The 144,179-nt window shown below is 39.6% G+C and overlaps 6 protein-coding genes across 8 annotated transcripts in view; 3 read left to right on the top strand and 3 right to left on the bottom strand.

Annotated features, from left to right (window-relative positions):
• Window positions 1-2,063: 2,063 nt before the first annotated feature.
• LOC137261125 (tRNA (guanine(37)-N1)-methyltransferase-like) lies at window positions 2,064-14,466 on the bottom strand. The gene is made up of 5 exons (XM_067798819.1): window positions 13,908-14,466; window positions 5,330-5,552; window positions 4,233-4,421; window positions 3,187-3,804; window positions 2,064-2,490 (listed from the first exon to the last, which is right to left on the bottom strand). Exons 1-5 carry the CDS (start codon window positions 14,400-14,402, stop codon window positions 2,456-2,458), a joined length of 1,560 nt encoding a protein of 519 aa, XP_067654920.1. The 5' UTR covers window positions 14,403-14,466; the 3' UTR covers window positions 2,064-2,455.
• Window positions 14,467-19,810: 5,344 nt separating this feature from the next.
• Window positions 19,811-78,813, top strand: LOC137261211 (prolyl 3-hydroxylase 2-like). Its single transcript, XM_067798920.1, has 18 exons — window positions 19,811-20,342; window positions 32,504-32,656; window positions 46,251-46,422; window positions 48,047-48,172; window positions 48,607-48,740; window positions 49,318-49,410; window positions 50,508-50,702; window positions 51,477-51,533; window positions 51,889-52,048; window positions 53,509-53,593; window positions 54,160-54,238; window positions 56,159-56,396; window positions 59,785-59,891; window positions 64,193-64,306; window positions 65,762-65,912; window positions 66,618-66,732; window positions 67,874-67,946; window positions 74,512-78,813. The coding sequence occupies exons 1-18, from the start codon at window positions 19,857-19,859 to the stop codon at window positions 74,734-74,736; spliced, it is 2,763 nt and encodes a 920-aa protein (XP_067655021.1). The 5' UTR covers window positions 19,811-19,856; the 3' UTR covers window positions 74,737-78,813.
• A 10,695-nt stretch (window positions 78,814-89,508) lies between these two features.
• LOC137262149 (uncharacterized) lies at window positions 89,509-91,648 on the top strand. Its single transcript, XM_067799931.1, has 2 exons — window positions 89,509-89,847; window positions 90,282-91,648. Exon 2 carries the CDS (start codon window positions 90,314-90,316, stop codon window positions 91,253-91,255), a length of 942 nt encoding a protein of 313 aa, XP_067656032.1. The 5' UTR covers window positions 89,509-89,847; window positions 90,282-90,313; the 3' UTR covers window positions 91,256-91,648.
• A 6,882-nt stretch (window positions 91,649-98,530) lies between these two features.
• Window positions 98,531-119,820, bottom strand: LOC137261432 (uncharacterized). 3 transcript variants are annotated; one of them, XM_067799181.1, is made up of 3 exons: window positions 119,761-119,820; window positions 101,823-102,099; window positions 98,531-101,618 (listed from the first exon to the last, which is right to left on the bottom strand). In XM_067799181.1, the coding sequence occupies exons 2-3, from the start codon at window positions 102,084-102,086 to the stop codon at window positions 101,016-101,018; spliced, it is 867 nt and encodes a 288-aa protein (XP_067655282.1). In that variant the 5' UTR covers window positions 102,087-102,099; window positions 119,761-119,820; the 3' UTR covers window positions 98,531-101,015. The 3 variants fall into 3 exon arrangements, with proteins under 3 accessions (XP_067655282.1, XP_067655281.1, XP_067655280.1); XM_067799180.1 differs by lacking the exon at window positions 119,761-119,820 and adding an exon at window positions 119,092-119,200; XM_067799179.1 differs by lacking the exon at window positions 119,761-119,820 and adding an exon at window positions 105,150-105,214.
• LOC137260781 (uncharacterized) lies at window positions 109,332-110,279 on the top strand. The gene is made up of 3 exons (XM_067798351.1): window positions 109,332-109,730; window positions 109,949-110,059; window positions 110,211-110,279. Exons 1-3 carry the CDS (start codon window positions 109,332-109,334, stop codon window positions 110,277-110,279), a joined length of 579 nt encoding a protein of 192 aa, XP_067654452.1.
• A 12,088-nt stretch (window positions 119,821-131,908) lies between the features above and the next one.
• Window positions 131,909-144,179, bottom strand: part of LOC137261746 (muscle LIM protein Mlp84B-like) — a 13,093-nt gene continuing 822 nt past the window's right edge. The window contains exons 2-6 of the mRNA XM_067799532.1: window positions 138,947-139,076; window positions 138,399-138,573; window positions 138,071-138,176; window positions 134,187-134,280; window positions 131,909-132,528 (exon numbers count right to left, since the gene is read on the bottom strand). Coding sequence (XP_067655633.1) covers window positions 132,452-132,528; window positions 134,187-134,280; window positions 138,071-138,176; window positions 138,399-138,573; window positions 138,947-139,061 — 567 coding nt within the window. The 5' untranslated portion in view covers window positions 139,062-139,076 and the 3' untranslated portion in view covers window positions 131,909-132,451. The remainder of the gene's footprint in view (window positions 132,529-134,186; window positions 134,281-138,070; window positions 138,177-138,398; window positions 138,574-138,946; window positions 139,077-144,179) is intronic.

Below are 144,179 nucleotides of genomic sequence, written 5' to 3' on the forward strand. Positions count from 1 at the left end.
GCTCAATACTGGGAAATGAGTACAAAATGAAGGCGGAACATGGGGCCGCTCAATACTGGGAAATGAGTACAAAATGAAGGCGGAACATGGGGCCGCTCAATACTGGGAAATGAGTACAAAATGAAGGCGGAACATGGGGCCGCTCAATACTGGGAAATGAGTACAAAATGAAGGCGGAACATGGGGCCGCTCAATACTGGGAAATGAGTACAAAATGAAGGCGGAACATGGGGCCGCTCAATACTGGGAAATAAGTACAAAATGAAGGCGGAACATGGGGCCGCTCAATACTGGGAAATGAGTAAAAAATCAAGGAAGCAGCTGAAGTACCATCTGGAACAATAACAAAATACATTCTTCAAGATGTTCTGATCAAAGTGGCAGTGTTAATACATCATGACAATGGCCAGATTACGGTCTAATTAAATATATACGAGTATTTACAAGTTACCTTATTAGCGTAGACACGTCTTTGGTAAGTAACCCCCAAACTCAAGTAAAGACACTACTCTCTAAAAACAAATCATGAATTTGGGGTTCAGGTGATAACGAATAATGAACTGAATACACGAAAATTCTGGGTAAGCTTCATTAAATACGACATTTACGTTTAACAGCCCCAACTCAGACCACGTTTGAACATCACACTGATATTATTATGACTGGCTTTGAGTTTGTAAAGTTCTGACAACAGGAAAATAGGTAGCATCAACTTACCATACGGGCGTTAATTGTCATCAAACAGCGAAGAATTTAATTTGGTAGTGGGGGTGTCGTATGCAGGTATGGGTGTGATTGTATTTTCTACAAAACATCTTCTTATTTATTTATCACTTAGAAGATCTCTGTCATCTCCGGGTGGCGTATTTTTTAATGTTAATGTGCACTGGATAGAACGATGTTAATGAGCATAGCTGACTGACAATGCTACCCAGAAGCGTACATAAAATACACATAGCTAGATGGAAGAAGGGAATCGCGAAATGCAAAAGAGTTGTGTTTGAATTAATTTTAAACGCATGTTGATATTTTCTTGCACCATGTATTAACAAATATTCGCCGGTGAGATGTGTCTTTTTCCATTTAAGTTCTGGTAAAGTCTGTGAGGCTTACTGGCAACTGGAAAGGCATGTGCAATTGGTCTTCTTTAAACATGCATATAACATACAGACATTGGTCTATAAACTTGACGTAAGTTAGAGGTTTTAGTGCAATTAGGCGAGATCGCATGGTAAGCCGGGTTTTATTTCACATATATTAAGAAATGAAAGGTATCTTCAATTGTTTGGAAGATTTATGCATTGTATCTGAAGATATCAGTTTTGACACATGTACATGTATTCATATTTTCCTGTTTTGGGACAGGTGCTTCAAAAATGCAACTTTCTCTTAATGTTCAAGATAACGACCTTTCAGAATAGAAGTAAATAAAGCTGGGTAAATCGTTTAGTGGCAGAACTATTCACGTTACTGCAACGTCCGTTTAAGCATGGCAACCTTCAGTGGCAAGACAGCTTATTTGCCAATTCATCAAGTTTCAAGTCAGATGACATATTTTTGGTTCCAATTTAACTTTTTAAGTTCACCATGTGTTTGAATATTTTTGTTATTTAAACAGGAAAATACAATGAAATTTATTTTCCATATTCTATATTCCGCCAAAATATCGTCCTAAGAATGGGACAACATGCAGGTTAGTATACTAGTACTTATTTGGGGTAATTGGTTAGGCTCTGCGTGATCAACATCCCAAACCATGTATTGTCATGGGCGATTTGAACGAAAAATGACTATGTCATCAAGCAAACTAAATCAGTGGCCATAAAATACTTACAATGACATGCCAAAAACTACTTCGTCAAGGCGCTTAACTTTCTCCCCGATAGATGCATACACTAGTGCTGCCATTTTGTAGCGTATGTGAATGCAGCTACCCAACAATAGAACATAATCCTGCACCCATCTGTGCCTATCATCACATATTTAGAACGCACCTTGGAGTGTAAAGAAATTTCAAATAAGTGAACATTTTGATCACACAATGGACACCACAACTCATTGAACTGGTGTGATAGATTTATCAGAATCAAAGCCATTATAATTATGATTATATCACAGACCTCTAGATCAAGTGCATGGGATGGTGTATGGTTTGTCTTGCTACCTTATCTCACCAACATTATCACTAATACTGAGTACACTAAAACACATGGGTAACAAGCTACAGTCAATCAATCAATGATCATCAGACTCGATGAACATAACTTCCGAACACATGGCATGCTCTTTAGTACTGAAACTAAACCTAGGATACCTTGACAGATTTTGCATGTCTATCACTCAGTTCTCATTGTCTAAGTCACTCTCTTCTTGTATTCTCATTCAAATTCTCATGCATTCTCTAATCCTGGTATCTTAAACTTTTGTATTTTGATAAAAGATTTTGCTGCATCCATCACACAGCCTTTACTCTCTTTGCCTCTGGTTCACCTGAAAATCAAGCATAAAATCATAAGAAAACTAAAATGCATTGCCTATCAGTGTATCTTCAGCACAGAACATGGGTGAAGCTATAAAAAATCTCTTCATTGTTTTTTATTCACAATGAAATATATTTAGGAGATTTATCGAAGTCAATCAATGTTGATATGATAATACTGAATGTTTTGAGAGTGCATCACCATTTGCACTTCCTTACAACCATAGGTATTTGGAATGTAGTCGCTTTTGAAGGATGACTGGTGTATGCCATGTAATCTGCATGCATACACAATTTTCATTTTAAAACAAACAACTAGAAACAGACGCAAACAAATGTGTGATGCAAGATGAGTGTCAAAATTAATGTCCTAAGTGATTTGTCGACCTTCTTGAAAAAACGTCAAAATCAAGAATGGGACCCCATGTACGTGTATGAGGCTACTGCGTATGCACATGCATATCATGTGTTGTGTTTAGGGGTGGTAATAGAGTGAAATGGTGGTGCGTTCATACGATGTCTGTCCTTGAAACGTTTGTTAACGCTGACACTTGCTATCCAAACTGAAAGTTCATTACACCCTACTTTTTTTGAGAGCATATTACTTCATAACCAACTGATCATATATTGAAAGTATATAAATACTACAAAATTAAACACAAACATTTTATGCAATCTAAAAGCAACAATAACAGCACTAAACTTACCACATTCATTTAGATTTATCTCAGCTTTCTGTAACTCTTGAAATAAGATGTCTTTTGTCAGGCGAAATGTTAAGCACATCATATCTTTGTTGGGGGCAACATTTCGAACAAACCTGACACTGACATCAGTTAAAGATTTGCCAATAATTCGCTCCCCTTGTTCAATGACATCTTTCTTTGGATCGTCACTTTTGCTGAAACAGTAACAGTGAACCACAGGTAGACTTGTGTTATCAATATCCTCTATTACTAAATCACAATCCACTAAAAGAGACACAAAGCAGTCAAGGAACTCTATGGCTGATGCTGGCAGATTCATCAATATATGCATTGTGCTGCTTTGTGAATCAGACTTTATCCTCTTCATCAAATCTGATTTCACAACTGTACGGATGAATGTCCGTCCATCAAGATTATAAGCTGTCAACACATCTGGTCTAATTTTATTTAGAGAAATGTTTCCCTGTAAAGAACTGTAGGAGTCTGGGTTAAGGTCATTGGCCTTGACAACGATGCCTCGCCTTGCAGCTGGGATGGCAAAGGGCCCAACACCTGCAAACATGTCATACACAATGTCACCTTGCTGGAGCTGCTTGATCATTGTTCCATGTTCCGTAGCTGAAACAAGTACAACAGGTATGAGTCACCTCTGGCTGTGAAACGATACGGTGAATGCAGCATTAAGCAGACAAATCAGAAATCCTTAGTGTGAACAGTCAGCCATAAGGGCACATACTAGCTCTACTCTTGCATATTTATTTCAGCTTCTGCTCACAAACAGCATGAGGTAATGGGAAATCTTACAATAACTCCACAAGTCATACTGAAGAGCAATGTCTTCTGACATATCATAGCTTAATTCCTTAGCTTGGAGTCACATGGCCTCTAGTTAATGATCCATGCACCTAAGAAGTGATCCACACACTGGGTTGTAAATGTATTATGTAGACATTGAACTACTCCTGATATGAGTTTGTTACAGTCAGCTTTTTCAGTCCATGTCTCTATTCAAACAATCTGTCTTGTGTTGATTGATGACAACTTACAGAGTCTTGGGTTCCAATAAACCTTAGAGAAGTCAAACTCGTATATACAGCCATTTTCTCGAACTTGTGTGACATAGTTGTCTTCTCCTGCCAGAAGTTCCATATTGAAGTTGCGGAAGGTGTTGTCAATCACATCAAGCTTGTTAACCACAGTACTGATATTAGGGAGCTTGTCACAGATTACCTGCCCTGGACACAAATAACTAATATCATGAGTGATGTGTTATATATAACAAATATATAAGTAAACATATCAGTATGAATTGTCAGTGGTAGCAAATGATTGAAATACTAAAACATGCAGCAGCAAACGCACCTTTCCATTTTGAATTTGTAACCCCAATTAGAGTTATCTGCCCTTGTATACATGACCATGTCAGTTTTGGAGTGAATTTCGAGTTAGTTTGCTGCAATCAGCAATATTCCAGCTGTATGGTGGTGTCAGCCAAGGCCAGCAAAGAAATATGAATAACGACAGATAAGGGCTCTCTACATATAACCTATCTTACACGCTAGTGGAAGCACATCACAAGCATCAGAAGTTGAGCTATATTGGCCTACAGGTAAGTTGTATTGCCACAAGTCGAGAACAGTTTCATATGGAAGTTGGTCGCCCAATGACTGATTCTTGTAACTAATACCTTCTAAAAGGCAGTGATCATATGACTGTCATCATAACATATGGCTGTCTGGTGTAAACGTTACACTGACAAAGATGCCATGATCACTAAGTAATCACTAACTTGAATAAAGTCAATTTGAAAGCTCCTCAAGCCATATGTTAATTAACTGGTCCGGGTTAGAATACTGGCATTCAGTAACCTATGCTTGTCTTTAGAGGCGATTAATGTGATTGTGTGGTCAGGCTCACTGACTTGGTTGATACACGTCAACTGTTCCCAATGCACAGATCGATGTCCATGCTGATCACTGGATTACCTGGTCCAAACTTGTTTCTTTACGAACTGTAGCCATATAGCTGGAATATAGTATGGTATACTCACTCATGCTCTCATACAGTAATTGACTAAGAGCCATGATCATGATGACTGTCCTCTTTATAACAGGTTTTCAACAAACTGTTAGTTTGGTCTCACCAATAAGTTTCTTGTAGGGGTGGACTTCAGGTTTCAGGTTGAGGTGAGCGATGTGGCCAATGACGCTGAAGCTGGTGACACTGTCAGTACTGGCTGGGATGACAGCTCTGAGGATGTCCTGCACATTCCAGTTCTCATACGTCATCTCAACATCATACATATCAAAGTCATTACTTTGGATGTCATTTTCTTGCAGTATCTGTTGGTCAGACTGATCAAGATCCTACAACAAAGATTTGTCAATATTGCTAAAACCCAAGTAATGCTGAATCTGCACCGAAGAAAATATTCCTACCTGTATTAAAATATAAAGCACCACAGCAAATTCTTTTTTATCGTAAACATTATTGATCAGTCATAAACTATGGTAACACACCATTTATGGTTAAACGTTGATGTGAGTGAGGCTGTACAAGTCTATTGACTTTTTAAATCCTAATCCACTGTAAGTCAACATGAGAAAGTTGAATAGTAATGTTTGTTTCCAAAGTTTGTTGATGAGAATTACTATTGTGTTTTATAAAAGATGTCTTCTATAATTGTCTTCTATAAAAGATGTGTGAAAATTATGGCAGCTGAGATTCACTCATGTATTAGATAAATTAAATCATATCCCTCTAATATTTCATTTGTGATTACTAAAATATATAACTCATGAATGTCTTCAAAAAGGAATGTGTTATGATACTTGAATTTGAGTGATATTTATCAAAACAATATTTGTCAATCATAATAATAGTTGACACATTCTTATTTGATGGTAATATGGACAGTTGTCAATGTCATGATAAACAAACATGGTCACCATGAAAAATACGTTAAACAATGGGTTTTGTTGTTTCACAGAATTTCCCGACGTAGAATAGGCCTTCAACAACCAATGATTGCCATAAAAGGCGACTATGCTTGTCATAAGAGGCGACTAACGGGATTAGGTGGTCAAGTTCGCTGACTTGGTAGACACGTCATCGGTTCCCAGTTATGCAGATGGATGCTCATGCTGTTGGTCACTGGATTGTCTGGTGCAAACTTGATGATTTACAGACCGCCGCCATATGGCTGGAATATTGCGGAGTGCAGTGTAAAACTTAACTCGCTCACTCACTAAACAATACATTAACTGCAGAGTTATTCTATTCATCAGTCAACATAGGTATCCATTACTTGGTATTGCTGATATGCTATGTAATTGCTGCATAGAAGACCTTGTGAAAATGCATCTTCAATAGTTTATTGTAGAATAAATCAGCAACTCCACCAAACTTAATGACTGAAGTAAGGGTAAGATTTCACCCGTAAAATACATCACCAACAATCTAGCCCCCCAAAACACATGCATTGTAATTTAAGCACATGCATCAGAAATACATAGGGTTTTAGACAAAGAATAATTACACATCCAATAAGAACAAATACAGAGAATGGACACAGAAAAACAAAAATATCCTATACCGAGGGAAACACAATAATATTCACTGTACCATGAATGTTATCAAGTTATGGGCGTTTGTTAATTCACCTTTCAATTCTGTCTCCTAGCATGGCTACTACATGATCACTGACTCGGACCACTCTCATCTTAACAAGGGAGAATAGAAGACAGAGAGTATTCTCTCCACAAAAAGCCTTTTAGGGTATGCCTTGGCTCATCACATGACCAGTTCAGCCAATATGGCAGAAGCTATATCTTTACATTTGAGTCTGATTTATTTTCAATAGCTTGGAGCATGACAAGGCACAAACTGTTTAGTACAAATGTTAGAGAAAGCAAGCAAGTGACCTATCCCTGCTGTAGCTTAGCCCTGTCTTAGAGGTCACATGTGACCAAAAAAACCAAACATGATTAAAACACAATTATCACTTATTCATGACATATAATATACATTCTGGTTGTGAAAAACAAATGAACAAAATTATAAGGGTACAATTGTGAATCAAAAGTGCAATATTTTGTACTGCGCTTTACTTCCCCCAAAATGAAGTACCTGGGAGACCAAACCCGGTCAAAGCAGGTGGGTGTTCATTTAAGTGTAACAAAGAATTTTCATTGGTTGGTTCGTTTGCTCATTGTGTTTATACAGAGATGATCTGTGACATTTGATTGGCATTTCAGAAGTATGGTGAGTAACAAGAAAATAAGCTTTTTTTATTGCATATGATGCGACATTTCAGTATAGATTCATATACTGTTGTCAAGCAAAAGTGATAACGGGGATGGCCTAAAAGTCGGGCCAAGAGAAGTCGGGCCAGGTCAGGCTGGGCTGGGCCACCGGGTACCACTAAAAATGGATTGGAGAATATTAAAACAAAATAAGCGCATTTGGGTAGATAAAATTCAAGGCATGGTTTGGTTGAAAATGTACAGTAAACGATGAAAACTACTGACAACATACCGTGAGTCCCAGAGAAAAGACATTGTTTTGTTATAACATGTTGTCCTTACTTCCCTTCGAGTGTGAGGTGTGATACCCTGGGGACCAGGGCAGGACGTGACAGTGTTTGTAATTTGTAATATGTCATAAAGGATCAAACCAAATATGCATTTGCATGCACAAAAATTTGTATGTGTTTCCACTGTATTCTAAAAACCCCAGCTAAAATCTGATAGCCCAATAGCCCGTGCGTATGCAAATGTTTAAATTTACTAGTACACATGACAGACAAAATGCATGTATACCTACCTGAATAACACTTAGTTGAGTACTGTAAACTGTCTTATTTCCGCGCCTTTAAATTTTTCGCGAGTGGTGGTCACTAAACCTTTTCATGCCTTATTTTCGAGAGGTGCTGGTTGACAAATGTATTGACAAATGCAATACAGTATAAATACCTGAGATGTAGTCCTAATGGGTATTTTACATGACTACGGTTTTCAAGCAGAATATTGATCAATAAATCTTTCATTCAGCCATGAAAAAGACCCATCACGTGACAAGCATGTGATCTTGTTACAGAGGGCGTCTCTGAATGTTTTAACACAACACCCAGGTGCGTGATCATTGAGTTGTTATAAAATAAACAGATTTGCGTAGTGATCTAAAAACAAATGTAATTGATTTCAGACCTAATTCTTCCAGACCGGGTGTTAGAGCAATGAAAATAAAATTACCTCCTCTCACATGTTGTGATTGCTGACGTAAATGGTGAAAACATGAATCTCCGAAAACAGTAAATCTTGTTTGTCTTTTTCAAACATCAAAGGGTTTAGAAGCTACAGAAACCAGTTACTTATTAAATGTTAAAAAAACAAGTGAAATGTTAAACTGTATATAAGGGGTTGGCTAAAGACTAATCTCTTGTGAAAACTGTTAGTAAGAGGATCAGTAAGTGACACGTGTTAATCCAGATTAGTCCAGCGGTGACACGTGAATGAGCAGTTAACACTTGTATTGTTTTTATGCTGTTGACGTATCTGAATAAAGTGAATGATATATCTACATTATCTCGTGTTTTTATTCTCGCGTCATGAAGTCTGACACGAAAAACGCGAAAATTAAATGGTTGCATAAAAATTTGGCTGTTTACAGTATATATACAAACATGTTTGCTCACGGTGCAGCAGTGATTTCTATATATTCACAAAAGAGACTATATCACTTGACGTTGGCGCTGACTTGGCAAGATCCATCAGAAGCACCTTACACCTCTCAGATGTATCTTGAACTGTATTTAAATCCATAGATTGGTATCATATCTACCCTAACATCACTTTGTAGTGTTACAAAATGACACATGTAAAGATAACTGGTCTGTTCAAGTGAAGTACTTGTGTTTCACAATTTCCAACATAGCCTCCAGTGTTATGTCTCTGTTCTGACTGGCTTGGCCCAAGCTCTCAAAACCACCTAGCAGATGTGTCCTGAATTCTGTTTAAATCCATAGATTAGTATCATATCTACCTAAATATGACTTTATAGAGTTTCAAAGCATGGTATTTGAAACAAACATGTTGCTTTAAGTGAACACTATTTTCTATACATTCTCAATAAAGACACAGTATCACAAGCTAAGTCTCTGTTCAGCCTGACTGGGCCAGAGCTCTCAAAACCACCTTACACCTCACAGATGTATCCTAAATTTTACTATATCCATAGATTAGTATCATATCTACCTAAATATGGCTTTATATAGTTTCAAAGCATTGTATTTGAAACAAATTAAACACATCGCTTAAAGTGAACCCTATTTTCTATACGTTCTCAACAAGGACAGAGTAACACAAGCTTTCAGTCTGGCTCAGCCCGAGCTCTCAAAAACAGCTTAAACTTAACCCATGTATCTTGAATTGTAATTAAATCCATAGATTATAATTATATGCACCTAACTATCACCTTTTAATGTTACAAAATGCAACATGTAAAGATAACTGGTCCCTCAAAGTGAAGCCCTTTTCGCTCTACATTTTCAACATAGCCTCGACCAAAAGTGTTAAGTCTCTGTTCAGCTGGACTTTGCCTGAGCTCTAAAATAGAGCTTAAACCCCACACATGTATACTGATTAGTGTTTATATCCATAGAATAGTATTATATCTACCTAACTAGTTCTTTATAGAGTTGAAAAACGTAGTATTAGAAGCAAGTTGCTTTATGTGAAGCCCAGTGTTTGGTCTGGCACTGCGATCGAAGGCTAATGAAATTGATACACCTGTTAATTACCCCTGTATCCAGCTTGCCTAATTGCTCCTTGTCTGATTGCAATCAGCTAGGTGTTGTGATTCAATCAACATACTGTTGCCCTTAATTACCTGTCAGGGGCCTTCAGTGTTATTGATTACTCCACCGTTTATAACGTTTTTCACAGATGGAACTGCCATGAAATGCTGAAATGAAACATATACACATATAAAGAACTTAATAAATATCAAGAGATTATACCTAATTATATCACAAGAAATGCTTGAAAGAGATGTTTTGTGTTTTCCAAGTGGTTCAGAATATAGGATGTTGTCTGTACATTTCCCAAAGCATAGACATCAGTGATTACTAGTCCAGTTATAGATAGCTGACTAAAGCTATTCAAACGTATCAGTAACTTAATAATTAGAAGATGTCAGCAAATACGAGACATCTTACGGAATTGGCATATGTTGTGTAATGGTTACATAACTTGAACACACAAATGTATGAAAACACGTCCATGGCAATGTCACTAGGTTGTCCGGCTAAGGATCAGGAGAAATTTGTTTTCACTGTATGAGCTTTGCCATGCAAAGGCCACTTGGAGATGGAGATGTTTCTGAATGTTGAAAACTTCAAGCCTTTCAGATAATCCTGTTTTCCTGAACACACATACAGACAATAGAAGTATTAAAGAGAGCAGTGGGAGAAGTATGTTTCTATTAAACCCTCAGTGTCGCGCCCAACTTTCTCTAAATGCATCCCTATAAAGAACTGGTTTAATGGGCAATTTAGAAGTTGGTGAGTCAAAAATGAAACATACCACTTTATGGATCACAACTTCTTGTTTATTACATTGAGCGACGTTTCAATTACGATCCTTACATTGTTATCAAGATAAATGTGAATACAATCAAGTAGTGAGAAGCCTTATTATATATGGTATATGTTGTGACAAACAGCGGACTAACATTGACAACAGCAAGTAATAGAATAAACAAGCGGTACATGATTGGAAGAGGCCAGTAGGGTAGTATAAAAACAAATAGAATTAGTGATGAAGCCAATGACAAAGGGGATTAAGTAGTAACAACAAATAGACACAATGCTTAGACAGTGTATAGTTAGATTAGTTCTTCATCGGCCGATGGTATGCAGTATCCTTGGTCTCCATTGATCAAAGGTTTGTGGTGGTGGATTTCGATGGCTTCCAACAGTCTACAGGAAACCCATCCACTCAGACCAGTACACAATCATTTCAACTCCAACCACCCCACTATAAGTAAATCTGGTGTCATCTCAACCCTGACAAGACCAACCAAGTCAAGAATATTTGCTCCAGCAGCAATGACCTTGAACAGGAACTCTGCCACCTACAACACGTCTTCACCAACTTCAACCATTATCCATTTAACCCTGTCAAGGGGACCATCTCCACCACACTCCAGGACAAACCCAAACTGACTAAGAAAGAAACCGCCCCTTTTGAATCACCCTTCCTTGTATCGGCAAGACTTCCCATCAAATCAGACCCAATTTGAGACCCAATAAAGAGATGTAAACGCAAATCAGTATACATGTTTCAGGTTTAAGTTGTTTCTGAGTGGCTGAGCTAAGTCGTGCCTCCGAGGGAGCCTTGTTCAAATCCCGGATGGGACTCAACCAAAAAAAGTACTAGAATTTGTACTTTACTAAGAAAGTGAAATCCCAAATATGACAAATGTTTCTGGATACAGTTTAAGTTGCTTTAGAGAGCCCAGGCCAAGCCGTACTGTACGCTTTGGTTACAGCAACTATGTTGGGAATATAAAAGGGCGCCTTCAGTTTCAGCTTCTAATACTATGTTTTGAGGCTCAGTAAAGAGGTATTTAGGTAGACAGAATAGTAATCTGTGGGTGTAAAGGTGTGTCGGGCTGAACAGTGACTTGACACTTTTGATTGAGGCTATGTTGAGAATGGAGTGAGAAAATAGCTTTACTTTGAGGGGCCAGTTTTCTTTACATGTTGCACTTGATAACATTATAAAGTAGTATTAACGTAGATATAATACCAATCTAAGGGTTTACACACATTCTACATACATGAGTTACCAATGTATGGATTTAATTACAAATCAAAATACATGTTCTAGGTTTTAGCTGCTTTTGATGGCTCAAGCCAAGTCGGACCAAACAATTGTGGCCGAGATGTTGAGAGTGAATTTATGGGGTGATACACGATTGGATACAGACGTAGTATCCGAATTAACTGAAATATTTATATATGTTTTAAATTATGTTTCGTTTAACGATTCCACTTTCAGACCTAACTTCGATGAGTCAGTTCTTAGGAAACTCGTCTTCACAAGTTTTAAACGATTTACTCATAATAAACTATATATGGTATGCGTTTGTGGCTTCAAATTGATTATCATTATCAAGAGTGTATGTTACATTTATCATTTGTACTGTAGGCATGGTGTTCATTAACGGGTTTATTAGCCAATAATATTTGACCTGCCATGGCATGCCCTGAGCCTGAATTTTAGGCCATCCTATGATAACGGTATAAGAATCCATACCTAAACATTGCATCATATACAATAGGAAGAGTTGCTATCCATAAATAATGTATATAGAGATCTTGGGTTTTGTAAATACATGCTCTCTGCATTTCCATTCAATCCAATCAACAAATATTGAGATGGGGAACTGTCGTTCATCCAAGTACAAAACAGAACTTTAAACTTACTGCCTGAGTTTGCACCAGTTTACGTCTGATCCAGACATCTGGGAAAAAAATGGATGCGTCACCATACCAAAAACAGTACTCAGGTGCACAAACCATAATTCAATGTATTCTGTTTTAATGTAACGAGTACATTATTTATTTGTTTGTATACACAATATGCAATACACAGCTTCAATCACTGACCACATGCAATTTGAACTAAAAATAAATTGATTTATGACTTGTGCACTCAAGTCCTGTTTCTGCCACATTATGTAATTAAGCAGGTGTGATACTTGTACACATGACACGTTTTTATGTCTGTGGGTTGCAAACAAGCTACATCCATTTTTCTCGAATGACTGGATCTGATGGAAACTGGTGCAAACTCTTGTCAGTTTCAAGTCCTGCTTTGTACTTGGACGAATGACAGTTTCCAGCCATTCTGTAGTTCACCATCTCTACTGAGATGATTTTTGATTGGATCAAATGCAAATTCAGTGAATATGTATTTACAAAACCCAACATCTCTGTATACATTCTTTATGGATAACAACTTCTAGTTTATATGATTTTGTTTGACAACGGTATATGAATCCATACTGAAATGAATATGTCAGAGTGGGTCCCTGTTGTCTCCCTACAGTACAGTACCCTGCAGCACATCGTTTCATTGTTTGCAGAACTTTGCTTCATTCTCAGTCACTGTATCATGTCCATCAGTCAATGCTTAATGTGCACGGGTCACTGTATGATGTCAGTTACCCTATATATGTGTCACTGCATGATTCTATCTGTGACAAAACATGCATCAGGTGCAATAGAGTGAGTGAGTGAGTGAGTGAGTGAGTGAGTGAGTGAGTGAGTGAGTGAGTGAGTGAGTGAGTGAGTGAGTGAGTGAGTGAGTGAGTGAGTGAGTGAGTGAGTGAGTGAGTAGTTTTACGCCGCACTCAGCAATATTCCAGCGATAGGGCGGCAGTCTGTAAATAATCAAGTCTGGACCAGACAATCCAGTTATCAACACCATGAGCATCGATCTGCGCAGTTGGGAAACGATGACATGTGTCAACCAAGTCAGCAAGCCTGACCACATGATCCCGTTAGTTGCCTCTTACAACAAGCATACTTGCCTGTTATGGCAAGCATGGGTTGCTGCAGGCCTGATCCACCCGGGGACCTTATAGTAAGAGCCGATACCTACAGTCATGCCATACGCCACCGCGGCTTCTGACTAAACAAAACTTGGTCATACCTGATAAGATGTATATTTCTCTGGATCAAGTAAAATCAGTTTGTGAGTGTTCCTGTCAGGATCACCATCCGACAATTCCGCTATTGGCTTCATCAACCGCACCTTCAACATCGACATCTTCGTCGTCTTTTTCAGAATGCCAACTTTACGCGCTGGAATCTTTAAACTTGGAACTTTAATTCTTTTTTTGAAAATGTGCCTATCCAGTTCAGTCATTCCCCGCACAGATTCCGGCGGATCCATGGCAGCTTCTGCTTGACTCATAGTTTCAGAATCGCTGAAAGACTTGCTCCACAGCCTGACAGGCCACAGGTGACGACTATATTTGACCAAACTTGTGAAATGTGAAGACGTATTACTGATCTGTTGTTTATATCTCACGGCTCTGTTTTTATTTGTGGCAGTAGGTACTTTCTGAACATGCTGGAAACTACGAAATACGTTGCCACTTATTAGATAGAATAATGATCTCAATCCGTTCGTTCGTTTGGCCATGTGTTTACCAACGCGGAAATAACTGCACTTCCGTTGGAGTGTGTTCCGTTTGGCAACTAAAATCCGAACCCGCGGTGTAAACCGGACGGTGTTTTAAAAAATCAAAAAACAAAACAAAAAAATCGCAGTATCCGCATTTGTGGAAAAGCAACTTAATTTCTTGGAAGTAGAAGGCCGTGAGAAGTATCCACCATATGGCATTTTTTTCACTGAGCTCCTGAAGCAAAAACTCGCACTGTACCGGGTGCAGGCTAAAACGTCACCACAGCAAAACGGCACCTGGCGAAAACGTCACCGTTTGGAACCTTCCCTTATCGAAAACGGCTACAAATGTTATGGCGAAAACGTCACCATATACAATTTTAAAAAGGATGAACATTGATATGATGACTTTATTGTAGTGTGAACTTTGGATAAACATTTAGTGTTTCGTAAATAGACTTTGTGAAATAAAAACATATATATTAGGTAAGTAGACGTTATTTGATTGTGAACTTTGGATGAACATTGATATGATCACTTTAGTGTTTCGTAAATAGACCTTGTGAAAACATATATATTACCTAAATATAAATAAATAATATATCATGAATATATCAGGTAAGTATGCCCATCAATATATAACACTAACACTCACCAAGCTGCTTGTATCATGTTTAGATAATAAATGCGTCTACTCTGCCGACAATGATTGGAAATAAAAACATCGCACCCTTCAAACTGTATTTAAAGCACAGACATGTACCCGATACACATCATTCATCACAATGTCTCACCACTGTGTTGTATGCGATAAGACTGTCCGAAGAAATCAACATGCTGTGTCTTGCGACCAGTGTGAGTTATGGACTCACAGAGTTTGTGGCACCGGTATATCTGTATCACGCTACCGTGAGATATGCGCAAATGAAAAAGATTTCCCCTTTGTATGTGTTCGGTGTGAAGGGAATTCCTTTGACCACAAGCTGGACACCGTCAACTTCCATCTACGTCTGGAATCAACTGCCGAGTCAAATCCCCCAGAAGAAGAAGCTATGGATCTGGATGTGTACGTTCAGACAAATTAAAATCTGCACTTTTTATTGACTGAGTTGTAAAATCATATATTCACAGCACAGCCTGGATTATTTTCATTCAATTCTCATCGTTTATGAAATTTCATGTCAACACACTAATGACATCCCCCTGACGTGTTTGGGTATCGCCCTCCGAGGGATTCATATTATTAACGTGTACAACGTAAAATATTCATAGTAATTTTAACTCTTGTAACCGTTGTTTGGATGTTCCACTGTGTGAAATACTGCGGAAGTACAAGTAAAGCTGTCTGCACAAGCGCTACAGCCAGGTGTTGGCGATAACTGGTACGCGGCAATAACTGGTCGCTATCCAGTACATGTTGAAATGACTGAAATCAATCTTCCCATTGACGAAAGTCTTAAGATTTCATTGTTCTTAGAAACTGTTCCAGCTGAAGACTTGTGATAACAATTTGGAAGTTTACCTAAGACATTATACTGAAGACCATCTATACGTCTGTTTCGCTTCTACCCTCAAGCTCAATTTGTATACATGTACTTTGAAGTAATTAAAGCACTTTAGAACTTAACCCATTTGGAACAATAAGCTTCGTGTTGTCATTTCCAGTGCGTGTCTCGCGCCTTTTTTCTTACAAATGTAAATTTTGTACCCTTAGGAATACACATTCTCTCTGCCGATGTAGCGGTGGTGCACAGGAACCCACTATCACGGCGAGGTGTTTGGTATTCCTTATGACAAGGGAAACAACTCTAGCGTCTTTGTTTCAAGCTTTTAAACATAAAATGGACGCACCTCAACGGTGAAACACTACATGTATGACAAATGTGTGATCATAAATGGCAAAAGTACATTCATTCGGTAGTGCTCACTATTTCAATATATAGAAATGGTTACAGTTGGTACCGGTGTACAAAGCTACTGTCCAATTTTGAGCTATATCAATGTAACACAATTTTATTCTTTTATGTAATTGTTTTATGTAATCTCGCAATGTTGACACTCCACCATAACAACAATCTCGCTATGTTGACACTCCGCCATAACAACAATCTTGCAATGTTGATACTCCACCATAACAACAATCTTGCAATGTTGATACTCCACCATAACAATAATCTCGCTATGTTGACACTCCACCATAACAAAAATCTCGCCATGCTGACACTCCGCCATAACAACAATCTCGCAATGTTGATACTCCACGATAACAACAATTTCGCAACGTTGATACTCCACCGTAACAATAATCTCGCTATGGTGATACTTCACCGTAACGACAATCTCGCAATGTCAATACACCACCGTAACAATCTTGCCATGTTGACACTCCACCGTAGCAACAATCTCCCTAGGGTGGTCCTCCACCGTAACGACAGTCTTGCAATGTCAATACACCACCGTAACAATCTTGCCATGCTGATACTCCACCATAACAGTAATCTCCCTAGGGTGATACTCCACCATAACGACAATCTCGCAATGTCAATACACCACCGTAACAATCTGGGCTTATTGTGATGCTCATCAGATGCAGATCTGTTTTAGAACTTCGGTGGAACTTCAAGATATCTGACTACTGTACAGATAATTTAGACATTGTAAACTGTGGGAGGATTTAACGAATTTTCTTTGTTCTGTACTTGTGTTCCTTGGAATGCGGGTCGGGTGGGGTAGCCCAGTGGTCACGCCAAAGACTCGGGTCGGATTCCCCACATGGCTACAATCTGTAAAGCCCATTGCTGGTGTCCCTTGCCTTGGTCCTGAGTTTCGGGGGTATTTCTATGGCATATTTTCCAGCATTACACCAGTTGTGGGTAACACGTACATTTACACACACGTGCGCGCGCACGCACAAAATAAAAGTTTTATTTCGCCTCCGGTTTATTATTCAGTGATATAAAATAATTTCAGTGATTTCAATTCATATTCCCCAAAGGTTCACCCCAAAATCAGAATAGTGATGATGTGGGACGCTACTATATCAGTATTATATAACAGTTACAACAACGTGGACCTTGGTTTTCCCATAACGCTGTATGAGATAGTCGCAAGTTAACTTACGATTGTCTTTGGGCAAAGAGAGCTTCTATGTTTTAGGCAAACGTTTGTGGATAGGAGCTGGCAAGTAGGAAAGGCTGGATGTTGAGGATCATTATGGAGACACCTGTACAATGTGAATGACTATGTCAGTATTATATAACAGTTACAACAACGTGGACCTTGGTCTTCGAAGGTCCCATAACGCTGTTAGATAGTCGCAAGTGCCATACATTGCCCTTCCTCCACCCTGTCCCCCACCCCCACCAATGAATATATTTAATACATGTATTCATATCTACGAAACTGCTGCCCCACTCCACCCCCAAACACGCACGCACGCAATTCTTTTTAAAAAATCATCATCACCCCTCAGCCACAACTTAAAGGATGGCCCCTTACTAAACGGTAGTAGTTCACAGAGTATATCCTGTAGAGGTGTGGAATATTAGCCATATGACCGGGGTCTGTTTTTATCCACAACGCTAAAAATAAAACCTGCCGTCAAGTTATATACTGTCAATGGCGAGATCTCTGTACTATACTCTGACAGTATGTAACTTCGAGGCAGTTTGTAGCATAACAGGCCTCTAAGTTTTTATCTACGTATTCAGGACTATGCCACGTTGACAAAGATACCAACATCGCGTCATCACCGTTCCTGTTTCACATCGTTCGATGTTAATAACAGTAATGCCCCTACTCTTTTTTTAGCAGAGTCCGAGTTTAATCATTTCGGAATTGCTTACTACACAATGAACGGTTTGATTGTTTGACTCGCGGTATTCTTTCGGAAACAGCAGCTGGTACAAATTCTAGAATTAGTAACATAAAAAACTGGAGATCCCTGGTGCCGGTGTTGTAGCAGTTAATTCCTTCTGTTATTTAATATCCTTATATGCACTCCTGATATTCCCGACCGAGAACATTGCATGTTTATATGGATCATGTATGGATCAGTGTAAAATTCAGTAAATATTAGCATAAGAACCGACACTAAATAGTGTTCTTGAAGGAGAAGAAACGCAACGCCCAGCCAGCGAAATCACTTGTGAGTCATGCGTAATTCTTACCCTCGGATTTGGAAATTAAGGCAGATGCATCATTGCAGGAACAACGACAGCTATTGTGCAATGCATTCCGAAACTTCTCACCCCACCTACCCACCCCTTTCAGTGAATATTCCTGAAGACTTATCGGATGGTCATGCTCGCTGACTTGCAATTGGTTGACACTTGGCATCGTGTCCTAATTGTGCAGGGTAGGTCGATCCTCATGATGTCAGTCACTGAATTTTCTGGTCTAGACTCGATTGTCTACAGACCGCCGCCATATAGCTGGAATACTGCTGAGTATGGCATAAAACAAGCAAGCAAGCGAAGACTGAGCAGTAGCTTTCTTTCTTTCTTTTATGTTAAGCGTTATGGGCACTTTAAAATACATTATTGTACAACGATATCGTTCCTTCACAGCTTGATAGATACCGATTAATGTTAACGCTGGTGATATTTTTCTTTCTGCATCACTTTCCTCCACACTGCACCACTGTGGTCTACACTACACTACTGTGCTCCGCACTACATCACTGCTCCACACTACACCACTGTGCTCAACACTGCACCACTGTGCTCCACACTACGCCACTGTGCTCCACACTACGCCATTGTGTTCCACTCTATACCACTGTGCTCCACACTATACCACTGTGATCCACACTACACCACTGTGCTCCACACTATACCACTGCTCCATGCACACTACACTACTGTACTCCACACTACAAGACTGTGCTCCACACTACACCACTGTGCTCCACACTACACTACTGCTCCACACTACACCACTGTGCTCCACACTACACTACTGCTCCACACTACACCACTGTGCTCCACACTACACCACTGTGTTCCACACTACACCACTGTGCTCTACACTACACTACTGTGCTCAGCACTACACCGCTGTGCTCAGCACTACACCACTGTACTCCACACTACACCACTGTGCTCCACACGTTCTAATACATCCGATGACACCGAGATGCCAAACGTTATGAATGATAACAGCAAATACCGTCTTTTAACGTCTCTTAGTTTGAGGCGGCTGGGCACACTGGTCAGAACATGATGATTATATGTTTTCTCGGTTTACGGCCCATGGCAATGTAAAAATAACTTCTTAGCACATTAGTATGCACTTGACTCAGAAGCATTTTCAATTTACTCATGCGTTACCGTGGCTAGCTGGGGTGTTCTTCTGAGGCAAGAAGTGATACAGATTACAAGCTCACAACACACACAGGGAGGATCCTTTATTCGTTGGAAACCTTTGTAACTGTTCACCGGTTTGACGGGGAAGTTGCGGGAAGTTTCCAAAATGGCATCCCCTCGTGTCACGTACGCAGCAGGGAAGGAGCGTCATTCAAGCTCCAGCTCAAGAATGGCAAGGAACATCATATTGATGGCATTTGTCCCTTTCATCCTAGCAACAGAGACGACAATGAATAACAGACCAAAGGAAACCTTCGCTACTCTGTACGCAACGGGTGTTGAAGCTTACAATGATCAGACCTGGTTCTTATGTGCGAGTTCCTTGGAGAACGCAATTAGAGATTATAGATTTTATAAAGATGCTGTGATTGACTGTCGGATTCAGTGCAAAAAGAGCACAACAATTCGAGAAGTCACACCAGAAATGGTGGAGTTTTCTGTTTTTGAGAGAATGATAGAAAATTCTGATTGTATAAGAAGATGTAAAAGGGATCGGTTCGGCGAAAAAGTCTACCCAGACCCACGGGATAGGATATTTACAACATTCCAGCGAAGAAAACCATACGAATACTTGCAGTTTTGTTGGTTTCAGGTAATTATGCATTCCTAATGTTGTTTGGATATCTACATAGAACCTTTGACGAAACTGACTGGAATCACGAGTACAAGGGTAAAATGTTACAGCTTTCCAATTTTGTTACAAAACTAGGATATACTGGTACAGCTGTGATATTAAGAATAAGGTGATGGTATACACTGCTTGTTGAATAAGAGATTGTTGACTTCAAAACTGTTTTTTTATGTGTATAGTTGCAGAAGATAATATCTGTAACTACTTACCAATATGATGAACACTAGTGGGACACACTGTTTCATTAGAGCGCTATAAAGTGGAAGTCTCAAGGAGAGACTAAGATTAGTCACGAAAATATCTAATTTTGAGAAAAGGAATCACTCCAGTTTCATTTGAAAAAGAACCCAGAGTGAATGTTACGTGCATACCATAGCATGGCCACTATATGCCATGTTTGTTTTTATGTGATTGTAGGTAAGCAGTAACAAGAACTGATGTTAACATTTGAGAAAGTTGGCAAACAAAACTAACATGTCTGTCTTGGAATTTGTAATGGAGTCAAGGCTTCTCATAGGTGATGTTAACAAAAGTTTTCAATATTTTGACTTATAACATGGCACATGGCGTTGCTTGTCATATTGTGTGTTCACACATCTTTACTCCAAAACTTAAAAGCATGCCATAACAATATCTTGATTGCCTAACAGATGGAATGAACAAGATCATGTCACACTAAATGTTCAGTTCAATTCTCAAACCAATACAATTAGTGCTGAGCAAAACAGACAATGCAAGTTTTGTACAGAGTGAACTTTCTTCATTCAAGCCCAGTCAGAAAAAGCTCTTGTGTTTTTCTTGCAGATAAGTGATAAATACTTATTTCCAGCTTGATTAGATAACTGTAGAAGGCAGTGCCTCTCACAGTTAAAGCCCAGACTGATGGTAAAGATGCCTTCGACATAAGGATCCAGCCATTCCCGTAGCCAGTGTTCTTGTGGTCATCCAAAAGCTCATTCACAATGTCATTAATTATATCCATTATGTTCCATGAAGTGTTGACTTTTTTATGACAAAACAAGCTAAAATAATTTCCATGTGAGTATTTATCCTTATGGTGCTGTAGCCCTGATGTGGAGCAAGAGATGTGGTCATTTTGATGTGTAAGGCCATATTATCATCACTGTTGATACACCTCACTGTTGTAGTAGCATGGGCGCTGAAACACTCACACTGGGCTTGTCTGTCCTATTACTAGTGTATGTTTGTGAGTTATGGACTAGCCAAGTGCAGCCACATGACACTCTATCAATTTCAGTTAGAGCTGTGACGATATATTGTAGTATTGATAATCGTGATACTTTATTGGATGATTAATATATCGATATGTCTTTTTGTATCGTGATACGTATAGTTGACCTTAAAATTGTTAATTTTCACTAGAAATCGACTGTTACGTCAAAATTTACACTGTTGCCTCATATCAAAATATACGTTTTTAAAGGAAATAACTAAGGATAGTATACTGTGATGTGAATCGAATCGTATCATATCATTCCAAGATATCGCGATATGTATCGTATCATGAGTTTTCTGTATCGTCACACCTCTACTTTCAGTGTGTGTTACAGACTAACAAAGTCCTACATCATCAAATGATAGTAACAAATGATAACACTGTTTTGGTAATAAATAATCAGGTATGTTTAAGAGTCTACACCAATATTTTTCTGTATTATAGTAGACTGTAAAGGTATTCCTCCACATTCCCCTAAGGCTATAATGTTTCTTGTGAACTTTCCAACTTTTAACACATATTTACAAAACTTGATATGAACAGCTTAAACTGTACTACAATCAGATGTGGCCCAAATTTCAGAACCATAACAAAGTGCCTTGGGTGCTATCATGCTGTAAAATATCTTAAAAAGATCTGTACAATTAATATTACCAAGTTTCCTTTCAAAGTTTTTGATAGAGAACAAAGCCTTATTTGCTAGTGACACCAGACAAGATTTGGCTTTAATCCTGTTTTTTGACTGTTACTCTATATCCCTCAAATGTGCACAACTGCCAATAGGATATATTGAAATACATGAAACTCACTTCGGCCTAACTGGGCATTCACTGGGATGCATAAGAGGATGTCCAGAAAAACATGTTTACTCGTAAAATCGAGCAAAACTTGGGAAAAATACAAATAGCTGCTGAAAACAGTATACCAGACTATAGACGTCAGTTAGGTCGCTCAGCCAGGTGTGACAACGAAAAGTCAACTCGCCTGGCTTGAAATGCATGTGCTGCTGACAGGCACAACGTCTCATCTCTAAGATATTTTGTGCTGTTTCATGTGTGTTGAAGATGTCTTATCTATTGATTACCATCTTGCGTGTCTTTCATGCATGAAGTTTATGTTAAGATGTGTTAAAGAGTATGATACCTGATACTCACAGAAAAGCATTGTATTAAATGTCTCAAAATATACATGTAGCATGACCCCCCCAGATATGGACAGAACTGAATGTTTTTTGTAAATAGCTTTGATGTGCCAGTTTAATTCACCTGAAAGATGATCGTATCTTAGCTGATATCTTTATCTTTGTCCTGTTTTGCTTTGGACAAGACCCCTCCAACCTGTTTTTTCATAGTGATAGTGAGATTCCATGGCAGGTACATCCTTCATAGTTTCAGCATGAAAATTTTTTTTTTTTTTTACTTCTGATATTGATTTTAATGGAGCTAAGTCTAATTCAAAAGTGGGTATATAAAAAGTGCAATATATAAGTTATAATGCAATATGATCGCACACTAATTTGCATAAAGCCATGGTCTGTTCCAAATAAGTCACTTTGGACTTAAGAAAAATTCCGCATTGCTCATTTCTGCACTAATCTCTCCTCAGTAAAGTTTTTTTTTCATGTTTCCTATCTCCCTACCACTGAAACTGTAGTTAAGCCAAACTTTTTTTAACAGACAATTCACATTTTCCTATATCAACCACATAAATTGTAGAGATAAACACATTTTTTTTTTCTATTTCCAACAGTACTTTAGCAAAGTGCAGCGACATGACAGCCTTACACCTTGAGCAAAGTCAATCAGGCAGCAGCAGGAGTAGAACAGAACCAAACATTAGCTTTGCTGGTTATCAGTTATAGGTCACAAATGATACTCCAGGACAATCAACATACTGTCCCTTTATCATGTCTACAGGAACCTGAAAGACTCCGTTAAATGACAAAACATGTAAATGTAAACAAAATGAAAGTCTCATAATCATGATAATTACAATCTCAGAAACCTGTAATTATGGTTTGATTGTTTTCATTTGCAACATTCTGTTACAAAAATATTGATATTACGGTTACATAAATTAAAATGGGTAGGATAAAAGAAATGCAACACTATAACTTATCATTTCTCAGATTATCTCTCATGTTCTTTGTCTTTAACATGTTGATGTGTCTGTCTTGTTCAACAAATCTGTTGATTCAGGTAACAGAGTCATACAGTCAGTGTATTTTGGTCATGAAGCATATTGGTTAAGCCTTTCATCATTATTTTTTGGCTACAGAACTGATTATGATCATGACCTACATGAGACCTGGATTTATACCTTGATCTTAGACTGAAGAATAATACCAATTTGGAATCCACTTGAGCTCTCTGCCTTAAACTCCTACAGCCCACAGAGTTTTATATGACATACAAATGTTCCTCCAGTATACATGGGTACACATGAATGCAGAAAAAGGACACTAATAAAATTATTCACTGACATCCAGAGGGATGCACAGTAGTATTTATCATAACCACAGCACATCTATGCTACATGTTTTGTTCCTTTCACAGCAGTTACATACATCATTTCATCCATTGGTCCACATGATCAATGAGGAAATCCAGTTCTCTGCTCAGTTAATTCACAGGACCCTTAAAACTAATAACAGGGGCTTCTGGTAGTCTCAACTAGTCTCTGATATGATTGTGTTTTGCAGAAAAAAAATTGTAGTGGAAAAGGAGCAATAGACGAACTTCATTTTCCTGAGGCTGTGGAAATCTTAGACATGTCACATTTTCCAGACTTGCATGGGCTTTCTTGGATAAATTTGCTTTAGGGTTCTTGGGACATCCAGGTTTGTGAACTGATCTATAACATTGAGTTCACAGTGCACAGATAATCTTTTGCTACTTATTTACGTAATCACATGGATTAGCCCAAACAAAGAACCAAGCAATATATAGATGACAATTTATGGTGCTACTTACTTTACCATGCTTGCTTATTGGTTATTGTCAAACATTTTCTGATAACTGTCTTTAATCAACAGCTTCTTCCTTCTCAGCCTATCCTTACTTTAATGGTTGAAACAGTTTTGAACTTTTTAAAACTTCATATGAAGTTTCATCAGAAGATGACTTTAATTAAAAGACATCTACATATTGAAATATTGAAGAAAGTGAGATACACAGAGCATCTATGATAAGAAGGTTAAATCTTAAACTTGGTTCTTAAAAAAAGTAGCTGGTTTTGATTATATGTTTAATGAATATATTTCAAACACCATTCATTAGTTGATGTCTTTGCAGACTTTATCAGTAAAGTGGTGCTTTCAGACAAAATTTTGAAGGAAAATACGTTTATTTAAAGCTAAGGGGTAATTGAGGGTGGGTGGGTGTGTTTCTTTGTTGTGTGTTTTGTTTTTCAGTTTAAGATTTTGATACTTCGGAGACAGGACCTCCTTTCATGAAGCAACCTTTACTAAGGTTAACCTTACCCCCATTCTGTAACATTGCACTAAGGTTACATTAGTGACTTGCAGTCTCCATGGTGCTTTGTGAAAGGGGGCACTGGATATTAAAAAATACTGTTACAAAATAACGTGTTTGTTTAATAACACAATAATATTGATTATGTACAAAATTTGTAATTGAGAAAAAGATGACTCCTATGAATACTTTGGTGTAACTTTGCAAAAATTCAAACAGTTGGTCTCTTCCAACACCACAAGACCTATATGATGGTGGAACCTGGATGACCCCCATCATCAGTTTATGTTTGTTCTCATTTACCCTTCATAACCTTTCTGTTCCACTATTGTAATACTCCAGAATTATGTGTGCCACAGGTCATGTGTTATTACTTTGCTCAGTCTACAGATAAGAATGGGAAAGTAACTGATCTGGTTGGTTATTTACTGTGTCAAATCTGTGTGTCTAGAAGTGCTACATATTGTTATGCTGTTAACATATGATCAATATGATTATAAAAATGACTTAACTTGTACTGCCAGTTGGAGAAAACTGTCTTTTGAAGAACAAAATTAGAACTTCCACTGAAGATACTAAAAGGCATTTTCCTACAATCTTACCAAATACATTGTTCCCAAGACATCCAACCTGCGATCAGTACCAGATGCCCTGGTGTATAAGTGAGTGAGTGAGTTTGGTATGTTGCCACTTCTTGCAATATTACAGCAATATCATGTCCAGGGACACCAGAAATAGGCTTTACATGTTACACATGCATGTTAAATTAAATCTGGATGAATGTTTTAACCATTAGGCTAACTTACCCCGCTGCATCTTGTGTTTCTTCCAGACCACAAAAAGGGCAGGGTGAAGTTTCTATAGAAAAGGGCACAAACCACAATAAAAATCAAAACAAAATGATCAGACTGAACCTCATGTATTACTAACCTACAGTCTCCTTTGCTTTTTTCTCATGAAGCTTTTCACAACAGCTTCCAAGTCGGTATCATTGTGGCTGTCAGTGTTTAGGCTGATCATAAGATGCTTGTTACAGTTGCTGACTTTCAGTCTGTTCTTGTGCTCCGTCACAACTAGCAAGTCACAACTAGCAAGTACCGGGCAGGGCGCAGTGAAAAGGGGCAGGGCGCCAGAAAAAAGGGCAGGGTGCCAGAAGAGAAGGGCAGGGCACAGCGCCCTTCTAAAACGCTCTGGAGGAAACATTAGCATCAGTAAGATTTGACAGTTCGATCATTATCAGTCTTGGTCAGAGGATGACCCCCGGTGTGGTGGTGTGCTGGGTGCTGTCCAGAGGGAAGAACAAAACTAGGTCTTTGTTGACGCATTTCCAGCTTGTACATTTTGTTAATCAGCCTTAATCCAACACGTGCATAAGAGCTTACAATTTTGTATAAGCAGAACCATTATAAAGAGTGCCATTTTGCCTCCAGTTGAACAGTCTGATACTCAGATATTCTGGATTACAAGTCGATTTGATTCTTGTAATCCGACATTGTATTTTTTTATGTGCAGCCATGTATTCACTCATGTCCACTCACACTTGTTTATGTGTTTATATACACAACATTACAGATGGATTTAAGGATAGATACATAAATAGCTGAGCAGTTGTTTCAAATTGCACTGTACAGGAGTGTTAAAGGTCACACGCAGCCAAAAATCAAACAATATTAAAACACAATTATCACTTATTCATGCCATATAATATACGTTGCTGCTTGTAAAAAGACAAATGAACAAAATTATAAGCGTACAATCACGATTCAAAAGTGCAAAATTTTGTACTTGGGTAACTTGCCTCGAAACGAAGCCCTCGGGAAACCGAACCCAGTCATAGCGGGTGGGTGTGCACTCAAGTGTAACGACGGCTTCCGATTGGCTGGTCCATTTGCTGATACGATATTGTGTGTACAGAAAGATGATCTGTTTGATGGGCATTTTAGAAGTGTAGCGAGTTGCAAGAAAGTAAGATTCTTTATGTATAGAACGTCTTTTATTGTACTTGATGTGTTGTTTCAGTATGGATTTATAGACCGTTGTCAAACAAAATGATATACTCTAGAAGAAGTTGTTATCCATAAAGAATGTATATAGAGATGTTGGGTTTTGTAAATACATATTCTCTGAATTTGATTTGTGCCAATAAAAAATCATCTGATCAGTAGAGATGGTGAACTACTGCATGGCTGGAAACTATCATTCATCCAAGTACAAGGCAGGACTTGAAACTGGCACCAGTTTCCGTGACATCCTGTCATCTGAGAAAAATGGATGTAGTTTCTTTGCAACCCACAGACATGAAAACGTGTCATGTGTACAAGTATCACACCTGCCTAATTACATAATGTGGCAGAGACAGGACTCGGGTGCACGAGTCATAAATCAATTTATTTTGTTTATGGCATATAGTCTGATAGGTGTTAAGTTCAAATTGCATGTGGTCAGTGATTGAATCTGTGTATTGCATATTGTCATTGGCAGACAGGCAGGCAAACATATAGGTGTCAGTAAACCAGATTTTGAGCTTTCTTTGTGACAGAGGCTGCTTACCACAATCAACAAGTTTTTTATGTAATGCGTAGATTATTTACTTGTTTGTGTACACAACCAAGATTAGACTACTGCTCATGACCTCATACTCTGGTCATGCATACTGTTTCAAGCTCCACGAACCATTCACTGCGCATGCGTTACAGACGCAGCGCAGCTGTTGAGACACTTTTTCCCCCAGTGCTGGGGGAAATTTAGTGAATCGTTTGAACTCTGATTTCGCTGGGGTTTTTTTTCATCGCATTCTTTTTTTTTCAATGTTTTAGGTTGAATTGGCATTTTTGATGATTTGATGCAAACCGAAAGGTATCAGAAGTTGTATTTTACAATGCATGTGACCTTTAAAGGTGTGAGCAAAGATGTCATATTGGCCCTCAATTAGAACACAGGAAAACTGTAGCATATATGGGGTTGCACAGCAGAAAGAAACTGACCAGTCTTGATGGATGAGAGCGAAGCGAGGAAAGGTTGGCAATGTACTTCCCTCACAAGTACATTATTTTTCATGTCAAAATAAAATATTGCCATCATCAAGGGTATACACCCATTTCTTCCTTAGTTGTGTTTTCAGATTTCCAACCCCATGATTAATAATTACTCATGTGACATATATATTATTCAACATTTTAAGCGCTGCTCGTGGTATATGAGATTGTTCTTCGCCTCCATTCCCCCAGCCAGCTTCTGGTTCAATGGAGTGAAGGAGCAGGAAGGTATTATACTTGTTGAATTATGTGTCCGCCATAAGGAGTACTTCTGGAGTTGCCTCCCTGCTTCATTTGCTACTGCACTAGAATTTTTTGTATGTAGAATAAATGTTAAGAAAACACTAACAATAACTATGATAGATAAGAAAAATATACTCCCAACAGGTTCACGATAAAATTAGGCAATATGATATTTCTTTTTAATTTCTACTTATTCTTGGTCCTTCACTCCATTGAACCGGAATCTGGTAGGGGGGAATGGAGGCGAAGAACGATCTGAACACCAGGAGCGGCGCTTGAAATGTTGAATAAAATATATTACATGTGCAAAATTATCAAATATGGGGCCATAAATATGAGAGCACAACCAGGTGAGGAAACGGGAGTGTACCTTTGATGGTGGTGATACGTTAATTTGACATGAAAAATATTTTTCGAACCAAAGGGAGGGATATAGGAAGACTCGTCGTATTCTCTGTTCTTCGATTTGAGGTAACAGGTTCAAAATATGGGGTTTGATTCCCTACACAAATGTTATGTGAGAAGGAAAGCTTTCCGTCTCGAGCATACTATTGGATGTAGAGTACCACTGACCAGCATACACTGGATAAGGCTTCCTTCATGGATAACCTCGCTCCCTTGATTCATGTACAGATAATAGTTCTCTGCTGCATATTTATTACTAGCAAATAGCGGTGTGGCACAATTTGCATTAGACGATTTCTTATACTTTATTAAGTTACACAACAAACAGTCAGACAGACTATTGATCATGTGTATCAGGGAAAGTCTGGCAGACAAGTCGTTACTGATCCATATAGCTTTTGCAATGCTACGATGTCATAACTCCATTTTTTACCATATTCTTACAAATGTCATAGCGCAACAAACACTTTTTCATCAGAACCCTGTATTCATTATTTATAGCAGGGCCTCCATGGAAGGGACTTCATTTGTTATTTCTGTTTGACCTCATTTGTAAGTACAGTTGGCAATCAACATCAACATACCAGACCTCCTTATAATTGCACTATTTGTTGACATCTTCAAACAAGATACAGGTGTTGTTTGACCTCCTATAAACCATGGTGCAAAAATAGCAAAATACTTGCAGTTGGACAACCGATACAAATTTTTCACATTTTGAGAACTGCTCATTGTATTTACCATGAGCAGCATGTTTCACTTGTCAGCACGAAGTGTGTGGAGCATGTGCAAAATGGTAAAGAACTACTGCTACTTTCTCTGTGTTGACAAAGCCAAGGTTCACAAGGTGCTATAAATGTATGGAAGTGAATTCTTTCTGCTGATTTCTAATTATTAACAGATGGTTGGAAAAATTGGTCATATTTTGTTTGTTATTATGAAATCATTGTGTACTGAAAGTGTTTGATACAACAGAGTGATTCCATATTGTTCTAATTCCTGATCTGATCGAAATGAAATACTTGAACTAAACATATGTACGTACATATGATTTTTAGAGGGATTGTTTTATGTCACTGTGACAGCTAACACAAGCTTGTTAGTTTAGATTTCTTCAGCATAATGGACTTAACATCATTGGGATAGTCAGGAAACGTAAGTTTATTTCATTGGTTGTGAAAATGTCAGAGGGAAATATCTTAGATGTAACAGAAAATTTAATAATGCCTGTGGTGCTATTGTGGAAAATAAGAAATGTGAAAAGCTGTATTTATTCATCATGTTTAATGTACTAACACTTCAGACTATTGTATTTACGGTCTTGTTTTTTTTTTTGGTATTCAGATTATAGTCAAACTGCCTTGATTTGATAATGATATGTGCAGTTATGGCTCAAAAGGTACTGGTACTCTGGGTTCAAAATGAGTGAAACCATGTGCAGGTCCTCCTGGTCCAGCATGTGCTAAATCATTTCTATATCTATCTGTCTGTCATATCTATATCTATTAATATCTATTTACTGGGCCCCCTCGTCCAGTGTGTGCTAGATCATTTACTGGGCCCCCTCGTCCAGTGTGTGCTAGATCATTTACTGGGCCCCCTCTTCCAGTGTGTGCTAGATCATTTACTGGGCCCCCTCGTCCAGTGTGTGCTAGATCATTTACTGGGCCCCCTCGTCCAGTGTGTGCTAGATCATTTACTGGGCCCCCTCGTCCAGTGTGTGCTAGATCATTTACTGGGCCCCCTCTTCCAGTGTGTGCTAGATCATTTACTGGACCCCCTAGTCCAGGATGTGCTAGATCAATTACTGGGCCCCCTCGCCCAGTGTGTGCTAGATCATTTACTGGGCCCCCTCGTCCAGTGTGTGCTAGATCATTTACTGGGCCCCCTCGTCCAGTGTGTGCTAGATCATTTACTGGGCCCCCTCGTCCAGGATGTGCTAGATCAATTACTGGGCCCCCTCGTCCAGTGTGTGCTAGATCATTTACTGGGCCCCCTCGTCCAGTGTGTGCTAGATCATTTACTGGGCCCCCTCGTCCAGTGTGTGCTAGATCATTTACTGGGCCCCCTCGTCCAGGATGTGCTAGATCAATTACTGGGCCCCCTCGTCCAGTGTGTGCTAGATCATTTACTGGGCCCCCTCGTCCAGGATGTGCTAGATCAATTACTGGGCCCCCTCGCCCAGTGTGTGCTAGATCATTTACTGGGCCCCCTCGTCCAGTGTGTGCTAGATCATTTACTGGGCCCCCTCGTCCAGTGTGTGCTAGATCATTTACTGGGCCCCCTCGTCCAGGATGTGCTAGATCAATTACTGGGCCCCCTCGTCCAGTGTGTGCTAGATCAATTACTGGGCCCCCTCGTCCAGTGTGTGCTAGATCAATTACTGGGCCCCCTCGTCCAGTGTGTGCTAGATCATTTACTGGGCCCCCTCGTCCAGGATGTGCTAGATCAATTACTGGGCCCCCTCGTCCAGTGTGTGCTAGATCATTTACTGGGCCCCCTCGTCCAGTGTGTGCTAGATCATTTACTGGACCCCCTAGTCCAGGATGTGCTAGATCAATTACTGGGCCCCCTCGTCCAGTGTGTGCTAGATCATTTACTGGGCCCCCTCTTCCAGTGTGTGCTAGATCATTTACTGGGCCCCCTCGTCCAGTGTGTGCTAGAATCAATTACTGGGCCCCCTCGCCCAGTGTGTGCTAGGTCATTTACTGGGCCCCCTCGTCCAGTGTGTGCTAGATCATTTACTGGGCCCCCTCTTCCAGTGTGTGCTAGATCATTTACTGGGCCCCCTCGTCCAGTGTGTGCTAGAATCAATTACTGGGCCCCCTCGCCCAGTGTGTGCTAGATCATTTACTGGGCCCCCTCGTCCAGTGTGTGCTAGATCATTTACTGGGCCCCCTCGCCCAGTGTGTGCTAGATCATTTACTGGGCCCCCTCTTCCAGTGTGTGCTAGATCATTTACTGGACCCCCTAGTCCAGGATGTGCTAGATCATTTACTGGACCCCCTAGTCCAGGATGTGCTAGATCAATTACTGGGCCCCCTCGTCCAGTGTGTGCTAGATCATTTACTGGGCCCCCTCTTCCAGTGTGTGCTAGATCATTTACTGGGCCCCCTCGTCCAGTGTGTGCTAGAATCAATTACTGGGCCCCCTCGCCCAGTGTGTGCTAGATCATTTACTGGGCCCCCTCGTCCAGTGTGTGCTAGATCATTTACTGGGCCCCCTCTTCCAGTGTGTGCTAGATCATTTACTGGGCCCCCTCGTCCAGTGTGTGCTAGAATCAATTACTGGGCCCCCTCGCCCAGTGTGTGCTAGATCATTTACTGGGCCCCCTCGTCCAGTGTGTGCTAGATCATTTACTGGGCCCCCTCTTCCAGTGTGTGCTAGATCATTTACTGGGCCCCCTCTTCCAGTGTGTGCTAGATCATTTACTGGACCCCTAGTCCAGGATGTGCTAAACCATGTACTGGGCCTTGTGGTCCAAGGTGTACTAAACCATGCACTGGGCCCCCCTGGTCCAGGGTGTGCTAAACCATGTTCTGGGCCCCCCTGGTCCAGAGAGTGCTAAACCTTGTACTGGTCCTTGTGGTTAAGGGTGTGCTAAACCATGTAGTATGTACTGGGCCTTCTGGCCCAGAGTGTGCTAAACCATGTACTGGACCTCATGGTCCAATATGTGCTAGACCATGTACTGGGCCTTCTGTCTAAACTGACTGGGTTTTGTTTCAGCTTGACCGCCTCCAGGATGCTGCATCTGCTGCCTACACATTCTACCTGACCAACCCAGACCATGAGGACATGATCAGTAACATTCGCTATTATAAGGATAAGGCTGGCATCCATGAGAATGACTTCATTGATCTTGAACTCAAGCCATATAAGGTAGGAATACAGACAATAACAGAGAGCACCCTGACATGTGTTGCTCCTTTATCAGACATGCACTGTGACATCCAGTTCAACCCATCATTATGCTGCTATTCCCAGTCTGCAGATTAACATATGCAGGATAAACCATGACTCACAGGTTATGCTTGGCATTGTAAAACTAGAGAAAAGAAAGGGAAGTTCTTATCCCAAGACTCTCTTCTCAAAGGTTTACGATCTCAAGCATTTCCCAAGCTATATTTTATAAACTCACAGCCTCAGTGGCGGAAAGCTTGTCATGTGGTAAACAGTGAATGTGTGTGAAGGACATGTATTTAGAAACGTGAATGCAGAGTTGACAGATTACTGTGAAAGAGATACAAGTTTAGATGACTTTCATGAGAGGAAGCAGGTTACTGAAGGGCACAAATGGCAAGAACTTAGAGGGTTGAGAAAGGGGCCCAACTTCTAGCCAGACCCGACTTCTAGTCTGTCGTGTATGGCAGCTGTAAAGTGTATTCCATGTGAGGTACAGGTTATTAAAAGACAAGGATGCTGAAAGGTCTTGGTGTTTCTAACTCTTGCATGAAATCATTTCAGTGGGTAACTTCAATTCCATTCTCAACCTCAAGCTATAACTCAGCCAACAGTCCAGCACATGATTGTGAACTGTTTGTTTCTGAATCTTGATGCTTTATACCTGCAGCTGAAATATGAGATATCTATTATGCTCGTATTTAGTTTATGATTTAACAAGTGAACATTTCTAACATCTACGTAAGCATTTACCTGACAAATTAAATGAGGTAGTAAGATTTTAAGAATTGTTAAAAGTATTAGCACTACACTTTCTAAGAACTGTTTCTCTTTCCACTTTGTACTACACTCTAAGATTTGTTTACAATTGCATCTCGACACTTCTGTACACACTTCTTGTGTAGTATACACAAGCTGTGAATCACACAATGAGCAGAGGTTGCTGAAAAGCCTGTTCTATTGCATTCAGGTTTCTTGTTGATTCACGGGAATAGTGGCCTCTGTTAAGACTTTTTTGCTCACACAATGCTTTCAAGCTGCATCAGTTTTATTGGAGGTGGCAGTTTTTGCCGGAGTGTGTGTTTTTCTAACCTTTATAATTTTTAGCAGAATTTCCTGGTTACTGGGGAGGTTTTCCAAACTATGTAATTTCTCTTTGAGGTTATTTGTCAATTGCTTGTTATGTAAGGTGTGGCATGTGATCGATGCAGAATGTATAGTTAAGTGTGGTTTGTTGGACAAGTAACAATGAGTTAGAATTTCACACAATCTGGCAATGAACTACTTTGTATGCTTTCGTTTATTGTATTTCTGAGGGACATGAATTTTTAGGATTTCATCTGAGACTGATCAAGTCAATCCATTCAGTGCCCCTTAAGTATAACACTATTTCATGGCATATTACAGATTCATTATTTGATTTTTAGATTGTTTCAGTAATGTACCATTTATAATGTACCATGAAACTGAGAAACAACCAACTTTTCCATTGTCACATTTGATTGGGATGCACTAATTTAAACAGTCATAAATTTGATAGATTTATTGTCAATGACTGACAATGTTCCTGTCGTCATGCATTTGAAAATGCACATCAATACCTACTTATATACCCAAATTATGCAGATATTCATCATGTAAACTACTTTCATTAACCAAACATTTCACCTGAAAATTCAGTATGTCACAATGTTTTTGTAACGTGAATGTTTAATGATGTAGATATCCTGTTGCAATATATATTCGTTTGTGAGGACAGACATTAACATGATATGTAAACCCTGTTTGTCAATCCCACTGTATATGAATTAAGTACAAGAATAAATATTTTAATGGGAAAATGAAACTAATCTGATGATATTTAGATTTTTCGCTGCTGTAGAATGGTTGTTTGGGTGGCTTCAGAATTTCCTGTCAGCTGAACATCAGAAAAGTGCTCTCTCAAGAACTGTGTATTTCATTTATGTTAATAACAAAAACAAAGTCCTTTAATCTGACTTTTGTTTGGAAACTAAGATGTTTCAGATATGAACATGATACTGATGATGGGCAAGGCAGAACATTCACACTTTTGACATGGACCTATTGCTTTTGATCCATGTGAGGGACACAACTCATACAAGTGTTCTGTACTTGCTGTAGCTCACTGTCTACATGGAATATCTGAAGACTTTGAACAAATAAATACTTTTATTTATATGTTTGATGTCAACATGTTCAATGTTATTGTTCAACATTGTCCAAAGTGATAATGAGCCTTAACAAGGAGAGGCAGGGAGTTCCTAACAGCAGTGTACTAGAGACTGGTATGTATGATTTCCGGCTGGAAGTACACATAATTGACATTCTTATGTGAATATGTGTGACAGTTTACTCAGTGTCCTCTGCCCAGACAGGAAGCTATCTGACATGCAAACTCCCCTAATATCCTGTGTCTCCACCCCCACCAGTCACAGCACAACCCACACCAACATGGAGCTGATAACAGACCTTCTGCTTATTTTGTGTATGTCAGATCCAGATAAGCTGATTGAAAACACACACTTATTTGTGTTCATAAGGCAACATGTGGTTCTGATGAAAAAGTATAGCTGGATGAAATAGAACAAAGGTAACAACTCTCTTACCATATAGATATGCACTCCTTATCTTGTAGGGGGTGGGGTAGCCATGTGGTTATGTATTTGCTTGTAATGCCAAGAACCTGAGTTTGATTCCACACATAGGTACAATGTGTAACGCCTATCTGGTGTCCCATTGCAGTGTTTTGCTGGAATACTGCCAAAGGTAGCATAAAACTAAATTTAATCACTCATTCACTCTATGTTGTTTACACATGCATGTGCAGCACCCCTCCCCTCCACAACTCACACACATACTAGAACACTCATGAAAATATAGAACATTCCCATAGGTATGCCTTGCCTGTGTTACACAGTAGTTACTAGACAGGTAATCCATTAGATACACAGTTATGATTCGTGTTGGTATGGTACAGAGAGATCATCTGTTTAGAACTTGGAAGATACCCTGAGTGTTACAAAATGCCACACACAAGTTCAGCAATAGTATCACCCAGATGTTGCCAATACAGTCAGTGCATGTCTAGAATATGTAAAAATTAAAACATCACTGGGTTCCTTTTCATTAAGCATTTTGTAAGATAATCTAAGTATGTTTTATCAGAAACATATGGGTTTTTTTTTCAGAGACTAGGTGTTAGTCTTCTGATTTATGGACAAGTTCATATATTCTTTATTTGACAAAGCCTGATGATGCTTTGTCCAAGAGGAGTCTCCAAGAAATCATCCAAAGTATAAATAGAATATTTGTGTAGAGTTTCATTGTTCAAGTCTTGATAGTCATGAAGATATCAGTGTTAGTATATCTGTGATTTTGAAATATCATGGTGAGATGGCATGCTGATGTAAAGTAATGGAAAACATGGGCATGAAGCAGTTGATGGTTTGGAAGGAGTCTAAGTGGTGGTGGTGGAGATATCTGGTGGTAGCACTACCAGCATTGCAGGTGCTGTGGCTGGGAACAACACTGTTACATCACCAGCACAAGGGGTGGGGAAGCAGCTAGCTGGGGATAACAAAGGTTGATGGGTGGTGGCTCCTGCATCTGCAGGAGTAGGATATGAAGCTGAAGAACTTCCATATGGGTTTGCTGCAGGTGTGTGCTATTGTGTACAATGTGCGAGGAGAAACTGTGGAGCCAGGCAGATGATACATAAAACGTGTTGATTCCATCTCAGTGGAAATGGTCAGATGAAGAAGTGAAATAATGATTGGCGCCGCACCAGACATCTTCGTGTGACAATTTGATTGAGAGAAATTAATTGTTTCGTGAGATTCCTGAAGACAGGAAATAGGCCTTTGATGAGTAGACAAAAATGGACTTTACCATGTATTGTTAAATTTTATTACGATGTTATGCAAATGGCAAACATGGTGTGCAGATGTTTCTAGATATGTTAGAACTGCTTATGCTTCTATTTGCAGACCATGTCATCTTGATATCTGAAACTATTACTGGTTTGCAAAATCAGCTAAAAATTCTTGAAAGTTATTATGAAAACTGGAATTGTTAATTTAGACAAAACTACCATAGTCATATTTAGAAGGGATGGTGCTGTAGCATCCAAGGAGAATATTTTTTTCAGGGAAAACCTGTTGCTGTTGTTAATATAAATATCTTGGAATAATCTTCTCAAATATGATGAATTTAAAATGTTGTTTCTGTGACTTGTTCCCATGTAAAAAGAAAGCTATGATTTCAATTTTATCTATCTCCCAGGAATGTGGAATTTTTACTCCAAATATATTTTTCTGTTCAATGCCCATTGTATATACCTACAACATGTATCACATTGTTTTAATTAGTATGTATCCATACATGCTCTTCAGTTCATGCATCACTCCTGCTTGACAACGGTACAAGAATCTTTATCGAAACGTCATGCAGTAAAGAAGTTGTTATCCATAAGAATTTGTCCTATTTGTACATCTCAACTTCAAGAATGCCACTCAAACAAGTTTTTTGATGCCCAGGTTCAACCCATTTTATTACATTCTATGGATTGGAAGTGTGGGGATTTCAACGCTACGGTTACTTGGAGAGATTACATCGTATGGCTTGCAAGAAGTTTTATGTGTCAGACTCACTACTCCAAATTGTATGGTTTACGATGAATGTGGGAGATGCTGCATGTATACTAATTCACAAATACGATGCCTTAAATACTGTTTTAAGATTCTAATAATGTCTGAAAGTCATCCACCAAAAATATTGTATAGTTTGATGGTTCATCTTGATAATATGGGTAAAATATCTTAGGCATCACAAATTAGAAATCTTGTGTTTTCTCATTGGTATAGATTGGTATGGATAAGCCTGGATGTTGGCGATGTCTTTAAGTTTTTATAAGAATTTTGTGATCGAGCCGTAAATATGTTTTGTCAGGAATGGCATTTCACTCTAGAAAGTAGTTCTCGTGATGAATTATAGAGAACTTTTAAAACTCAAATACAACTTGAATTGTATTTATCTAAACTAACTTTTAATTATAATAGAAACATATTTGCCAAATACAAGATAGGTTTGTTGGACTTAATATGCTAAATAGAGGCAGAAGACTGTCCATCCAAAAATCTGAAAGATCTTGTCCTTTGTGATTCTTCAGTTGAAGATGTGAAGTGACTTTCCATTTTTTGAAGATTTATGTTACAAGTTTATCCCAGAATATTATCTATTGAAACCATCATTGATAGCTTTTACTAGTATATTTACAACTTATAATGAATTCACCCTTCAAAACCTTGCTCTCTATTTTAAGGATGCACTTATTCTTCATAACAGGCACTTCCAATTGATCATGTCTTGATGTATGTCCCTTCAGCATGTATCACAATGCTGTATGTATCTCTGTTGTATCAGGGCTGGTGGCCAAAAATACAGTAAACGATTGTCTTGTCTTGTCTTGTATAGAAGATAAATATCAACTAAGTTCGTCTTGTTAACACCTGTGAGAACTGTACAACCAAATGTATTTTGCCATTCCCCTAGTATTGGAGAATGTGATAAATTGATGGCTGAGAAGTAAGAATATGTTTCCCAAACAGGCTTGTTTCTCATGATAGGTGTGAAGATTCAGACAAACTGCATTAATGGTATACTTGCCTGTAGTAGGAATCTAGCATACTGAACAGCTTACTACAAGGGATCCCAGAATTCTGTACAAAATATCCATTACATCTTTTATAGAAGGTTTTTGTGTTCCCTTGCTCTGCTTGCATTAGCCCAGCTACCACAAAATGCTTCTAAAACATTTTCTAGTGTTTTCTCAGGGAAATGTTTCATACAAACATTTTGATAATGTGTTTAGAACATTTTTTAAGATATTTTATGAAACGTTATTAAAGCAGTATGGGTTGCATTGACGCAGGTCTCATCCAGATATATAGGTTCGAACCCACCCTCTGTTGTCTGCTTAATTTCTTTCAGATAGTTACACCTTATTTTCACAATATCAGATTTGTCACGCTTTGCAGGTTTCTGGTTTGCTACCTTCTTGTACTTGTATTCAAGTTTGAGCTGTAATTTGCTTAGCATAAACCTAGAAAAAATGTCGTGATCCTTTGCAAGGATGTGTTTTAAGTTTCTTGTGGACAGGTGTTCATTTCTAGCAAATAGCCAGCAAATGACATCTCTGATGACCCTGATGTAAAAAGAATCTAACTTTGGATGCCTATCTTTTTGTACAAGAATTTGTTTATTGGGTGTTGGTTTATTTCTCAAAATTTTTGGCATGATGTTCTTTTTCATGCCAAGAGGAAAAGTTGTATGTTTCATGTAATCCGACACCTTATAAATCGGTTTGCTGCGTTTGCTCTCTTTTTTAAAAAATTTTTTTCTAATTAAACACCTGTCTAATTAAATGTTTGGCATCATCTGAATAAGCTTTCATGATGACAGCTAGAAGTAGTCAATGTGAATGATCCAACTGGTCTATCACTGTGCAGTGGACAGGTAACTATCATGAACCGCACATGCATTTACCTTTCTGACCAAACACTGCCACTGTTACAGGTCATTGGCACCCTCCCTCTGCAAGCAGTCTGCATTCTTCTGTTTATTTTGTTGACAGTTACATAGACAGATTCTTTCATACAAATGCATAAAATCGGTGATTTAAAATGTGATAAAGTTATCTGACAAAACATCCACTTGCAAAGTTTGAGATCAATTGGATCATTGGATGATGCGTTATTTATAAAAAAAATGGGTCCACGTGCATTTCATGCCAAACTATAAGTGAGATGATCAGATGATTCTGGAATAATGGACTAATCTCCTTTGAGCACTTTTAGTACATGTCTAAATGTAGTGTACGTATGCAAGTACACACCATTCATCCTACAGAATTGAATTTTCTTACAGTCTTCTAGGTATAGAGCTAGTCGACAAAGGAGTATAGCTAGCTTGTTTTTCAAGTGCTGCACCTCTGGAACTGCATGGTCGAAGAGGAAGGGTCTACTGGGTAGATGAAAGTTGTGATGACTGAGGTTGGGTTTGGCTGCTGACAAACACTGCACATGCACAACAAAATATCTTTGTGAAATTACTGTTCAAAAGTGGTTCAGTGTTGCTGTGGGAGGCCTCTCTCATGATTCACTTTGACCCAAGTGATGATTAGACAAAATCTGGATGGACAACAGTACATCACTGACATCTTAGCTTAGACCGGGTTGTTGTACCACGTATTTTAGATGACCATCCTCTGAACACAAGGCCAGTCTTCATCGAGGACAATGCTAGGTCACAACATCAACTGTTGGTGATTTCTTACATCAAGAGGCAGTAGCAGATTAACCTTTTGCCACTAGTGTGGAGTCCTCAATCCCATAGAACTTGTTTGGGATATTATGAATATAAAATGTATTGTATTAGTGTATGGGCCTGAAGATCATTGTGAAATTTTGTACATAATGGTGGACTTGTAAAACTTGATTCAGTTATTTCTTGGTTGTACCTGAAATATTGTGCAGACTATTTTCACTACTAGTGACTGTGATGAAAGTTTACTGTGAGCTGATATTTTATACTTAGCCCAGACCTAATTATTTATTTTGCTTGCATGCTAAAACAACTGGTTAAACTATTCATTTTAAGAATAGTCAGAGAGCCTTTATTTTGGGGCCTGTGTTTTGAGTTCTCTTACAGTCATGGTTTTGTTGTAGTCCAGAGAAAAAACGATGAATAACTCAGTCCACAACTGTGCTTTCAGTTCTTGAACAGTTGTCATTGCTTAGAGGTAGTATTAATATGTGGACTCGTCTCTAAAACTTGCCTTTTTTTAAATGTATATTTTTTGTATAATAACTCTGCATAATCTATTTTTCTTATCTTGGTACTCCCTTTTCCTAACATTGATAATCTGGAATAGATTTTTGTCAGTTCCATGAACTCTGCGTAAACAAGAGTGACCTTTGATTGCAATTCCACATAAACACAGCATGCATTGTTAACAGTAGTTTTATCGTTGTCAGGGCACAGATACAGCCATATTCACCTGTACAACTCTGTCACATGCCACAGGTGTTTCCATCAGCACATGTTCTCACCTTTTTTATCCCAGCTTCCATTGTTATACACTTGTATGATTTTTGCTTATGAAGTTCTTTGTTTACATATCAGACCTTCATAATGTACTGGAAGTCCATTCAACATGTTCAGTGTGAGTTTTTGTCAAGCCGCACACTTTTGTTCTGCTTTTATTTCTTTGGTAATTGACAATAGGGAACAGATAATTACTCCTATAAAAGGCATTAGCGATAGCTCCACTGAACGTCATTGCAGTGATAGCATTCTGTTTAGTCCGTTAGATGTGCTCTACATTATCATAGCCCAGATCATCCTGAATGTCTCTGAATTCTGACCTGGGCAAATACAGGCAGAGATGAGTGTGCCCTGTGTCCCTCCAATAGTGCTGCAACTCACCATTATTTACAGCAACCAGCAGATTGGCACTGAACATAATGGGGGTCCAATGTAAAGTCACACATTCAATAATGTGTATATCCAACATCTGCATCTACAGATGCCTGACACCTGCATCTCAAGGACCAAACAAATGTCTGAGAACTTCCTGGAGGGTTTGACTGCGTATCCTTGGAAACGCTTGACAGAGTTCCTGTAACACTCTGTGGATTGACCGTAATGGTGTCCACAATTCTTTTGAAAAAAGGTAATTTAATTACCCAATCAATGTATTGGCAGTTATCCCTTTGAAGGATGGATGTTGTTTTTACACAGACACTTTGTTACAGGGTGTGTTCAGAAAACATAGTAACTCTACACACATAAACACTACCTGTTGGCAAATCGGCTGTGGAAGATAAGAGTAATTAATCAATCTTGGGGTTACTGGTTAATCCTTTGAACGATGTTTGTTTTTGTAACTCAGCTGATATAAATTATTATACCATGTTGAGGGAAATACAGGGTTATCAGTCCCAAGTACGGTTGTATTCCCTGAACTGGAGATGAGGGGAATACAACATTACAGTTCTTTCTCACGTGGTCACCGAGGCGTAGCAGGATAATATGACTTTTTTGCTCGTGGATATACAGGGTATCTTATCAGTGTTACATGAACCAATCAAAACTTGACATGCTTACATGAGGCTGGATAAATTCCTCTTACTGCACTTCCGTGTACATATGGCAGAGCAAGTAATTATGCATTTGCCACATCTCACCTTAATTCATAATGTTGAATATTTACTCCAGACAGGAGAAATGCCAAATGAGAACTTTTGTTGGACAATCTTACTGGTATTACCACTAATTATCCCCCGCAACACTGAAATTTCAGAGACATAGAAATGTCCAGTTCCGTCCCTCTGCAACATGTTGTCCAAAGCATATCCTCTAAACTATTCGTGATAACTTAACCAAATTTACTTAACCGAACTTGGTATATATGTCAGGCATGATCCGTATATGTGCCTTGTGGGGGTTAGACCCAGATATTAATTTTATTTTTACTGGTTTCCATGGAAACATGACTTAGCCTTTGGCTTTGAAGATATCATCTTCTTCAGAGCAGATCTCCCAAACTTATAGCTTCAAACTTGGTACACATGTTCTCCATGGTCACCATGATCCCTAGATGCCTTTTTTGTGTGAATTTTATGTTTTATGGCTTCCATAACTATAAGTTTGACTTTGACTGAAATTGGTGGTTGTGCTCTTTTCCAGAGCTGAACTTTAAAACTGTTCACTATTTCTTCACCAATCTTGGCATATAGATAGGTAAGGTGGTATACTGGTGCCTTTTTCTTAGTTAAGATATCTGAATGAAACATTGTTTGTGTGTCCATGTGTGTCCAAGTTTGACCTCAATTGAATTTGGTCGTAGTGTTCTTCTCCAACACTTTACAGCACTGTACTTACAAGACTGTACAACACTGTAATAATCTTAATAAGTAAAGATATTCATGAAAAGGAGGAAATCTAAACGTGCTTCATTTGAAGGTCACATGCAACCAAAAAATCAAACATAATTAGAACACAGTTATCACTTGTTCATGATATATAAAATGCATTGTTGAGTGTGAAAAAAAACCAAATCAACAAAATTATGAGCGTATAATCGCAAATCAAAAGTGTAATATTTTGTACTTGGGTTTACTTGCCTTGAAACGCAACTAGGATACAGGACCCAGTTAGAGAGAGTTGGCATGCACTCAAGTGTAACACAGCTTTTTCATTGGCCACTGGTTCATTTGCCGATACACTTAGCTGACTGTTTGTTTATGGCGTATAAGCCTGATAGGTGTTAATTGCATATGGTCAGCATATTGTCATCTGACAGACAGACAGGCAGGCAAAAATAAAGGTGTCAATAAACCAGACATTTAGTTTTCTCTGTGACAGAGTCTGCTTATCACAATCAACATGGTTTGTTTTTTTTATGTAACGAGTAGACTATTTACTTGTTTATGTACATTACTGCTCTCGACCTCATACTGCAGGTAGGCAAACTGTTTCAATATCCGCAAACCTACTCACTGTGTATGCTTTATGAGCAGGGATTATTTTACTTTATTACAATCAGACAAAAGTACTGGGAACATTTTCAATAACGGCATGCGATGTGTGTCCACCCTTCTTTATGTTCCACTATTGTGGTTGACATTCTGTCAAGGACAGTAGCCAACTCCCTGTGTCTGACAGGTCGAGGGAGCAGGTGCTTGTTAGTGGTCCTTCGAAATTTGAAATTCATTTATTTCAGTAATAAGGTCTCAGGCCCACGTACATATTACATGCAAATATTTACAATCAATGCTGCATTTCATAAATTTTAAAGGTATAACGATCGTAGGCCGACAGCGTCTTTGACAAAATTTGCCACATTTTTTAACAGTGACATTAACATTCTTACAAGAGTCTCTCTGTGATTAATAGTACTCACTTGTAAATAAGGAAAATATCTAAGATGTATATCATGGTAGACAGGACAAACAAAAATAAAATGAATTTCATTTTCAATAGCAAGTAACCTACCCTGCCTTCTGCCTGTATTTTGCATTATATCGAGTTCTCCAATTCTAAACAAGGTAAGCATGCTTGAGTATTTTTTACGTAAACTGCTTAGGTATATCTCAAGAAAGAGTGACACTTTGAACTCTGCATAAAAATTTAGTTTGAACAGTTTGACACCTCTGAATACCATGTTTGTGTATAAACCCTGTGCGTAAGTTCAAACATAAAGCAATCCACATCACCAACACCTAGGCATTGCCACACTATTCCAAAACCTAGGGAATACAATAAATGCTTAATATGAGTAACCCAAATTTTCCAACCAGCTGCATCTCAACCTACTATCATCTTGTAACACTGTTGGGGGTACCTGTTTAGAGACTTATTTAGAAGTTTGAGCCAGTATCTTATACATCTGACATATGTATCTACATAAATACCATAACAGCCACATTCGCCCAATACAGCAACATTGGTAGATTTGGAGCCAACACCCAAAACAAATTTCCAAAATTTAGCTTGAAAGCATTCAAGAAACAACCACTGGTGGACACACCAAATCTCTGAACCATACAGAATTATTGGTTTGATTTGTAAATCAAACATATTAAACAAAACCTTAGGAGAAATGTTACGAAATTTATAACTTAGTTGACAAATGGAAGCAACAGCTTTGGTAGCTTTCTGGACTAATGTTTGTACTGCTTTGGACCAACACAACCTATTTGAAAAAATGATACCAGGATGACAGTAGTAGGTTGATATTTTGATGGGAAGATCGCCCAGTTTCCATTTTTCATATTTACTAAAAGTATAAATTTACTGCCATTTCGAAAAACCAGTATTTCAGTCTTATCTAAATTCACTCTTAAGCACCATTTGTTACAAAACGTATGTTAAACGTCTATGTTTTTTTCTTGTAGCTCGAAAACAGAATCTGAAAAAATGCACAAATCATCAGCATAGAAAAGTACAAAGAACTCTAACACATCTTCACGAACAAAGATCCCCCTACCACCAAAGTGCTGTATATCATTTTCCACGAGCAATGAAAATAAGACAGGACTTAAATGCATCCCTGTCAAACACCACTGAAACAATTGAAATAATCCGTGACATTGCTCCTTGATATTTTAACAGAGTCCAAAGTTTTTTAATACATATCCTTAATGATGGTGAAAATTTTACCATGAACATCATGTGAATACAGGACATGCCACAACAGATCCCTGTTGACTTAATCAAAAGCCTTTTGAAAATCGACAAATAGACAATAAAACATTCCTTTTAATTTAGATAAGTACTTCTGTACTAGAGACTGGAGAATAAACATGTTCTCAACCGTGGAATATCCCTTCTGAAAGCAAGCTTCACACTCTGGGTATTTATCATACAGTTCTACAAAGGTTTTAATCTGTTATTCAGAATTTGTGTAAAAACTTTGCCACAAATGTCCATAAGTGAATTACCTCGATAGTTGTTGACATTATGAATGCTTCCTTTCGTGTGGAGTGGGAAAATAATACTTCTGGACCACTGACCTGGACAGTTACCTCTTCTAAATATGTTATTGAAAACAGTAAGGAGATAAGGAAGTAAGACATTTTTACCACACTTTAACATTTCGGGCAAGATACCATCTGGAGCAGCTGTTTTGCCACATTTCAAGGAATCAGTTGCTGTTAGGACCTCATCTGCCATAAAATCACTGTTCAACAAACTGTTGATATCAACATTACACACCTTACAATTCATGGTTTCATGTTCTGTGATGACAACACAGTCCTCATCTATTACATTTTCAGTAATATTCAGCACAAGCTTAAAATATTCAATCCATTGTGCAACACCAATAGTTGAAAATGTTACTGGTGGCTTTCTTATATGAGATTTAGTGGTCCTTGAAATATCTTTCAACAGAACTTGGCAGATTTATGAGGCAGATTTTGAAGTGGTGCCTTTTGCTATTTCCAGGTTTTGGGCATTTAAATTCTTCATGGTTTCCATGGAAACAGTGCAGACTTAGTCTAAAAATCAATAAGCTCAACTTTAAGGAACTATCAGATGATTTGTTCTTTCAGATATGATGTGGGGACAGGGGATATGTCATCTTTTGATGACACTTGTTTCTATATTGCTCTCACATTTAATTTCTTTGGATATCTTCATATACAAGGACACAAGACAATTGTTGGATCCACAATTTCCACTTTTTTTTCTCATATTTTAAGTTTTTCAAGAATTTCAGCAAAGTCACAGTATGGGGATTTAGGAGCTTTACGATTTTTAGGGTATTAATTCTAAAATAACATATTCAATAGCCATTGCAAACTGATTGCAAAGGAATGTTATTTTAAAACATGTTGCTGCAAATGTTCAGTTCACTACATTTTTCCTACATTTGGCTGATCAGATGTTGTGACACTGGTCTCAGCTCAAACTTACAGATTCTGCTCTACTCTGAGGGTTGATGTCTAGAACTTTGGCAGTGTTTAACTTAGATGTCCGTCTGTTTCAGGAAGCTTATGTCCGTGGGTTGATGGCCTACAACAACGATGACTGGGAAGGGGTTAGAACCAACATGGAGCTGGCCATCACTGAGTTTTACCTTGAGGAGGAAAGGTGTCGTGCAGAGTGTGAGGACATCTATGAGTCTGCTCGACCCCAGGAGTTTGTCAATGCTGTGGCAGGTATGTATGCATGAATAAGTCAAAGATATTGGTGTTTATCAATTCTGAAACTACATGACCTTTCAATGAAGTTGAAGCTTTACTTGCATAATCCAAGATATGGAGTCACATAAGTTGGATCACTGAAATCTGATCTATTCTAAAACTTGCAGGCCACAAAACAATAGTGCTTGTTTTTGATAAAATGAACTAAAAGTTTAGAGAAAAATGCTCTTTAATGGCCATTAATTGTACATTGTTTATAGGAAAGAATGCACACACGTCTCATCTGTTGCATTGCAGTATTACTCTATTTGACATGCCTTCAACTTTATAGCATACAATGTTTTGTCACTAACACGGTATGCTGTCAATTAGTGTCATGGGCTAGGAGCAAAAGTAGAAAAATGTATCTTGGAAACATTCCACACCATCCTATGCCTGATTCTTTGTCATCTGATAATCTAGCGCTGGCTTATCTAGTCAATTTAGTGTTTCAGCCACAATGTTTCTGTGCTGCGAGGGAGACTGTATAATGTATGTGAGCTGTTTTTCAGACCACTATCTGTCTGTGCTGTGAGGGAGACTGTATAATGTATGTGAGCTGTTTTTCAGACCACTATCTATCTGTGCTGTGAGGGAGACTGTATAGTGTATGTGAGCTGTGTTTCAGAACAATATCTGTCTGAGCTGGAATGTCAACTGAGCTGTGAGAGGAGACTGTATAATGTATGTGAGCTGTGTTTCAGACCACTATCTATCTGTGCTGGAATGTCAACTGAGCTGTGAGAGGAGGCTGTATAATGTATGTGTGCTGTGTTTCAGACCACTATCTATCTGTGCTGTGAGGGAGACTGTATAGTGTATGTGAGCTGTGTTTCAGACCACTATCTATCTGTGCTGGAATGTCAACTGAGCTGTGAGAGGAGACTGTATAATGTATGTGTGCTGTGTTTCAGACCACTATCTATCTGTGCTGTGAGGGAGACTGTATAGTGTATGTGAGCTGTGTTTCAGAACACTATCTGTCTATAATGGAATGCCAACAGAGCTGTGAGAGGAGACTGTATAATGTATGTGAGCTGTGTTTGAGACCAGTATCTGTCTGTGCTGTGAGGGAGACTGTATAATGTATGTGAGCTGTGTTTCAGACCACTATCTGTCTGTGCTGGAATGTCAACTGAGCTGTGAGAGGACTGTATAATGTATGTGAGCTGTGTTTCAGACCACCATCTGTCTGTGCTGTGAGGGAGACTGTATAGTGTATGTGAGCTGTGTTTCAGAACAATATCTGTCTTTGCTGGAATGCCAACAGAGCTGTGAGAGGAGACTGTATAATATATGTGAGCTGTGTTTGAGACCACTATCTGTCTGTGCTGTGAGGGAGACTGTATAATGTATGTGAGCTGTGTTTCAGAACAATATCTGTCTTTGCTGGAATGTCAACTGAGCTGTGAGAAGAGACTGTATAATGTATGTGAGCTGTGTTTCAGACCACTATCTATCTGTGCTGGAATGTCAACTGAGCTGTGAGAGGAGACTGTATAATGTATGTGAGCTGTGTTTCAGAACAATATCTATCTGTGCTGGAATGTCAACTCAGCTGTGAGAGGAGACTGTATAATGTATGTGAGCTGTGTTTCAGACCACTATCTATCTGTGCTGGAATGTCAACAGAGCTGTGAGAGGAGACTAAGCAGGATATTCACTGAGGAAATTGAAGACTATGTGGCTGACCACTTTCATTACTTACAGTTTGCCTACTACAAGTGTAAGTGTCATGATTAATTCAACATGTAATGTATCCTGTGATTGTGACTGTAAAGTCAGTTTGAAGGTAAATTCCTCTTGAAGTGACATTTTGATTATTTTTTATTATCACAAAAGCCTTGTGTATGCAAGAACTTGAACTTGTATAACTGATATTTGAGACTTTTTTGTCGTTGTTTCTGCGCATACAGTGAAGCAAGCTGTGTCACTCTGTGACAATATGTTATTCCACTGTTTGAATGTATTTTTGTGAATTTGTTACTGTAGTTCACTTTATGGCATTGTGGAGACACTTTAGTGTCCTCCAGTGCTATACGGGTGTTCATGAATCTTACTAAGGTACAAATAGTAGATATATGTTGATGGAATCTAAATACAGTTTAATTCAGATTAAACCAAACACTGTTTGTATACACATCCACAAAACTCTTCCAGTGAAGAATGATGATAAATCCATGGAGGCTACAGCAACTTTCCTCCTGTTCCAACCTGGTGATGAGACAATGCAGAGGAACAAAGGCTTCTACCTACAAAAAGGATATTCAGAGAAGGACTTCAAGCTGAGAGAAGTGAGTTGTTTGTGCCCTAAGTTGTCTGGCAAGTCACGTTGTCACAAACATGCTGCTGTGCCACAAGAAGATCTGTAATGTGGTGGTGAATTATTTATATTGCAAGTAGAAACCTACCACCACCAAGAACAATCAACCCAAGCAATGCAGCAAATGACATCGGAGCCTATTTGTGCTAACTATTCTGCACATTGCAGTATGGTTTCAAAAGAGCAAGTATTTTGTGGCAGACTTAGCTTTGGAACATGTCATAACCTTTTGCTCATTATTATCTGTTGTCTGTCTACTGTGATTGGGTAGATGGTGGCTTGATGTCCCGAGTAGTATCAAGCCGATCTGTCCTGACTTATCTGTAGACTTTGTGTTAGGCCCAGACTCCATGTCACAGTTTACATGCTCCATATTTGTCACAATATTTTGAATGTTGATCTTGTTTCACCATGCTTTCAAATTCCCTCAGTATGTACATTTGACATATCCAAGTCAGCTATAGTGCCATGACACCATGTTATGCTCAGTGTCACTTTGGTGTACTTGTGTCTGACAATCCTCCATGTTTGAATATGCATTGTTTCAGGAAGCAGTTATTTATCTGGACAGGAAACATCAAATGGAGAGGTTACTTGACTTTTCACAAACAAATTATTTGAAAGATACAAGTGATTTGGTGGTAAGTCTAAATATGCTGCACATTCTCCATGCTTTACTTAACACATTCATTGGTCTGATACACATGGAAACGGAGATGGACAAAAGATTTACTCAACAAGTCAAGTTTAAGTTTGTTTGACCAAACTGGACATGTACATATCAGGCTATCATGTCATGCTTATCTCTCTTATTATCCCTGGATTAGTTTTTTCATTTACACTTAAACAAGTCATGATAAAGGGTCAAGTTCATCATCAGGGTCATAGCTTAAAGCAAAATGAATACTGTTTAAGCTTTTACTGAAGATAAGTGTTCCTTGGTTCCTGCAATCTTCAGATGATGAGTAAGCACAGTATATAACTGTTGTTAGAGTGAAGGCTGTTCTTAAGTATTGCCATTTTGACCTATATGATTTGAATGACATTTATGAATTACATGAAACATATGCCACATGATGACAGTGGTATGATGTCAGCAGTAGATGACTGACTTCTGAGTTACAATAGATAGTAAAGCTATTTGATTGTTACCTTGAATTCCACCCTGGGGCACCATCTCTTATTAGTTTGCTGGTTATCTTTAAAAAATATTTTTGTCAGTAATGCCTAAACAAGTTTTCACAAGAGAACATGGCATTGTGTGGTTTATACATTTGCTGGTCTCATGAGATTAGGTAGACATGTTTCTAAACATGCAGCAATAGCCATGATCAATTTCAGGTTGTTTTTAACAAAGCATGGTGAGCGGATATTATGTGTTCTTCTATTATGGCCCTGAATTAGTGATTGTTCAGTTTTCTCCACAACAGAAATGATACAATAAGCACTTTATTCTGTGGTTGCTGTGACTGTTTGATGTCAAATGTCAAAGAGGTTCCAAAAATGAAACACTTGCAAGCTTTCCACTGTAACATATAATGTGTAGCATTCACCAGATGTGCATTCATTTCAGGAGTTTCATGCTTGTGGCTTACAGAGGTCAAAATGATTAAACTGAAGAGTTCTTTTGTTTTACTTTTTATATTAGGAGTTCCAGCCATTTTGTTTAACTCATCTGACTGCTAGAACTTCTGCATGTTTCTACTGCAGCATGTTTCTTCTGTTTTGTACATCATAGAAGCCACTGGAGGAGGAAAATAGTAAAGTAAAGGCAGCATATGAGGAGAACCAAAGTGGCTACTGGATGAAACAGTATGAGAGAATTGGGCTAAAGCTTGTTTCCCATGGAGACCAACTGAAAGGGGAAAGGCGGTTTGCTGCTGATGGCTTCTTGAGGAAAGAGCAATGCTTTGAAATTATCAGTCTAGTTCAAGTGAGTACTGTATTGTATATTTCTTTGTCTGGTTCATGCAAGTAGTCTGTTTTTGTCCTAGTCAAAGGCTGTTGTTGCATTGTGATGTTTTCAAATCAAAAACGAGGTAATTTGGAGAAGTACAAATGGGTGAAATTTTGATTCCTTAGTCCCTTGTGGAACAAAAATGTTGGGAATCACCACCTTATCTACAGCTCCTTAAGTGGAAACAGTGTTTATGCTGCCAGAGGCAAAGCAGTGATTTCAAATGGACACTTTCGTGGTTGTATTAATTTCTGACAGGCCATCCTTCTACATGACTGCAAGTTAAACTCCTTCTGAATATTTTGGACTACAATCTGCCAGTGTCCTAGAAATTGGTACAATCCATAACCAAATCATGCTGCATTATGTTTTCCCATAGGGAATGTTATGTTATTTACCTGAAAGAACTAAATGTTATATTTCGTGTTGTAATTCACATATTCCACAATCTTGCTTTGATGCTCAGGTGAGTTGCCTCACTGAACACGAAAATGCAATAAATATAGAGGGTGTCAGCTGTTACAAAATAGATCTTTAAACTAAGACCCATCAGCCAAATTGCAAAACCTCATAAATTTGCAAAGTAATGAAAATGTGAGGAAAATATGCCTCAAATCTTGAGCTATGTGTTCTTCCTCTGTCCAGCGAGGAAATGGAGTGTGCCTTCGGGGAAACTCCACATTTCATGTGGATAGTACTTCCTGCAGACACACCACTAAATACTGTTCACAGTCCATTACTTGTTTTCAGGATAAAAAGGCAAATCAGTATGGAGCCAAAGTTGTGACAATGACAGATGCTGTAACGGTAAGCATGGGAGATAGTATACTGTCAAACATCATGTGCATGTGTGTCTCCTGTCAAACTTCATGTCCATGCGTGCCTTATATGTGCCTCTGATCCTTATGTTTGAAGATACTTTACCCTGTCCGAGACACCTCCAGATTCTTGTCCCTGGGTGTTGGCATCTCAAAATTCTCTTTACTCTGTGCTTTATATAAAAAAATTCTCTTTCTGTGTGACATTATCTCATGATTCTTGACCTGTTTTATATGCAGTCATTTCCAGATTCCTGCATTTTTGTAACTTCTTCGTGAAAATTTATGTCCTTAGTTTTCCTGATTCTGTACTCCATTTTTACCTGAGATTATACTTTCTGTAGATGCTGGAAAAAGAGGATTTGAATAGTGAGGTCTCATTACGGCTCCTGCTTCGTATTGCTGAGACAACTCGCCACTATTTAATGAAGTACTACAGTTTGACAAGGCTGTTCTTCAAACATACATCTGTAGTGTGTTGGGGTCCTGAGATAGGACTTGATGGTAGGTATTATCGTAAGTAGACAGGACTGATTCCAGAACTCAATCATTGTTAATACAAGTGCGTTGACTCAGCAGAGGAAATGTTCAAAATACAATCAGAAAGCAGCTTCATTCCTATAGTTCATCATAGTATTGCTCAGAACTTTGAAAGCCTTGTTTTCTTGGTTTTAGGACATCAAATATTTTGGGTGTTTTGGCAGTGTTGATTCATGCTATAATGAGGCATGCTGCATCACACAGATATCGGTACTTGGATGATGGATTCTGTTTAACATACCGTATATTACTGTGTATAAGCTGACCCCATAGGCAAGTAAAGCCCGTAACTTGTCAAAATAGTTTCTTTTGTACATAAGCCTGGTTCGTGGCCAACTCACATCACAACACATCTGGGAGTTACACTCTTGAATGTAAGATGCAAGTATGTTTGGTGAGAATAGCATCTAATAAAGATTATGTTGGCCATTATTCTAGAAACCCATGTTTATTTTCCTTCTTATCTCCGCAGTAAAATTGTTCACTTATTCAACACCATGAAGCGGAAAACCAAATGAGCATATTATATCAACAACCAAAGAATAAAATCAACAACAGTTCTCATAAAAGTTGTCAGATGTACATTATAACATACTATTTCCATCTTTTTTGAGCAATCGTATAATGTAGCTGAAGTGACATCTCACCTTTCTTTGCCTTGATATTAATGCAAAACTACATGCATGAGAGCATTTTTGTCATGGGTCATAACCTAGCAGGATATATGCACTAAATTCCCTAAGTATAGGTGGTGACTTTTTGCGTAACATGTTCAGAAAGGCATGAATTAACCCCACCTTTCATTTGAATCTATAAATTTTCATTTGATTGACTGCCTTACCTGTAAGATCAACCTGACAGGGCACTGACGACCTGAAAAATACTTTTGTGAAATTGTTTCTCATAGATAAGTAGGCCCTCTCCTACAGAGTGTGTTCTTTTCTTTTTCTCAAAATTCAGCTTATACATGGTAATATGCAGTAAGTTGTGTTTAATAAGTTAATGACGTGTTTTACATTTGTTTGTGTGATTACTGAGTGCATCCGAAAAGCCATAACATGATGATAATTGTGCCATCAAGTGTGAAGAAAATGTGATTTCAATAGGACAGTTGTTTAGCTGATTTTCAGTCTTCTTTGTTTACACCACTCATTCATATAACACGGTATGGATTTCATAATTCCCCCTGAAGTTTTCCAGTTACCAGTTGTTTGAATTGGTAGCATCATGATTTGGTCAGGCCAAATTACAAATGTCTGGTTTCACCATACCAAGTTCGAACCAGCTACAGGGACAGCACTTGTTGTGTGCAAGTGACTGTTCCTGCTGGTGTGTGTCAGTGACTGTTCCTGCTGATGTGTTTCATTGACTGTTTCTGTTGATCTGTTCCTGCTGATGTGTGTCAGTGACTGTTCCTGTTGCAGCATCTTCCTTTGATGACTGTATACCCCAGGAGGATGGATCCTGTATAGATGAACTGCCATCCAACATCGGTGATGAGGAATACATGTCAGTAGCATTCTCTTATCAACATTCTACTCAGTGTATCTTTCTACATCTGATGTTGCTTCTATATTTTACCATGTCTTTCTTGAATATGGCCCATTTTTCCTGTTAGAGGATGTCATACACTTTGACATTTATGTGACAAAATCATTTTTGTTGAATGTCAAATTAATCATATAGGGGTACATCCTCTACAGTATGGGATCTTGCTTTAAATGTGTTATGTAGTTTCTGGAACCCAGAAAACCAAAGGCTCTTAATTTCTGTGCAAAAGCAAAGTGTTCACGGTGATGAGCAAAAACAGTTCATTATTAGTTTCTGTGACAGTTTCACCAATTACTATTCACATAAAAGCAAATCTCATTTGTTCATTCACAAATTTCTGGCTGTGTGGAGATGTTTTGATCATGTGTCATCATATATCGTTTCTGTTGATCAATGTGCAGGATATCTCATGTTGTTCAAGGTAATATGTTATCATTTTCCTTGTGATTGATGAATTGTGTGACACTTTTCTGATACCCATGGACTTGAAAGCATTGCTATTAAGAGACGTTTTTTCTCTGCAGTGGAGTGACCTACCTCTCTGATATTCCTGCTGATGAAGGATCAAATATATACTTCATGTCATCTGACAAGAAAACCGAGGTGGGTAACATAGCTCCACCTAGTCCATCAGCCTCCACCACTCTACATCTACACAAAGGTTTGCTATGCCCCACCCAGACCACTCTACATCTACACAAAAGTGAGCTACCATGCCCCACCCAGACCACTCTACATCTACACAAAGGTGGGCTACCATGCCCCACCCAGACCACTTTACATCTACACAAAGGTGGGCTACCATGCCCCACCCAGACCACTCTACATCTACACAAAGGTGGGCTACCATGCCCCACTCAGACCTGCCTACCTGGCATAATTTGGCCTATTTTATATTATTGTTATTATTAAACACAATTATATGCCCACATAGCAGGTTGTATGCCAGTCGAGCAATTTTCATAAAAAATAGTCTCATTTCACACGGCAGTTCAACTTAACCACCATTGAGAACATCCTTTGTTCTTCCAGTATTGTTTATCAGTGCCATCAACACACATACCCAAGTACTGATATATTCCAGTTGCTTTCGAATGGCAACAGCAATGCTGACCAAGCCATGGACAATCCCTCCCCTTCCAAAAATTATCCTTCATTCAAAAGTTTACTGAGAAATACACTTCCATCCCTGGAATAAGCAGGTCAACTAAAGGAGTCAGGTATGAGTATTGTACATATTCTCGAGCAGACATTAATATTACACATTCGGGAGGCATGCTGTGAGGAGCCAGATTATGTTCCTTATGAAATTGTACACTTTCACACCTCAAGATACCCTTTTTAGCCACCATGAATACACTTTGAAGGCAAGTGAGGTAGGCAGGTCATTAGCCTGCACCACTCTAAATCCACACAGAGGTCGGCTGCCCTGCTCAACCTTGTCCATGAACCTGCACCACTCAACATCTACACAGAGGTCGGCTACCATGCTCAACCTTGTCCATGAACCTGCACCACTCAACATCTACACAGAGGTCGGCTACCCTGCTCACCCTGCTCAACCTTGTCCATGAACCTGCACCACTCAACATCTACACAGAGGTCGGCTGCCCTGCTCAACCTTGTCCATGAACCTGCACCACTCAACATCTACACAGAGGTCGGCTACCCTGCTCAACCTTGTCCATGAACCTGCACCACTCAACATCTACACAGAGGTCGGCTGCCCTGCTCAACCTTGTCCATGAACCTGCACCACTCAACATCTACACAGAGGTCGGCTACCCTGCTCAACCTTGTCCATGAACCTGCACCACTCAACATCTACACAGAGGTCGGCTGCCCTGCTCAACCTTGTCCATGAACCTGCACCACTCAACATCTACACAGAGGTCGGCTGCCCTGCTCAACCTTTTCCATGAACCTGCACCACTCAACATCTACACAGAGGTCGGCTGCCCTGCTCAACCTTGTCCATGAACCTGCACCACTCAACATCTACACAGAGGTCGGCTACCCTGCTCAACCTTGTCCATGAACCTGCACCACTCAACATCTACACCGAGGTCGGCTGCCCTGCTCAACCTTGTCCATGAACCTGCACCACTCAACATCTACACAGAGGTCGGCTACCATGCTCCACCTTGTCCATAACCCAACAAACTTTTGGGAATTCTGACATACCATGTACCACCTATTTTCTCTACCCCCCTCCCCCCACCCCCCCAAAAAAAAACCGCACATGAGGGGAAGGCTGTTTGTCTGTCTCTCTTTCTGTAGAATAATTTGTATAACGCTATATCCAGAATACACTGCTATTCAGCGTTTGAGACTCTTAAAGAACATTACTTGTTGTATTACAATACACACTAGTGGGAAAGGCTGGGTTACCATGATCCACCTAGACTGTTACCTGTGCACACAAGTGTAAGATTTGTAGACATGCATTTCCAAACACCCAGAACTACTAACTGTAAAGTGAATGTTTAACAAAACCTAATACGTATGTCCCTTCATATTCAGAGCAAAGTTGGTATAAAGTGTGGGAGGCTGGTTGCATTTGAGAGCAGCGACCAGCATGGTGTCAGCATTCCGTACAGTGAGCAGCGATGTGCATTGGTCATCCGGTACACCACAGACCCCACCAAGGATGACCAAGCCTATATTGAGACCATCAAGACGCTGCATGAGTTGGATATTAAATACCTGACGAGTGACAGCAACACTCAACAGCACACCTTAGAAGATTTGAAAAAAAGTGGTAGGTTGAAGCAAATAGATTAATTTTCCTTTGGAATATAACTCTATTTTACCTCACCTGACTGAAATAAAGTAAACAATCTATGAAACGAATTTGCACTCAGTGAAAATGTAAGGACAGAATTCTGATCCTGAATTCTGGCTGCCATTATAGCTTCTTTTGATGATAGCATCGTTCCCATTGTTCAGACATAGAAAACATGCATTGATTCAAACTTTTATTTACAGCAAGTATGAAGTATTCAGAATGACCTGGTTACATCTTTTTCCTTTTACATTCTCCCTGCTTTTCTAGTGCTCTTACAAAATATCTTGGAACAATGCAGCACACAACACTAAAAGTGTGTCTTGAATTTACTCACAGTATCTTGACCTGCACAGTATTCTCATTAAGGAAAAACCATTTGTGTTTTACGCAAATAAATTTGATATTTTATGCCTGCGTCTTTTCATGATGCTGAACTGCAATGTCGTCTATTCTGACATGATGATGTTTCCGAAAATTGGGATTCCCCAGGTCAGTAAACATGGACGTCGCCAGATACACTGGCAGATAGCATGCAAAACTCTTACCATGTATGATGAAGTATATCATGAATTCATACCTCACGTACTTACTTGTGTTTTGGAGATGTTTTGTGTGCCACATCACTGCAGATTCTTTATGAAATTTTAGAACTCCTTGAATAGGTGAAAGTGAAGTTGATACCTCAAAGTAATGATGCTGACTTATGGGCATGTGAACTGATGATTCATGAAACACAACAGGCAATTGAAAACTGATTTTTCCTAAGGAATCCATGAAGTAAAATGAAGTTTCTCTCAGCTAATTTTACTTGCTAGTTCTTTAAAATGCCCTGAAATGCAACGAAATTTCGACATTTTAGAGGGGTGCATGCAGCAGGTACCTCTTAGAGACCTGTGATGTATGCACATGCAAGATTCTAAGGTACATGTGTTTTAGGATTGGAAAGATGTTTTCCTACCATGAAGGAAAAAGTAATACAAGTTAAGTTTGATGCTAAGGCTATTAGAGTGCAGCTCACATGATAGCACCTGAACTAAAATACAAACACAAAAGATGGGCTTAGATACTGATTGGCTTTGACTGGACAGAGTGGACTAGACTTATTGAAGGGGACAAGCAGTTGAATACAGGCAGTGGTCATGAGAGGATGTGTCATGGGAGTGAGTAAATATATAGCTGAATGTACATGAAGCTTGTTTTGGCATGTTGGTAGACACATGGTAGAGGGGCCTTGCAGATATGTTTTGTCTTTGCTTTTAAAGCAGAGACCACTAATACATGGACCACATAGGATCAACCTATGATAGGCAATCTCTATATTGATCCCTATATGATCTCCAGAGACCTGCAGGATGCATGTTAATATGTTCTTGTTCAGACTGTCAGAGATACCCACGCCTTGTTTATCAGCAGACCATAACTATTCATGGTTCTACCATTTGGACTATCAGTAACTCCAGGGATATTCAAGGTCATGACAGCTCTAGTTCTAGCATATTTACATCTATGATGTTTCAGCATGTTAACCTGTACGCAAAGATTGTCAGGGATGAAATAACGTTAACATAGACAAGTTTCTCAAATAGTGTGATACAAAACGGAAAACTCAAATACTTTGACAGATCTGAACTTTTGGTGTATTCTGAAATCAACAAAGTTAAGGAAATTCCCATGTTAGTGTCTCAAATACTCACGTACATTTAAAGGAAGCCCTTCTTTAATTGTATTGGTGGTACATTTGCTGGACACAGCACTAATTTTTATCCCCCCACCCCACCCCCGGCAGGTAATGTGGGGGGATATAGTCAACTCCTCGTCTGTCCGTAATCATTTTGTTTCCGGAGCATAACTCAGAAACCGTTCAATAGTTTTAGACCAAACTTGATAGATAAAACAATCACAACCTATTGTTGTGCCTTTTGCTATTTACAGAGTTTTGGCATTTTGGTGTTAGTCTGATGGTCGGGCGGGCTACGTTTCCAAAGCAGAACTCAAAAACCGTTCAATATTTTTCTGCAAAACTTGGTAGAATTGTGTGGCAGGCCCCAAAGTGGTGCCTTTTGGTATTAACAGGTTTTTGTGATTTATTATTTTCTGGGTTTTCTGGAAATGTTTCGGACTTAGTCTCGAAATGAAGGGATGTGCTTTGTTTCCGGAGCGTAACTCAAAAACCGTTCAATATTTTTCTGTAAAACTTGCTAGATATACCAATCAGAAGCTACAATGGTGCCTTTTGCTAGTTACAGGTTTTTGTGATTTCTTAGTTTCTCAGTTTCCATGGAAACGATTCAAACTTTATCTCAAAAGTGAGAGGTGTGTTTCGTTTCCAGAGCAGAACTCAAAAACTTCTTAATATCTGTCAGCAAAACTTTTGCTATTTACAGGTTTTTACGATGTGTTATTTTCTCGGTTTCATGAACACGTTGCTGACTTTGTTTCCGGAGCACAACTTGAAAACCATTTCATATCTTTCAAAAGATCTTGGCAGATATACAAGACAGATCTTGAAATGGTGACTTTTTCTGATTACAGATATATGGCGTTTATATTTTTCATGAATTCCATGGAAACAATTCAGACTTGGTCTAAAAACACAATAAGTAACTGTCGGAGGATTTGTCCTTTCAAATATGTGATGACACATTGTCCTTTCTGATGACTCTTGTCTTGGAACAGATTTTATGGAGTCTGTTGCAGAAGAGGCATGGAAATGTGTTTAGGTGTTAGGTTAGGAGTCACATGAAATGTTCACAGTACTTTTGTTTGGCTTTGCCACATTTTTCTCTGAGTTGACATCCCAGCATTGTATATGGCATCACTTGATGTTTTACAAATGCTGTGCATATGTTATTTGATGCCTTGTCAGTCAGAGGACAAACTTTCCACGCAGTGCAGTCAAATGGTTGCTGGATTCAGAACAGGCTACCCACTCCAAAAAAGAGACACTTAAAAAAGTTTTTTTTTGGTTTCTGTGTAGTGAATTCAGATTTGTTTGGGTAATATTTTGCACAACTGACAACAGTATGATGTTGGACGCTGTAGCAGATGATTACCTAGTTGCAGATTTTGTTTAAAAATTTAATGTGAATTATCAACTTCTTGCTTTATATGAAGCAGGGTGCAAATCAGTTCAGAAGTTATGGAAAATATTGGGGTTTCCTTCTAGCACCATTTACCGACTTATTACCAGATTTTAAGCTGCTGACATTTTTCAGCACAAGCCAGGATTGGGACATCCTCTTCATCTTGTTGGAAGTGACAGAAGACGACTCACAAAACGCAACGGTGTATCCATTCATTCCGTCACTTGAAGTCTGACCAATTTGTTGATTTGATTTGAACAAAGCTGTCACACTTGCAGGGATCACTATAACCAAGGACGGTGCTGACATGAAGGGAGGGGAACGAGTGATGGCAGACGGGCTAGCCAAGGAAGAAGAGTGTCAGACCTTGACCAACCTTGTCCTGGTAAGACAAAGACCAGACTGTCAGGAACATTGATGGGGGGAAGTGGTTAGACCATGCCACACAGACCATGCCATTCACAGTAACCTTTTATTGGGAGACAATGAAATGATTATCTGGTTTAAAGAGAACTGCTCATTTACGATTTGATATTTCTGTGTATTTTGAATGAATTTATGTAATTATGTTACTTCCGTTATCTTTTAAAAGATTCAATTCTGTGAATGGCCCACAAAGTCTTTGTAATAACATGGTACCTTTGCTGGTATGGAAAATGATGTAATGATATTCATTGTCGAAACTTCTATGATCAGTCATCGAAACTGTTAATGTCATCACATGTTTCTGCCACTGTAGTCATGTCTGTCCTTTTATATTTCTTATCTCTTACTTGAAATGGATGAATGGATTCAGCTGAAATTTTGTGTGAGTGTTTAGGACATGCCACCATGTATACATCTTTGAATAATGAAAGTTTCAAAAATTAAATATATACCGAGGAGCAAGGGTTTTAAAACTTCAGATGGTCACCACATGTAGTTCTATGTTTATTTGATGGAAAATCACATATAGCTCCACAGAACAGACAGTGATATGAATTTCTTAGTTTGACGTTGATTTGATGTAACTTAGCACATCAACCATACTCAATGCTGCCTCTTCGTATGGTGATTAGTAAGCCATGTCAGTACACATTGTAATGGAATCGGTATGTCATTCAAAACACATGTTCCACCTTTATCAGAGTAGCATGTTTTTGGAGTTTGCATCTAAATTCTCTCGAAGTGTACACTTGACTCAGTAAATCAGGACCAAACTTTTTTGGTCGAGGGCATTTGACTTTGGAATGTTTTTCTCCTTCGCATACAGAAATATTATTTTGTTCATGGCATGTTAGTATTTTAGTAATATGACAGGTGACGTGTGGTAATATTTCCATATCATCTACAGAGGGTCGGGCTATTGTGTCACGTATAGACAGTGAGTAACTTTGAGGATGGAAGTGGTGTAATGTGTGATGATGTTAAGGGCTGTTGTATTTCAGACCCACGGTACAGAGGGGAGTGGCTATGAAGGAAATTCTTTCCCTCACACACTCCAGGAGAATTTTAAGGGCTTTACAATGATTGATGCGTGGGAGGTACACATATATATTTATATATATCTATATGTTGGCTTTGTAACTATATCATTTGCCATCAGCACATAGTAACGCTTTGAAGGTGGTGCAGGTTTCAGCTTAGAAGTGTCATTTAGATGAAGGCTAAATGTATACTTAGTAACTAGTGTATATTTCTGTGGTTTACGTAGTATCTTTAGATAGATTCTTAACATTTATTTTTCATCAAATTTTGAAAACATCAAAGGTTAATGAATAATGCTTAGTTTAGAAGTAAATCAAAAGACATTTTGTAAGTATATATTAAGTATGATATATTTTTAAACTTAGGCCCTCTCACGTTTCGTTTGGCTCCACCTCTTCTACTTTCAACAATAGATGGGAAACACCCTGGAACAAAGTTTTCAGCCTCTGAGAACAGCTCGCTTGAACACCCCCTGCTCCAGGTGCTGATATAACTGGAGTTCTTGCATGCTCCCTTCTAGTGAGACCCTTAACCATCTCTTCTGACCATCTCTTCAGTGGCAAACACTCCGTGGGTTCAGAGAGCCCAAAAGAATCGACAGTCAATTTACATTCAACAGTCCTTCTAGTTGTTCTTTCAAACTGGTACTTGTGAGAAGACAGGTGTTCCCCACAGGGTCGTTCGATTTCTCGTCACGTTTCAGACGTCTGAAGGATTCTTACAAGATAACTCTTCATTTATTGATCCATACAGTTGTTACAATGTGCCGTTTGTTCTTAGATCACTACAATCAGCTGACCATGCCAATCTTTTGGGATCCCCATACCCATACCCAGGAGTGTCTTTTGTCATTTTTTATATTTGAAGCCTTAGTGTGGGCTATGTCAACTACTTCAATCTAAACCTTCGGCAGTCCCACTGATACCTCTTCATGTTCTCACATCAACCATCATCGTCCCAACATGTGTTGAACTTCCCCCAGCATTTCCTAGGCAGGACCCTATTCCTTTTGACCATTAATCTAATCAAGATATAACTCTACCTTTGTCTTGTGCTGGAGATGATTAGACATTTTACAATGCTTCCCAAGATTTCCTTTTTCCTGTGCGATTGCCTGTGACAGGACCGATTGAGATCACCAGTCCTGATTCCATCAGTGAATTATGGATCACTGTACATTAAATTTTAAATTTTTGGATGTGGTGGAACTTTGTTGGCTGATCTGTTTGCTCATACAGATTTGAAGTTGGATGAGAAGTTGTGTTTGCTCTGACATAGAGTTACAGACTGACAGTATTGGGATGGGATGTTTGGTTCTCCTCATTGATCATAATCATGTTGCTGCTTCTCTGTACGATCATCAGACCAGGAGACAATAAGTTCTCATTAATGTCCAAGAAACATTGCTCGTGCTGTGTGTACCAATCTACAAGGTTTCTCAGAAGGTTATTTGGTGTGTCTTCCTAGGAATCCACTGATTGCAGAATGTTCCTGTATGGTATTTCCATGATCAAATCACAAATGTATTTGGCAGTGGTCTTAATTGGGAAGATGGTTTTCCTTCTTGACAGATGCTTGAATGTCTTGTACTGTTGGCACTGTCTCAGGTGAGAACTCGTCATCAAAGGTAGAAGTTTCTAGACCTCTTTTCACTTTTTTTTCTGCATCCATTCCTGCAGATTGTTGATTCCCACTCACCAATATTTTTACCTTTGTTCTTTCATCGGTACCTTCACCTCGCCTCATCACACTTAAACTAAAAGTGCTTTATGGTTCAACTTCTTTATTATACAAGGCCACAACGATTCGAGACAGATTCTAGTCTCTTCTTCACCTCACCTGAAGAAGAGACTAGAATCTGTCTCGAATCGTTGTGACCTTGTATAATAAAGAAGTTGAACCATAAAGCACTTTTAGTTTGATTCCTCCAACTTCTAAATGCCTTTGAAACAACTCATCACACTTCACCTCAGATAACTCTGAAAATCCTTTTTGATCAAAAACTTAAGTGCATCACCCTTAAGACCATATTCTTTGTTGCTCTTGCTGTTGTTGGCAGTATATCAGAATTCCAGCCACAATATGTGAACTAAGAACAGTTTGATAGGAAAAGGTATGGTAGGGGTTTCCTTGGTCTACAATGGTTATTTATAGCAAAGAATGAATTGCCAGGACAACTGTATAGACTTTTCACTCTTCCACCACTGTCCACCATTCTCAGGTCTGATGATAGATAACTCTTCCCAGTTAGAGCTTTGAAGATCTGCATTAAGATCTACACTGCACTTTCCCAGACATGAGAATGACTACAACTGACAGTCACGGAATCAGCCTGGCCAGACTAGACCTTCTCTTAATGATCTGTCTCTGCAACTAGAGAAGGGATGTGTTCTGGAGAGTTTGAAAACTTTGCCTCAGCTCATTTCCACTCTACGAAAGTAGAAGAGAAAGTGCATAATATAGATGGTAAAGGTATTTTATATATATAATTTATAAGTATAAGTTATGAGTACTCAACATGTTGTCCATTTGTTTCAGTGAAAGGTACCAGTACTTTCATTTTGAGTATTTAGACAGGATTTATATGTGCATCATATTTGTGTTCTAACACTGTCATGATCACGATGTCATCTCACAACTAACTACCACATCTGTCAGTCTCAAACAATACAGGCAACCTCATAATTTACCGTTAGTGGTTTTGTTCATTCAAAGATTTTTTTACTACTGGACAAGTTTATTGCTTTTGAAAATTGATTTGTACTAGCTGTGTATATCAGGGTGTATATTTAATAATGGTATCAATATATGCTGGAAGAGTGTTTTGGATTTGGATCATTTCAGTGTTGTTCGGAGTAATGTAGTTCCAATAATGCTTATTGTTATATGAAAAATATATATGAAAAAGTTTTTCTACAGCAGAATCTTCAAAGCATGGTCAGCTAAGCTGAAATTTGTGTGGTTTTAGGCTACACCACGTTTTGTTCAGAGAGCCATGTCTATTTTGCTGCAACCCAGAATTTTCCCTTTTTTTGTTCCATGCACCTGGTAGGCTGGCCATACAGCTATAGTCTTGAATGATATGTATCTGTATCAATGTACGCACAAGTATTGGCACTGTATTGGAGTACACCCTGATATGTGGTCTCAGCACACTGTCAGCTTTCCTTCACATCCTGTCTATATTGTCCTCTGCTTATCATCTCTGCTGGCTTCTAGACGGGTGCTTTAGTCGGTGATGGGTACGAACATCTTCCCACTAAGCCATCAGTTATCTCCCCTCACACAGAGCATGAGATGTTCCAGGGCCTCACAGTTTACCGTGCAGCAAAGGTTTGTATGTTGTCATGCATGATTTGTGGAGATACAGTATCTAAGGTAAAATGATTTGACATGAAGAAAAACTTTGAAACAAACGAAACATGTCCTAGATCTTGGATGCAGTGAAAATAGTCTTAGCATTAGGTGAACCATGTTTCAGAAGGCCTTGTGCCTTAAAATAGGGGGAGGATGGACAGTGGGCTCAGATAAACAAGTAATTGTTCAAGCCAGGTACCTGTGTTCAGGTTCCTCAGCAATCAAAGAATGCATGTTTTTTTGTAAATATTTGGAGTGAGTATATTCATAGAGAGTTAGTATAGTCCAATGAGGCACTGAAATCCTTTTGTATTGACTCTGTTCTCGAAGGCATTCAGGTAGATAATCTCACATTTATTATCACATTTACATGCTCATCGCTGTCATTAGATTGGGTTCGGTGAAATGTTTAAAAAGAATTTGATCACAAAGATGTTGGCAACATTTGTTATGTTCCAGTACGTATGTCTGTTGTCTCATGTGAAGGATGTACACAGATAGACAAGTGTGTTTGGTGTCCCGTAGGACAGTCCTTTTGTGTTCTGGAATGTAGACGAGACAGTTCTTGAGGGTATTTCATTCCATTGAGGGGTTCATTTACTCTCAAGAGTAGCAGTATGTAGGTCTTACATCTATTGTATATAGGGCCTACCTTTCGTGTAGACTTGGTATATAGGGCATATCTTCAATATAGATCCATAGTATGATGCCATCTGTAGTGTGTTAGCATCATGCCATTTTGACACTGACTAAAGGGTCAAGTTAGAAGGTCAGCTTATCTACAGGGCGGGTTTTGCATGGTAATATATAGTATACAGGTCCTCTCTGTAGTGTGTGGGCCTCAGGTAGTATACAGATCCCCTCTGTAGTGTGTTGGCCTCAGGTAGTATACAGATCCTCTGTGTAGTGTGTTGGCCTCAGGTAGTATACAGATCCTCTGTGTAGTGTGTTGGCCTCAGGTAGTATACAGATCCTCTGTGTAGTGTGTTGGCCTCAGGTAGTATACAGATCCTCTCTGTAGTGTGTTGGCCTCAGGTAGTATACAGGTCCTCTCTGTAGTGTGCTGGTTGAACATAAATACTCGTAGACTAGTAATGACATAGTTGTTGAAGTATTTGCACAGTAATGTTCATCCTACTGCTGTTGCTGGTTATGAGATGTCTGATGTGTATTACATCTAAATGTACAATAAATACAATATTAACTTTTATAGCAGTAATGTATTCATATTGTTTCCATCAATAGGTAGTTGTCTTCTGTAAGTTGTCTTAAAGATTTAACAATGTCCTTCATTGATTTTGATCTCGAAATGTTTTTAAACAGGGATCTGTTTTAACCATTGTGTGACATCTTCCTCTTACACCACAATTACAAGAAACCTTTAGTAGAAACATGCTGTGTGTTGTCATGTGATGTTACTCCCTTCGTCAGTTAGCCAACTCAGAGAAGGTGAGCTATGCTGCCGTGGAGCTGTTTGTGGACCTGAGTGAGCGCAGTCGTCTGTTCACAGAGAAATACTTCAATGTGACAACGCCTCTGTACTTTGACTTCACACACCTTGTTTGTCGGTCAGCCATTGATGGTAAGTAGTACATCACAATATTCACATCCAGACAGAGATTCCTTTACAGATCATGCAACATACATACCCATGAATTAAAGTTTGATGATGTAAAAGGTGTGGGAAGGGTACCTGTCTCACATGTTTGTTTGTGTATGTAAGAAAAGCACCCACAAAGATAATCACAAGTTCTCCTCCATGTTTCATAAGTATCATAATGTTTCCCTGATGTCGCACTTTATAGAATCATCTGCTCTGTACAGTTAATGGTTACTTGATTTGGACAAGCATGTTTGAGTACTGATGCCCATTGCTAATCACCAAACAGTATTAATGAATAGTTGGTGCACCTCTGCTGTTCTCTGATGGTCATGTAGATGCTAACACTCGTCCACCTGATGACCCTCAAACTGCTGTATTCTTCATATAGGTTCACACCCATAAATTCCCTTCCTTGTATCTATTACTTCAAAGTATCATTTAATGATTTATGAGACTTACTGCAATGCAATATCAGAAGACAATGTCCATAATTTCTGGTCTAATCTTCAAGAATCACTCGAAACAGTGTATGACCCTGTTCATACGCAAGTCCCCAAAAGAACTGACCATGCAACAGATATTTTGGTCTTGTTGACATGGCCTTTTCATGAAAGTTGTGACAATCTGGTATCAGCCCTGAACTGCGGCTCTGTGTTCATGTATGATGACCTCTACTTGTTCCAGACAGCAACCTTGACCGTTCGGACTTGAGCCACCCTGTCCATGCAGACAACTGTATGCTAAAGCCTGATGGTTCCTGTCCTAAGGAGTTTCCCGCCTATATACAGAGGGATTACAGGTAGCCCACTGTCCTCAAATTTACATTGACAGATTACAGGTAGCCCATTGACCTCCAGTTTATATTGACAGATTACAGATCGCCCATTGACCTCCATGTTATATTGACAGATTACAGGTAGCCCACTGTCCTCGAATTTACAATGACAGATTACAGGTAATTCATTGACTTCCAGTTTATATTGACAGATTACAGGTAGCCCATTGACCTCCAGTTTATATTGACAGACTACAGGTAGACCATTGACCTCCAGTTTATATTGACAGCTAGCAGGTAGTCCATTGACCTCCAATATATATTGACAGATTGCAGGCAGCCATTTACCTCCAATTTATATTAACAGATTACAAATAGGTCATTTACAGATTACAAATAGGTCATTGATTTATATTGACAGGCTATAGGTAGGCCGTCCAGTTTATACTGACAGATTACAAGTATTTTATTGACTTCCAGTTATATGAACAGATTACAAGTAGACCATTGGCTTCCTTAAACAGAGGCAGATTACAGACAGATCGTTCACCTCGAATAAATATTATAGGGGGATTACAATAGATTATAGGGGACCATTGACCTCCAATAGATATATAGAGTGAGTGAGTTAGTTTAGTTTTATGCTGCACTCAGCAATATTCCAGCTATATGCCTGCAGTCTGTAAATAATCAAATCTGATACAGACAATCCAGTTATCAACAGTATGAGCATTGATCTGCACAATGGGGCACTGACGACATGTATCAACCAAGTCAGCAAACCTGACCACATAGTCCCTTTAGTCGCCTCTTATGACAAGCATAGTCATCTTTTGTGACAAGCATGGATAGCTGAAGACCTATTGTACCATGGATCGTCAAGGGTCTCCAATAGATATAGACAGGTAACAGGTGGACTATTGACCATTCAAAAAAATATAGACAGATATAGGTTGTTCATTCACATTTCTATTTATGAATGTTGGAAGGCAATTGAATGAGAGTTCTCCATAGACATTAAAACACACAAACAAAATGTCATTGATGGGTCATGTATTAACAGTATGTCCTGTTGGTTTTAGTATGATTTCAATACCAGTATCAGTGGGAGCTGTTAACACCATGATTGCTGCTTACTTTAATGTGTGTGCTGTCTCCTTTGCAGTGCAATACTTTACTTAAACCATGACTTTGAGGGTGGTGAATTTTTCTTTGCTCACAAGAATAAATCTGCACAGGTATGTATTGACTACAGGTATTGTATGATTATTTAAATGTCTTTATGAGATGTCTCTTTATGTCTCTAATGAGAATTGTTTTTGTGTCACAGGCACAACATGTTTAGTTTGAAATTGTACTAAAGTCCTTCCAGCAGTTACTCTAATACATGTGTGAGACAATATGGACTAGCATACAGTTGACTGACTGGATGTTATTCTTATACATTTATAAGCTGAAAGGAAGGCATGTAAACGGTCCTGGTCTTGACAAACTACTCGTGCAGGCAATAATGGCTACCTTTACTTACTTTTATATTTGTTTTATACACAAAATAACTAATCAGTGGATCTTTAAAGTAGTCAAGGAAGTATACTGCCTGCATGCTGCAAGGAGACCCCTCTTGAGAACACACCTAGTATCATCTAGCCATTTTTCAGTGACAAAGACAGCAATTGAGCCTGGACCAGGGTTCTCTCTGGTATTCATGATTTCAAAGAAGGATTCATCAGAGCTCCAGATGATTATCATTGTGAAGATCCTCAACTGGGAATACCTCTGACAACCTCCCAAGTTTAGGATGGAGTCCATATGAAACCTCACACGGATGATCTCTTTTGGGAACTGTATCAGTGTTCAGATCTCCATAGACCTGACGGATGTGTATCTAAGTGTTCTGATTTGTCTAGACTCTCACAGAGACCTATGCCTTACTGAGAATCAAAGATTCGTCTATTGTCGGTCATCTGCAAAATCCTACTAGTGAAATGAAAACTAGATGTACATTCAAAAACAACAAATCACCAGAAAGGGCATGAATGTTAGTAATTTGTACCAAACTTCCAGACATTTTAGAATATCCAAAATCAAAGCTTTGTATTGGGGAACAGGATCATTTTCAAGAGGTCAGATCCAAGATTTCCTCACAATCTATGTCAATAGATGTCCTTTCTGAGAGATCTCACTTCTATGCAGGCTCTTACATCCTGAGGCCATATGATGCAGATAAATCAAAATTAAATCAATCAGAGTCATAAAAAGGACTCCAATCAGCATGGCGCTGCCAGATCACATCTCTTTACAGAGTGATTGCATCACTCAGGAGACTAAGCAACTCCTACATACTTGTCACCACAGACAGTTCAGTGGTAGTAGCTTACAAGGTTTACTGTACAGTTTGGCCAGACACATCTATGGGAAATTTATCAACCATGCAGATATTCCATCTTGTCTGAAGGAGAACCTATCTATGGAACTTATGCTTCATGCAAACGCCTTCTGACAGACATACCATCAAAGATATGACAAGACAGTGTGTCTGTGTTTGAGAGTAGCCAGTGATACCTAACAGACAGAAGGAGAAAGCTACACAGGTCATACTTCTGCCACATGGTAGTCAACTATTTTTCAGTGTGCGACAGTCACCTTTCACTTCAGAGTGTGAGAGAAATTACTTTCAGAGGTTTCCCAGTGTGTATTTGTTTTCATGTTTTTTGTATGTACAGCAACTTATCTACACTTACTCAAAGTAAGATACCTTGCCAGAAGTGAGCAACAATTGTCAATGACAAATCTCCTCAAGAAATTACAGATGTCCTTTTTCATGTTGCACAGCACTATCTGATGTTATAACTTAGAAGATACAAAGTAATAACATTTGGACCCTGTTTACCTACCAAGAGCAAGTAGTTTGGAATCCTGACTATATGCCTGATACATGTTGTTTGAGAGCACGAATGAGAAATGATAACTTGTATTAACTCATTAAGGCCGAGAGCCGCATATATGCGGCAAATTAATTAGCTTCTCACAGCGAGAGCCGCATATTGGGGGTAATCAAAAGCACCTCTCATTCAGCGAGAGTCGCTTATTGGGGTTTTTACATTTTAAATTCGTACATTACCTATAATTTCAATCAATTTAGCAGTAATGATCAAAGATTAGCCTTTCTTACGAGAGAGATTACTTTCTGTGTTAATCAGAAGAACTATTAATGTGTTTTGATAACAATTGCTTGCAATGTCGGGGGCTTATACAGGCAAATGAACACATGTCTGCGAGAAAAGGGATTATGAAATGTTGTTACAGGAGGTACGTGTTTGTTACTCGTCATTGGGAATGAATACTAAGATACTATGTTTGCACATTGATCGAATTAACGGTGACAAGGTTACGAAACCTTCTTCTAAATTAAATCATTCATTCATTGTAATAGTTCATATAATGAATCGTAGAAATACATAGCACTACTGTATTACACTCATGTTCGTGTAGATTTGAAATAAACCAAGTTACTAATTTAGACCTAATTCATTTGCGACTATTGATTTTTAAAGTTGACAATAATACATAATCGAATATGAAGTGACACCTCTTTCATCTACTCATAATATACATATATAGTACACATAAACCATACAAAGGTAACTGGGGTCTTTTGTTCAAGCTGTATCATGCTTATTTGAAATGTGATTTTTCAATGCAATTTACATAAGCATTGTGTAAGAAACGTTTGTACTTGATCTCTGTATTATCTTATCCTGTGTAATGATCACGTGTATCAGATCCATCGTCAATAAAAGGAGGAGAATATATCAGTTACGGAATTGATGCGTATAATCATTCAATCAGACAACACTAAATATATGAACACCTCTTTCAACCTCAAAATAACAGCCTCTGGTCGAATGCATGTCCAGGTAAACTTTTGTCCCGTGACAAGTGTAAAACAAACTAATGCGCTGTTGCATCATTGGACAACCTGTTTTGTGGAGTCACGCCCATTGCCAATCTTCTGAACCTCGTTTGCTTTCAAAACAAATATAAGTATGCCCATCTTCATAAATATTTTGGGAGATTCAACTTCAAGTGTATGCATCACAATAAATCAGTATCGTGTTACTTTTTTGAATTCTATAATACATGTACTTGAATTATGATATTTATTCATAACAATGTACAGATTATATTGAAATGTTCAGCAAGCCATTATGTTTGATGTACAAGTAGTGTGCGCAAAAAGTATACGCAAATAAATACTATCTCTACTCAATGATTGGATTGGGTTATCCGGGGTAAAAATAATCGGATTGTAGCGCTTTGAGCGCTTAGAAAAAAAATAAACTCGTCAAAGTGCTTGTTAGTCCTACGTGTACATTTGCAGGTATCCATACGATTATGTATGTTCACGATACACAAAGTTTTTCATGATAGCTAGAGTTGATAAAGCCGAAATCTAGCATATCGATTGGTCAACGATCTAACCAATAGTCCATCTGTATCCAAGCTGTCTAGTGACCAAACGTACTCTTCAGAAATTTAGCCCATGCCCCATCACCTGCCATTTCCAATGTGACAGGTACCTCATGATACGATTGGTCATAGATAATAAATCAGGGACTATATTGAACAGTTAAGATACAAAACGTCCTATTCGGGAAATTTGATGACGCCCATCCCATGACCCTTTGTCTTATGTATGTGCAAAGAATAGCATTATACAATATGTATGCATGTATGTTCGTATATTTTCTGCGTTAAATCTAGATGAACCAAAGCGACAAACTGAATCTGTTATATGTTATGTAAGTCACAGACTAGCTTATTAGTACTTACCTTAAAATATTCAGTATACACTAGCAACGTATCAGCGAAAACGCTACTTTCATAGATTATTATGCATGTGTGTAAATTCGTCTTTACTGCCATTGACATAGATGTTTTGAACAATTTAATCTCTCACAATGATATGAGAGGGACATCATTTGGTTTAAGTATGTCTTACATACAATGAAACGGACTGGCAAACGTCGAGACATCAAATGCAGATGTTGAAGCTGTGATGTGTTTTTGTGCGTTGACTGTTTTGAGGCCTACCATAAAGACTTGTTCCAAGGACAATAACGCTTTATGCACTAGTTGTGTTGTACAAATGGTACGGTATGCCATTCTTGTCAGTTGTTGGGCACAATGTGTGAAGCCCGCGCGATACTGCTGGAATATAGTTTAAATCGCTGTAAAACTAAATTCACTCATTCTCTTCAATTGTTGCATTTCAGTCGTTATTCGTTTACATGTCCAAAATACTAAGACATGTGTGTTCACCATCTGAGAACGAATACACTCATCGTAGTGTCAGTCTACTCCCATATGTCTTATGTGTTTCTTTCATACATCATTACAGTAACTGATGTTATGTTTACAATACACAAATTGTTAGTTGATACAGCCGTAACACAACATAACCATTGGTCAACGATAAAACCAATAATCAATCTCTACCCTATCACTTTGAGTGTCCCAACGTGCTCTTCAGAAATTTAGGCCACGCCCCATCACCTTGCCCTTCCTATGTGACAGGTTCTCATGATACGATTGGTCAAAGTATCAGCCAATATAATGAGTAACTGAGATATAATGCGTTACATTCGGGATATTTTATCCCTTCACATGACGGGGAGCTTTGTTTAGCATCGAGTAATGATAAATGTATCATGCACTATGTATGTGTATGAATAGTGATGTATGTTTGCAGCGTTAAGTTAAGATGAACAAAGTGACAAACTGTAAATCTCTATATGTTCCATGTTACTTAAACACCCATTGATACTTTCCTTGAAATAGTCAGTAAGCACGAGCAATGTATTGGCAAAAAATCTAGAAGATTATAATGCAAGCCCCCCCCCCCCCCCCCCTCTCTTTTTAAACTCTATTATAAATAATATATTATAATTCAGTCCTTGCGATGAGAGAGACAGGAGGAGTTTGTATATTTGCTCATCTCGTACATACAAAGACTGCGTAGGTGTTGATAAAAATACAGCACACACTGGCAAAGGGGTATGAGAGACATGTAATAAATTACATCAAATGCTGTAATATATGTAGTCACATCGGCCTCTTTCCCATTTACATCTTTCCGACACAATTAAATAATCAGTACTTGTTTGTGAGACTAGACAGTTTCCTGTCATATCCAAGACCTGCCAGGGAAATCAGGCATGATTAGCACTAATTAGCCTCGTCGCAGCAATCAGGCAGTCAGCGAGGGGTGCCAGGTGTTTGGCAGTGGAGCGGCTCCAGGGCTTAATGAGTTAAGGAATAAAAGTCATCAGAAAATAACAAATTCACTGCCAACTACCAATCAAAAGAGCAAATGATCAGAATGTTAGAGCAGTTCCTTCTTGAGTGATCTGTAAATTTGGTAATGTTTATCTAATATATATATGTCCATACACAAGAGTAGATTTTTACTCTCCCATACATATTTACAAAGTTCATAGGCAGTTTTATTTCTGACTAAATAGTATGTAATGGTAAAACCTCAAATAAATGTGGACTGTTTCTCTGACTTATTTTTCAATATTCAGAATAATAGTTTCACTTAATTAGATAAGTAGTCCATTTGTTTGTCTTTTGCAGTGTCTATTCTATTGCGTGATTCACTCAAATAATGATCAAATCGCCCCTCATAAAAACAACAGAGCGCAAACTGTCACGCATAATAATTTGTTCCATACCTAACTTTCAAAAACATATGAAGAAAGCTTTACATTGACAAGGAATGACTTTCTAAATCGGAGTCGGCCACAGAGTCAAGTTCAAGTGACAACATGTAAACACAACAGAATAACCTACCATTGTTAAAACCACTATCGGCCCTGGGGAAATGAAATTCCCTTCGTATCAGTATGAAATAGATCACATTTTTCGATAAAGTTGTGATTTTATTAATTAACTGATTGACAGCATTATACTATGAACAGTAAACATGGTGCATGTATACAGTGCTTGCAAAACACAGTTTAGTCGATCTTTCTTAGAACATCAGTTCATTTCGTTTTCGAAATCAGACAATATTATCTTAAGCTACAAACGACAAATGAATACAAAATTCTTATTTCAACGGTTTGTGGTAATTTGGCATGAATAATGTCATGCAAAATAATGAAAATAACTGACTTTTTTTGCACAAAATACCACTGAGAAAGCAACAGTGTCAGCCGCGTCTCCCCAGACCAATACATCTGTTAAGGAGACGTGTGAATCAAAAGGCGAGCAAAACCCTGAGACTGACCCCGGTCCCTCGGACTCTTAAAAAAACAAAACCAGGTGTTTTTCAGAAAAAAATGGTTGAAGGAATGGCCATGGCTTTCTCAAAATAAGCTTGGTGCTATGATATGTGACTATTGTAGCCAAAATAGAATGAGCAATAGTTTCACAGGTGATGGTTGCAATAACTTTCGTACATCCACACTATTTTGAAAGCCGATAATACAGGTATTACCCCACTACATTTTCCAAATCCCCCCTCCTTTGCGAGGGGGCAACAAATCCCCCCAAGATTTTCATTTCTTGAATAGATACTGCTTTTGAGTGACATTCTTCTTTTACCGTTAGATTCCTTTACCGTCCTTATGTGCTTGAAAATGATATAAGAATCTGTACCAAAACGTAACCATTGTAAAATACAGAAGTGGATATTCCATAAAGTTTTGTCATCTCCATTTGTTTGTCTGTTTATATATTTAATCTCGTGATAAATGGAAGAGACACTGAAACAATACTATGTTATTTTGTTTCCAGGTGAATGTCAGTCCCAAGTGTGGGCGGCTTGTCAGCTTCAATGCTGGTGAGTTTCATGGGGTCAAGGCTGTTCTCAAGGGCACCAGATGTGCCTTAGCTTTGTGGTTCACAACCAACCCACAGTTTAAGGAACTAGCACATCTACAAGCTCGCAAGATTTTGGCCACAAAGCGGAAGGAGAGAGAACTAAAGAACAAGAAAGAATCCTCCAAGACTGAATTATAGCCAATAATTATTTCTTGTTATTTAAAATGATGATGATTGTTCAAATGTTCACAGATTATTATTTATGGAAGTCATTCATCTGAAGGCTCATATAATACTGAACATGTTTGAAACACACTGACATTATGTTTCTTCATTCAGCTGTACAAACCATCATGTTTCAGTGTCTGAAGTTTGTACTATATATCAGGCAGTGAATTTCATTCACCATTCAACTACACATGTACATAGATTCTTACACTGTCAGGTGATGATGTATTTAGCCAGTTGTCTAAGATTTTAAGATCTGAGAGGTTTGGTTTTTACCACAAACATTGATGAAAAGATGACTCATCCAGTATCTCCACATAAGACTGACTAGCAGGCCAGCTTTGGGTCAGTACTGACGTGCGTTTTACATGAACATTTTATTACCCAACCCAGATATATTTGTATCAGGAAGTCATGATCTGTTTTAGGTGTTCTTTCAAGGTATTTTACTCAAAGGATATATACTAACAGATGTTTCGTATTCATGGGTGTGATGTTATCTTAAGAAAATTTTGTCTGTATTTTTCAAATTGTTTTGTATGCTGTTCTGGTTTCCTGCTAATTCACACATTAACTTAACTGTTTGATGTAAAAGACGGGATCTATTAGGTGGGACGGTATCAAGATGTGGTATCAATAGGTGACTCATGCAGATATTGTTTGTGTTTACCCACAGTGTATGTGAATGTAGGTTCACAGTTCAGTTAATAATATATTACATATCCATTTATTTTGTGATTGAATTTTTTCTTCCTCTTTCCATCATAATATTAAATAAACCCCTTAAAAACATAACACATAAGGAAATTGCAAACCATGTCAATAAAGAGAGAGATCAACAGATACAGTATCCATACAGAATAGTCAACAGATACAATATGCATACAGAGATAGTTAACAGATACAATATGCATACAGAGATAGTTAACAGATACAATATGCATACATAGATGGTTAACAGATACAATATGCATACAGAGATGGTTATCAGATACAATATGCATACAGAGATGGTTAACAGATACAATATGCATAGAGATGGTTAACAGATACAATATGCATACAGAGATGGTTAACAGATACAATATGCATACAGAGATGGTTAACAGATATGATATGCATAGCATATGCATTTATAACCAATAATCTGAAAACATCCAAGTTCATTGGTTTTTGTAATAAAGAAATGTGAAATAATTTTAAACACAAGGCAGTAAATTACACTTGCTCTTTGTTTGTTATTGTCAGGTTTTATTGAGGGTATCATTACAATTTTACATATCTACCTTTAGTTCTGGTTGTCTGGAACGTATCACATTAATCAGAGATTGATATTGCATACATCAGTTCATAATGAGTATTAATCACTTTATTAGATGATAATTTTTATCATTAGTTTACCATCTTTACCTATTTATGCTACATTTATAAGAATGTCTTGACAACATTTTTTAATGTTATTTTATATACCAGTAAAAGGATGTCAGTGAGTGTCCACTACCAGTAAGTAATGTTGGTTTCAAACATTTCGAAACCAGTAATTTTCAGGTGATAAATATATATTTCAGTCTGTCAAACTTTTCACTATTCAAATCTGGTCTTTTTTTCCAGCCTTTAAGAGGAGGTAAGCAGGGAGGTTGGTAATGGGTCTTGTCTCATGATAAGAATGTGCAAATACTTAAAACATGGTGAAAACCTGATAATGAGAACTTATTAAAATTAAATAGAAATATTTTGTACAAAAGGAAAGCATTGACAATTAGTATTTGTATGTTTTTGGAATTATTACAATATCATTTTGATCCTTTGGCACAATTTTTCCCTTTTTGAAATGAAAACACTTAAAAGTTTGTTGCAAAATGAGAGACCAGATACACTGTACAAAGTGGTGAGCAGGTTAGTCTGTCCTCTTAGATGTTAATTTTGTCACATACTTTATTGGTTTCTGTAATGATTGATTATTGATATGTATGTAATGATATAATTTTGAAGTCCACAATTGAAATGTGATTATATGAATATTTTTTAATATGCTTAAGTCTTTACTGCCCAAATTCACTAATGGGAATCTGAAATATGATTGGGTTATTTTGTTGTTACAACTGACAGGTGGGATCAGTATTTTAACTTGATACCTTTCATAAAAGTGAAGGTTGCCCAGATCAGAGCCATGAAATGACGTGGCTAGTCGTATAGTCCAGGTGCTGAGGGCATGGTAAGGGAGGTTTTATACTGTACCAGTCTATAGCAAGTAATGTTCTCACTGTTGGAGGTGATGTTAAGTTCACAGTAACTGTGAATCAGACATAGTGTATGGCTTAAACAGTATGTGGATATATATAGAGAGAAGTGTAGTTTGTTTTGTGTGTTTTGATGCAATGTGATACATTTGTATGGAAACAGAGGCAAGTCATGTCAGTTCTGAAATAACTGTGATAAGTGTGCCAAAGATATTTGTGACCGATGTTGTATATGTTGACTGATTGTGAAGGTGCTACATACTTGTGTGTATCTGTAGTTAGTTTTACACTGAAGTCATCTGAACAAACTGATAGGCCTGGTATGATGATGTTGAAGTGAGCTTGAAGCAAGTTAGAAATACCAAGTACAGGCCCATACTGATTATTTTTACTTTCATCTGAAGCTGTCTTGTGCCCGAAGTTAGTTACAGCAAAATGTTTCAGTAAGATTAGTGGGAGATTATTTAGTCTGGATAGAAATTCCAGATACCAAACTGTACATCAGATTCCATTACCAATCAATCTACCAAAGAGATTTGTGGCAGGATATATATCTTGTGTGTTTATTGTGTTGTATGAGAGCTGTGTAAAGGGTCCTATGTGCTTCCCGTAGTTAGTCCTACTTGTGCCAAATGTCCACAGTTTACATCTATTGTACTTTTTCTTTCAAATAGTTTATGTCATAGCCAGAATGTTGTCACACATAATCTTCCCAAACTCAACCATCTCCTGACATACAGTGGAAGCTGTAAAACCCAGTATCTGTCTAATCCAGCAAGTTGATACACCGGCATAAAATCCAAGTCCCTTCTGTGGCTTGTATGTTTATCATCAGTTCTGCAATCCAGCACATTGTGTAAAGCGGATTATTTCCTCAGTCCCAGTGAGTGCTGGATTAGACAGCTTCTTCTGTACTTGTGTCCTGTGGAACTGTTAGCAGCATATGAAGTCAGTAGGCTGTCCTATTCTTCCTGTGTCTCCTTTCTCCCACCTGCCAAGACTTTTCATTCCATCATGTGATGTGGAAACATCTTAATTTCAACTCTTCAGGCCCCTAGAGAAATGTACACCTTAAAACAACGAAGAAAACGCTATAGTGTTTCCATGGCAACTTGACTCAAAATACAACCCAGTACCATTTTGAAGTCGGTTACCAAGTGACCTCAATTTTGAGTCACATTGTTATTTTATTTTTGATTTATTTTGTTTCCACCACTCGCGTTGGTGGATGGGTTTTGGGAGGAGATGCATCGAGATACAGGCTTACAGCTGTGGTTTGGGTGGGGGGGTTGCCTGTACTTACTACAAATTCACAAAACCTTGACTGTCCATCTAATTGTAGAAATACCTGTTATGTCAGTGTGTTAAGACAGGCAGCACAACGCAAGTGCGGATTCATATATGGGTGATTGCTTTGGCTCATCTTCCCAATCTAGCCATGTCGTTTCGCCTGTGTGGTTGTGTGGTAGACTGAACGTATGGTTTATGTCAACTGAATGCTATACAGCTTTATATAATTCTTTCATTCTGCAAAACGGAAACATTTTTTCTCTGAAATCTTCATTTAAACTGTGCTCTCGCAAATGTGACTGCATTTCCATGAAACATTGATGGAACCCTGTCATCCGATAGTATCGCGTAGATACACGTCTAAGTATGTTTCCCTGAAACCGTTCCAATCAGTATGTATGTGTTATCTGTTGTGTTTCATTTGCGTGAGTGTAAGTACAGTGGGACCTTTATTCGCTGCAATGGACGTTTTGTTGCCAAACCTCATTTGTAGAAAGTTCATAAATCAATTCCGTCATGTCTGTGTTATGTCATTTATCTTGTGGATTAGTATTGTCATTTCTTAGGGATTTCCCCAAATCCTGCAGATTTTGTATTCACTTAAAAGGGCATATGATACATCTTGGCTTGTATATCCGAATTTTAGGAACCATTACGAACAACTAGTCCGTGGGACGCTTGAGAAAGCATGTGATCATGCAGTGTTACTGGCAGTGAGAGGGGTTCGTTTTGAAGGACACCCTAGAAAGTGGCCACAGCTATTCCTCAGCGTGATGTTATAAAAGAAATGAGCACCCTAAACAACAAGCCAAACCAACAGACACCCTCATGGCCAATCTATAGTACCAGACTCACTTAAAGCACTCACTATGTATACTGAGAATGAAAAGTTCAACGCCACCCAGCACAGCAGATTTTGCGGAATATGTTGTCTCATGGGAACTAACTACAGTCGGGCACTGTTGTCTTGGTATTCGTGAGACCGAGAAAAATTATGAAGTAATCCAGACTTTTGAGACCTCTGACCAGGCCACATCATATACCACATATTGACTGGAAACTATAACCCGTTATCAGTAGTAGTGTTTCGTCCTATTTAATTCCTTCTTAATTAATCCTAATTTAATAGCAAGTGACACTGTCTACTGGATTGGCCCCAATTAGTTTACAATAGCGCATCCCTCTGAATCATGCTGCACCGTGTGCAAACTCGTGGAAACAACCTCAGTTAAGAGGGATACTTGACCACACAAGGTAGGCGAGTATCGAAGTTCTTTGCAAATATTGAGCTAAAAGAATAATTTTGTTTGTTGGGACCATGAAATTATTTTGATATATCTGAAATATCAGGACATCCGCATCGGTTAAAAGAGGTTGAATAATGCTACATTATGAATGATTTTACAGAAAAGAGTTTTTTATGGGTGACTTCTTTATTGTGAAGAGGCACGACGTTTTGAAGTATGTTCTTACTTCTTCATCGGGTGTGGCTATCCGGTGTGACTATCCACCAGATGAGGAAGTAAGAACATACTTCGAAACGTCGTGATTCTAAATAAATAAGTTGTCATCCATAAAAACTTTTGTATCACTTCTAAATGCCCCTCAAAGACTCTGTGAGTAAGTAAGAATTTCTGACAGTCTTACGCCCGGGTATGGGTTCCGTGGCACCTTCTGGAGGCTGTTGTTTTCCAACTTGTAGCAGCGACTACTTCTGCTACGCATACTGATAACCCAACATTTCTTGGTCAGCCCTTGAAGATAAATTTTCAAGGGGTTGTTGAAGAATGGCACGGTCTTGCTGGATGTTGGTGATTGAGAAAACTTGTTTTCAAAGATGCAGCTGTGAGTAAGAAAAGGAAGTTTGTCTTGAACTCTGCTTGATAAACTGAATCATTAAATTGTTTGGGGTGTATAATTACATCCCTAGGACCGTGGGTAACCCAGGGGGTCGGGACAACTGTCCCCTAGCATTTTTTAAGAATTTACTTTTTTTCTGCTTCAAAGTATTGACATAACACTCTTTTATCGTTGATAGTGTCCCCCTTCTTTAGAAAAGTTATCTACGGCCCTTAAAAATAGATTTCCTGCTCATTTGCTCGCAGGGGTGTTCCCTGGTTTGAACCGCCTGCAAGACTGGAATTTCTAGAAGCGCTCGTAAATATACAACAACAAAATCCATGACATGACAGCGTGAGATTAATTCCCAATTTGTGTGTGCAACCAAGTCATTTATAACAGTAAGGAAAATCAGAGCGCGAGGTGTCAGCAAAAACCGAAGACAGTCTTGACTTGGATGGTCTTACAGGCTATTCCCTACGTTTTCACCGCATATGCCAGAAACAAATATTAGAAATTCAAGTAATATAGTATGATATTTTTTTATAATGGAGTTTTACCAACCCATTTTCGACTTCACACAGGAAACACAATGTGATGACAGCTGAACACTACACTGACGCGGCCCACCTGTCATTACAATGACAATAGTTGTGGATGACACAAAATACGTATATTTTGTGAAACACTTCACAGGGCTTTCTTATCTGGTTGTCTGAGCGAAATCTATATGAAAAAAAACCTTTTTCATTACATAAATGCTTAAATCTTAATGCAAGCTGGAAACAAATACAACAGACGTATTTTTGTAAATGTCAATGAACAACGAAAACGCCTACTGATCTTAGTCACAACATTATTCCCAGGCGATCTGGTCAGTCTCAGTACTTGTAAACAACTTGCCGCTAAATTCATGAAAGTCAAAAAGATTCCAGTATCCTAACATGGATAATCATTTCTGACCGTGCATGACTTAAATTAGTAATTTATTGAAATTTGTTCCTTTTTAAAAATAACTTTTTTTCAGGTGTGATTTTTGTTATTTTTAGATGTAAGAACCTGTTTTGTTTTTCATTATGGTAGTTTCCCATCTGGTTGTTGCACAAAGCGTACAAAATGACTGAAAATGAAGGATATAGAGTATGACATTCCATTTCGCAGAATACAGCTGACAGTTCCATGCATAATGATACTGGACACAGCTGCAAGCTGGCATAAGTACATAACATCCGTCAGGCCACGTCAGCAAGCGTGTCTTACAAGATACAGTCTGCGACAATCAGCTATAACCAAACCCATATTGACACATTACATCTCTTAGTAAAGTAACCCATGTTTTACAGTCTGGATTCAATTTGTGTATAGGCATTTCTATAACAATAGCGGGTCCCCCCATAAAACCCCAGACTTCTCGCCCACAATTCAAAATAGGTATAACAAGTGATTTAAACAGTTCATATTGTTTGCTAACATGGATATAGGGTTTATTACCAATTATCCTGTACAGTGTAAATAATGCTTTGCCCGCTTGTTCAGGTCTCATTTTCGCGCCTCCGAAAAACTACCCGAGGGAGTAAAAAATATTCCCAAATATTTAAAGCATTTTAACAATTTCCATTTGACTACCAGCGTAGTTCCAAACCTCGGTCTTGGCCAATTTGCCGCCCTTTCGAAAAACCACAATCTTGCATTTATCTACATTGACTTCTAAGCCCCATCGTTCACAATATTCATACTGTAGATCTAAACCTTGTTGAAGATCATGAACAGTTTCATTCACTGTATAGTACCATGTCGTCGGCAAACAACAGTAACATCACCCTGAGAACATACATAGCGAGATCCTGAGAGGTTGACATATTCATAAACTATATCATTAATGAATAGAGAAAATAATATTGGTATTAGGCTTTCGGCTTTCACCCCGTCTTGGGCCTAAACGTGAGCTAAACAATTTTTAGTAGGTGTTATTAACCAGTCACACACAGGACTTGACGACCTGATACATGTTGAGGATAAGATAAAGATCCAAGAAACAGACCTTAAAACCACACACGCACGCACACACACACACACACACACACACACACACACACACACACACACACACATATATATATATATATGTATGTAGTGCCTATTTATATAGTCGAAGGCCATTCGATGAAACTAGCATATAACTTCATTCCCTTTCTCAAAGAAAGATTAATCAAACCACGTAAAACAAATATACAATATACAGTACTGCATTTTCCTTTAAGACCGTTCTGCTTCTCAACAAAATAAATAATTAGAACACCACTCAGCAACCCGTGTCTGAGTTAAGAACACTTGTAAACAATTTACCAATTACTGGTAGTAAAGTAGTAACTCGATAGTTATCGGGCAAGTACTACATTTCGTGCGTATCGGTACGATTATACCTTCCGTCCAATCTGTCGGAAACAATCCTGTATGTAAAATGACATTAAATAATTTCTTAATAACTGGAACTAAAACCCCTTCACCTTCTATCAAAAACTCCATGTTCAGTTTTACTCAGCATAACTGAGCCATTAGCTTCCTGTTGCTCGTGATTTCTACACTTTAGGCGTGTAGAAATTCTTCTTTCGGTAATTACTCCGGCATACATCGTCTAATTTATAGGCTCTGGCTATACCTGGATTGTCTAACCAGTCCTCATTATCAAAGCCTGTATTACGTATGAAGGCCACAGACCCATATACATAGTAATATACATCTTCGAAACAGGCATAAAAACATGAAACAGTTCTTAAAGGATTTAGCATTTACCTGTCTGTCTGAGTTAATTTTTCCTTTAGTTACATCCCCAATGGGAAATATCAGAGCACATATATGTACACGTGTGTCGGTACTGTATTTTGTATAAATATAATTCTATTATTAATTTCTATTATTCTAACCTTTCTCTTATTATGTATGCATAATAGTTAAACGAGATAGATTATTATTATGTCTTCAGTTTTGTTATTTTAAGGATATATTAAACGATATATTTACTTGCAAGCTGTCAGGCAAGAATCTTTCCCGAAGATCTTTATAAACTGGACATTTCAACAAAAAAGGATATTCATCTTCCAAGTCTACTTTACACGCGAGACAATTTCTTTGAGATACATTAATATTTTGACACCTACCTATGTTATTCTGTAAACGTAATACACCAGCTCTGAATTTGACCAATACTTTACGGAATTTATATTCCTTTTAGGATAGATATCCCATAGGCTCAAGAAGGCACTTATATTGTGCATATAACCTGTAACGTGAGCCTTTTGCAAGTGTAGATGTCCAATTTTGATAACATATTGATCAAGCCTTCTCTAAAAATGTGACTGAAAGCACACGGATCACCGACTGTTTGTGAATACCAGACAAATCCAAAGCCGTGCCAGCAAAGTATATGGCGTATCTCAGACGCCTACGTGAGGTACCCAGTTGTGTCTAGGTAGTATAACATATTATATGCCTTTTTCGGGATACGTCCGTCATGTATTGTCAGTAACTTAAGCCAGTATTTCATCGTTCGAACGTAGGAATTGATATTAACTGGAAAACGCCCACATTCTCCATATACTACAACATGCTTGTAAGTGAACTTTTTTCAGCAGAGTCTTTGAAGAGCACTTAAAAGTGATATACATAAAGTCAAGAGTTTTCTATGGATGGCAACTTCTTTATTGTGAATTTACCTGATGAAGAAGTAAGAATATACTTCGAAACGTGACTCATCACAATAAAGAGGTTGTCATCCATAAAAACTCTTGGCCTTAACTTTTTCAGTGCTGACGTATCTTTTAAATCCCCATACCTCTGACCCAGACAGCTATTTTGGCTGAATTTGGCTGTCAAATATTTTAAGATATGCTTCCAAAGGTATTGTTCCTAATTTCCTTACGTTTATACTTAATTCCATTAAGTATTTTTAATACGGGATGCTAGTTCTGAGACCGCTTGCCTGAGACTTCACTTACATGTGAACACAAAACCTAGATATTTGTAGCTGTTTACCGTTTCAATATTTCTCCCATTTTAAAGCCAATTTTCCTTAATCGGTAATTTCACACATCTAAAAACAAGGACTTAGATTTATCCAAATTTACAGTTAATCCCCACTTATCTGCGTACAATTTTAAAGTGTCTAGCTGACACTGAAGACAACTAATGGTATCTGGCACATGAATTACATCGTCTGCCAACAACAACATTAGAATTCCTAGTACATCAGGAAACAGTTGGACCCCATGCTTGCCGTATTTTGTGATTTCTGCGGAAAGTTCGTTTATAAATAATGAGAATAGCATTGGACTCAACATACAGTCCTGTCGTAAACCAAATGGACAGTTAAAATGTTCCGTTAGCTCGGATTGTACCTTGACACCCGATTTTACTGTTTTATATATACTCCTATAAGAGACTGTAACATTTTGCCGTTTACACCATATGATGAGAGTGAGTGAGTGAGTTTAGTTTTACGTCGCACTCAGCAATATTCCAGCTATATGGCGGCGGTCTGTAAATAATAGAGTCTGAACCAGACAATCCAGTGATCAACAACATGAGCATCGACCTGTGCAATTGGGAACCGATGACATGTGTCAACCAAGCCTGACCATCCGATCCCGTTAGTCGCCTCTTACAACAAGCACAGTCGCTTTTTATGGCAAGCATGCATTGGTTGCTGAAGGCCTATTCTACCCCGTGACCTTCACATGACATGAGAGTAATGTCCATAGTTTATCTCTATTTACAAAATCAAAAGCTTTTCTAAAATCAATGAAAGCCACGTATATCTTTTTTCTTCTCCTTCGACATAGGTTTTTTCTCGATTATGGCGTGCAGTGTCAAGATGTGGTCAACAACTGAATAGCCCTTCCGAAAAGCAGCTTGCGTTTCAGAAACTATATCCATAACATTTGCCCATTTTGTTAGTCTTTCATTCAGAATACTAGTATATATTTTCCCGAGTGAGGGAGTAGAGATATCCCTCTATAATTATCGGGAATATTTACGTCACCTTTTTATGCAGCGGTACTATGATTGCTTTACTCCACGCTTGTGGAAAACAACCATTTAAAAATATTTTATTAAACATTGCCCACAGAAAAGGCATTATTTTAGATTCACTTGTTTTAATCATTTCTATGAGGACGTTTGCCATTTTCCATATGCTGTGTAGGCTTGTATATTTCATCCATGGTTATGATGGATTCGAGTATCTCCTTATCAACCTCACCCATTTCTACAGATTGGTCTAAATTGAGCAGTACGTCTGGTTCGACTATATCTGTCCTGTTGAAAAGTTCATAAAAATGATCATACCATCTTTCTTTAGTTATACTATTCGGATAGCATTTTAGCTTTGAAATCTTTCTCAGCTCCCTCCAAAATACTGTGGACTCGTTCCTTGCAAGGTACAGTTTCTTTGTTTTGAGGTATTGGTTTTTACGTTTCCACTGTCAACATAAATCTTTATACCTATTTCTAAGTCTGCAGCATTGGGTTTAACATAGCGAATTTCTGTTTCGTCTAAATATGCGTAGACTGCGCTTACCTTCCTCTGTTGCCTTCTGACACTCTGGTCCAAAAAATGTGAAAACTTTCGGAGTGACAGTCTGCAGCATCAAGTAAATGTCTTACAAATCACTTCCTTCTCTAAGACATTTATGGAAGTGTCTAAATGCAAACCTATGCTTGATACGTTTTCAATGAAAGTGCTAACATGATCATTATTCCATCTGTACTTGAATGTACTTGCACGTACGTCTTTAGTTTCCTGTTTTTCACCTGGACCAGTTAGTCAAAGAATCCAGGGCGTGTGTTTACTCTCTATTCTATTTCCTACATCAAAGTTCGAGAAATACTTACATAGTCCAGGTGATGATATAACGTAATCAGTTAAACTACAACCCTGTTCGGAAATATAAGTGAACTTCCTCTCAGTATCTCCTTCCATCCGGCCATTTAAAATATACAAGTTAGAAATGTAACATAAATTTAACAAAAATGTCCAAAATCTGGTAAATCTAGCATTTACAGGGACTGCTTCATCCTCGGGACAATAGTCATTAAATTTTTCACTTTGCATGTCTGGAAGTTGATTTCCAGTCGCGACCCCAGCATTTAAATCTCCACACAAGAGTATGTAGCAATCAGTGAGATAATTTGGATTATCTAGGAACCACTGTTCTAACTTCGCGGACAGAGTAGCAGTTCCTGTGACTCTATAGTAAGAAGATCCCTCTAGAAGTATAGCATCACGATCCGTGTCAATTAGTCGCTTAGCTAGTAGGATACAAACTACATTATCAATATCAATGGGGACCCTCAGACAGAATTTTAGAAATATTTTTCTTATAAATACATAAATACCCCCCGAGGGTCTGCCATAGTTAGCTAGTTTTACGGCAGTACAAAAGTATGCCTTGAAGTCACACAGTTCAGGTATAACAATACACTGATCAACAAATGTCTCTTGCAGGCATATATGAAGTCGAACTGAAGTAGGTAATGCAGAAAGTCACTATCAACAAGTTTATTTATCAAACCGCCAATATTCCAAATAGGAACAGAAAACGTTGCGGACTGACAAGAAGAAAGTTGTGGGGCAGGATGAGATTCAAGAGGAACACGACCATTCTCACAGCTCGAAGTTGGCATGACGCCCGCCCGGCCTATTTCGATGAATTACAGAAGAAAAGAAGAAGAGGAAAAATGGTTTATTTAAGTGTCACATGCTGTATATATATCGGTACATTGTGACAATAAAAACAATTATTAATAGCATCCGGCCTTTCGGCCTACGAGACACATAAAACAGTTGCACACTTGACAAAAATAGAAAAATATATTTTGTACACAAGTTTCTCGATAACCATATCACCCTTTCACACACATACGTACAAGTATACAAGCATGTATTCGCACAGATCACTCTAGGAGTTACACGATTACATTACCAGTCATGAGTGATTTCTCCATGGGTCAGTGTGAACAGCGCAATCAATGACCCGTGAAATCTTGGGGGGTCTCAAGATGCGTACTAATGAGTTTAGGTTAATTAAAGGTGTTTATCAGTTAAGATTCGTCCATGTGATCTGACAATACAGAGATTACAAGCTGTAATTTTATTTTCAAACACTTGATGTAAAAAAGATGAATGAAAGTTATTCTTCAAATCAGAAAATGCAAGTTAATTAAGTAACTGTTCAAAATTGGATGTCGTCAAACTCAATAGTGACAAAACTGAATTAACGATGATCGGGACTTTCCAGCACCCAACAAAATTAAAAGTCACACGTGTCAGTTGTATCATCTTCCTTAGCACCTTCCACATCTGTCGGGAACATAGGTGTTCAGATGGACAGGACCAATGTCTAGCAAGACTGAAGCTCTAAAAACAGCCAGATCCGTAAACTTCAAACTTTGTACCATCAGAAAAATCAGACGATACCTGCATGATGATACCACCAAAACTCTTGTGCACGCATATGTGTCACTTCCATGTGGAATACATATGCTTTAAATATGTGCGTGCGTGCGTGTATGTGTGTGTGTGTGTGTGTGTGTGTGTGTGTGGTGACGCGTTACAGATGTTTGTGCAACTAACTATAATATAGTCTGGTTCATAATTATTGAGAATTTTTCTTCTTACTTTGAGCGTTCCTAACACCTCAACTGATTCACTGATACTTAAAACTAAGTAATGGTATAAGGGAGGTAACTCATCTTGGCCTACTGAGTATAGTACAATTAGAGTTACCTCCCCTGAATTTGTAGCAGACGTCATTTTCCTTAGCACTGTCAACAATGTCTGCTGAAGATAAAAGAAGGTTGATTTTTGAGTTGTGTAATCAAGGAATTGATGATGTAAATACATTGGCAGAGAGAACAGGAACTCCTCTTTCTACTGTGTATAGAATTAGGAAGAATTTTAAAGAGGGAAAGGATTTGGGGCACCAGAAAGGAGCAGGGAGACCCAGAAAATTGGACTTCTGAGATCGCGTCCGGCTGGGAATTTTAGCGTCTAAAAAGCAAAGGGCAAGCATCTCCAACATCAGGTATGAAATGATAGAAAGGGGATCAACAGTTGTATCTGAATCTACAGTTAGAAGAAATTTGATTGATCTTGGATGGGAGAAAAAGACTGGAATTCCTTCTCCTCGCATGAAACACGAACATAAAGACAGGCGTGTTGAGTGGTGTTTGGCACATGAAAACTTTCACTGGGAAAATGTGATTTTTACTGATGAAAGCTCAATATGGGTATATCCCAATAATGTGAAAATACAAAGGACAAAGTCTGCGTCAGCACCGTTGTATCGACGACCTAAATACAGCCCAAAGTTTCATGTATGGGGAGGGATATCCTTATTAGGAACGACCCCGCTGTGTGTGTTTGAGGGAAATCTGACAAGTCAACGCTACACTAACATATTAGATAACTTTCTCCTTCCAAGTGCACATGTGTTTTATGGAAATGACTGGATTTTGCAGCAAGATAATGACCCTAAACACACCGCAAAACATGCCAAGCAGTGGTTTCAGGAGAAAAATGTGACTGCATTACCATTTCCTGCATATAGTCCTGACTTAAATCCCATTGAGAACATTTGGGGGATGATGAAGGAATGTGTGAATCAAAAGGGGTTGACAAAAATTGAAGACATGAAGAGAGAAGTGGTCCGATACTGGGACAGCATAACTCACGAGACACTAACCTCTCTGATAGGAAGTATGCCTACCCGTCTTAGACTGTGCCGTGAAGCTCAAGGAGACTTGATAAAATATTAAATTGTTACCTACACAACATGAAAAGGTCAGTTCACTTTCACAATACATTCAATTTTATCTGATTTGTTCTCGTTTAATAATATGAAATGCTTTAGCTATTCTCAATAATTTTGAACCATACTGTATAAGAAAACATATACGATACAATATAATTCCACATATTTGTGAATGTTTTATAAGTGTGAGATATATGTAAAAAGTACAGTAAAATATCAATAGCCACACACAATCTAACACCATTGTTATGTTGGGTTTCCGCGATTAACCCCGCCGCTGTAGTAAGGGAGACAACTTGCTCCATAGCAGTGTCGCAATAGCTGATGAAATACCAATGCAAACCCGTGTGTCATTTCTAAATTTAGAACCACAAGGTCATACTAACGGATAAATCAGTATCCCTAGTGTTTGTTTTAGGGGAATCACAGCATATTTGCACTGATGTTGTTTTACTATGCTAGGAATATAGGGAACCTGGGCTAAAAGATTTGAATATCTCACCACTGTGCAGTTATACACTTTCAGGTGACTCTCTAATTTATCGGTCTGTCACCTGTGAAGGAAACAGTCCTATAAATAGCTCGGCGGCGTGTACCGTTCAGCAGTCAGAGTGAGACCTTACAGCGGTATCGACATGAAGAATTAAACATTGTGACTGGATTGTCAACGATCACCTAACGTTGAACTATGTGCTGAAGATATTTCTCAACGTATTCATATTTGAAAATTGTACGGACGAGTTTCAACAATGAACAGGTGAGATACGATGGTGAACTACTAGGAAGTGACCGCAACGTCGTAGAAACAGTGTTGAGAAGACCCAGTCGTGCAGTAATTCCAGGGTAGTTTCCACATAAACCCGCGGGATTCCTACATAGCAATTGTGGATCCAGTTGTGGCGGTAAGCTGATTTTGTAGTCTACGATAAACCTGATATTTTGTGTAATAAAATTAGATGCAGTCCTCACAACCGCTTTTACCGTGTATACGTACACCTGGTGTCTGTGTTATTGAAGTCAAAATACATACCTGTATACCACAAAGCTCCTGTGTGTGTCACAGGCCGTATTACATGTACCATGAAACGTGTGTTTATATGTCACAAACCATATATGTGTCCGTCACTGAAGACGTTTATGTGTATGAACCACCAAGCATATATGTGACTGTTCAACCAAGTGAACATGTGTGTTTACCACAGAACGTATCATAGTGTGTATGTACCACAATTCGTCTGTGTTTCGATGTTTTATCTCAGTACAATACAGGTATGTCGTTGGTGAATATGTTAACTGTATAATGCTCAACAATGATGTCATTATGTTTACATTACAGATGACGCGACGAGTCTGTCTTGTGAAGATGGAATGGATGACTATGTCATCCACCAATTTACCCCCACGATGGCTTCAGTGGAGGTGGCCAGGCACTTCGGGCGACCGAGGCTGTCCTGTGGTGTCCTCTCCAAGTCCTGGTTCCAGACCATGGAGCCTCAATGCGGCCATGGTAGACAACAGGCACGCCGTAATGTCATAGGCTCCGTCACACCTGAGGACCAACTCATCTCAAGTGTTGAGATGACCTGTCCAGTGAGGGGCCTCCAAGAGGCCCCAGGGATATCAGAAGTTGTCATGGAAGGTGAAGGAGTACAGATGGCAACGCCCTGCTTGCAGCCAGTCACAGACACCAGTCCTTGCTGTGGACCTCACAAACAGGGATACAATATGATATCCACTCAACCACCTGGTATTTCCTCCGCTCTATGTGCCCCTCGCGTTGATCAATGTGCCTCAGTCAACGGTGGTGACGGTGATTTATCCCCAAGCCACCCATGTGTTCGGGAGCTGTTGAGTTTGCTGGAGGAATTTGGTGTTCAGTCCAAACCGGTTCCATACAAACCCCGGAAAGACCGACACCTCTGTACGGGGGAGGTTTTCTGCAAGAACTTGTTTCTCAAAGATAGAAGAGGTAATTTTTATATGGTTATCTGTGACGAACAAAACGATCTAGATTTGAAATCACTTCGGCGTAAGCTAAAAGCTTACAGGAATTTTTCTTTTGGGTCACAAGACGAAATGGCAGCCATCTTTCATGTTTCACCGGGCGGCCTGACACCATTCGCTCTGATGCATGGAAGCGCACAAGATGTTCGTGTTGTCATGACTAAAGACCTCACTATTGAGAAAGACGTCCTGCTGAATTTCCACCCACTTGATGCAAATCTTACATTACCTGTAAGACTCACCCACCTGATTAAGTTTCTGAACCACTTCAGAGTTCAACTGGAGATAGTTGATATGTCCTGCTGACCGTCAGATAGCCGTATACAGATTGAAACCTGGACTGGTTCTGTACACTGCAAGACAATCCCATACAGACATTTTACAGATTTTGCAGATGTTATTGTCTTTGACAACTGAGGAAATCTTTTCAAAAGTGACATATACAATAATAAGTATATTTCAGTTTATCTGTTTTAGTCGATATTCCCAGATATTCATCGACAATTGAGAAATTCACAATATCACTAATAATTCGTGGTAAATTATTTATTTCTGTATCGTTTTAACGTACCCACTACGTCCAGGTTTGGTAATACAGGTTTGGTGAATATTCGGAAATTACCAAGAATGGTCACCACGCCACTGGTTTGAGACAAAATCATGTTCTGACAGAAAATAAAATAAGACAAAACCAACTAACATATAATTGTCATGGATCATTCATTTCATCATCGAGCATGTATTTTACTATGCATCTTTAACAAAATCGGTAATTTTGTGCTTCTGTGACGTCAGCCAATCATCAACTGACTTGCTGTCAACAGACGAGCTTTCTCCGTGTGTCATGGCTGAACATATCCCTCGTCGCTTCTTAAATCTCTCTAACCACGACTGATTGGCCTTGAAAACTGTATGTCCAAGTCTGCTGTCATGTCAGTCTTGGATTTACCGCCTGCATATACAGCTTGGAGGATTTGGAAATTTGTGTCGAGATCTAGAGCTTTACGTTTCCGTGACAAGCCCTTCCATGCTAATTGGTGACACGTGAGATGACACGCGAGTGGATTCGGATCAGCTGTTCGTTATAAACACGTCAATTAACGCGTGAAATAGCACCGAGGGCCCATCAATTTGTTCGTTGTAACAGATAGTTCGTACTATCAGTGTACGGTGTATACGGTAGTTAATTCATAACAACATATAGGAAAGCAGTCGGGACTTCTGAATTTGTTCGTTGTAAGCGTGTACGTTATAAGTGAACTTTACTGTAAGTTTCATCATATATTAAATACCATCTGTGATCTAATAAGAGAGAGGTCCTAGACGAGCGTAAACGCACACTCTGCCCTGCAGCAAATCCGAGGGGGGTTATGGTACTTTTCAAAGGGGTGTCTGTAATCTATAAAACAAACATTTTACGTGAAACCTTTGCCCGTATGATGCAGATATGTCACATGCCCTCAGTCTAAGTAAACCTATGCTGCTTATACTGTGTAACGAAAAATACCGAGCGTAGGTTTACTTACACTGCACATGCCATGCTCGTACTTCCGCCATTACACTAACTAATATGAATGTATGTAAAAAAAAAATACTGTAACAACATTTCTGTCTTGTTGTAAATCTATTTACAAACGATATTGTTTCTTACCTACCTGAATCAGACAATTCCGGAATGCATATGAACGATAAGCGTGGTTCCGCTTGGCCATTCTGTAAGCAATGGCTTTGAAATCCACCATCATTATGATTTGAATTCTTTTGAATTTTCTCCAGATAACGGAGGATGGGGATGTATGCAGACGTATTTCAAGGAGCAGAGCTGAGGCAAATAAATGCCATGTTATATGCCATAATGGAATGAAATTTCATATATTTGCTATAGCTACAATAAAAAGACTTGCAGGCCTCAAGCACATCCCAGCACCAAATCACAGTTTCACAGCCACTTTTCAACTGGGCAGTACATGCTATTCCAGCTACAGAGATGCTGCTTGTGACAAGAGGGAGACAGAAACTAATAGTCGAGAATTGCGCTTCTCTGCTTCCTGGAACAAGAAGTCATCCTTTTATTCCGATAAAGGCAAGAAAATTGACCGTAATTTGTCACAGAGCACTGAATCAACACTGTTAATGTTGAAAGGAGAGAATGAATCAAACAGAACAAGTATACAGCTAGGATCGTACGTTGCTGTTGCCATTGATCATGAGCGGAAAGTAGGAAATGTCATGTCTGTTGATGACAATGAGGACATGCGTATCGATGTTCAGGTTCTTTCAGAACCATGTCATTATGGCAGCTGATGTTGGCATCACACAGTGATATTTCAGTCTCTCCCATGACAACAAGTTAGTTTTTCAACAATATAAAGAAACATAGAAACATATATGTTATCCTAGAAACATATATGTTACCAAGAAAAGAGTTATAACTTTTGAAGGTAAAGTTTTTAAATTCCCTCACAAAACGCTTCAAAGGTCTTTAAAATAAATCGGAGGATACGAATCAACCTGAAGCGCCCATAAAATGATAAAATGATTTTGAGCATGACTTGACAAAATCAACTATCACAGCATCCTCGATGTCTTTATACTTTCTGACGAATCTCCACTATAACCGGGATGCATCTAAGGCTCAGTCCCATGAATTTGTTATCTCCCTTGTTTGGCTTTTTTTGCCAATCAGATGTCTACGCGGGGAAGTTGAGCGTACCTATCACAACTCACTTTCGCTTTTATAAATTATCTAACCGGTTACACTTGGCAACACAAGCCATGCAGAGGTTCTCTGAAAGAGGTAGAAGGGGTTCTTGCATATATGTTTTTAAAGTTCCGGACCTGTCGATTTGTGTGTGTGATTTCACGTAAATCTGCATGAATCGCACTGCGAACAAACCTTTGCAGCTGCGACCGCTATCTGGTCAAGCTCTGTTGTAATGGTGGCTTGGCTGATTGGCTACCGTGAGAATGCAACATGTAGATGCGTCCATGGTATAGTGAAGGTTTATCGAAACTATACCCTTGAGATATCGAGGATGCTATCACAGGTAAACGGAATCTTATTCAACGGTCACATGCAACGTAAAATACAACTTCATCAAAACTCGTCAACAGATCACAAAAAATGAAAAAAAAAGCCGAAATCGGAGTTCAAACGTTTCACTAACTGTCCCCATCTCTGAGGTGAAATCTGGTTTCAGCAGCTACGCTCAAGCTCTTGCGAACCTATTCACTGCGCTCGTAACACATGCGCAGTGAATAGGTTCGCAGAGCTTGAAACAGTATGCCTGTCCGGAGTATGGGGTCGTAAGCAGTAGTCTAATCTTGGTTGTATACACCTGTCTATGTCTACCTGTCTGTATGCTACTGACAATATGTGATACACAGCTGCCATCATTGACCATATATGTGAAACAAACACATTTCGGTCTTATGAGCCATAAAATAAACAAAGAGCCAGCGAAGCGTATCGGCATCAAATGAACCAGTGGCCACAGGAAAGGCTTCGTTACACTTCAGTGCACACCCACCGGCTCTGACTGGGTTAGGTATCGTGCTTATTTCGTTTCGAGGGAGGTAAATCCAAGTACAAAATATTGTACTTTTGATTTGCAATTATACGCTTATAATTTTGTTGATTGTTTTTTTCTTAATCAGCAATGAATTTTATATGAAACGAATAAGTGATAACTGTTTTAATGATATGTTTGATGTTTTGGTTGCATATGACCTTTAAATATTATTATAGCAAAGATTACTGTCTACATTGTGGCAAAAAATGAAGCATCTGGCAAGTAGTTGGTCTTTGTTTTCTTAAAGGTCACATGCAACGTAAAACACAACTTTGCAGATTCTGGTACCTTTTGGTATGCAATTACCGAAACAAATCATAAAAAATGCCAATTCAATCTATAAAGTTGAAAAAAACGCGATGAAAAAAAAGCCCGCGAAATCGGAGTTCAAACGTTTCACTAAATTCCCCCCAGCGCTGGGGGGAAAACTGGTTTCAACAGCTGTGCTGCGCTGCGTCCATAACGCGTGCGCAGTGAATAGATTCGCGGAGCTTGAAACAGTATGCATACTGAGGTCGTGAGCAGTAGTCTAACCTTGGTTGTGTACACAAACAAGTAAATAATCTGCTCGTTATGTGAAAAAACATGTTGATTGTGGTGAGCAGTCTCTGTCACAGAGAAAGCTCAGTGTCTGGTTTATTCACACCTATATGTCTGCCTGCCTGTCTGCTAAAGACAACACGCAATACACAGCTTCAATCATTGACCACGTGCAGTTTGAACTTAACACCTATCAGACTATACGACATAAAGAAAATAAGTTGATTTATGACTCGTGCACCCGAGTCCTGTCTCTGCCACATTATGTAATTAGGCACGTGTGATACACATGACATGTTTTTATGTCTGTGGGTTGCAAACAAACTACATTCATTTTTCTCGGATGACTGGATCTGACGGAAACTGGTGCAAACTCTTGTCAGTTTCAAGTCCTGCTTCGTACTGGGACGAATGACAGATTCCAGCCGCGCAGTAGTTTACTCTCTCTACTGACATGATTTTTTTATTGGATCGAGCGCAAATTCAGAGAATATGTATTTTCCAAACCCAACATCTCTATATACATTCTTAATGGATAACAACTTCTTTTAGTGTATATGATTTTGTTTGACAACAGTATATGAATCCATACTGAAACGACGGATCAAGTACACTAAAAGAAGTTGTTATCCATAAAGAATTTTACTTTCTAGTGACTGGCTATACTTCTAAAATGCCCATCAAACAGATCATCTTTCTCTACACACAATGAAACCTAGCATATCAGCAAATGAAACAGCCAATCGGAAGCCGTCGTTTCTCTTGAGTGCATATCCACCCGCTATGACTGGGTTCGGTCTCCCGAGGGCTTCGTTTCGGGGGAAGTAAGCCCAAGTACAAAATATTGCACTTTTGAATCGCGATTGTACGCTTATAATTGTGTTTATTTGGGTTTTTTTAAAGCAGCAGTGTATATTATATGTCATGAATAAGTGATAAATGTGTTTTAATTATGTTTGATTTTTTGGTTGCATGTGACCTTTAATACGGCCTAAAATCTACAACATTTCATTTTTTCAAGCAGTTGGAAGATCTACTATGCAATTGTGACCTGTCGACGTAACACTGTGGCACAGTCTACACATTGCTACTTGCTGACACACAAGTGATGAACCATACTACTTTTTTTTCAATAGTGCTTACATTTCGCAGACGAAAAATCACTCAAATCCCGAAAAGCTTAATTTGGCAATGCAAATTATACAATCATATATTGGCATATAATTTGGACTTCTTCATATCAGTTTATCTTAATCAACTTATGGCTATGTGATTCAGTAATATCTCATGTCTACGTGCAAAATTGTCTGTGTAAACGGATTTTTTTCTGAAAAGAACGTCACATGCTCACTGGAACCTAAAACAGATCATGTGCATAGCAACAGGTTATTAAAATGAGGTTACGCAGGTGCAAGGTGACTCCCATGACAGTATCTGGAGTCAGGCCAACATACAGCACAAGTCACAGAAAATAGGTGATTGGGTGCTTATCGAACAGCTGAGTGACAGAGTCCGTCTGTAAATCAGCTTCATTACGAAAAAGTCGAATCCACTCAATCGTCCAAACGACGGACTCTTTCAATCAACTATTCAGCAAGCCAGCGTGTTTAGCCGTGGAGAGGTGGTTATGCCTGAAGTATACTTAGCTTTGTATTTCCGTTCTGTTTATTGCATGTCATAAGGTCTGCTTGAACTGGTTCGTTTTTTAAGCTTGTGGATGTGAATGAAATTGTATGATTATGAAGGTCTTTCTTTTGTCGACTTGGTAAAGATAATATATCAATAAACGTTCTCATGAAAGTAAATTGTTTACTTTCATTATTCAGTATGTGTTTGGTAATAAAGATATTTCAGTACTACTATGAAATTCAATTTTCAATGCAGTATATAGGATTGGACACATTAATTAACCTCTAAAGAAACCTCTTTTCCGAGGTTTGTTAGACAATGTAAAACCAACCCATCGGAGGGGGATGTTTCTACAGAAGACTTTTTCTCTAACATATATGCCGTCAATGGTGGATAATTACAATGTACTGCTGGACAAGTATTAGATCAGCCAGCGCAGTGAACGCGTTTGTGACAAGCAGGCGAGACAAGTAATCGGGACGAATACACTTGGTTGGCTGCTACAGGTAGATTGGCGTGCAATAGATGCTGACCGTGGCGTGAAATCAATACCGCTACTGTTCAACACGTGTCTCTTAGAGCGATTTAGTTCAGCAAGACACCATCGCGACACAATTCGCACGAGGAAATTGAGCTTTTCAATATTAATACGACAACCTGTTTCAAATGGAATGTTCTGGAGGGCGTTCCCTTTTGTCAGGTCGTGGCTCATCAGATTTTAATACTTGTCAAGCATTAGATGATCATTAAACGAAGCTACATAACAATAACTGAAGCGCACGTAAAGGCAACTTAATAATAGTTACTATAACTAGATAATTCAAGCCCACTTCATTCCTCGGCCCGGTGGCCCTGTGGTTGAATGCAAATGAGAGAATTGCAATTCCAATCTTGCAAGGGAAATCATCTTCGAAATCGATATTTTCTATTGATTTCAAACATTCATATACCATATGAATGCTGATGTTCTGCTGATAGAGTTAGGAACAGATAATTGCACAAAGTAAACCCTGGGAAGAGATCTTAATAATGAAAAGTAAAACCTGAGAAGAGGTCTTTCTGGTGAAAAGTAAAACCTATCCCTGCTACACAAAAACCTCAAATGTGGTTATTGTGGGAAACAAGAGATGACCTAATATATAATGAGAAGCACACTTCAGGTTTATGCGTATTGGTTATATCTTTTTTGATGTACTGGAAACGTGCTGGTCGTTTCGATAGTTTGCCTCTACAAATGTTGAATCGGAGGAAGAATTACTGTAAATAATTCGGCGACGCTTTACGGAGGATGCCAGTGACGCCTTCTCATCTAGGCTTGGAATTCCCACATGTCGACATTCGATGTTTATGTTGAAGACTCCACCGAAAATTGGGTCTTAAAACACAGCCTACAACCTCGAACGAAGACGATTTCAAACCTATTGTGTTCAGATTCTGGGAAGTGCTTTTGACCTCTACATAAGAAACCACGGGAGGCATAGGCAGTGACAATACAGCATATGTTTGTGCGGGAGGACGCGAATGGATGCGGATGACAGTGGCAGTGATCGAGATACGAGAGCGCCGCTCATCTTTGGATGTTAGATCTACTGTGCAGTCCTGACAACATACACGTAGAAGGTATTCAATCTTTTGATTATATTCACAACTCTTCCAACCAACTGTCAATTTGGACCAAATCAATACCTCTTATACGGGCGATGCCATATTTGTTTACACACACGAGAGACCTACTAGACGTATTTGTTTACTTATTTTTATAGATTGTTTTATTTTCGGGTTTATTACAGAAACTTAAGTTATTATTGGATTCAAAATAATGCTTGTAACCACACTAAATGAAATAAATTTTATTTAATTCCATAGAAGTGTTGTCGTTTTACATGCTCTCAGGTGTGAAAACTTTTGAATGAAAATCATGAATGGAATGAGTGATGAAAGTAGAACGAGTAATGTCACAGTTCACATATTAATCAGATCACTCGAAGGTGTTATGACACACCTTTACGAAGTACCACGTGGGTAATAATTCATTTTATGTAGGAGGTCGTTCGTGGGTACTATTCTGTAAATGATGCTGTATTGAAACCATTGTAGTTTCCTGTTTGCACGGAAGAGTACATCGTGTACATTGTCGTTCTGTCTGGTTCCATCTGAGATTGTTCTCTCATTTCCGAATATGTTTACTGGTCTTAGTGTCTAAAAGGTTTGTGTGTAAGGCCTACCTTTTGAATACAGCACCACAAACTTAAAAGACACGTCATAGTACTATTTTACGTAATCGCAGGTGATTTTGTTCAAAAGCACGTTCTTGAAACAATGCCCTATGACGCCGGCATAGCAACAAGGTCGTCAAGCTCAGCGAGTGCGTATAAAGCTCAGCTTACTGATGTTTCATCTCTACCAACCATGTCATTACAGAAACCCAACGATGTTGTGAGTTTCCAGTAGTAGTTCCAAACGGATGCGCAATTTTTCGCAAGCACCAGTTTTATATATTTTGTATTTTTTATTTTTTTCTTTGTTTATTTTTTTTTACTAATATGCTCATATTTCTATGTATTAAGAGGTGCTGAGGTGTTATATTTTGTGTATTTCTAAAAAAAGAAAAACAAACAAAAAAAAGTTAAATAAAATGTTTCAATGTGGAAATGTTTTAAAATGAAATGTTTTAATGTGGAAATTTTGGGATAATGAAAAGCGGCCTCGAACTTGCAACTCTAGAACTATATGTACATATTTTCTGTAATGATAACTCACCCTCGTGCCGTTCATGCATGCACCGTGAAATCGACATCTGACGCCTGACGTCAACAGCCGTGTTCAGTTGGAACCATATCGGCTCATTCCACACAACATGGTATATTGTAGATAAAGGAATGGGACGATTGTGCCAAATGGTATCGGGGCAATTCGGCAACCGTCAATATTTGATTATGCTGTGATAGTCAAGGAAATTTTTTATATGATACTGATATGACCTTTCATCCCCTCTGAAGGGGGGATGAAAGGTCTAGATAATTTCCGCCGTTGTCAACTAGGTCATTAATTTAGTGGATACCTTCATCAGAGTAGTGTTTATAGAAGAAGGTGCTTCCTCCCGTTCTGATGTTCTTGTTGTGCCATACGGACTGGGAAAGGATATCATGTTCGTAATTAGGCAGTTACCCCTTTAGAGTTTCAGTATAATTCCCAGCATTTCAGGACATCCCTCCAGAAGGGATTTACTCTTCAGTGACAATAGCTGGAATATTGCTGAATGTGGCGGAAATATAACGCATATTTTCATAGTAACTATTAATCAAAACATTTTGGTTTTTTTGTAATTAATACTACATTAACACGTACACCGTTTGTCGATGTCGAGCATGTATTCCGTTTAAAATGCATTATAACATTGATGAGTGTGCTTAGGCAAGTTCCCTACATACTGGTTATTCTTCAAGATGCAATTAGCATACAATCACATAATATTACCTCAGTGAATCACCTTCGTGATCAATCATTTCAAATACCTGCCTTTAGGGATAATAGATTAGGGGTCTGTTCGATTATTGCGAAATTGTTTTTGGTTTCTCCTGAACAATTAACAGTGTTCAGTTTCGAGTGCATGCTTTCAAAGTGAAACTAGTTTCTAGTTTCAGGAACGAGTGGATGGTTTCACCACCTGGTTTCAAATTGGATACCAAAACAAAATGCTTCAGCTACTGGAACGAACTGGATGAGAGCATTGCCGAAGGTAATATTTTGTGTAATTTGATCCGTAAATCAACAAATAATCAATTCAAGTGATGAAATACTTTTGGAGGTATATACTTGAGTAAATGTAATTATACTGTTACAGTTAATTATATGTGAACAACTGACAGAGAATAAACTGAGATTTTATATAATATTTTCCTAGTTCTCTGTTGTTGTTGTTGTTGTTTTTTATCAATATTTCAAATATTTTGGTTACAGAAACCGGCCCTCTATTTTGCCATCTAGATCAGCTGAACTTGGCGCTTGTAAATGCAGCTCACCTTGGTAGTTTTCACCATTTTTGTAGTTAGAGAACGCGAACCTGAAACAGTGAAAGCTGTCTCGGAGATGGGTTCGGAACTTTCAGAACCCAGTTTTAGGTTCCAACATAAACGAGTGCATGGTTTTCCAGAATCCAAAACGGCTTTGCATAATCGAATCGGCCCTAACAGATGAAGTAGTCTCGTCCTTTGAGTACCTGTCTGATGTCTACATGAACCAAGATGAATTTTTTTGGTCATGAGTTAACTAACATATATAGCAGTTATATATTACATATCATTCCAAGAGTCATCAAAGTTCATTTATGCATCGTCGTGGATTGCTTCACTGTTGTATCGTCTTCTGTAAACATAAACATTTTTCTTCAGCCACGGTAGAGTGGCCTGTTTTTGTAGAACGTCACTGGCAGCCATATCAGGTTCAAAGCCCTTGTCTGACAGTACACGCTGCACGTAGGACAAGGGCCTGTTGTTAACGTGCGAAAGACCACCTTGTCCAGGTACTGCCCAGCTCAAAACAATACCTGTCTTGGCATGCCTCACGATGTTGTCCACATATATCGCTTCATATTTAGATGGAATATGTTCTGCCACTTCAAGACTAATAATCCAGTCATAAACCGGAAGTCCGTACTGCGGCGCAGTCAGATCTAAAAACCGGACCACCCCACCGCTAGTCTCCGGTCCATACGGGGCACCATCAAAAGCATCGTAGATAAGGAGTCGACCTGTAGAATCTAGGTATTTTTTGTAGTCACCTGGACCATCCCCGAAGCTTGCCACTCTTTGATTTTGAAAGAATATTGATAGTTGCTCTGCGAGCCTTTTATCACAGATATGTGAGCCGCCACCGGATTTGCTTGTTTGTCTGCACCAGCCCCCCGCGGTGGACACGGATGGCAGCGTCTGAAGGTGAAGGACATTTGCTATGAATGTTAGTTAAAACACTAACCAATAATTCTGTTGTGATACTACTCTCGCCTCTAGCATGCTCTACTGTTTTACTAAAAGTAAAAGTACCACTAACGGTGAGCACGACGTCCACGCATCCGCCCAGTAAGGAGCGAATACAAAAAAACACAGCGGCAGAGCAAATATTTATATACATACCCTGTTAAGTTTGGCATATAGCTCAATCATTTCACAGCTCATGATTGCGATCTCCTGTTTGGCCCTGTTCAGTGTTTCAGACAGATAATTCCTCTGCTGTCTGAACTTCTTGGCTGCCTTGACATGGAACGCAGTACTTCCCTCTCTATCTGGCATTGTATGGATACCTTGCTGATGAAGGGATGGCTTGATGATCACCACGCCCAGCCCTCCGAGTAGGGACAGAATCAACACTGATGATATGAACAGTTTCTGTCGCGCCATTGAGGGAATCAGCCTGTGAGGACATATGAACAGATAGAGTGGCTGCTAAATATGGGCAATATATTGTGTTGGTTGTAATTTGGGGCGTTATTAATTATTTCGGCTGAGATGCCTTCAGCAACACAGACAACATGGGTCAGCTACTACCACCTTCTTTGGACACATCTGACCATCCATCATACAATTTCGATTATTTTACTTACACACGGTAAACTCCAACGAAGGCCAAACGTTGTTCCACAAGCTGGCCGTGGCTGAAGTAATGGACATACGTTTTGCGCCCTTAAGATTATTGAGAAGTCATTGCAAATTTTGCGAGTCGTGGATTATAGAACCCACCGCGGCACAGCAGGCCAAGAAAACCGGACGAACGATATGAATGGCAACATTTCGGCGTTTTTCGCGAACGTCCGTAGAAAGACTTCTAGCGACATTTCTAATGCACATGTACCTCCGGAGGTATCACAGACCAGTGTTTGCCCTCCCAACACTGAAAAGAGCCAGGACCATGAAACGTTGTGGGTCCTACTTCAGAATATGTTGGCCCTATATTTAATAAGGAAATGATGCTCATAGTTACTGGGGACAAAAAAGCTAAAGCTATAATCCATAAGGACCTGGACCTGAAGAAAACAGGCTTAGAACCACTGACCGACGTTAATTTCGAATGCTGACTATCTGCAACCATCCTCACTCACTTCCTCATTGTGCAACCCACGAGCGAGGGGCATCAGTTAAAAAGGTTCAACGTGAGACCACAATCACTTACATCTTAGCGATACTTTTAACAATATTTAGGGGAAATACAATGTTGGTGGGTCTGATGATATCAGTTGATTGATAGGCATTCAAAGTTAAATAGACATGCAATTGTTACCCAGGTTGTAACCTTTGTTATCTGATGCTATCAGTAATTATAATTGTTTGATAGACATTCTAAAAGTTCAAATTAAACAAGAAATTGTTCGTCAGAGTGTATTTGATAATAATGTGCCAAGCGGTATCGACTTAATGAATACTCCCTGCGTACACATGATGTCAGGGGTGGAATCTGAAGTTATCGTTTGATGTGGTGGTTCTTACAGGCTTAAAAACAATAGACTAATTATAAGAGTACGGAAACAGCTGTACCAATGTTACATCATAACTGTCCTGGGTCTGGAGACGATGAGTCCTTCACAATGACATATCGATGGATGGGAACACGAAGAACATTGTCACTGAAGTCATGTTAAAGAAACGGAATTACCTCTACCCACATTATACCTGTAAAGCTTTGTCCTAAACTATGCAACCCAAGGGGCAAGCTCAAACAGCATAAATTCAATCATTTTAAATCTTTTATCTCGTTTACATGATTTATGACATCATGGAATCCGGATCAAATTCAAAACGATAACGACCCATGGAATTTTGGGTGAGAAAAGGATCCCCTTAACAACCTATGCTGGTCCAAGAAGGCGACTCGGGGTAGCTGCCATGTTTGTCCCCGATCTGTGAGACGGATGCTCAAACTATCAACTCTGGATTACCCTATCTTATCCTTCACGTTACTGGAATGTTTGTTCAGTGTTAAACAAGCAGGACAAAGGAAAAAAAATAAAGTCCATTGACCTGTTTATCCTTTTAGAAACATTGCCTTGGATAAGATGTTTAACTTCAACATGTTGATCACATTCCGTATAAAGGCATACAAGCGGAAGAATAAACACTTCATATTACAAACATTGCATGCGTCAGTTACCTCTTTAATTCTGCTGAATGTTACAACAAATGAATAAAAATAAAATGCAAATATTGAAATTAAAACAAAGTAAACTTACAGCACCAAGGCTATTACCTTGGTCGAGGAATGTATCCATCAATATCCACACGAAGGAACATCGGTCTTTTAACATCATAATGTGCAAAAAATTGATATGTCGTTTCAAAATTAGTTTAGAGTCTCATTGGTCACCCAAGACAGATGAAGGATCACCATAACAACATACCACTGATCATACAAGCATGCAGGACAATTCAGTGATCAACATGAGCATCGATCTGCGCAATTGCCCCATGGGATCCGATGGCATGTGTCCTCGACGTCAGCGAGCCTGACCACCCGATCCCTTTAGTCGCCTCTTTTGACAATCATGGTCTACTGAAGGCCAATATTCCAACTCGGACCTTCACGGGTGGCACCATTCTGTATCGGCTAAAGATATCCTTACTACTGATGGAACCGTAAGCGGGACAAACCATCTTGCCACATAGTTTCAGACACATAGCCATTGTTGTGAGATGACGAGATTGGTAACCTTCGATACTCCTCGGGGAATAGAAATGAGTAGGAATGCACATTTTCCCGTTACTTAAATACTCCACAGCGTTTTAAAAGTAGCGCATTGCAGTCACCATATATACTACCCATCAAAGGTTTAGACCAAATTGTGTAAATGTAGTCACTTACTCCAGTCGGAGGTTTTAAACTATCTGCGACATATCAAATACTGTTTAAAGATACTGTTTACACATGAATTCATATATTGTAAAACAAATTTGTAACGTCGAAAAAATTATTGTCAAGAATTAATAAGTTTCAAGATTCCGTCAAACTGATCATCATAATTATTGTGTCATGCAAACTTATCTGACATTTTGTAACTAATTAAGTAACACGATGCAGTAACGATAACGTAAAGGAATTGTATATTTTAGTGGCATATACAATTCACACGTTATTTGTCACTTTGTCACTTCTGATTGATATATACGCTGAATTATCACGGGTTACGGAAGTTCCAAGTCTGATTCAATATACATGCCTCAAATGTCCGCATTAAGGAGATCAGTTTAACGGCTTGTCTGTGCAGTTCAGACACGCATCTCCGACTGATTCAATACATACATTGAGTGTCGACTGGCTTCATTAGGGATAAGATTTTTATGTGCATCATATGTTTGCTTGTTTCTTTGGAAACATTTTTGTAAAGTTGTTTGGAAGTTCACCTGGAATACCAACATTCAGATTAATGTGTGTTCACTACGTTTATAAATGTACCAAACACAAACATGACTTACCCGTCGGTCCAACAGTTCAGTGAAAGGCCCTACCTCCCTGGTTGGACACTCACACAAAAATATGACACACCATACCAGCCATTTACCCACTTCGCAAAACCAAAACGCATTGTATGATCACAATAGAATTAACCCATACTAAAGTTATATTCTTACTTTCGATATATACGCGTACAATTTTGCTTTGTCACTACTTTAGGTTCAGTTGGAGCTCGTTCCTGACTTAGAAGATGTCTGGAGACAACACCGCTATCAAGACTGTACCACAGCATGTCAATATGACATCACAGTGGTGATGCTGATTAGCATCGTGGTCTATAGTAAATATCGATCAGCTTCATTATGTAAGATACACACGATGTTAAGATGAAGTATATACTTGAGACTTGTTAAGGACAGTGGTGGTGAATCACACCTCATAAATTTGACAAAAAAATTGGCGTTTTCAAAATCTTCAAGTGAAATGTTTTATAAGTCTGCATAATTCTCTGAGCATGTTTTTCGAAATTGTCGCATTTTCTTGAGGATAGGTGTATACACGAATATAATGTACATCTCCTTGTAGAAACGGCGGGGTAAGCCTTGGTGTTTTAGCCTAAACTCATTACGCCGAAGACCGGTATTTGTTCCCCCACCCCTGTGAATTTGCTATACTATTGCTATAAGTGGCGTAATACTATACTCACTCACCTACCTCACTCAAGGGGATTCACTAATTTGGAGAAAATACATATTTCTTGAATTACGTGCAAACGAAAACATCTACATGTTTTTCCTTCAACAAATTCAGATATCGGCGAACAGTTAAAAGTGGAAAGTTGAGGCATGGGGGAAAATGTGCTATGTGAGACCTTATAACAATGACACTAACATTAACCAATATTTTGGCCTGTTTGCTAATCCATACACGACAGTAGCTATCAACAAAATAACTTCAAGGAGGTGCTCAGGCGGGTTTTGACGTGATACTTGTGTACAAAGAACACAGGTTGATGTAGTGGCTTGTTGCACAATTGCACGCTAATATATTTGTTTTTACATACATCGATGTCACGTTTATCAAACTGCCTTTTCAGTTCATTGATTTCATAGCTCCCGAAAAGTTCTACAGCTGAAATAACGATGTTACCTGAAATTCTTTTCTCACCAAATTACGCAAACCAGTGTTTTTATGAACGGTGTCAGTGAAAGTAGTTCATGCTGACAGTACATCGACATTTACGCCACTTCAGGTACGAGCGTCGAGAAATGGTGGATCAGCAAAGTGGTTAAAGCGTTCACCTGTCACTTTGAATATCTTGGTTCGCAAGTATGGAATACCTTGCTATGGTATCTCCGGAATACATCTAAACGTAGTTAAATTCAATAATATTAAAGTAATATCAAAAGTAGCCTGTGACGTGATCGTTTTCCATCAAAATATATTTGATCTGTGACTATGCATCACAATGACATATACAGTCCGTTTGATCCCATTTGAGACCGATGAATTGCTCACTAACACAACATCTAATAATTGCAACAAAACCAAATTTTGCACAGCCACATGAAATCAACAGACCAACTCTGATGATGTGTCTCATAATTTGGGACACCCGAATAAAAAGTTGTTTAACAAACGATCATCATTTTCTTGTCACCTTGCGCTATTTTGTACGAGGGAGAGGGGCGGGGGGAGCCTCTTGCTGGTAGAACAGCCAGGTGGGCAAGGTGCACGTGTGAAATTGACACGTGTGATTTGCTCTGCAAACCAAGGTTCATTCCCATTATGACTACCCGTCCTACATACAACTTGTTCCAGTCTGGTGGTTTTTAATTGCTAGCTTTCTCCTCTCCATCAATGGTAGACTGCTCCATCGATATCTACCCACTGTGACTACTCCAAATTTCTCATCAACATACTCTTACACATACGTTCCAACAGCACCATAAACAGCTATAGCTGTACCGGGTTCATAAACATTTATTCAGTTAATTACATAGGTTATTATATTTAGATATATGTGTAACTATACCTGATGTACACCTCATCGTAAGTGAATTAAAAACAATAATTGACATCTCAATGAAACTTCTGGCATCAACATTTCTTCTTCTTCAGTTTACAATTTATATTTAAAAAAACAATGGGCGACTTCTGTTGTCTGTGGAGCTGATCCTGCAAGCGGATGCGAGCATCTAAATCTCTGTACATTCTTTTCCTTGGTGGTCCAGTTGGGCAATTCTTCTTCTATTCGTGGCCTCGATTCTCTTGATCGCCTCGATGAATTCAAAAATATTAGGGTGACTGTGTCTGATGCTCTGGTTGAGCGAGTGGTGATTATTTGTCCATGGACCATCTGTTTCGGAGTGGTTCCACACAGGAATGGGGAAACGTGCATCGTCATCAACCCAGACACTCACAATGTAGTCCTTGAATGCTTCACATACCCTTATGTCTGGTGCTTGGTTCATGGCTTCAAGCCAGGTGTCTTGGACAAGTTCAGGAGGTGAAAAGGGAAGGGCTACCGCAGATATAAACAGCTCAGATAAGTCATCATTCTCTTTATACATTGTCACAAGCCCTAGGTCCTGAATTTTGCGCCACAAGCACTACGTGTAATGAAAGTAACACACTCTAACAGATGTGTTAGGGAATTCATCAGAGATAGCCTTATGAACAGGGTACTCAAAGTCTACCTGAAAAGTCAGAGGTAGAAGAGGTCTGCCAGTTGTTTGTTGAACAGCATCCTTCAGCGCATGTAAAGGTCTACAGTAGGTAGCACGTTGACGATCAGGCATGAGACAGAAAGCTAAGGGAATCATAGTATTGCCAGTGAGAGAGTGAATCACGTACAACTGATGCCAAAGTCTTGGACACGAATAGAAAGTGCCATCCATAAAGAGGACATCAGCCTGCTGTAACGTTGAGAGTGCTTCTTCTGTAGGAAACACCAGCAATTTGTCACCATCTCCGTCTTCAACAGCAAGAAAACGACGACCATCAGATGTAGTAGTCCATCTTCCGTCAAGGTTGACATCTCTACGATGTTCAGACAATGCAGGAGTTGTCTTCCTTCTGTGTCTATACAATGCTGACTTTACACTGGACAGAGGTTGTGCAACAGCAGCAGCATCAACAGGCAGTTGGCGGAACCCTTCATTGTACATCTGGGGCATTGGTGTTGACTCATCGCTGGCTCTTTTTCGCAGTGTGCTCATGAGTCTAACTGTGGCTGGATTGTCGGGCCCGTGATTGTACTCGCCAGTAACTGCTCTGATGAACTCTCCGGTTGTTGACAAGTTGCTTCTACACCTAGCAACAACATTTTTCCAGTAGTCAGACACATTTCCAGACTTCAACTTGTACCGAAATCCAGCATGCACCACTTGTCGGGCTCCTCTCTGTGATATAACAAACTCTGCTCTCTGAACATCAGCCATAGCTAAATCAAAATACGTGTAACTGGGTCTTATATACTTGTTGATAAATATGGTAGTGAAAACGTTTTATTTTTTTAATCAGAGTAGGGGGATTACTTTAGCTCGGGTTGTACAGGAGTGATCTCCAAATGTGTCCGGTTTTCAAAACAAATGAAAGTATGGATGAAGCGTGGGTATCTATATCTTTGATCAGAGTAGAAGGATTATCATAGCTTGGGTACTTTCAAAACAATCAATCTGTATTTTAAGTTTTCAAAGTACCTTAGTTTGGGTTGTAGAGGAGTGATCTCCAAACTGGGAATAATTAGTTATACGGGTACAGTACATTGCAGGGGTGGTCCATTACATGTGTATTTTAATTAGTAGTCATAATGGGACTAGTCATAATGGGAAGATACCCAAACCAGACATTCGTGATTGCAGTACCTGAAACAATGAGATTATCACACGACGCTAAGTCAATTATTTGCAAAGTATTTAACTTTTTTTAAAAACGAAGGTGAAAGGGGTAGGCCTCAATATGCTTTGGCTAAGTATCGTTTACGAACTGCACGTGCGGTTGGGATGACGGAAGGGAAGTTAAAAACTGTCTTGAAAAACTGTAACGATTCAACCTGCACGAACACAACTGAGGGGACCGTCTCAAAACCCACACGATGAGAGAAAGTCGATTCATTTCAACAACAGCTGATTAGAAACGCCACTAAGTCTCTATATAAACAAAATACCTTTGTCTCTCTGCGTATTCTGAAAAAGCATATGGAGTTTTGGAAGTTGCTTCACAAATTTGGTTTCCGTTACAAAAAGGTAGGGTCAGAAAATAGGCGTGCACTGTGCGAGAGGTCTGATATTGTTCGACTAAGAAACCAGTACTTACACACAATTCGAAAGAAACGTACAGAGGGTTACGAGCCTGTATATTTGGACGAAACATGGGTAAATGCTTCCCATATCACAGGGACACAATGGCACGCTAGCTCCTCTTCAGAGTCCTGTGCCAGAAAATTACCATTTGGCAAGGGAGAGCGACTGATTGTGCTCCATGCTGGTTGCAAGAGTCGGGGATTCTTACCTGGCTGCTCCCTAGTCTTCAAAGCAAAATCTAAAGACAACCGAGACTATCATACCGAAATGAATGAGATGGTTTTCTTAGGATGGGTACAAAATCAAATGGTACCAGCACTGCCCCCCAAAAGTCTGATTGTCATGGATAACGCTCCATTTGTCATGGATAACGCCCCATATCATGGCGTTCAAGTACCTAATACAAAGGCCCCAACATCTAACAGTAAGAAAGGGGACATGGCAGAATGGTTGCAAAACAAAGCAATATCGTATCCAGAAAAAGCAACCAAACCTGTTCTGAATGACATCATTCAGGTTTGCGATTGCCACCCTATCATTGCGATTTAAACCCAAAAGAACTCATTTGGGGTATCATGAAATCGGATGTTGGCAGGCAAAATGTAACATTCAAACTTCGGGATGTACAGACGATTGTTCAACAGTCAATAGACACCATCATGCAGGAAACATGGCAAAAGTGCGTTGAGAAAGTTGAGAATAAAATAGAAAGACATTATTGGGAACAAAGTGGACAAAACCATGCCACCATCAAGCCAGTCGTCATCATTGTAGACTCTGACGACAGTGACACCGATTCGGACAACAGCGTCTTCTGAAAATGGCAACACTGACTCCCGTTGAACATCTCAAGTGGTAACCAGATAACGGCTTTTGAGATGACCCCATCTTCACGACACACGCTTGTTGATTACCTGGCTGTTCTACCAGCAAGTGCCCCGCCTCGTACAAAACACCGAAAGGTGACAAGAAAATGATGATCGTTTGTAAACAACTTTTTATTCGGGTGTCCCAAATTATGAGACACATCATCAGAGTTGGTCTGTCGATTTCATGTGGCTGTGGAAAATTTGGTTTTGTTGCAGTTATTAGATTTTGTATTAGTGAGCAATTCATCGGTCTCAAATGGAATCAAACGGACTGTACTGCGTATTCTTAACATGCAAGGGCGACATGCCCTGAAAAAATGGAACGGTACGTCAAGGAGTAGATAACGGTGTCAGCAGCCAGGCAACGATCGTGACCATGTTGCATGCACCATACATTTATTTTACTTGAGATATTCAGGTACAGTCATCTCCATAGTTTGGAGACACTAAGGACCCAGAGACATGAAAGGTTGTAAATTGCTATAACATGCCCTGTATTTCCACGGATTATCATATTAGCTGATACCTCTACCCCCCAACGCAGAATTCCTCGGCCTGGGTCACTATGTGTACCTTGATATTTGCTGGCAACAATCTACGTTTGCTACTTTGGCTACCCCCAGGCACTTCTTGTACATGATATATTACCTGATCGGTCTTGCACCACATATCCAACTATCGTCTGCTACATCCGTAATGACAGTGAGACCCCATTGTAGCTACACCATTTCAGCATGAAATTGTTACGTCAGCTATCGTTTACAATGAAGCTAGGTCTAATTTCAAAATTAAAAAGTGCAATGATAGAAATAAACGCTCCCTCCGAGGGCCATGGCGTGTAGACGTTTACTTGGCTGAATTAAGACCATGTCATGAACGACCCCACCATCATACGTCAATCTATCAAGAACCCGACCAGTCAACATACATGGGAGTATCATCATATCCAGCACACACGATCCCACCATCACACGTCAGTTTATCAAGAATCCGACCAGTCAACATACACGGGAGGACCATCATATCCAGTATACACGATCCCACCATCACACGTCACTCTATCAAGAACCCGACCAGTCAACATACACGGGAGGACCATCATATCCAGTATACACGATCCCACCATCACACGTCACTCTATCAAGAACCCGACCAGTCAACATACACGGGAGGACCATCATATCCAGCACACACGATCCCACCACCACAGGTCACTCTATCAAGAACCCGACTAGTCAACATACACGGGAGGACCATCATATTCAGCACACACGATCCCACCATCACACGTCAGTTTATCAAGAATCCGACCAGTCAACATACACGGGAGGACCATCATATCCAACACACACGATCCCACCACCACACGTCAATCTATCAAGAAGCCGACCAGTCAACATACATGGGAGGACCATCATATCCAGCACACACGATCCCACCATCACACGTCACTCTATCAAGAACCCGACCAGTCACCATACATGGGAGTACCATCATATCCAGCACACACGATCCCACCATCACACGTCACTCTATCAAGAATCCGACCAGTCAACATACACGGGAGGACCATCATATCCAGCACACACGATCCCACCATCACACGTCACTCTATCAAGAACCCGACCAGTCAACATACATGGGAGGACCATCATATCCAGCACACACGATCCCACCATCACACGTCAGTCTATCAAGAACCCGACCAGTTAACATACATGGGAGGACCATCATATCCAGCACACACGATCCCACCATCACACGTCAGTCTATCAAGAACCCGACCAGTCACCATACATGGGAGTACCATCATATCCAGTATACACGATCCAACGATCACACGTCAGTCTATCAAGAACCCGACCAGTCAACATACACGGGAGGACCATCATATCCAGTATACACGATCCCACCATCACACGTCACTCTATCAAGAACCCGACCAGTCAACATACACGGGAGGACCATCATATCCAGTATACACGATCCCACCACCACACGTCACTCTATCAAGAATCCGACCAGTCAACATACACGGGAGGACCATCATATCCAGGACACACGATCCCACCGCCACACGTCACTCTATCAAGAAGCCGACCAGTCAACATACATGGGAGGACCATCATATCCAGTATACACGATCCCACCATCACACGTCAGTTTATCAAGAACACGACCAGTCAACATACACGGGAGGACCATCATATCCAGCACACACGATCCCACCATCACACGTCAGTCTATCAAGAACCCGACCAGTCAACATACACGGGAGGACCACCATATCCAGCACACATGATCCCACCACCACACGTCATCCTATCAAGAATCCGACCAGTCAACATACACGGGAGGACCATCATATCCAGCACACACGATCCCACCATCACACGTCACTCTATCAAGAACCCGACCAGTCAACATACACGGGAGGACCATCATATCCAGCACACACGATCCCACCATCACACGTCAGTCTATCAAGAACCCGACCAGTCAACATACATGGGAGGACCATCATATCCAGCACACACGATCCCACCACCACACGTCACCCTATCAAGAACCCGACCAGTCAACATACACGGGAGGACCATCATATCCAGCACACACGATCCCACCATCACACGTCACTCTATCAAGAATCCGACCAGTCAACATACACGGGAGGACCATCATATCCAGGACACACGATCCCATCATCACACGTCACTCTATCAAGAATCCGACCAGTCACCATACACGGGAGGACCACCATATCCAGCACACACGATCCCAACATCACACGTCACTCTATCAAGAACCCGACCAGTCACCATACATAGGAGGACCATCATATCCAGCACACACGATCCCACCATCACACGTCACTCTATCAAGAACCCGACCAGTCAACATACACGGGAGGACCATCATATCCAGTATACACGATCCCACCATCACACGTCATCCTATCAAGAATCCGACCAGTCAACATACACGGGAGGACCACCATATCCAGCACACATGATCCCACCACCACACGTCATCCTATCAAGAATCCGACCAGTCAACATACACGGGAGGACCATCATATCCAGCACACACGATCCCACCATCACACGTCACTCTATCAAGAATCCGACCAGTCACCATACACGGGAGGACCACCATATCCAGCACACACGATCCCATCATCACACGTCACTCTATCAAGAATCCGACCAGTCACCATACACGGGAGGACCACCATATCCAGCACACACGATCCCATCATCACACGTCACTCTATCAAGAATCCGACCAGTCAACATACAACTGAGGACCACCATATCCAGCACACACGATCCCATCATCACACGTCACTCTATCAAGAATCCGACCAGTCACCATACACGGGAGGACCATCATATCCAGCACACACGATCCCACCATCACACGTCACTCTATCAAGAATCCGACCAGTCAACATACACGGGAGGACCATCATGTCCAGTATACACGATCCCACCATCACACGTCACTCTATCAAGAACCCGACCAGTCAACATACACGGGAGGACCATCATATCCGGCACACACGATCCCACCACCACACGTCACTCTATCAAGAACCCGACCAGTCAACATACATGGGAGTACCATCATATCCAGTATACACGATCCAACCATCACACGTCAGTCTATCAAGAACCCGACCAGTCAACCTACACGGGAGGACCATCATATCCAGTATACACGATCCCACCATCACACGTCACTCTATCAAGAACCCGACCAGTCAACATACACGGGAGGACCATCATATCCAGTATACACGATCCCACCACCACACGTCACTCTATCAAGAATCCGACCAGTCAACATACACGGGAGGACCATCATATCCAGGACACACGATCCCACCACCACACGTCACTCTATCAAGAAGCCGACCAGTCAACATACATGGGAGGACCATCATATTCAGTATACACGATCCCACCATCACACGTCAGTTTATCAAGAACCCGACAAGTCAACATACACGGGAGGACCATCATATCCAGCACACACGATCCCACCATCACACGTCAGTCTATCAAGAACCCGACCAGTCAACATACATGGGAGGACCACCATATCCAGCACACATGATCCCACCACCACACGTCATCCTATCAAGAATCCGACCAGTCAACATACACGGGAGGACCATCATATCCAGCACACACGATCCCACCATCACACGTCACTCTATCAAGAACCCGACCAGTCAACATACACGGGAGGACCATCATATCCAGCACACACGATCCCACCATCACACGTCAGTCTATCAAGAATCCGACCAGTCAACATGCATGGGAGGACCATCATATCCAGCACACACGATCCCACCACCACACGTCACCCCATCAAGAACCCGACCAGTCAACATACACGGGAGGACCATCATATCCAGCACACATGATCCCACCACCACACGTCATCCTATCAAGAATCCGACCAGTCAACATACACGGGAGGACCATCATATCCAGCACACACGATCCCACCATCACACGTCACTCTATCAAGAATCCGACCAGTCAACATACACGGGAGGACCATCATATCCAGCACACACGATCCCATCATCACACGTCACTCTATCAAGAATCCGACCAGTCACCATACACGGGAGGACCACCATATCCAGCACACACGATCCCAACATCACACGTCACTCTATCAAGAACCCGACCAGTCACCATACATAGGAGGACCATCATATCCAGCACACACGATCCCACCATCACACGTCACTCTATCAAGAACCCGACCAGTCAACATACACGGGAGGACCATCATATCCAGTATACACGATCCCACCATCACACGTCATCCTATCAAGAACCCGACCAGTCAACATACACGGGAGGACCACCATATCCAGCACACATGGTCCCACCACCACACGTCATCCTATCAAGAATCCGACCAGTCAACATACACGGGAGGACCATCATATCCAGCACACACGATCCCACCATCACACGTCACTCTATCAAGAATCCGACCAGTCAACATACACGGGAGGACCATCATATCCAGCACACACGATCCCATCATCACACGTCACTCTATCAAGAATCCGACCAGTCACCATACACGGGAGGACCACCATATCCAGCACACACGATCCCAACATCACACGTCACTCTATCAAGAACCCGACCAGTCACCATACATAGGAGGACCATCATATCCAGCACACACGATCCCACCATCACACGTCACTCTATCAAGAACCCGACCAGTCAACATACACGGGAGGACCATCATATCCAGTATACACGATCCCACCATCACACGTCATCCTATCAAGAATCCGACCAGTCAACATACACGGGAGGACCACCATATCCAGCACACATGATCCCACCACCACACGTCATCCTATCAAGAATCCGACCAGTCAACATACACGGGAGGACCATCATATCCAGCACACACGATCCCACCATCACACGTCACTCTATCAAGAATCCGACCAGTCAACATACACGGGAGGACCACCATATCCAGCACACACGATCCCATCATCACACGTCATCCTATCAAGAATCCGACCAGTCACCATACACGGGAGGACCACCATACCCAGCACACACGATCCCATCATCACACGTCACTCTATCAAGAATCCGACCAGTCAACATACACCTGAGGATCACCATATCCAGCACACACGATCCCATCATCACACGTCACTCTATCAAGAATCCGACCAGTCACCATACACGGGAGGACCACCATATCCAGCACACACGATCCCATCATCACACGTCACTCTATCAAGAATCTGACCAGTCAACATACACGGGAGGACCACCATATCCAGCACACACGATCCCATCATCACACGTCACTCTATCAAGAATCCGACCAGTCACCATACACGGGAGGACCACCATATCCAGCACACACGATCCCACCATCACACGTCAGTCTATCAAGAATCCGACCAGTCAACATACATGGGAGGACCGTCATATCCAGCACACACGATCCCATCATCACACGTCAGTCTATCAAGAATCCGACCAGTCACCATACACGGGAGGACCACCATATCCAGCACACACGATCCCATCATCACACGTCACTCTATCAAGAATCCGACCAGTCAACATACACGGGAGGACCACCATATCCAGCACACACGATCCCATCATCACACGTCACTCTATCAAGAATCCGACCAGTCACCATACACGGGAGGACCACCATATCCAGCACACACGATCCCATCATCACACGTCACTCTATCAAGAATCCGACCAGTCAACATACACGGGAGGACCATCATATCCAGCACACACGATCCCACCACCACACGTCAGTCTATCAAGAATCCGACTACCCAAATGTTGTAACCTGACTCGTTACTTACATCGATATCTATCATGTTAAAGTCAATTATTATGTTTTCGTCAGTGGATCACACTACAAATAGTGCACATTTCGATTTTAACCATAGTACTAAACTCAGGATCACAATCACCTTTTCTAGAAAACTAACGTCAAACGTTTTAGGATTCAATTGATGTAATCGAGAACATACTTTGTTTCCATCTGTTTAAAGTTGAAAACACGTAGTTTGACTACCCCCACTATGTAGTATAGTTATCATTGTAGTATAGTTATCATTGTTGTATAGTTATCATTGTAGTATAGTTATCATTGTTGTATAGTTATCATTGTAGTATAGTTATCATTGTAGTATAGTTATCATTGTTGTATAGTTATCATTGTAGTATAGTTATCATTGTAGTATAGTTATCATTGTTGTATAGTTATCATTGTTGTATAGTTATCATTGTTGTATAGTTATCATTGTAGTATAGTTATCATTGTAGTATAGTTATCATTCACCACAGACATTGCTGTTATGAAGTACTCGAACAGAGCTACTTAGAGCTATGCAGGTATTCGGTGAATATTTCGTCATACAGGACAGTTTGACTACTGCTTTGCGTTGCATGTGATGAATTTCCAGTAAAGAAAGTCACAAGTTACAACGTTACCTTTGTCAATGTGATGCAACCAGCCACTATTTAACGACGGACAACGACGTCAGCTTGATACAATAAAAGAATCCATTCATGTTCGCGGCAAGCTAGGTCTGTTTGACAGGCAAATAAACTTTTTCATAACATGTTACTGTTCAATGCAGCATAGATGAAATTGAATGTTCCTTGTCCAAGCGGCGTTCAGCGTTTAACAAATGGGTTATTCTAGGTAGAAGCGACTTCTCAACTGATACGACTGTGTTCCAACATTGTGTGTGTATCCACGGGACCGAAACATGTACTTGTGAAGATAACTTTGATGTTCACATTTTTAGCATTCACGCCCTCTGATCAAATCTGGCTAATGTTATTACAATAATATGATTGATTATGTTATTATATACATGCGTAAATGTTTTAGTAGTAAAATGGAAACGACACAACCTTTTTACATAATGTTAAGGATCTCTTAAAAGCTAAAACGTCCATATGATTCCGACTATATTGAAACAGTCATAATTTGTGACTGTTTAAACCTAAACTGTTTTGGGAGAATTAGCTTTGGGATCCCAACGAGGAAAACAGTGGGGATCCCAGGCAAAGCAGATATGTTTTATGAATTAAAAATGAAGACAGAAAACACACATTCAGTTAACTGGTAAAGAGTTTTTAGCTTTGAGATTACTAATTCATTGTCAACACAAATACATAATGAAATACTGTTGTACTGGAATTACAAAACAAGATGGCAAATGATAAGAGGACAGGGGACAGAGATGATAAAACATGTTGAATTCTGAATACAACGTTATACACGCTCGATAAGTACTGACTCACTTTCCTGCAGGACTTTTTATTTTACCTCAAATATATTGGTATACTATACTGGTGGCCTATAAAAGTGAATATTTTTTCAGATGGCATAAAACATTATGCGTTACCTTTTTGATGCATATTTTAACTATACGAAATTAACATGCAGCGACAGAATAATAAATTCAAAAAGCATTCCAGATTAAATTAAGATTAATTCAAGCAGATCTGTGCTAATTTGATTTAGCTATATTTAATCATGTCAGAAGTAAATATTGTATTGGGTCACATTATTTTCTACGTTGATCGACATATGAAACAAGAAACTGGGAACGCTAACATCGTGGTAAATATAGAGGGCCATATATATTAGCGGGGGTAATCTACAACTCTCTATATAGTCTCCTTCATATTAGTTAGGAAGTGTTGGTCGCCAGAGAGGAGACGTATACATGTCAAAAATGGTGTAGTCGTCAGGAAGAGGATACATATCCGTAAAGATCGCTGTGTTTCCCAACAAGGGGCTGGGTTTTCGCCACGTAAAGTTTAGTATTCACCAGAAGGGAAACGGGTGTCCACCCGGGAGAGTGTGTTGCCACTTGGATGTAAATTTGTCAGGGAGGGTGTGAGTAATATACTGGGTATCATATTGAACAGTGCCATGTAAGGTCTACGCTGATGTATAGATCTCAGTGTATATTTCTTTATCAGATTCCTTTGACGAACAAACGTTGAAGTAGATATTGATGCAGCAGTAACACAGCAATGGTTAATTGCAGTAAGTTAACACATAGTTAAGCTTATACTACTTTACGTTGAAAGTTGACAAGAATCTTCAAAACTCGAGCTTACGGGGACATATGAAATAAATAGCAATATGCACGAAACGATAATATTGGCACATTAATGAGGCGAGCCAAAACACACAACAGGTTGTTCAATATTATCACTCACAGTTTTCTCTCACGTTAACAAGTTGTTCTTACTGTAAGTAGAAGTCCTCGGCCTGGGTCACTATGTGTACCTGGATATTTGCTGGCAACATTCTACGTTTTCTGCTTTGGCTCCCCCGGGCACTTCTTGTACATGATATATTACCTGATCGGTCTTGCACCACATATCCGGATGGGTTCGGCTGCATCATGATCGATCGACATCTTTTTATCAATTAATCATCCCTGCCATCAAAGGTACAGACGCTCCACTACATGTCCGTATTGAAACATGTGTGCCTATGGCCTATTGTTCGAAACTAATTTGCATATCAAATATTAAACTTAGTGGTGAGTTCATGATTTCTGTCTATATATCTATAACCTTCAAAATTATAGATAGCAATGTCAGATGGTTGTATAATATTTTTATGTTCAATAAATACTACTTCAAATGTATATGAAGATCGTATATTCATTTAACATTTTGAAACTATTGCCGCGCGTTGTCTTAGAAACTTAGAAACCTTATTCTCAAACACTGACACTAAAGCAGTCATTATACACATTCAAACAAATATACCTGTACCTAAAGTGACAATTGTTTTGTACTTTAAAATAAAACAACTGAAAAACACTTTACACACACAGCTGAATCTCTAAATAGTAACTAGAACGAAACAAATCTTACCTGCGGCTTCTTCCACATACCGATGAACGAGTTCTAAAATTAAACTTTTGTTTAAGTGGGTTTTCGAGAGTTGTTTTCCGGTACACAAACTTCCAACACAGTTGACCAGCTAGAAGACAACAATAACATTTGATAGACCTAAATGTCCAGACGTGATTCGGGAGTTTGATCAAGAAACCTGAATGATTTCGTGTCGCCTTCCCGGGCTCCGAAGTTGCAGTTCATACAAAGAGAGGTAACTCCAAGAGTTGTTTACTAGTTCAAGTCACAATGAGTAAACAAAATGAGTTTATCTCAGTTTGCCTCCGATGGATTTTTTACGAGGCATAAACAAATGGCCGCAGCCTTGTATTTTACGTATCCCCTGGCACGATTCGCGAGGATGTTTCAAAATATTTCGGAATTTTTCAAAACAAATCCTATTTCAAGCAGATTGGCCATGAAGTCCCGCCAACGGCGATGTTCATTAAGAAGGAGAGATAGTTGGTGTTTAAGTGTTAAGTAAACATGGAGACGTGACGACTACAGTGAGGCCCTTTTCTTTCATGTTAGCATTGAGTGTTTACTGATCAGAGAAGTACAACACTCCACAGAGCTTTAGGTGACAGTATTGATTTGAGAGCAAAGATGTAATGGTTTTGTAGCTTGCCAAAACATTTTAGTCCCTCTTTGCCTAGAGACAATTCATTAACTAATTGTTTGGCCCTAATATAATTAAAATATAAATGTTACAAATGGTATTACATTTAACTGCCTAAAGAAAAAGACACTGAAAACATCATCTGACTTTCAAATATTCAAATCTTTTGATTTTCCTAAGGGTGGGATTTAAGTTTGTCATACCGCTAATATTTGTAATTATGAAAAAAAACCTGTTATCATTTCCAAATGTTTTCATGTTTATTTGAATTGATATATGTACAATGCGAAAAGTTGTGTGTTTACTAAAGCCATTAAAGTATTTTTTCTGGAATGTTTTGCGCCCAGTTTCCCGAAGTAATGACTTCGAATACAAGAACTGTACTCCGTGAGTTAAGTGCACATTGATGTGGCGAAATGATGTAAAATTTTAAAGACAATTCAAAAGACAACTTCAATCGTAGAGTACCCATGCCTGAAACTGTCTTGTGCTTCATCTATCCTAGCAAAGGAATCAGTCCAAAACACTAATCGTCTGTAATGATACTGGTTAAAATCTCACTGAAAAAAGTTAAAGAGTTATACCCCTATAACTGTTGGTATCATTAGTCGATCCCTTTTTGTGCAAGGGACGTACAATCCTCAAAGTCCATTGTTCTGGAAAGAGAGACTCGTCAAGCACAACGTTAAAAAGGATTTCAAGGTAGGGGAGGAAGATTTCGGATGAATATTTAAAGAACTCAGGAATCAAGTTATCTTCCCCGACAGGTTTATTACCTTATAGATTTGAAATACTTTCTGAATTTCAAGAATGTCTGAAGTTAACTGGCAAAATGACTTATCGAACCCATTCGATTCATAGGTATCATAAAAACTCTCCTCATTCCCTGTAGAGGTGGAAAATAGTTCCTTGAAATGGGAAAACCAATCCTCGATTGATATATTGTTTTGTAAATGGCACTTAGTGTTCAGCACTTTAAGAGTGGCCCAAAACTGATAAGAATCGTGTATACAATGTTCGAGTTTTTCTTTTCACTTTCTTTTCTCTGCATATGCTGTTATATTTATTTCTACTAATATTATATTATATTCGTGTGAAGCGTTATTATCCTTTTTTTCTCCTAAAATTGTTTAAATAGTTCTGTTTTTAGTAGCTCACATTCACAGTCAAACTGTTGGCTAAACTTCTTGGGAGAGCACACTCTTTTCATGTCACTTGCTGCCGTACTCAAGGCCTCTGACATGTAATTAACACTTTTGTCTATGTTGTGTAGCACTTCGTCGACAGCTTTTCTAATAAAGGAACACAATCGCTGCTCAACAAGATGGACTTAAATTGGTCAGCTTTATCGCTGGTCCAAACAAATTTAAAAGCAATCTTATCACAATGGGGTTACACAGGCTCTTTCTGTACAGATATGCGTAGGCTCACCATGACGGGAAATGTGGCGATTCAGTGCGTGACACTATGTTAAAATTACAGCATACCTAAAACAACTAGATGAACAGATTACGTAATCTACGATGCTTGTACCTTGATTACCAATAAACGTGTAGTCACCAACGTCTGAGTCTGACCCACATCTTCCATTTAGAAAAAGTATATTTAGGACACTACATAAACTTATCAAACATTTTCCAAAGTCGCTTAACACTTTGTCCGATGAAGTACGAACCAAGTTAAAGTGGCCATGCAGGACATCATACACTGAAGAGTTCTCATTATCTAAGTCTTCAAGGTTATCATCTTCAACAAAATCCGGCTCAGTACCCGTCGGTGCATTATAATCTCCACCTAACATAGTATAGACTTCGTCGCAGTGGGAGAGAACATCTAGTAGCTCCTCTTGTAACAATAACACAACGTTACTACAGTCAGGTGATAGCGTTATGATACCAGTTTGACGATTCTGGGTGGATATACACACAGGAGAACATGGACGAAACACTGGTCTCAACGCTTCGTCGATGTAGTGCTGCGCAGTAACACCCCTACCAAGCCCTTGCCCTGTTCTCAACGGCAACGTAAACCAGATGGAGTGAGACGGCGACTTACAGTATTGTCGCTGATGGGCCTGTTGTGTCTTCCTGTGGTGTTACGGACTTTTGTGGTAACTGGTGTGAAGCGAGATCACAAATGAGAGGTCACAATGTAGCTTTTGTCTGCTGATAGCGATCAAGCAGCCTGTAGATGGTGGACTGTTGTGTTCCATAATGTCTGGTGATGCGCTGGATGCTCCAACCCTTTTGCTCGCTGTCCTTCGTCAAAAGTGGCATGCTCACTGTTACATGAAAATGCTAATGTAGACGTTACGCAGTATCCGTTTCTTCGATAGCATCGTAAAAGCAGGAACATCATGCAAAGAATGCAATTCTAACTCACGACCTGTATCTGCAAGAACAAAATGAAAACAATTGTGTGACGTCATGTATACTGCGTCTGTTGTAAACACTTATTCTTTTACCGTGCCAAACACTATTAACGGAATCAATTACATTTCAACACTGTGAATTTACTTCACGGTTGATATTGATGAATTTTGCTTTTCTTTAGGCGGTGAGTATATAAACTTGTTGTCAAAGGTCAGTTAAACAACTAGAATATGACAATTAGAAACTAACGTGGAAAGTTAAAACTAATAGTCCTATTTGGTCAATACAATATTAAAATATCACCAGCAACTGAAGGTACATAGATCACCATACATGGGGGCCATGGAGACCATTAACTACCCGCATGGATCGTAGTTGGAGTTACACCATCCCCATTTGTAAAAACTTTTAGCCAAACTTAAATTAACATGAATACTACGTTTAAGGATCATGGTAAGTTTAAATTGACTGTGGAAGTTATGGAACTTACGTGTCCTCTTAAGAGGACAATAATTATACAGTACTTTAACCCCCTTTGGGATACAGCCACTCCTAGGAGAAGTTACTAATATAATCTTCCTAACATAAAATATGTATCTATTTACAATTCGTTTAGCAAATCTAATTCTTTTAAATATGCAGTAGTAAAATTACATTATTAAAACGACCCTTCATAGTTCGCGATTTATAATAGTTCTGGTGGAATATTCAGTGCAGTCAAGCAACACATGCTTGACCGTGATTCTTTCATCACAAATACGGAGGATCATCACCTTTAAGCAATAAGCAATAAGTATATCCTGTGTGGCCGATGCGACGTCGTCGCATGATGACCTTTTCAAATCGGGACTGATATCCCAAGTAGGTGTAACCAATATAGGGTTTTGTAGTATGTAATTTCTTGATACCTACTTGAGCGTCCCAGGTCCTCTGCGTCAGACCACTGATATAAGATCTATAACTATAGGTTTATAATGTGAGTGTGGAATAAGAAGTTGTGTTACAGATTTGTTGAGTGCTGCCTTAGCAGCCAAATCGGTCATAGTGTTCCCAGAAATGCCAACGAGTCAACGTGGCTGGTGTCGAACTGGTAAGTAGCAAAATCATTTATTATATATTTCAATAATTTCTCTTAAAATGGTTATTTACGTGACAGGTTTTTAATAGCTTGAAGACAAGAAAGAGAGTCAGAAAAGATGATATAATACAAACAAACTGCGCTGCAAGTCTGTTTTCTACATGCACTAGTCTGTTGTGTTTGGGCCTTTGAATAATAAATGGTGCTGTTCTTGTGTTTCAGTATACCTTGTTTTTCGTTGTTTTTGAAAAGATTTCATTTCACTCAGACTCGAATATCGAATCAGTTGCTTCTCTGCATGCTCTGACAAAATATGTCATACTTCCTTACTACTCCATCTTCTGAAAAGAAGTTAGTTATAAAGTTCCGCTGTTGTAGCTGTCTTTGGTGATCCATGATTTTGACGTGAAATTGTGGGAGTAGCTGTTTTCGATGAGTCGTGGCGTATAACTTTTGACATAACGATCCGATTGTGACCATTTATAGCTCATTTCGTAGGAACATCATCTAGCTTTCGACCAGTAGGCCTCGGCGTGGGGCGTTAAAATATTTTATGTGGTGAAATTTATTGAAATTTTACGGAAGCATTTCAGGGCCACGGTAAAACTTTTTTTGGTGTCAATATCTCCTACGTAGGACTTACTATCTCCTACGAAGGACGTCCTATCTCCTACGTAGGACTTATTATTCCTTCTACATAGGACTTATTATCACCTATTTAGGACTTACTATTTCCTACGTAGGACTTATTATCATCTACGTAGGACTTAGTATCTCCTACGTGGGACTTAGTATCTCCTACGTGGGACTTAGTATCTCCTGTCGGAGATGCTCGAAATATGCTAATATACATTAATCTGAAATGGTCAAATTGGTTCCCCAGACACGGAAACCATTAATTTTCCTTTTTGACTGTTTCAGTCACTGTTTTAAAGTTTACAGCCATGCATTTCATCTACGTTTAGAGCCTACAGCTATGTGTTATATTTAACATTGGAATCTACTTTCAAGTGTTTCATTTACTCTAACAGTCTACTGTTTCCTTCACCATTAGACTCTTGTGTTCAACTATACTACGGCTCACTACTGTAAATGTAGCCGCATACTTCAATCAACTGTTTTAAACTAGATTTTGCAAAATATTCGATACTGTTTACACATGGACTGATGTATAATTGATTATTGTCATGCGTTCAACAAATGATTAAACTCTGTGAAAAATGGCAAATTCTTACCAAACCTTTACACCAAAACGCAGTAGTTCACATGCACGATATTTTCACATGTTTTTCAGCAATTTGATGAATCATCCTCGTGCAATTAATCTGCATAAGGTTTGCAGTTGTTTCCCCAAACCTGATGGAGAAATTCATCTTCATTGTAACCATGTATACGTATATACTACAGACAGAAAGAAATTGAATGTAGATGACTTTGACTGTGACAGGGTCCGTTATCGTGTCGTATCTCCCAAATGCAACATCCAATGACAATGGAATTTCGCATAATGCATGCCCAGCACGTGCTACACATGCATACAGAAGTTAACTCCTGTAAATGTACTGGAGAAGTCGCAATCACTAATGCAATAGAGATTGACACTTACTGACAGAAATGCCTCCGAGGCAGTATCTCGGTGAACAAAATGGAGAATTGTGGGGATGATAGAGAGAGAGAGAGAGGGGGGGGGAAAGGGGGGGGGGGAGGGGGGGCATTATTATGTGAAGTTGCCCGGCAGATGGGTAAATCAAAAAGTGTAATTTCAAGCCTGTGGGATAAGTACCGTCAAACGGGTGGGGTTGCAACGAGACCTGGGCGTGGTAGACCAAAATCAACGACACCACGACAGGATCGTCTCATTACGTTAATTGCTCTACGCGATAGGTTTAAATCGGCCCCTGCCATCAATAGAGAATTCCGATCACTCACTGGAAGACGCATTTCAACCTCAACCGTTAAAAACCGACTCTATCAAGCTCGTCTGAAAGCAAGACGGCCTTTTAAGGGTGTCACCCTTTCAGCTCACCATAAGCGCCAAAGATTGGCATGGGCTAGGCAGCATCAGGGACGGGCTATACGCCACTGGCGTTACACCATGTTCTCTGATGAGTCAAGGTTTTGCCTACGATTCACAGATGGCAGAAAACGTTGTTGGCGTCGGAGCGGGGAGCGATATGCCAGAGCAGCAATTCTTGACCATGATCGATATGGAGGTGATAGTGTCATGGTGTGGGGTGGGATTACACATGACAGACGATCAGATTTGGTCATCATTAACGGAGCCATGACTGGTCAGCGATACGTTGACCAAATATTGCGTCCTGTTGTGGCTCCATTGGCTAGAGTTATCGGCCGAAATTTTGTATTCCAAGATGATAATGCCAGACCACATCGGGCCCGAATTGTCTCCGCTTATCTCCGACAAGAAGGTATCCAGACATTGGACTGGCCCTCTAAGTCCCCAGACCTGTCCCCATTTGAACATTGAACATCTCTGGGACGTTCTTGGTCGAAGGGTGTACGCTTGTGACCCAGGACCCGCCAACCTGGCCCAGCTTGGTGCAGCTCTCCAAGAGGAATGGCGGGCAATACCACGGGCAACCATCCGGAAATTGATTAACAGCATGCCATCAAGGTGCCGTGAATGTGTTGCCCAACATGGTGGACCCACCAGATATTGAACTTGACGCCTAAATTTGATTTAGTGGATATTTAAAGCAGTTTCAAATTCGCTATTATTTCATTAGTTCCCTTATTTCATGTCGGCAGTATATAACATATAGTGGGGATTTTAAGTGAGTCTAGACTTTTGATGGGTAGCATACTTGTTGCATATTACTTTCATGTGTTGGGCCGACTGTTGTGCTTTACTGCCTCGCGTTCAGTTTGTCCTATTGTTACGGTTTGCACTTAGTTCACTGTTATATGTTGCACTTCGTTACATTTTTCTGTTATGCGTTGGATATTTCAGAGGTCGTTGCACATTAGTTTTAATCTGTGTGCACAGATGTATCTATCGGTGGCAATCTACGCGTACTTATATCCTTATACTTATAATGACAACTATAACAACTATAATGACAATCTTTTGCCTTTTTTAATTCCGTATTTCTGTACGCCGCATTCAACACTTTTCCACCCGAGTCAAGTCAACTTCTAAACAATTACGCAAACGAGCGAAAACACCTAATCCCACCTAGTCTCATATGAAGACAAGCAAAACTTTCGGAAGACGTTTCATAACGAGATTTTCATACCAGAAACATTCCCCCCTCCTCTGTGTGTGTGTGCTTGCGTGAATGCGTGTATGTATCTGTGAGTGAGTGAGTGAGTGAGTGAGAGAGAGAGAGAGACAGAGAATACCCATAACTGCAATTAGGTCCACGTCACCCAAACGTAACGCATACACAAACACACACACACACACACACACACACACACACACACACACACACACACACACACACACACACACACACACACTCAATAACACTATGTAGTAACACTCCGTGCAAGTACTACGTGGCAAAACTAAGTCCTACGCAGGAGATAGTGACACCAATAGCATTTTTCACCGTGGCCCTAATACGCTTCCGTAGAAATTTCATTGAGGAGTGGATGGTTTAGTCGTTACGTTCCTCTCCTTTTATATGGAACTAAGGTAGGGTCTATACACTTATGTGTCTTTCTAACACCGTTTCTAGGGGATACAAGCACCTGTGCCTGCAAGAAGACCATTGCAGTAGTCGTGCATGGGGAGGAAGTAAGCTCTGTCATACTGGTGCAGCAAATGAATCACTGAGGACGTTACTGATGCTGCCGATGTTTCTTGTATAGAAGATAAGAAGATGCTAATGTTTCCTGACTGTGGCTAACACAGCAACATGGAGTTAGAATCGGACTGGGAATTGGGGATTCTAATCCCGAATCAGAATCAGCAATCCCTGGTTGTTCCTTGCCTATATAAAAACATAAGCAATAAGGTGGTGTTATCCATATTTGAACCATAAATCTGAGTTTTCTTAACATTCGGGGTTTTGCATTTGAATCCCGAAGTTAAATAATTTTTTTTCATATTCGGTATTTTTGCAGATTCAGCACTCGGCATTCACCATTTGTAATTTGAACTCTGAATATGCATTGCTTTTACGCGTTTACATTTAGGGACTTTAACGTTTTACTATTTCTAAATACGAGATTGAGGGTGAATGGAGATTAATGTTGCTTTGAAAAAACTGCATTACATTACTGAAGTGAGTGAGTGCTTGAGTTAAGATTTTTGGTCACTTCTGCAATATTTCAGCCATATGGTGACTGAAAAGAAGTTAAAAGTTCATAACAAATGAAGATAAATTATAAAACCTTCTAAAGATGAACATTAAAATAACCAGTTTAGTTTAATTGCCGACGGTTAAAGGTAGATCAGTAAGAGGCGACTAACGGGATCGGGTGGTCAGGCTCGCTGACTTGGTTGACAAATGTCATCGGTTCCCAATTGCGCAGATCGCAATTACTGATCGATGTTGTTGATCACTGGATTGTCTGGTCCAGACTCGATTATTTACAGACCGTCGCCATATAGCTGTAATATTGCTGAGTGCGGCGTAAAACTAAACTCACTCACTCACTAAAGGTAGATCACCATACTTGGCGTCATGGCGATTACAGTATACATGTATGTGATTCCTTCATGGACAATGAGTGGATTTAAACAATCCCCTAGAGCTACTATACCACAATTAAAATAGCAGTAGGTTTCTATTTACCTTGAACGTCTTGGGACGTACGTACCCTGTCAGGAGGAAAATAATTTTACAATACTTCAAGACCCACTTGCAGGTAAAGTCTTAGTTATTAATCTAAACTACCAATGATAATAAAATATTTATCTATTTACAAACCATTTATAAAAAATATGTAGTAATTCTATTTCTTTTTAAAATGATTTAATCAATGATTAAATGATAATGAAGAATAAAAAGGTCCTTTTCTGGTTTGACATTGAAATATTTATCCCTTGTGATGGACAAATCAATACAGACAAACAGGTCATGTTTGACCATTATTCTTTCATCACAAGAGATACAAAACGGAGGATCCGCACCTGCTGACGGTAATTTGTGAGTATATCTAGTATGGTCAATACGACATCGTCGCATGATAAACTCTCAGGGGTGGCATTCCAAGTAGGTGTAACCGATGGTTGGTTTAATCTCATTGGAAGTGGGACACCCATGTATATGCTCTAATGAAAACTTTTTAATGAGATTATGGGATGAGAGGTGGTGTCAGAGACTTGTTGAGTGCTGCCTAAGCAACAAACTCGTCCATCATGTAAACAGAAATACCAACATGGCCAGTAGCAGGATTGTTATACACTTCTATACTTTTGATTTAAAGTGGATGTTGACAGTAAAAATTTCGATAGCCTGAAGGCAAGAAAGAGAATCTAAAAAACATATGTGTTTTTATTCGGGATGTTTTGTTTTTCATTCAGTATATTTAAGCGTTGTTAATATGGCAATATCGGTGTAGAAATAGAGCCATCACTATCACTAAGTGGCATGTAAGCCAACTCAGTCAGGAAGGCTGTGGGGCGACAACGCGACAATGTCCCTTCTCGGATTCCATAGCTGTGTAATGCAATGAGACCTGCAAACTACGATTGGTACTTGTGGATATTCAGATTTGGGATTTCAAAGCAAAACCCAAATATCAAGAAAACTCAGATTTGAGGTTCAAAAATTCAAAACTTTAGTTTGATTGTTAAACGTTTTTAAGTGACCCAGGTACACAAGGATCACCTAGAACATTATGAGTGTTGACATTGTTTCAGATTCAACTTCTTGTTGCTGGCTGTCACTTGTTTCACGCAGAGTGAGGTGTCAATAGAAACTTGCAGATTTTTCATACAAGATGGGAGGGGAATGTCAGATCATCATGGCCTCTAGGTGACAGTTTACTTCGGAAGATGAGATGGCATTACTGATTGATTTTGTGTACAGGATAAATAAAATGGGGCCAAATACAGAACCTTGGGGAACAGATGTTTTACGTCTGAGTTGGAACCATTGATAGAAACGTATCGGAAACGATCGGTGAGGTAGGACCGAAACCAGGGCTGCTACGTCAAAACCACAGTAACGTTGTAGGCGTGTGTTTAAAGGGTCATAGTCAGTGGTGTCGACTGCTGAGGATAGATCGAGAAGTACCAGCATTGCCAAGTCACCATTATCCATGGTTACAAGTAGATCGTTGACGGTTCAGGTAGATTCAGTACTGTGTGCTGCTATATAAGCCGACTGGAACTTGCCGTACTGGCTGTCTGCATTGAGACAGTCCAATGCTTGTTCTCTATATCTACTTCCATGTATGTTATGGTTGTCCTCTATTTTTGTTCCCGTGCGTGGTATGCTTGTCCTTATTGTCTAGTTTCTTGTGTTATACTTGTTATTCTTTTCGTGTGTTATAGTTCCTTGTGTTATTGCTTGTTCTCTGTGTCAAGTTCAGTGTGTATTATGCCTATCCTCGATGTCACGTTCCGTTTGTGTTGTGCTTGCCCTCTATGTCTAGCCCCGTGTGTGTTACCCTAGTTCTTACTGCCTAGTTCCGTGTGTGTTATGTCTGTCCATTATGTCAAGTCCTGCGTCTGTTATGCTTGTCCTCTGTGTCTAGTGCTATGTGGGCAATATTTGTCGTCTTTGTTGAGAACCGTGTGCTATGCTGGTCCGCTATGTCTAGTTCTGTGCATGTTATGTTTTTTTCTCTATGTATAGTTAGTTCTGTGTGCCTTGTGTTCCGATACCAGTGATCCTCTGCCTGGTGACGTCTATGTCAGTGTTGGCTGAATACCGAGCAAATATCATCATCCTTGGAGCTCCATATCCACTTATACCGATGTTCCCACCATCTGTCATATGCTGATTCCCTTGCCCGACGAGTCGGTATGTCCAGCTGTACACAGGTTACAGACCTACAGGGCTCAGCGACCAACCTATGCAATATTACACTCTTCATTACATGCAGCTTACACGGAGCTGCGCATTACAATCCAGCACTACGTTTATCTTTATCGGACTGTACTTTTAGCTTTTGTGTTCTGACCAAGCACTTTGACCAACGTTCGTCATGGCGTCAGGAACAACGGAGTAAGTATCAACGATTGCATTCACATCATTTCAGAGCTGTTCCAACCAGAGGCACCAACTGATGAGTGATTGTACCGTGACTTCCTAATACTAATTATGAACATTGGCATTCACCACCGGCTACGACGTTTCAGTTGTAACGATAGTTGTTACTGTGCTTTTCCATCGTTGACATTCCTCGGAAATACATGTTTGTTAAGAACTGCATTTGACGACAATGGTTTCTGATAATCAGAAATATCAGTGTTTATACTCACTGTTTCTACACATGGTTTACGGTATAACACACAGTACGTATGAAGGATCTTTTTAACAATATTAATCCTCATTTAATTATTGCATTTTTAAAGGAATTAGATTTGTTAACTGAATTGTAAATAGATACATATTTTATGATTGGAAGATTAAATTAGTAACTCAAATCGTTAGTGGCTGTACTTTCAAAGGGGGTTGAAGTACTGTAAAACGATTGTCCTCCTGAGAGAGAGAGAGATATCCCTGTTACACAACCTATTAATAGACATCCCTGTCACACAACCCAGCAATAGATACCCTTGTCACACCACCATTGTCGTGAAACATTTGAAGTAAATTTAAGTTTTCCAGGTTTTCAATCGTAGAATAAGTGTTCTTTTAGTTTATGGCTAGATTTGTCTAAAGTGCTATCAGCTGAAAGGATGATGTAAATCAAACTAGGGTCCATGCAGGAAGCAAATGTACTGTAAATCCCCATGGTCCTTAGTATGGTGATCTACCTTCAGTTGTTGGTAACCTATAGCTCATTAATTTAATTAATTATTATTACTTCAATTGTATTTTTATCATTAATCGTTCTCGTCACGATATGGCTGCAATATTGCCGATGTGACGTTAATTTTAACTCACTCACTCACACAGTACAGCGAACAACTTCATGCTTCCAACAGTTTAATAAACTACAATATGTACACGCATGAAGATACCTAGCGTAACTGCACGTTAGGGAACTACATACAATAGTAACGGGTGAGAAAGGATTTCCTCACCTGGAGGGTAACGTTAATCTACAACAGTTGTGCGAATAAGGAGACTAATCAGGCAAACGTGGTGAAGGGGCAAGCATGGTAGCATCACGTGAGTAACTGTCTACCCAGTCTAACAGACAGGTGAAAGTGAATACCGGGAGCATCACCAAAATTTCAGTCTTCATACGTGAATTTGGGTGAAATGACAATGTGTTATTATCTGCCGAAGACTGTACTGCCTGAAGGACGGTCTGACTTTCCTTGCCAAGTCCCACAATACTTGATGTGCTTATCTCCAACAATTATGAAACTCATCTGAAACATGTAGAAAAGCAGCAGGGTGGAATCGAGCTGTTTCCGGTGATCTGGAGACACGTCTGAGAGGGCTGTATTCCCGAGAGTATGGCACCGACTGCAGTATCGAGATGCACTTTGCCCTTACTGCGCTGTTACTGACCCATGTTCAGGGCTCCGGCGCCAGCACCGAATCCAAAACCCTTAGGTCCATGGCGCTTTCCGTAGCATCCTGAAAAATGATGTCATGATTAATATACCTTTGAAAAGAATCTGTCCCTACTTACGACACAAGGGCTCAGATTCATGAATCACATTGACGAAATAGATATACATCCAATCTGATATATACAAACCATACTACAACCAATATTCTCCAGAAATCATGCCACTATTTCTAGGTTGTGTGCCACGGATATCTGTTGCTGGGTGATGTGACAGAGATATCTATTGCTAGGTTGTGTGCCACGGATATCTGTTGCTAGGTGATGTGACAGAGATATCTATTGCTAGGTAGTGTGCCACGGATATCTGTTGCTAGGTGATGTGACAGAGATATCTATTGCTAGGTTGTGTGCCAGGGATATCTGTTGCTAGGTGATGTGACAGAGATATCTATTGCTAGGTTGTGTGCCACGGATATCTGTTGCTAGGTGATGTGACAGAGATATCTATTGCTTGGTTGTGTGCCACGGATATCTGTTGCTAGGTGATGTGACAGAGATATCTATTGCTAGGTTGTGTGCCACGGATATCTGTTGCTAGGTGATGTGACAGAGATATCTATTGCTAGGTAGTGTGCCACGGATATCTGTTGCTAGGTGATGTGACAGAGATATCTATTACTAGGTAGTGTGCCACGGATATCTGTTGCTAGGTGATGTGACAGAGATATCTATTGCTAGGTAGTGTGCCACGGATATCTGTTGCTAGGTGATGTGACAGAGATATCTATTGCTAGGTAGTGTGCCACGGATATCTGTTGCTAGGTGATGTGACAGAGATATCTATTACTAGGTAGTGTGCCACGGATATCTGTTGCTAGGTGATGTGACAGAGATATCTATTGCTAGGTTGTGTGCCACGGATATCTGTTGCTAGGTGATGTGACAGAGATATCTATTGCTAGGTAGTGTGCCACGGATATCTGTTGCTAGGTGATGTGACCGACATATCTATTGCTAGGTAGTGTGCCACGGATATCTGTTGCTAGGTGATGTGACAGAGATATCTATTACTAGGTAGTGTGCCACGGATATCTGTTGCTAGGTGATGTGACAGAGATATCTATTGCTAGGTAGTGTGCCACGGATATCTGTTGCTAGGTGATGTGACAGAGATATCTATTACTAGGTTGTGTGACAGGGATATCTATTGCTGGGTTTTGAGACTGGGATATTTTTGCTGGGTTGTGTGACAGGAATACCCATTGCTGGATTGTGCAGAATAGCAGAATGCACGACAGCAAAGATCAACCGAAATGACCGAGTACCAGACGAACATGCTCTTCATATTCTATATTCAACATTATTTATGAGCAAGTCTTACAAAGGTTTGCATTCTTATTAGAAACAATATTTATGCATTAGTTGTTTGGAAATTACCATTCTCTTACGTTACCCCCAGTTTCCTTAATACAATGCTGTATATCAGTCTGCAATAACATGTTACCTAGGAAAAGTACGTCTTCAGTTATGTTGTAAGAACTGATGGCCAAGAAAAAATGGCTCTTGCAAACCCAGTAACGTTATTACGAATATAAACAACACATTAATTTCTAATGAAAACGCCTAACTATTCCTATGATGCACTGCACAGTACTGAAGACGAAGTCGGGAAAACATTTTGCATTAGGCTAATGTATACTGGGCAGTGTTAATTGTGAATTACCTTTACAGAAGAGGTCCATCTCGTGCATGGCCATAGTAGTGGAGTCCACGGCCTTTTTGCAGTCCTGGCATCGGAAGCAGGATTTGTGCCACGGCTGGTATGCAACAGATTGCAACGGTATTTACATTTGGGATATTAGTAGATAAGCTTTTACCAAACACGGACATACATATATAGGATGATAGCACGGGAAATATGAATACCCTGTAAAGAAAGGTTGCTGGCAAGTTCACCGCGTGTATACGTGACCTTCAGAAACGTCCTGGACATCACAACATGACACTTCACACAGGAAACATTTCAAAATGTCTTCATGAGCATGTCCGCATGTCCGCATGAGTATTATCCCGTGCACTGAGTATTTGTAGGCAGGACTTGAAGCAAGTCCAGTTAGTATCGAAATGTCCGAGTATATTCGGGGATTAAGCTTTAGTCTGTGGAAGAAGCGGTAGATGAGTCGGTTAGCTAGCGGCTGACTGTTTGTGTTGGCGATTAGGGACCTACCTGAGAGTGTGGTTTCATATCCCGGATGATACTCAGCCTAACAAAAGTACTAGAATCTGCAGTTTACTAGGAAAGTGTAATCCCAAGTGTAACAAAGATTACATTTCAAGAAATCGAAATGGGTGGTTTTGATGCTTATTTTCATGATATTGATCACATTTTCAATTACAAATTTTAAACAACTATGAGCAAGTCTTCTGGAAATTGACATTTGGCGATTGACACGGTTTCCTGTTCCTCCTGACATTAAACGTTTGTTGTGGTTAGACCACTCTGGTTCACACTTTATAGCTTTCTCAACTGTTGTGAAGAAAGAGAAGTCTTGTATTACAATATCAGTGATTAATTAATAGCATATCAGGTTTACGTGAGGTGCCATATGTGTAGTATGAAGGGACATGTCTTGTCTCTAGCGGCTCCCCCCGATCCCGTTACTATATGGACTGGCTGGACTAATACCAATGTGACGTAAAGCCCAACTCAACTCAACTCTCGCGCTGTCGGTCATAGTCACGGGTGTTTGAGAGAATGTGAAGAGAGCGAGAGAACAGACTACATGACTAAGAATGCTGATACCGCATTCCATCAGGGCCATGTGAGTAGAGTCATTAGAGGGTGAATGGATTCCCTGTTACCCTGCCAACATGTGAGTGGAGTCATTATAGGGTGAATGGATTCCCTGTTACCCTGCCAACATGTGAGTGGAGTCATTATAGGGTGAATGGATTCCCTGTTACCCTGCCAACATGTGAGTGGAGTCATTATAGGGTGAATGGATTTCCCTGTTACCCTGCCAACATGTGAGTGGAGTCATTATAGGGTGAATAGATTCCCTGTTACCCTGCCAACATGTGAGTGGAGTCATTATAGGGTGAATGGATTTCCCTGTTACCCTGCCAACATGCGAGAGGAGTCATTAGAGGGTGAATGGATTCCCTGTTACCCTGCCAACATATGAGTGGAGTCATTATAGGGTGAATGGATTCCCTGTTACCCTGCCAACATGTGAGTGGAGTCATTAGAGGGTGAATGGATTCCCTGTTACCCTGCCAACATGTGAGTGGAGTCATTAGAGGGTGAATGGATTCCCTGTTACCCTTCCAACATGTGAGTGGAGTCATTATAGGGTGAATGGATTCCATGTTACCCTGCCAACATGTGAGTGGAGTCATTAGAGGGTGAATGGATTCCCTGTTACCCTGCCAACATGCGAGTAGAGTCATTAGAGGGTGAATGGATTCCCTGTTACCCTGCCAACATGTGAGTAGAGTCATTATAGGGTGAATGGATTTCCCTGTTACCCTGCCAACATGCGAGAGGAGTCATTAAAGGGTGAATGGATTCCCTGTTACCCTGCCAACATGCGAGAGGAGTCATTAGAGGGTGAATGGATTCCCTGTTACCCTGCCAACATGCGAGAGGAGTCATTAGAGGGTGAATGGATTCCCTGTTACCCTGCCAACATGCGAGAGGAGTCATTAGAGGGTGAATGGATTCCCTGTTACCCTGCCAACATGTGAGTGGAGTCATTAAAGAGTGAATGGATTTCCCTGTTACCCTGCCAACATGCGAGAGGAGTCATTAGAGGGTGAATGGATTTCCCTGTTACCCTGCCAACATGCGAGTGGAGTCATTAAAGGGTGAATGGATTTCCCTCGATATTGGAACCCTGCAAATGCAGTTGGGACACATTATCTGTGGTATGAGGAGAGAGGAAGAACTGGTTACCATTGCGGGAGGCTTGACAAATAGGAAAGAATACTAGTTGGTGCACGAGAGTCTGCTTGTTTATGTACACAGAGATACTCTCCTCTTGTTGTGTCTGTCTGATATGACAAGTAAAGGATGTATGCGTGAGGTACTAAAATTGTGGAGCCACTACACAATGGAGCAGGTGCCATGTAGTGGGTAGCGCCTCCTGTTGGGTAGCACAAGTCAGCCTGTGATGATCAATCGTTGTTTGAGGACGCGAACAGCATACCCACACAGGCACAGGGTATGTTGACCTGGTAATTGACACAATACATTAATTCCTCTTCATGCAACATTTTTCTATCGCGAAAATGCGTTTGGGCTAATAAGAGCGATTGCAAATTGCTTGACAAGGATATAAACGCTCGAGATTCATCCATCATTCATGAAGTACAACACAAGCATATTTTGTGTTTAAAGAGCTCCATAACTCACGTGGTGTGTGCATTGCTTTTTAAATTGTTGTTTCTATTGATGGCCTTAGATGAAAGACTTAGAACCTTTGGTACTATCCACAGGTAAAACCTAAACGATATGAAAACCTATGGAACGTTGAGACTTCATGGACAAAAACCGTTGGCGTTTGGCAGTAACACAGACACGTTCTTCCAAGGAGATAAATACATCGGTAATTTCCATTCATCATACGTGGTTCAGTGTTATGAACATTGGACATGAAGAATTACTACCAGGAATTACCAAATGAGTTCGGCATTCCCAGAAAAGAGAAACTGTTAATCGCTTGTTAACGGGGTACATTGAAAATATCAGAAGAGCGCTCAGCCAATCAGTAAGCGACATTTTATGTGTGAGGTAAGATAAATGATATGATCAGCAATATTCTAAGTACTTCCCAGTCCTATGACTGACAGTTTTGTATTTCATGTTCTGTTTGTAGTGCTCTTCATGACAAAAGAGGAAATAAAGTATAACTATTTATCTGTGCATGGATATTTTTGTTGACGGTTGTTGAAAGTACACATCTGTATATGTAGTTTGCAAAAATGAGGGTATGTACACGATGGTGTCGAGAAGGAATTATAAGAACGTGTCATATAATTTTTGTTGTACTGGAGCTTTCGTACTAAAGATGGATCAGTAATCAGAAAGAAATAGGCAATTTCCCTATTTTATTTACGGATCAGCATTGTTATTATGTGTCGTGTAGAGTCTTTTTGGAAACAGGAATGGGCTTCCCGCCTTTCGCTTGGATTATAATGTGTTAGTGATTTATGTCTGTCGAATTAGTGAATGAGTTTAGTTTTTACGCCGCACTCAGCAATATTCTAGGTATAAGGCGGCGGTCTACAAAGAACCAAGTCTGGAGATTCCAGAGATCAACATCATGAGCATCGATTAACGCAGTTAGAATACGATGACATGTGGCAACCAAATCAGCGACCCTGACCACCCAATCCCATTATTCGCCTCTTACGAAAATCATTACAGACGATTAATTCTAACCAGAATTTTATATGTCAAATTATATCACGTCTATTGATCTACAAATAAAATGACATTTATGAGATGTAACTGATAACTGGTACGCGACCATGATTTGCGTTTGCTGTTCCTGTTAGCATGTAGAACGACAGTGCTAATGCGAATGGTTTGTCAAGAGTACTTACGATGTTGACACCGATGGCTCTCTCGGCATCGTAAACAGATTTGCCACAACGTGGGCATTTGGGACCTGTGCCGACGCTCCCAACAACTGCTTGTGTTGGTTTATTGCTGAAATAATCAACATATATACTACTGGAGACAACGACGTTGAGTGCTAGATGCATAACAGAGATAGTATGGTGTGTTACGCAGCCACGTTATTGGTACAAAATCATGGTATACATGCAGATAGCTGTTCAAAATTCTTGTTTCAGACCTATTACATATGTTAAAATAATACACCGATACACTTGAGACTTAGTTGGAACAGGTGATCTACATTGGCGTTACCTCATTTCGCCCGTTTTTACACCAAACTGGGCACCCGTCTCTGTGCTGAGGGCGCCTGCGCCACCGCCGAAACCGTATCCCTTGGGTCCAAACTGCTTGCCGTGGCATGTCTTACAATAGAGGTGGGCCTCGTGGCAGTTCGCATTTGTGCTATCAAGGGCCTTGTTGCAAGTATCTAGAAACGCAGTTGTCAAGTCAAATACCATACACTATAACTTTATTGCTATGGATACAAGCAGCTTATGGCTCCTGATGTTGAGCACCCCACAGGATGTTTCAGGATGTTTTCTGTTTCACACACACACACACACACACACACACACACACACACACACACACACACACACACACACACACACACACACACACACACACACACACACACATATATATATATATATATATATGGCATGTCCAAACGTTTTGATGTTACTTAAACAAATTATTTTTTTCAACGTTTCCAAATGTATTTAAGTAATATTTGATGAGTTAATGATTAAGCTGTTAAGCGGTATGAATTCTATGACTGGTGTTGTGAGGTTCCCTACCGCATTTGAAGCACACTTTATGCCATTTGAAACCCCCGGCAAGTCTTTCCTCTGCCGCATATACAGACTTGGAGCAATTCGGACACTTGGGCATTTCCTTGGGTATGAAAGGCATGGTTGATTTTTAGCTCTGAAATGAAGAAAAGTACTACTTTTGGAGACTACATTAAAAACATATGTATGCCTCGCCTAAACTCGAGGTACAGTGAGTGAGTTTAGTTTTACGCCGCACTCAGCAATATTCTATCTATATGGTGGCGGTCTGTAAATAATCGAGTCTAGATCAGACAATCCAGTGACCAACAGCATGAGCATTGATTTGCGCAATTGGGAACCGATGACGTGTCAACCAAGTCAGGGAGCATTGACCACCCAATCCCGTTAGTCGCTTCTTACGACAAGCATAGTCGCCTTTTATGGCAAAAATGGGTTGCTGAAGGCCTATTCTACCCCGGGACCCTCACGGGTGCTCGAGATACAGAGTTACACATAATGTAGCCTTATTTATTCTCGCCCAGACATTTCAATTCAATTCTCTTGATATAAAAACCTGAAGTGTGCTTCTCACTATATATTAGGTCATCTCTTGTTTTCCCGGAATAACCGTATTTGAGGTTTTTGTTTTGGAGGGACAGCCTTTACATTTCGCTAGAAAGACCTCTTCTCAGGTTTTACTTTTCGTTAGTAAGATCGCTTCCCAGGTTTTACCTTTCCTAACTTTATATGAACATCAACATTCAAATGATACAGGAGTGTTTGAAATCAATTGAAATATATCCTTCAAGATTTAACTGACAATACAAATGTTTTTCAGAGGCGGGTTTGAAACCGCAGATCTCACAGCCATAAGCAGACTCTCTTCCTCACAGCCACCGGGCCGACGAAATCATCTAATTAGAGTTACTGTCATTAAATTGATTTTACGAGCGCTTCAGTTTGTATGTAGCTTCATTAAATGGCCATCTACACTGTAATCACCCACCATTGACGGTATATATGTTGGAGAAAACATTTCTCCTCGGTTTTGGTTGACAATGTGAAACCATCGGGGTCGGGAAATTCCTTGGGGCATATGATCGTGCTGTGTCTCTCTAGTTGGTGTCCAGTGCATGAACAACACAATTCCGTCTGAGAGCCCACAACTGCTTATTCAGCGCTACACGCACGGGCGTAGGCTCAAACTTCTCGACAGCATACCCCGGCTTAATCTGCAGGGGCCTGCACACGCTTCTATAACCAGGGTTGGTCATTCTTGGCCCTTTGTTCTTTGGCCTTCCCCTTTGCTCCTGGTCAGTAATGGGTCATCCTTAATGATCCTTATTAGGCCCCTAATTAACCTAACTGGATTTGTGAAGAAACTGGCCAAATGTGTTTTGATCGACGTTGTCTTAAACTTAATTGCTTTGGTTCATTACCGAGATGGGTAATGACTGTAATGACTTGGACCATTGTTCTGCTGGTCAGGGGTTATTGTTTGATCCCCTGTCCAGTACTATATATAGCGGCCAGCACGTGCAGATTAGTGAGGGGTGGACTGGCGATCTATTAGCAATAGTAACTGCAAAGGATATTGCTCAGAAGCAACGGTATCTCACTGACCATTGCGAATGTTTAAGTACCCAAATTGCTTAATAAGTGGGAGCCAGCTGGACTCCTGATATCGCTCGCATATTTCAATGCGTGACATGCAAGTGGGGGTGGGGGATGGGGCGGGGGATGGGGCAGCTGGTGTCCCGATATAAAGCCTTGGATACAAGTGAACCAGCAACACCAACCCCAACCAACCCCCTACACCAACCCCCACCCACCTCCAACACCAACCTCACCTACCCCGAACACCAAATGCAACTTCCACCAACCCCCAACTCCAACACCGAGCTGCAACACCAACCTCACCTACCCTTTCCTTAACTTTAATTACAATAAGTACAGCTAAATACTGTATAGACTCCTTATTACATGTGGAGGAATCATCCCTCTTCTTGTCGTCTTGTCGCCAGCTGTCGAACTTCACCAACACCATACAAACACCAACCCCACACACCCAACACCAACCTCACCTAACCCAAACACCAACCCCACCCAACTCCAAAATCAACCTCACCAACTCCCAAAGCCAACACACCTACCACCAACACAACATCACATACTCCCAACATCAACCCCAACTACCCCTATAACCACCCCCCACCTACCCCCAACACCAACACCTCCTACCACTAACACCAGCCCCCACCTACCCCAAACACCAACCCCTCCTACCAATAACACCAGCCTCCACCTATCCCAAACACCAGCTCCCACCTACCCCCAACACCGACCCCTCAACATCAACTCCCATCTACCACTAACACCAACCCCCACCTACCACTAACACCCCCAAATACCCCCAACACCAACCCCTGAACACCAACTCCCACCTCCTACTAACCCCGCTTACCACAACACAACATGTCATGTGTTCAGTTTATGTATCTGAGACATCACACGGATTGTTTTGCTTGAAGATGCAGTAGTACAGGAATCATGTCTGTAACTGTGAAATATAGGGTGTATTAAGATGCCACTGTCCAGCCTTGTGGAAGAGACCCCTCCGCTGTCCGCCGGGGTCGTTAGCGAATCGAACTTCCGTAAATTTTACCACCTAAGGCAAAAGACTGGAGGTCTGCCAAGCCATCATGTAGACGAGCCAGAAATAGATTGTTCTTACTTGTATACAATATCACAGCTGATATTTTCCATCGGCGATCTCTCCCATGAGCCACAAACGCGATAGAAACTAAATGTTTTATTCTATGAACAAGGATATTAGCATTCAGTGTGTGCAGTCCTAATGACAGGTGATACGATTTCTTCATACTTGCATTCACAAAATTAATGTTAAAAGTCACGTGCAACCAAAGCATCAAACATACTTAAAATACATTTATCACTTATTCATGATGTATAATATACATTGCTGCTTGTAAAAAAATAAATAAATAATTTTATAAGCGTACAATCGCAAATGTGCAATATTTCGTACTTGGGCTTACTATCCCTCGAAACGAAGCCCTCGGGAGACCGAACCCAGTCATAGCGGGTGGGTGTCCACGTAAGTGTAACGACGGCTACAAATTGGCAGGTTCATTTGCTGATACGCTGAGGACTCATTGTGTGCACAGGGAGATGATCTGTCTGATGGGCATTTTAGAAGTATGGTGAGTCACAAGAAAGTAAGATTCTCTATGGATAACAACTTCTTTTATTGTACTTGATACGTCGTTTCAGTATGGATTCATATACCATTGCCAAACAAAATCATATACACTAGGAGACGTTGTTATCCATAAAGAATGTATATAGAGATGCTGAACTTTGTAAATACATGTTCTCTGAATTTGCGTTCCATCCAATCAAAAATCATCTCAGTAGAGATGGTGAACTACTGCGTAGCTGAAAACTATCATTCGTCTAAGTACAAAGCACGATTTGAAACTGACAAGAGCTTGCACCAGTTTCCGTCAGATCCAGTCAACCGAGAGAAATGGATGTAGTTTGTTTGAAACCCACAGAGATAAAAACATGTCATGTGTACAAGTATCACACCTGCCTATTACATAAGGACTCGGGTGCAAGAGTCATAAATCAGTTTGAATAACGTATAACTTAATAAGTGTTCAAATTGCATATGGTCACTGATTGAAGTTGTGTATGGCATATATTGTCTTTAGCAGACAGGCAGGCAGACATATAGGTGTCAATAAACCAGACATGGAGCTTTCTCTGTGACAGAGGCTGCTTACCACAACCAACAAGTATTTTTTATGTAACGAATAGATTATCTACTTGTTTGTGTACACAACCAAGATTAGACTACTGCTCACGACCTCATACTCTGGGCAGGCATACTGTTTCAAGCTCCGCGAGCCTATTCACTGCGCATGCGTTATGGGCGCAGCGCAGCACAGCACAGCTTTTGAAACCACTTCTCCCCCGAGCGCCGGCGAAAATTTAGTGAATAGTTTAAACTCCGATTTCGCGGGCTTTTTTCATCGCGTTTTTTCAACTTTATAGGTTGAATCGGCATTTTTGATGATTTGTTTCGGTAAGTGCAGAATCTGCAAAGTTGTGTTTTACGTTGCATGTGACCTTTAACTTTATTGATCTGAGAATTCAGAACTGCTAATAGTTAAAAGACATGTCTGAGCATATGTGTCTGTTTCAAAATATTCTCATACACTGACTTAGACTGATTTCTTTATTCGAAAAACATCTTGCCATTACTTCTGTCGAGCACGGCATACTGCTTGTAATGTGTGTCATGTAATAGAATGCTATACATGTATGCATTATCGAATAACACAGTTATATATTACCTTCTGGGGCAAAATACATTTGTGTCACTTGGCCTGTATACTGATGCATGTACATGCTCAGGCACGGTATGTTTTAGACTTGCACAAGTCTCCCAGGCAATAATAAATAATCTGAACTATATAATTAAGAATAATAATTACGAACTGGCACTCTTAGAATGTACTGTCCGTTTATCCTGGCTGGCCTCTTTAAAGGATAGAATTACGGTGGGCAGACAATAAGCTCACTGGGAAAAAAACATCGGGGAAACAAACCCTGGGCTAAACGCCCCCCATGATAAAAAAACCTTGCAAATTTGGCTGTGGTAGTAGTCAAGTCGTTTTTAAAAGCTTTGAATACAATTGAACGAAATCAGCACAAGGATGTGATTTTCTTTTGATATGCGTACTGGGGGTTGAAAAGAAGGGTCCCCTGACACATGTGGAAAATTATTCAACATTAATGCCTCATGCATTTTGTGTGAATCTTTTTTTGCCATGCTTGTTGTTTCCTGTATATTCGGGAGGATGGAAAGGGCACTGACGACGCCCCGTCTTGAGATATCAAATGGACTGAAACAACTAACGTGTGAACAAAGGGCACTGTGGGTAGTTCACTCTCCGTTGTTTGTTACAGTGTTGCTGCCGTGCACACCGGTGTGTGTCCTAGACACCCAATAGCAAATGTTGCTGTTGTTGTTGTTGTTGTTGTTGTTGTTGTTGAGAAATACACGGGGATGAGTGCATGTACAATGAAAAACCTCTGTCGTAATCGGTCAGACAAACCGTCATCGAAAGAATCTCACACTGATTGCGATTAGGTACATACACACATACTTCACAGACCTTGATATGTAACAAGTGCATCATATCAGCGAGAAAACAAGTGTATTTAT

Source organism: Haliotis asinina, chromosome 14, assembly GCF_037392515.1.
Source record: "Haliotis asinina isolate JCU_RB_2024 chromosome 14, JCU_Hal_asi_v2, whole genome shotgun sequence".
In the NCBI taxonomy this organism is placed as follows: domain Eukaryota; kingdom Metazoa; phylum Mollusca; class Gastropoda; order Lepetellida; family Haliotidae; genus Haliotis; species Haliotis asinina.

What these genes read in the sequence shown, in the direction of transcription:
- LOC137261432 (XM_067799181.1), bottom strand. Translation starts at nt 102,086, where the DNA reads ATGGCGCGACAGAAACTGTTCATATCATCAGTGTTGATTCTGTCCCTA. An exon ending in TATATGCCAAACTTAACAGG is followed by an intron (nt 101,619 to 101,822) that starts GTATGTATATAA and finishes CTTCACCTTCAG; the next exon opens with ACGCTGCCATCCGTGTCCAC.
- LOC137260781 (XM_067798351.1), top strand. Translation starts at nt 109,332, where the DNA reads ATGGAGTTTTGGAAGTTGCTTCACAAATTTGGTTTCCGTTACAAAAAG. An exon ending in AGATGGTTTTCTTAGGATGG is followed by an intron (nt 109,731 to 109,948) that starts GTACAAAATCAA and finishes GAATGACATCAT; the next exon opens with TCAGGTTTGCGATTGCCACC. An exon ending in TAACATTCAAACTTCGGGAT is followed by an intron (nt 110,060 to 110,210) that starts GTACAGACGATT and finishes TCATCATTGTAG; the next exon opens with ACTCTGACGACAGTGACACC.
- LOC137261125 (XM_067798819.1), bottom strand. Translation starts at nt 14,402, where the DNA reads ATGGCCAAACGAACGAACGGATTGAGATCATTATTCTATCTAATAAGT. An exon ending in CCCCTACAAGAAACTTATTG is followed by an intron (nt 4,422 to 5,329) that starts GTGAGACCAAAC and finishes ATTTGTGTCCAG; the next exon opens with GGCAGGTAATCTGTGACAAG. An exon ending in TTATTGGAACCCAAGACTCT is followed by an intron (nt 3,805 to 4,232) that starts GTAAGTTGTCAT and finishes TACTTGTTTCAG; the next exon opens with CTACGGAACATGGAACAATG.
- LOC137261211 (XM_067798920.1), top strand. Translation starts at nt 19,857, where the DNA reads ATGGCATCCCCTCGTGTCACGTACGCAGCAGGGAAGGAGCGTCATTCA. An exon ending in AAATTATCAGTCTAGTTCAA is followed by an intron (nt 50,703 to 51,476) that starts GTGAGTACTGTA and finishes ACTTGTTTTCAG; the next exon opens with GATAAAAAGGCAAATCAGTA. An exon ending in AGAAGATTTGAAAAAAAGTG is followed by an intron (nt 56,397 to 59,784) that starts GTAGGTTGAAGC and finishes TCACACTTGCAG; the next exon opens with GGATCACTATAACCAAGGAC.
- LOC137262149 (XM_067799931.1), top strand. Translation starts at nt 90,314, where the DNA reads ATGGATGACTATGTCATCCACCAATTTACCCCCACGATGGCTTCAGTG.